At 44.3% G+C, this 144,179-nt stretch overlaps 2 protein-coding genes across 2 annotated transcripts; one reads left to right on the top strand and one right to left on the bottom strand.

Moving 5' to 3' along the window:
* The first annotated feature begins 32,596 nt into the window (after positions 1 to 32,596).
* KIAA2012 (KIAA2012 ortholog) lies at positions 32,597 to 119,581 on the top strand. The gene is made up of 24 exons (XM_054043309.1): positions 32,597 to 32,885; positions 36,796 to 37,080; positions 48,306 to 48,468; positions 49,644 to 49,799; positions 54,775 to 54,971; positions 57,250 to 57,475; positions 57,869 to 57,996; positions 59,720 to 59,888; positions 63,338 to 63,589; positions 64,947 to 65,123; positions 66,268 to 66,396; positions 75,721 to 75,809; positions 81,094 to 81,165; positions 82,850 to 82,921; positions 86,067 to 86,118; positions 86,219 to 86,392; positions 103,105 to 103,198; positions 105,588 to 105,762; positions 106,799 to 106,937; positions 108,574 to 108,950; positions 112,352 to 112,554; positions 115,979 to 116,151; positions 117,892 to 118,111; positions 118,662 to 119,581. Exons 1-24 carry the CDS (start codon positions 32,799 to 32,801, stop codon positions 118,819 to 118,821), a joined length of 3,969 nt encoding a protein of 1,322 aa, XP_053899284.1. The 5' UTR covers positions 32,597 to 32,798; the 3' UTR covers positions 118,822 to 119,581.
* Positions 119,582 to 121,254: 1,673 nt separating this feature from the next.
* On the bottom strand, positions 121,255 to 135,218 carry SUMO1 (small ubiquitin like modifier 1). Its single transcript, XM_054044158.1, has 5 exons — positions 135,041 to 135,218; positions 127,339 to 127,413; positions 125,915 to 125,992; positions 124,705 to 124,776; positions 121,255 to 123,831 (listed from the first exon to the last, which is right to left on the bottom strand). Exons 1-5 carry the CDS (start codon positions 135,050 to 135,052, stop codon positions 123,763 to 123,765), a joined length of 306 nt encoding a protein of 101 aa, XP_053900133.1. The 5' UTR covers positions 135,053 to 135,218; the 3' UTR covers positions 121,255 to 123,762.
* Between the last annotated feature and the right edge of the window lie 8,961 nt (positions 135,219 to 144,179).

Genomic DNA, 144,179 nt, shown 5'->3' with positions numbered 1-144,179 from the left:
GGGTATTTTAGCATAGTAATCAGAAAGTTGACAAGACCAAACATCTCATACATAAACTATCACTTATTTTCACTACATTGAACTCTGCAGATCCTAACAATATGAGCTCCACTGGCAAAGTGATATGACAGATTCCAAATTCACACAGATTTTACAATCACAGAACTTTGTTTAGCAACAGATCTGCTTAAGTATTAGTGACACAGTAGTATTTGGATTTATCTGTCTTCTGACTTACTCTGTTCAACTTCACTTTTCAGCTTCTAGGATGAGATTTTAGTAAGGCCAGTTCTTAAATTAGGTTTGTGGGTCTTTTTGTTGTTACAGGGTTGGGGAAGGTTTTTTGTGGTGGGCAAGGTGTTAATATATTGAGTTTATACATGGCCACAGCCATCTCATGATGACTGATCTGGTACTCCGAGACTTTACTGGCCAAAGCTTCCAGCCCCACAGAGCCTTATTCACTGACTTTTAGGAACAATGGATGCACCATTCTTTTAGGACACTTTCTGATCTGAACATTGTACTCGCAAAAATTTTAAAAATCGTTTGCATTTAAGATGCATAAAATGTGGTTTCAAGTCACTTTCAGAGCAAGCCCATATATGCTGCTCTACAAAAGACACTTTTATGATTTTCAAACACCACTAACTACTCACCAAAATTGTTCATTTCTATCAGATTTCCTTTGGTTCCTACTACAAGTTAGACCTCTTCAAACTGTTCCTAGGACATGATGAACATTGATAACTGCTGAGAGTGCTTTCACTCTGTTCACTTAGGAAACCTGAACCTTTCTATAAACATTGTGCTCCCATAAATCCATCACTTTACCATCTGCAATGGCTGTAGCAGTAAGGACTTTGAAAGAATAGGAACTCATTTGCAGTCTTATGAATGATGCCTAAATCGTACTCTGTTTTCATAGCTCTGGTGCAAAATCTGCAATTAATACTTAATGTGTCAAACAGCTAAACACTCAATTTAAACAGACTAAATACCTAAACTGTCTTCCTATTCCTCTGCTCTTCACACTAGGTGATGAGTAGGACTCTGCTCAGCCTTTAAAAGTTGTTACTCAAATATGAAACTGCAGTTAGGTGCAATAGTTTTCTTTGCCCAGGAACTAGACAAAAGAACTTCAAATAAAGGCTTTTTATTTATACCAGAGACAAGCACAGGGTAATAACTTTGTGAGCATCTTCCTGAGAAGAAAAATGTGATGATTCTCTCCTGAAATCATTAATACTAAAGCAGTTATTTGACTGGATAGATCTTATTAAGAAATACTTCTGTATTTGAAGCCACTTATACTAAACTCTAATCAGCTATTCTCCTAGATTTAATCTGAAACTTTAGGCCAAATTCAACATGTGTGTAAATGGGAGCAATTCCCATTAACTTGTAAGCAGATATGACTCATACGAAGACAGAATTTGATTTGTAGTAGAAACAAGTATCAGATTTGGAAGCAACGATAGTGCCTGGATTGTTACCACCATACCTTGTAATCTCTTTGGGAAGAGGAGGTTATGCTAGCATGTTACCATTGCCTGATATCACACTGGCCTTACCTTCTTTGATGGAACTAAATCAATTTTAAAAGTTTGATATTTTGTGAAGCAATCTTGAAGACATGGGGGGGGGGGGGGAATAGACTTTTGCTAATCACAAAAAGAAAATCCACACTGATCTCCAATACTAACTTTCAATTCATATTTTCTCAATTTTAACAGGAATTTCAGATATTTCACACTTTTCACCTTCAGTTCTCATGTAGGCAGGAATTCTCACCTCACAAGACTGTGGCAAATGATGATGATCATTGCTCTAGATCCCAGTTATTTTCAGATACAGAGCGCTCCACTACACATGAATCTTAGCAATGACTGGTTTCACTGAACAAGTTTCATACAGTATAGGTTCATCAATGGCTATTAGTCAAGATGATCAGGGATGCAATCCCTGATCTGGGTGTCCCTAAGCTGGGACTGGAGGATGGGATGGATCACTCAATAATTACCCTGTTCTCTTCATTCTCTCTGACGCATCTGGCATTGGCCACTTTCAGAAGACTGGATACTGGGCTAGAGGGACCATTGGTCTGACCCAGTATGGCCATTCTTATGTTTTTACCCAAACTGTATTAAGATCAATTCATTTTTCCCCCTTTTCATGATAAACACAAAACATTATGTCCTTGAATATTCAGACAGTACACCTGAGCTGCTTTGAATAAGAAAGAACTTGCCTGCAGTGCTGGTAACGTGGAAGGCCTACAGCATTTTTGAATCCCACAGACAGCAGCAGCTGCATGTGTGTGTGTGTGTGTGTGTATATCTGTCTACAGGTAAATAAGTTCTTTTATACTAGCCCAGTTTTATATTTGTTAATGGAATACCTACACAAGAAAATTACTATCTTTCAGTACTTCAGCCACAGCCAACAGGTTTGCATGTCAGTGAAAACCACACACCTTTGTACTCGGCAACTGGCAAAAATAAACATTTTTTATACTTTCTCATGAGTTTCAAATCAAAATTGTTAGCTTGTATGCTGAGTAGCTGTCACTTTCTGTAGATCATCCTCACTTCCTTTCAGACCCTTGTATCTACTTTGTATACAGTATACTCTTCACATTTGCCATCTACTCCTATTATTTAAAATCCTGAATCTGGCTGACAAAAATTCAGTCTGTTGCTTGGAGAGGAAAGAAGAATCCAAAGGGAAGGCTTTAAAGTACCCTTTCAGCATTATGACTGCTCACTGAGGTAGAGTAGTGCCAAAGACTCTGCTCTGTATAAACCAGGATCATTGTTTCATGCCAGCATAAGTGCATGGTTTTGGCAGCTCTGATTTTGTATAAGATAATGCAGGAGGGGAAAAAAACCAAATACAGGGCAAGCTCCCAAATGCCCCCTTAAAAGTAACAAATTTCAACTAACATGCCATCCAAACTATAAACGTAAAACAAACATATCAGGGCTCAGCAAGTCTCACATGTTTACTATTCTGCAACAGGAGCAGAAGTGTGAGCACTCCAACCATGTTTAAACATAGTTGTTGCTAGCAGGTTTCCTTGATTAGTTTGGACAGATGTCTTAGAACCACTCTGCTGTATAGGTCCACTCTACGGTGGCTTTCCAACGGTTTAAAAAACATGCCAAAGCATAGCATCAGCATGGTTGCAGCGAAACAGAGTTCTGTCTATGGCAGACGTGAACACTGGTCTAACGTAGCTTGATCCTCTCCACTCTGATCAGCTAAACCATGTCAGGAAATATATGGATGAAAAGCTGGAGTAGGGAGGGCCTAGAGTTTTAACTAGAATTGTAAAAATCTCTCTCTAGGTTAGTCAGGGGAACTTTGCTAGCCACACCATGTTCATGGGGGCTGGCCAACCCATGTCACAATTTGGCTTGGTTATAACAAGCTTCAACTTTGCTTAAGCATGTTATTGTTACAAATATAGCTGGAAAGACAGTGTATACTACACAGGGGAATAGTCTATACAATAAGGCTTCGGCTGCATGGCTCTCAGAAATAACTATGTGGTGGTCAGGGTAACCATGCTAAAATATTGCTAGTAACAATTGTGGATCCTCTGGGTAGAATGGCACCTAGGAAAGGGATACAGTCCTACAACCCCTGATCTGCAGAGGAGCTTAGAACCAGCTGCCATGACCCACAAAGAAACAGGAGAGGGGTAGTGCCCTTGTCAGTGTATATAATGGGCTATGGTTATTTCCAAATGTCTGTTTTTCTCACATGAACAGAGATAGGTGCTTTATTAAAAGCTCAAGGTCAACAGGGATATTTTTGTAGAACAACGTTGATGTTGAACTAAAATAGAGGGAGGATGGTCCGGCAGTTAGGGCGCTAGCCGGAGACTTGGGTTTAATTCCCGGCTCTGCCCCAGACTTCCTGTGTGGTGTTGGGCAAATGACTTAGGGCCAGATTTGCAATGGTATTTAGTCACCTAAAGATACAGAGAGGTGCCCAGTGGGATTTTCATAAGTACCTAAACACCTGGGAGTTAAACCTCTAACTCTGCATCTTTAGGTGCCTAAATCATTTTGCAAATCTGGTTTTAGCCCATCTGTACTTCAGTTTCCTATCTGCAAAATGGGGATAATCGAATTCTCCACCTCCTCGGTATGTTGTCAGGATAAACACATTAAAGATTGTGAGGAAATCAAACCCGATGTAATGGGCCGTCTAAGTATCATTGATAGATGTCTGCTCAGTGGCCGCATTATGTGAATAGGCCCAATTCTAGAGACAGCTAAATTAAGACCTCCAATGGGAATTAATTTTTGTATTTTTCTCATAAGTTATGTACGTTAGGCAGGCTAACCACATAACTTCACAGCAGTGTCACCCAAGCCAGGATTCAAATATAAGGTACTAGAGGGTAAAGAAACCTAAGCTATTGCAAGGTAACCAGAGACATACCCTGAACTGTACCATGTGTGTGAATGGGAGGCACAACAGGTTCACTACAGGTCAAAGATAATGGGCTAATTTCTGCCCTCGATTACACCCATGCATTTGAGTAACTGAGATAAGTATTTGGACATGTGTGCGGGTGTTCTATATATTATTTAGAGATCTACACAGCTCTTCCAGTGCACCTCAATCTTAGGTCATCTCTGTACTATACAATCAGTGGAGTCGACTATACACTGTTGTTCCTCAGTATTCTTAAAACTTAGGGCTCGTCTATACCTAACCAAACCCCAATGCATACTAAAGGGGGGTGATTTCTAAAGCGCACTAGTGTGTCACATGCTAACTGGTCAATACAGATGCTGATGGCATGAACTAAAAGTTCCGCAGTCTGCATTAATGTAGTGCTGTACTGTATATTAATGTGCACTAGAGAACTTTTAGGGCTTACATGGGCCAGTCAGCATACATTTTAGAACTCACACCCCTCTAGTGTGCATTGCTACTTCATGCAGATGAGCCCTGAGTTCCAGCTTGTATTTGAACAAGACCTAACGATATTATGTGTTCAGATCCAGTAAAAAGCATTGGAGATGTCCAAGGCTTCAGCCCAGTTCTTAAATCCAGTTAGGGCCTGACTACATTGCTGTGTTGTAACTGTGTTGGAGAACTGTGCTGTTACAGGGTGCCTCACCACAGTTAATTGTGCAGTGCAAATGTCACCATAATCTGCAACACACACCTTTCTCTGCCTTCTGGTTTTCTCCTCAGTAGAGCTGGCAAGTAGGTAAATTAGGTGGCAGTTTGTTGAGGCAAGAAAATGTCCAGTAGGAACCAAGTTGAGATGGGTGAAACTTCTTTCATTTGTGACCTAAAATACAGAGAAATCTAGGCTGCCTGAGGTAAAAGTTTTCCACATTGCCTTACTAAATCTCTTTGCAGCGAGACACGTACACCACCCACACAGCTCCATCAGAGTTTACTTTTCTTGTCAATAATTTACTTCTTTTTTTTTTACAAATACATCAAAGCATATTCATGGACAAAAAGCTGCCTTTTTTAAAAATAGAACTTCTACTGAAGACAGTCGAAGTGAACTGCTTCCCAAATGTTTGCGTAAACCAGGCACCAGATCAAGTGTCTGCCATGGCCCCCTTCCAAAACTTTCCCATAGAGTATTTTTTTTAAAGCATAGCGGCTGAGAGAGGTACAATTGTAGGTAAATCTAAGATCAAAAACTCAGCAAAGAGGCAAAATCAAAAGGCCCAGGCCCAGTGCAGATGCCTGCTAATTAAACACTGGTGTTAATTGCAGTATGTGTCTGATCCCACTCCCTGTGTTTGTTGTGGTGCCTCTGTGAGCTTTGGTTTGCTCAGAACTTTCACATTCTTGCAAAAAATGAAACCATGAATAAAAGGAACGAAAGGCTGTGATATGTATATATATCTATAGGGCTATTTTTAAGGAAAAAAGATTTTTTTGTGTGTGTGCACTACTTCAAAGCCAGCTTTGATTATTCAAAGGGAGAGTCAGATTTTAGAAAGGAAAAAAAAGTAAACCTAGAGATGGAATCTTTTGTATTTAATCCATGATGAAAAGAGCATTTCTTACTTGCAATGCTTCTCTCTCTCTCTCTCTTTTTTAATTAACAGAGAAATGTAGACGTTTGAGGCAGTATTTCCCGTCCTTACTTTATGAGCTGTGCTAAGCAGCATTCCATTGGGGCCAACAGCCAGTAAAATGGATGTCATTTGACACCCTTAAACATCTACACATACCAGTCTGAAACTGAGTGGCATTATGAGAGTGGATAGAAAGCCATTCTGGAGAGGATTTACTCATTGCTTTTCTTACCCATTCTCTTCTCTATGGACAGTAATTCAGCCCTTGGATACGCACAAACAACTCGCATGAAGTCAACAGGACTTAGGCACAAGTAGCTGAAGGCAAAATTTGGTCTATACTAAGTAACCTCTTGCTACTAAGCAGTGCCCTTATTCTGAATACTCCTGCGCTACAGGAGGAGGGTGGGTTCAGAATCCTGTTTCAAATTCCATGGCTGGTTTCTACTTCTGTGAGAGGCTAAAACAAAATCCTGGATCTGAATTTTATGGAATTTAAAGTCCACGTCTGGATCCACATTTTGCATTTAATATTGGAAAGAAACCCTTTCTTCAGTAAGGAATCACCTATCTGCATAGATGGATAGACCAGTGAATATTTGTGCTGTGCTTTGAAGATGTAAAGCTTTATATAAGTGCTAAGGAACACAGACTTTGGGGTTTTTTTGTCTTCACTGTTCCTTGTGGTTTTTGCCAGTTTGTCTTAACTCTGCTCTGCTTGTTATCCTCAGTTTAAAAAGATCTAAGGGACAGAGTTAAAAAATCTTGATTAAAAACACTCAGGAACACACAAAATGGGAACAAACAGAACCACCTCAGGGATTTAAACGTTTTCTTTCAATGCTTCTGTCTAATATTTTTCTACTTATGTAAATCAAATTCATAGTTCCCTTAACAAAACCGACTTTCAGTTGAGCATTTGGCCACTGTCCTCAAACTTAAATATATTTAATTAATTAAAAATTTTAAGAGAAACTAACAAGATGGATAAATAAAAATAAGGATAGAGGATGATCTTTTGTTGTTATAACCCTTGTACTCCCATACCCTTTCTCCCACCTTTTGTCATGCCATCCCTGGCTGTATTAAGGCTTATTTAGACTGCAAGCTTCTTTAGTAGGAGCCAGTCCATTTTATTTGTCATTAAATATACCATTGCATAAATAATCATTGTATTAGTAACAGCGGCAGTATGGTCCAGCAACAAGGGTGCTGGCCTGGGAGTATGGAGAACTGCGTTCTATGCCTGGCTCTGTCAGGGACCTGCAATTCACTTCAAGCCTGTTTCCCTTCTGCCTTTGTTTATTTAGGACGTAAGCTCTTCGGGGCAGGGACTCCCTCTTTCTATGTACATGAACAGTGCTCAGCACAATGGGGCCTCTAAGTGCTACCATACCACAAATAACTCTTAATAATAGAGAGCAGGTAGGCTTCAGTGAGAAATGAACGTGCACTTATTTTCTGTGGGGGAATAGTCAAATACTAGTGGCAAAGTGGAGACTCGTGATTAAGTTGTGTCTTCCTAAACGAAGACTAAATGAAAGGCAGAGGTGTTCCTCCTCTTCCCACCCCGGGTACCCTGTATAATGTTTGTATGGAATGTTCCCTTCACTTCAGTGCACTTTTTGTGAACTGCTTCAGATGATGGTTGTTACTATCACATGGTCTCTCCTGCCTCTGTCCCTTTTGGTTGTTGTACAAATTGCTGTCATACACTTGTCATGCTGTGTGATACCAAGTAGTGCAAAATATCTATAGTTAAGCCAGATCTGAGCTAGCCAGTCAGATTGCTGGTTTGCTGACCATTGACTAAAAATAAAATCAGCCAGTCAGAAAGCTAGCGTATTCATAAAGGGACAGGACACAATAGTACATTCATCCACAACGAAAAAACAATTCACTGCGTGTTTCTGCTAAATGATCAGCAGTGAAATAGTTAAGTCATGACATTTGAATAAGAAAGACAAAATAGGTGAGGTAATATCTTTTATTGGACTAACTTCTGTTGGTGAGAGAGAGACAAGCTTTCAAGCTTACACAGAGCTCTTCTTCAGACCTGTTCAGACTATATGCTGTGGTCACTGAAACGGAACTACACCCATGCACTGTAAATTTGAACCGTACCCTGGGCAGAAATCTAAAAATGATCTGTTGCTAATATCTGTCAAGGTTTTCCCCCCACACCTTTTGGGAAATATACCCTTCTAACTTGTACAATGGGATTAGAAGGAACTCAACCTATTTTTTGAAAGATAATACATTACATATACTCCATGTAGATAGGTGAGAATGATTGATTGGCATATTGCTACTTTTCTGCCTGGGGGATTATTATACCCAAGTGCCAGTATTGATTAATCAATTACCATTAATTAACTAGAGGGCAGACGAAGGACAGTTAGGATATTATAGTCATATTTCCTGAAAAAATAGAACTGAGTGTGCTTATGGTCTAGAGGTTCCTGATATGCAGCCCCCTAAACATCAGGCGCTCATAACATTTTTAGATTCTTACAATCTTTTGATGCAGAGCTAGGGAATACTGGAGGAGTGGGGAATCAGAGCAGTGACAGGGCTTGTGGGTGTGTGGGGGAGCAGTACTGGGAGTGTGGGGGTTGAGAAAATGCAGGAAGGGAGGAGAGATTGTGGGCAGCGGGGTGTGGGGGGAACGAAGGAGAGAGATTTGGTGCAAGGGGATAAATTAGGATAGGTGGTAGGGCAAAGGGAGAGGGGTTGGAGGAGCTCAGGCCAGGGAGAGAGGAGCTTAGTGGCTTTCCAGGATGTGGAGTCACAGCTAAACGTAAACTTCTGAAAGTCAGAAATACAAAATTAAGTTACATGCCATCCCTGTGTGGGGCAGAGGGAGTGGCTGGCTGGGAGTGGGGGCAGACTGGGTGGGCCAGGGGCATGGCTGAAGAGTCCTGACCAGAGTGGGGGAAAGGTGCCCAGCTGCGGGTGATCATGTAGTGAGGGCCTGGCTCAGTGACCAGCTCAGCCTATGTAACCAAGGAAGCATGCAACCCTCTGGCCAGCTGCTACCTGCGATGTGTCTGCAGCAGCAGAGGGCACCCGACAGAAAGGAGCAATTTTTGCCTGTGCTAATGAGTTCTAAATAGCTAATGGCTTAGTGAGGCGGGAAGGGGAGGGCTGGCTGGAAATATTGGGGTGGAGGCTGCATGCTGCAAGTGATGGAGGGAGGGTGGAGAAGAAAAAGACGCACCAGTCTTTTCACATGAGCTGAAGTTACTGTAACCAAAATGGAATAATACTGTCAAGCAGAGGCGGATTAAGGTTTACGGGGACCCTGGGCCAGAGCAAGTGGGGGCCCCCTTCCTGTCCCTTCCCCCTATGGTCCTGCTCCTGTTCCGCCCCTTCCACTGCAGCCCCACCCCTTTCTGCCCCTTCCCCAGGGCCCACTCCTATTCCATCCCCCACTGCAGCCCCACATCCCCTTTTGCTCCTTTCTGCTCCCCACCACTGTGGCCCCAAGACCAGAGAAGCTCTGTCCCCGCACCACAGCCCTGGGGCACAGTGGGGAGTGAGAGCTCCTCCAGTCCCAGGGCCACAGTGGGGTTCTCGGTGCTTGGGCTTCCCCTGCCATCCCCCATGCTTCTGCAGGTGACCAGGGTCAGGGCTCAGGGGCTTGCCCTGCCCCACCCACCCGTTGGCTGGGGTTCTGCCCCCAGTGGCAGATTTTTTCTGGGGCCCAGCTGTTGGCTGGGGCCCTTGGGCACAGGCCTCGTGAGCCCAGTGGCTCATCCACCACTGCTGTCAAGACTTTGGGACACAGACCATGTCTGGTTTCTCTCCGTGCCCTGTTAGCAACTCAATCCTCCAGACATTTCAAAGCATGACCAATGACAAAATTCCATTGAAACAAAGCATACAGCCAGGGGAAGGACCACCTAGGAATCACATAACATTCTTTACCTTTAGCTAGGCACAATATTGCCTCAACTGCAAATCTACGTGATAACTACAGCCTATGTCGACAAAACTTATGTCGCTCAGGGGTGTGAATGTTCTGCCCCCCGAGGGACATTAGTTACACTGACATAAGCACTCGTGTGCACAGAACTATTTCAGCAAGAGAGCTTCTTCTGCTGACCCGGCTTCTGCCGCTCTCGACGGTGGTGTTTTTATGCCAACGGGAGCGCTCTCTCCAGTAGGCATAGAGCATCTTCACCAGATGAGCTGCAGCAGCGCAGTAAGTACAGACATATCCTTAGTCTCAGACTTCAAATCCTAGCCCAAATGTAATCAGTATCCAAATACTGCCTTCTTGGCACCTCTCTAGTAATAACCATTGAATTTCACATAAATGTATTTGTGACCAGCAATGCAAGTGTTACCCAAGAGGGTCATAAGAACAAAAGAACAGCCATACTAGGTCAGACCAAAGGTCCATCTAGCCCAGTATCCTGTCTTCTGACAGTGGCCCATGCCAGGTGCCCCAGAGGGAGAGAACCTAACAGGTAATGATCAGGTGATCTCTCTCCTGCCATCCATCTCCACCCTCTGACAAACAGAGTCTACGAACACCATCCCTGCCCATCCTGGCTAATAGCCATTGATGGACCTATCCTCCATGAATTTATCTAATTCTTTTTTTGAACCCTGTTATAGTCTTGGCCTTCACAACATCCTCTGGCAAAGAGTTCCACAGGTTGACTGTGCGCGGTGTGAAGAAATACTTCCTTTTGTTTATTTTAACCCTGCTGCCCATTCATTTCATTTGGTGACCCCTAGTTCTTGCGTTATGAGAAGGAGTGAATAACATTCCCTTATTTACTTTCTCCACACCAGTCATGATTTTATAGACCTCAATCACATCCCCCCTTAGTTGTCTCTTTTCCACACTGAAAAGTGCCAGTCTTATTAATCTCTCCTCATACAGAAGCTGTTCCATACCCCTGATCATTTTTTTGGCCCTTTTCTGAACCTTTTCCAATTCCAATACATGTTTTTGGAGATGGGGCGACCATATCTGCGCGCAGTATTCACAGTGTGGACGTACCATGGATTTATATAGAGGCAACATGATATTTTCTGTCCTATTATCGATCCCTTTCTTAATTATTCCCAGCGTTCTGTTTGCTTTTTTGACTGTTGCTGCACATTGAGTGGCTGTTTCCAGAGAACTATCCATAATGACCCCAAGATCTCTCTCTTGAGTGGTAACAGCAAATTCGGACCCCATCATTTTATATGTAGAGTTGGGATTATGTTTTCCAACATGCATTACTTTGCATTTATCAACACTGAATTTCATCTGCCATTTTGTTGCCCAATCACCCTGTTTTGAGAGATCCTTTTGTAGCTCTTTGCAGTCTGCCTGAGATTGAACTATCTTGAATAGTTTTGAATCAGTGGGTCAACCCACTGTGGCTCTACCATGTTTTAAGGCAGTGTTTCCCAAACTTGGGATGCTGTTTGTGTACAGAAAGCCCCTGGTGGTTTGTTTACCTGCTGCGTCCGCAGGTTCGGCCGATTGTGGCTTCCACTGGCCGCGGTTTGCTGCTCCAGGCCAATGGGAGCTGCTGGAAGCGGCGGCCAGTATGTCCCTCGGCCCGCACCGCTTCCAGCAGCGAACCGCGGCTAGTGGGAGCCGCGATCGGCCGGACCTGCGGACGCGGTACGTAAACAAACTGGCCCGGCCCGCCAGGGGCTCTCTCTACACAAGCGGCATCCAAAGTTTGGGAAACACTGTTTTAAGGGATTACAATGCATTTGCCTGGTTTGGTTTGTCTAACTGTTTAACTCCTTCAGAAGCAGCTACAATGTCCCTTTTCTGACCTGTGAAGGATCTTTCATACATTAAACCTTAGGCCCATTCTAGTGTGGACATTCCTCCTAGAAATAAATAGTTCTATAAACACGTTCACATTATCTGCTGAGAGTGAGAATCTTATCAGTCTTGGAGAGAGATATAAATTGAAGCTGTTTAAAAAAAAAAAAGATTCAGAATTTACTAAAAGCAGCTATGATTTCAGACAGGAATTAATTAAGGCAGATGAAACACTTCTAATAGGATTTATGCTATCAGATCATTTAATTAGTTCTGGCTTTTAGTTCATGATAAGTTTCTGTGACAGTGAAAAAGAAATAATTGTTTTTTCGAATGGCAATAATTTGGGTTTCTCTAATTGACTCCTACTGTGAAAGCGTTGATTCCTGCTGTTTTCTAAAATGAAGGGCGGAAAAGTTCAGGCAAGAACTCAAATTCCGGAGGCAACTCAAGGAGTCCATTTTCCACTGCTGCCTATGTCTGTGATCTCGGCTTGATTTCAGTCCTATCAATTCTCATGGTTTGGCTGTATGCAGCACAGTGATATGCTGGAACTTAGCCATTTTGCAGTGCCAATGGGCTTATTGAGAATTCTAATGCAGAACTGATGATATTCTCTAAATAACGTTGGCGGGATTGAAATATATTTTTTCTACAGCAGTGGAAAGAAGAACAGATTTGGTATTTTGGACAGGAAATGTTTTAAAAAGAAAAATTCAGAAAAACCAACAGTCTCTGGGGATGGAGGTCTGAGATATTCCAAAGTCTTAGAAAAAAGAGATGCAGTTTTTTACATAACTAGATTTAATTCAGAAGTTCTTGCCCAAGAATGGGGTGGAAATTGATTTTGCTTTTCTATCAGGGCCACGGTCCATATATTTATCAGTAATCAGGGGTGCTGGAATTAGGCATGCTGGGGGTGCAGCAGCACCCCCTTGCTAGAAATGGTTTCCATCATACACAGGGTTCACAGTTTTGATCAATGGCTTTCAGCACCCCCATTATAAAAATTGTTCTAACACCACTGCCAGTAATATAAAGACATGCCAGTGCTTTTAAAGTAGGGGTGGTGACTGCCTCCTTCCTATATTGATTAGTAATTTGTCAGGTGCGTGATGTACTAAGGACCAAATTCAGCAGAAAGGCAAAGTATTTCCCACAGGGTAGAAGATTATACAAAGCTGAGAAAGTGCAGAAAAAATATTTTTGCAGTTTTAAGCCCCATAGAAGCCAGATTATTGATTTATATCCTAAATCATTACTGGCTTGAGTCTCTACTGTCAAAACTGTCATTACATTATTTAAGACCTGATCAGACATTAATTAAATTCATGGGAATGGGAACAGACCCTTTGATTGTAAAGTCTGTGAGGCAGGGACCTTGTCTTCATACTTGTATTTAAACCTTCAGGCACAATGTTTGATCTATATAATGTGTTCCATACAACAAACTACATTATAAAAAAAATGTTAAGGTTGAACAATGTCAAGAGTTGGGAAGTGACAAAAATTCCTATATAACCAGGGCTGGTGCAACCATTAAGGCAAACTAGGCGGTTGCCTAGGGCGCCAAGATTTTTTTTTTTACCGCGTTCCTACACCCCCTCCTCGAGTGTGCAGTCGCTGCTCCACTTCTCCCGCCTCCCAGGCTTGCAGCGCCAATCAGCTGTTTGGAGCCACAAGCCTGGGAGGGGAGGAGAATTAGAGTGGGGGCAGCGTGCTCGGGGAGGAGGCGGAGCAGAGGTGAGCTGGGGTGGAGAGCTGCTGCACGGCTCCCCGGGGGGGTGGGGTGGGGACGCAAGGTGGAAGTTTCGCCTAGGGCGCAAAACTTCTTTGCACCGGCCCTGCATATAACTTAACTGTGCTCCTGGTGTGTAAGTATTATAATGCCTTCTTTAATTATATGATCACGTGTTGCAGAATATTTCTTGGACAGGAGCCACTTATTCAGTGCACGGGATAGACCATACTCAAGGAATAAGGCAGCTGCTCAATATTTCTTTTAGTTCAAATTGTTCAGTATGTAGCCCATGCCTCAATTACTGCAAATCACACAAACCATGCTCAGAATAAGGGAATTTTCCTGTTCTTTATAGACTTTTCTATAATGCTCATCATCAGTATCTGAATGCCTCACAAAAACTGATACATTTATTCTCACAACATGGCTGTGATGTGAGGGAGTATTATCCTCATTTCAGAGAAAGAGACATTGAGTGACTTGCCTAAAGCCAAATAGAAAGCCTGTGGAAGAGGCAGGAAAAGAATCCAGTCCTAGGACTGTTCTTCCAGGAGACTGCTGCCTTTATTCATACCACAACTTCTTCAATGAGTTGAGCAAGGGTGCTACAGACACAAGCCGCATTCATGACATGCCATAAAACTAGTGCACTGAACAAGGCTGGATTGCTCTGGACTCTACACAACCCTGCCATGGGTGCACTGAATGTGGAATTCAACCTTTTGCAGAAGGCTGGCCCAAAGCGTATGCGCCACTTAGATCCTACTTCAGCCTTCAAAACAGGGCATAAGTGGGACTTAAGCAGTGCTTTTGCTGGTTTTCTGAATTTCACCCCTAGAAGAAGCAGAGGGTCCAGCAGATAAACGGTACACATTGGATCAAGTAATTAAAGATTTGTGTGTATGCACTGTGATTAAAAGGGAGAGGAGTTAAGATTACACAGGCTTTTGTGAGTGCTTTTGAGTGCTTCATTTTGTAACCAGAAAGTTCTTTTAAAATAGCTTTTTTGTTTAGTATTTCCTACTTTTTAAACAAAGAAATTTCACCATATTTAACCATTTATTACACAGCACTAGAAGGCTCTGTATTGCACATTATGTGCAATCAGTGAGGCAAAAGCCCTTGCTTCAATCCATACATATCTTTCTATATCACATGGAAGAAAGCCTCAGATTTTTCAGAGCCCTGCCTCCCTCCATATATATCCCCAGCTATTGTGTAGGAAGGAGGCAGGACTCCATGTGTATCTTCAGCTATCTTGTCCATACACACCTTCACAGACCATTTGCACATTGCACTTTGTTAAGCACACATCTGCACATTCAACAGAATCTTGAGACAATCTCTCCAGTGGAAATTTTTGCTCATTTTTAGGGCCCTACCAAATTCACAGTCCATTTTGGTCAATTTCACGGTCATAGGATTTAAAAATAATAAATTTCACAATTTCAGATATTTAAATCTGAAATGTCACGGTGTTGTAACTGTAGGGGTCCTGACCCAAAAGGGAGTTGGGGGATGGTCACAAGGTTATTGTAGGGGAGTCTTGGTATTGCCACCCTGACTTCTGTGCCACTGCTGGAGAGCTGGAGAGCAGCGGGAGCCCGGCTCTGAACACCAGCAACAGCACAGAAGTAAGGATGGCATGGTATGGTATTGCCACCCTTACTTCTGCACTACTTTCTTCAGAGCTGGGCCCTCAGCCAGCCTGCACCACTCTTGAACCACCCAGCTCTGAAGGCAGCAACACAGAAGTAAGTGTGGCATGGTATGAATTGTCACCGCTCTGCGCTGCTGCTGGCAGGGCGCTGCCTTCAGAGCTGGGCGGCTGGCCAGCAGCCGCTGCTCTCTGGCCACCCAGCTCTGAAAGCAGTGCAGAAATAAGGGTGGCAATACCATGACTCTCCTACAATAACCTTGTGACCACCCCCCAACTCCCTTTTGCAACTCCCCTACAACCTCTTTTTGGGTCAGGACCCCCAGTTTGAGAAATGCTCGTCTCCCCCATGAAATCTGTATAGTATAGGGTAAAAATACACAAACAAACAGATTTCACGGTCTGTGATGCATTTTTCACGGCTGTGAATTTGGTAGGGCACTACTCATTTTCTATATGCACAGGCTCTCCCAACATTCCATAATGCAGTGTGCAAACATAAAGTATGTTTCCTGAACTCTCATAAAACTTAGGCAAACCAAATCTGATTTTCACTGGACCAATGAAAGGCACATCTACAATCCAGGGAATAGGACCCTTGCTGAATTCCAAGTTGTCATCACTTTCTCCTGAGGCCCTAGAGCTGGTCAAAAAAGGTCAATATTTTTTTCCTCAGAAGAAAAGCTGTATTCCTCCCCCTATACTCACAATCCTTCCATGCTTGAAAACGGTTCAAACGTTTTGATAAAACCTTCAGAAAAGAATAGCTCACTGCCTCAAAAGCAAGTGCACTAAATTAAAAAAATGTTATGGTCAAAACAGGTTAGTTTTTAAACTTCCAATACTTGCCATGAGCTCATCTCTTAGGGAGGACACACATCTTCAATATGTGTGAAGAAATTTGGTTCACAAAGTTAGAAGTGACTAAAAACAACCCCACTGTCTTCAGCACTGTCCCCACATAGAACAAAATGATAGTCCCTGCCTAAAGATTTTACAATTTAACTAAAGGGCGAATTGAGGCCACAGAGATTAAGTGGCTTCCCCCAAATCACATAGAATGTCTGTGGCTGAGCAGGGACTTGAACCCAGATTCCCAAGCCCCAGTTCAGTAATTTAGTCCCCAGACTGTTCTTCCTTTGTTCTTTCTAAGGTACCTATCGCCCTAGCATCTCAGTGCCAAAGAGCAGTAATAAATACAAAGCATAACTTGTCCCAAAAGGAGTTTTCCTCCCTTCTTTCCCCATATTCAATGGAACATGTGGATTCATTTTATCTTTTAAGTGGGTGATGTTCCTAGGGAAAGGCTGTATCGAGAGGGTGGGGTTTATATTTAGATCCAATCAAAGCAGGTTTAGTTTCAGTCTTCTCTTCTCTGGCAGAGAGTTTCGTAACAGGGGTCCCAATGCTGAAAATGCTCCGCCCTTCCACAGCCCAGGTTTTAAGTCTGATACCAGGTGTCTCCAGCTGCATCGTATCTGTGGAGTGCAACTGTCTCCGAGGGTCGTGGAGGATGAGGCAGTCTCCAAGGCTGTGGAATAAGGCCTGGGAAAATAAGGGAAATTTCCCTTTTAAACTTCTAGTCAATTAGGCCGAAATAATTCTTCCCAGGAAAGCCTGGTGAAGGGAGTGTTAATTGCCATGTTTATTAATCAGGGCTCCAGTATGAACGCCAGACACTAGAAAGTATAGGGGGTATGTCTGTGCCTCCAATAGAGGCTTTTTCAACTTCTATGCAACCTCTGAAGTGCCAGAAATCCCATTACATGAAGCCCTTGAAGTGGCTTAATGGGAACTTTTTATTCCCATTGTTCTCCAGTTCACATGTTGCGAGATTTCATCTTCCTGCTTCCTTCTTGTCAGGGGACAAGACTTTGACAATATGGATTTTATTGTGCACTCCCCTGCATCCCACTACTGCCCCTTGTCAATAGCAGAGAGGCCTGACACCACGCGAGCTAAAAACAGGAAATGACTATTCACTAAACACAAAGGCTTATGGATTTGTGCCTAACAGATTATTCCTAAGGGGACTCTTTAGGTGCTGACCCTATACCTCTTCCAGTAGAAAACCAGATACCTTCCAGTGTACCCAGTACAAACCAGTAAATGCACTGTCTGGGGCAGGTGTACTATATAAAGATAGCCTCTTAATCTTCTCACATTCACAAGCACTATTTTTCATACCAGCTGCCTCTTAAACTCTGAGTTAAGATGGTGATTAGTGGTGGTGGTGGGGTGTCACAGTGGGAGCTTTCTTAAGAAGAAAAGGCTTTGATTGAGCCAATGAAAGCTGTTGCCAAGGAACCAGATGCTATGAACACACCACTCCAGCAGTGTAAGAATACAAACCATGTGAGTGCTGTACTGAGTGCATTTGGTGGTTGAGGCCTGAAAGATACCGTTAACTCTTTCAGTACCTGGCAGAGCTCACACAATGGATCAGGAAGGTGGTAGTCTGTTAGAAAACTGTGTGAAGGGCCCAAGCATTTGCCAGTATCTCCCTATTCGATCATACTGAGCCAAAAGAACAAAAAGGGAAAAAATTAACACCTCCAGTATCTGACTGACAGAGAGTTTAAAAAACAAAAATAAACCATACATGATTGGGCAACTTCTCTTCAAAACAACATTTAATTTTAAACAGATATAAACAGTAGGGGGAACAATCAAATAAATCTAGAGAACACCCTATCCCATTACTAACCTTCTGTATGTAAAAGGTGTTCCACATTAGCTCTGACGTTACAGTGTTCACAACTCAGTTCCTCTGCAAGAGGAATAGAATAGCTTGGAGTCAGCTTTGCCCAGATCTGGCTTGGTTTCCAACACAAATGTTACCAATTTGAATTTGTATCTGATCAGCTGCCAGTTTGTTTCTAAGTTGGCTTTCCACTCTGATTACTAGACAATCCTGTATGATATTGATAGTATATTTTTTCTTAATGTAAATTCCACGGTGCTCTGCTGCTTGCACAGTAAAACACAGCTGAAGGCTTTAATTAAAAATCATGCCTACCATATGTCAAACTGTAAGGACTAATACTAAACTAACATCATGGTTCGGAAACCAAAGCTTTTTCAAACATCGGAGCCTTCTGCCCCATTTTGAAGCAGTTACATTTCGAAGAGTGGATAGTTCTGAGTGTGGCAATGATTGGACACAGACATTTTCAAAGGGCACGGGCCTGACTGCATTATTGCCTCGTCACATTACTTCAGCAGCACAAAAGGGCAGCAAAGATTTTGGACACCGGGAGCCACTGGAGAACTGGTGCAGGAGGATCCTCAACTGCAAAGCAGCGGCATAACAGCTCTACTCAGTCCCCAGCGTAGGTGCCTGTGGCTTGGGGACGAGGGGCATAGTTATATCTACATTACGCTCCACCTGCTGGAAAGCACCCTTCATGACCATAGCCATCTGAAGTAGCCCTTGGACCACACTAACTTACTCCAGGGTTTCAGCATGACCTTGGTTGGGCCAAGAAAAAGAGAGCAAAACAAAAGTGGTTTAAAGTTCACTTCCATTCCTGCACCTAGCACAGTTTGGCAGGAACAGAGACTCAAGCCCTACATATTCACAACACAAAACTCACCACTGTAACTGACGCTAAGCATCCCTCTTGTTGGCAGTCTTATCAGAGAGACCAAGGAGTGCATGGGTATAATAACTTTGTTACTGTCTCACCCCTAGAAATTGGTGGGGAAACTTTCCCTATGGTTGCCTGTTCTATTACCTAGGTATGCAGTGTTGTTGTAGCCATGTTGGTCCCAGGATATTAGAGAGCCTGGGAACTTAAATTCATAACTGTGCTAGACACCAAAAATCATGGACTTAATAAAGACACTGGATTTATGACTCATCACAACAAGCTGTAACTCACTAACCCTCCTTTCTCCTACAAGGGGCAGAGGTGTTAACTGCTCACTTCACCTTGCATGGTCTCTTGAAACATGTGTTAACTCCTTATCTGTTCCATCTTGTGTTTAGCTGAGACACCTTTCCCAGACCTGAAGAAGAGCTCTGTGCAAGCTCCAAACCTTCTCTCTTTCACCAACAAAAGATTATTACCTCACCCACCTTGTCTCCCTAGTATCCTGGCTCCAACATGGCTACAATAACACTGCAAACTGCAATTCACTTGAAAGAAATAAAACTTGATTAAAGAAATGAAAAGGTGGCTAACTGTGCAATAACCACGGTCCGGAAGGGAGAAATTGCACATAATTTGGGCATAGAAGGAAATACATGGCACCATCCATTTGGTCGCTACAAGCCCCTCAAGACTAGAAATCCTACTCTCACTGGACTAGGAACAGAAGAACCCACAGAATTCAAGAAACTACACACATTGGTTCTGATTCTTTACTGCCTTACACCTTGGGAATGTATGGTAATTTACACTGGCACAAATGGGGGTAAAACACTACTAGATCAGCATGGTAACAGTTCACCCCTGTTTTGCATTGACTTTGTACAAGTGTAAATGACTAAGTTAGTGAAGCATCAGGCCTATTCTCTTGAGGGTACTGAACATTAAACACAGAGGTCCAAACACATCCCTGGTTTAATTCCCGTGAAGATGACCAAGTTAGACTTGGGATGAATTTGGCCCCAACATCTTAAACTCAAGCCACAAACCAAGAGGCAGCCAGTGTAGTGAATGAAGCAATAGTCTGTTATGCAAGAGCAAAGACCACAAAAAGGCATGTGTGGTTTCAAGAGTGGTAAATACTTCATTAGGGATAGCTAAACATACAGGTCTGTCTTATCTTACGCGGGGGTTCCGTTCCGCGGTTAGCGCGTGAAGCGAAAACCACGTATAGCCAAAACCCCATTGAGTTCAATGGTGGGCGAAATCGCCCGCACTATGGGTATAGTATTAAAACTGTTGTTTTTCTCTTTTTTGGGGGGGTTTTTTGGTAAAGTTGAAATTGCGCATGTTAAATGCGTGTAAGATGTGACAGACTTGTACAACAGTCAGCATTGCTTGTGGGTTCAGTGAGGCCTACAATATTAACTCTGTCATTCATCACACAGGGAAGCAGAATCCCCTTCACTATTAACAACTATTGCATGGCCACATTGTACATCTGTTGTAGGGATAGAACAGCTTTTTAAGCAGCAGTATATATAAAGCATATCGCAGTACTAAAAAGTACACTTTGCATTTATATAGCACTTTTACATCCCAAAGGATTCCCAAGTGCTTTATCAGCTATGGGCCAAACCCTGAGGTCCTAATTCAGTTGCTGTTCTGTCCTGATTTAGAAAAGGTCCCTGTTGTGGGAGATACCTGAGTAAGGTCTAACTAAATTCTGAGTAAAGACTTCAAGATTTGAGATATTATATGTATGAACACACATACATACATGTACAAGTATCGTTGCACCCATCCCTACTGCACATCATCTGTATGTTGGAATACAACTGTTTTACAGTGTTTTAAATAGCTATGTAATCCTTGTTTTTAAATAAAGCATTTAAAAAATAACAGTGAACAGCAACAGTGCACAACCATTTAGGTTAGGAAGTGAAGAATACCATATCTACTTGAATTTCAATAGGCAGAATATAATTATCCAAGTAAGAATTTGGCAGCATGTCACAGCTAAAAACTGTCTCATAAAAAATCGCATACGATCTTCAGTGATTACATGTGGTCTATATGTCATCCCAAAGAGAGCACAGCGACCCAGGAAGCCATTCTGGTACACTAGTTTAGCAGGGACTTGGAAGGAAAGTGCCAATTACTGCATCAACACCACGACTTCTGGTAGCATATAAGCCTCCTTTGGAGATCTCTCATCAAGGGTATTGAGCTGCTGCTTTGTTTGTGAGCTCTGACAGAATCACAGGATGAGACGATATGGTTGCAGGCCACTAATCCAGTCTCAGGGCGGGTCTACGCCTAAAAAGCTGCAGCAGGAGACAGGAGAGATTCTCTGGTGGGCATAGTTAATCCACTGACACGAGAGGCAGTAGCTATGTTGACCGAGGGTTAGGGCAGTATTGCTCGGGGGGAGGGAGGGATTTTTCACATCCCTAGTGACATAGGCCTTGGCTACACTCGGGACTTGACAGCATTGTGAAGTGTGAGTGTAGTTGCGCCACCAGCGCTGCGAGAGAGCTCTCGCAGCGCTGTACATACTCCACCTCTCCGCGGGGAATAGCTTGCAGCGCTGCGAGCGAGCGTGCAGCGCTGCAGGCTCGGATTACACTGGTGCTTTACAGCACTGCACTCGCTGCGCTCGGGGTGTGTTTTTTCATACCCCTGAGCGCAGCAAGTTGCAGCGCTGTGAATTGCCAGTGTAGCCAAGGCCATAGTTATACCAAAGTAAGTTTGTAGTGTGGAACTTGGCCCTAGTGTCACAAACACATTACAGATGCATTATATTATCAGGTCAGAGAGTGAGATGAAAGCTTGAGCATGGCTATCAACCTTCCACAATGTTCTAATCTGCCCTGGTCAAAGACTAGAGACATATCGCCCCAAATTATACATAATCACACATCAAAAATGATGTTAAAAGAACATTAAATTGGCAAAATTAAGCTCTCAAAAGTTAACAAATGCCAGAATTAAGGTTCCCTGTGCAATAAATAAAAAAATGAAATAAATAGATTAATGGAAATCTCCCCTCTCCTAGAACTGGAGGTCATTGAGTCCAGCCCCCACTGCCTTCACTAGCAGGACCAAATACTGATTTTGCCCCAGATCCCTAAGTGGCCCCCTGAAGGATTGAACTCACAACCCTGGGTTTAGCAGGCCAATGCTCAAACCACTGAGCTATCCCTCCCCAATCTTAATTTAGCCCCCTTCTGGGTATGCAATGCCACAGGATGGAACTGCTCTGGGGATGAATCAGGGTTGTGCGGTGAAGGAGACTTACCTGCAGGATCTCTGCTTTGTTTGGTGCAGAAGTTGAAAGGTGTGTAGAGAAAGAGGCAGGGATTGCAGGACAAAGGAATGGTCTCATGGGTAAGACAGTTGAATGCTGCCTTGGTGAACTGGATTCTATCCCTGCTTCCTATGTGAAGCTGGGCAAGTCACTTACAGCAGACTTTTTACAGATGGTCAATAATTGTTTGTGTTTCTGGGTGCCTGACTTGAGGCCGTGGGGGGCTGATTTGCAGAAGTGCTGAGCAATCACTGCTGCAAGTAAAGTCAAGAGGAGCTGTGATTGGAACATCGAAAGTGCTATATAATGCTAACTACTCTGAAAAATCAGGTCTTACGAGTCTCAAATTGGGCACCCAAAAATCAGTGAATGCTTTTGCCCCTAATCTCTGTGTGCCTTGGTTCCTCATCTGTAAAATGGTGATAATACTACCCCCTCACCTCACAGAGGTGTTGCGTAGCACTCACACATTATAGTGATGAGACCCATAGAAAAGCCCATGAGAACATTAAAAATTCTGCCTTCAGATCAGGGTTCAACAGTGTTCAGTAAATAAGGCCTGAGACCTCACACTGAACAATAAGAAAACAAAATATTGCATAGCTTCTCATTAAGTGAGCACCATCCATTCTCTGAACTGTATAAGGCAGCGGTCCTGTGGAAAAAACAGCATGTGATTGTGTAATTAAAAGACTGTATCATAACATATACATGCAAGGGGTCGGAATTAACATTGTACAGGCAACCTTAATTTTGTCATTTCTTAACTTTTGAGTGCTTGACTTTGCAACTTGAATAATGTTCTTTTCACATAGTCTTTTTGCATATAATTTCCTAGGCTTGTAAAAAGGCAAACTGAAAAAACAAAAATTCCATCATGTGGCATCATATTGACATCCACATGGGTAATCTGCAGAGTTGGAATCAGGGCCGGCTCCAGGGTTTTGGCCGCCCCAAGCAGCCAAAAAAAAAAAAAAAAAGCCGCGATCGCGATCTGCGGTGGCAATTCGGCAGAAGGTCCTTCACTCTGAGTGGGAGTGAGGGACCATCCGCCAAATTGCCGCCGAATAGCTGGACCTGCCGCCCCTCTCCAGAGTGGCCGCCCCAAGCACCTGCTTGCCAAACTGGTGCCTGGAGCCAGCCCTGGTTGGAATCCTTAAATCCACTGCCCAGACCTCTGCCACTAGAGCTAACAGGGTAACTGATAGCAGTAGTAGGTTGTCATCCTCTATGTGGGCTGGTTCTAGAGAGGAAGGGACACTTTGCGAGTGGATTTTACCGATATTTGTTGACAGCAGAGGAATTGTGAGACTCAGGAAGCTTGAGTTCCATTCCAGGCTCTGGAGGGGGCTGTTCATTAGTGAACACAGACTCATATTCCCATTCCCCGCAAGCTTCTACCTCAACTACCGTGACCAGATAGCAAGTGTGAAAAATTGGGGCCCTTTTTTGTGTGTGGGTGTAGCTGCGTATATTAGACAAAGCCCCTAATATCAGGACCATCCTAATAATATTGGGATGTCTGGTCATGCTAGTCTCAACCCATCCAATCTGTCCCTGTTCCAGGCCTGTCTCTTTCCCACCCTTGGCTCTCAGTTCCAGTCCTGTTACCCTCACCTAACCAGTTCCTGTCTCCACTCCTTAGGCTTCTCATCCCAGTCACCTCTCTTTGCTCAGTTAGTTAGCGCCTCCCCCCTCCACCCCGCTTTTCATTCAATCTGTCTCTCTTCCCCACCATGGCCCACCAGTAGCCTCTCCCCCAGCCACATTCACTATCCCCACAGGCTTCCAACCCCAATCTCCTCCTCGGTCTCCTCGTCCAGCCTCAGAGTCGTCTGCTGACTCCTTGTCCCACTCTCTCAATCCTCTCCCCACATCTGGCTCCTCATCTAACCTTTCTCCCCTCACTTGCTGGCTCCTTCTGTAGATAAATCTCTGATAATTTTTGTGACGTTGTGCAGTCTATATGGTTTTATAAAAACTTGATAATAAGTCAATATAATGTAACTGAGATAGTTTTAGAGAAAATACGGTAATAAGTGAATGTAACGTAACTGGGATATGCTTCATGCAAAAGGTCTCTTGTAAGGTATCATTACAAAGCTTATAAGCTACTGAGTATGATCATCTGATTTGTATGAATGTACCACTCTTGTATCTAAAACTAGAAATATAAAATGTAACTCTGAGGGCCTATTGTAATTGTGTAAAGTGTGGACCATTAATGATGGTTTGGAATCTTGATGACTCCCATTATCTGCAGATGGCTGTATTTACCTGTGAGTCTTCCTGTATATGTGTGTGCTGGCAAGTGAGTAATGAAGTCTTGCAGTGACATGTGATCATGTCACCTGAACTGGAATCCATCTTTAACCTGGTGCTTTTCCAGTGAGGGGGGGTGGAAACCCAGAGAGACAAAGAGTTCCCGCCTTATGCAAAAGATATATAAAGGGGGGAAGAGAACAGAGAGGGAGGAGCCATCATGAAGAATCCCCTAGCTATCACCTGAGCTGCAACAAGAGCTGTACCAGGGGAAAGAATTGTGCCCAGGCCTGGAAGATGTCCAGTCTGAGAAAAACTTACTGAAGCATCTCTGAGGGTGAGATTATCTGTATTCAGTTTGATTAGGCATAGATTTGCGCATTTTATTTTATTTTGCTTGGTGACTTACTTTGTTCTGTCTGTTACTACTTTGAACCACTTAAATCCTACTGTCTGTATTTAATAAAATCACTTTTTATTTAGTAATTTACTCAGAGTATGTATTAATACCTGGGGGAGCAAACAACTGTGCATATCTCTCTATCAGTGTTATAGAGGGCGAACAATTTATGAGTTTGCCCTGCATAAGCTTTATGCAGGGTAAAACGGATTTATCTGGGTTTAGACCCCATTGGGAGTTGGGCATCTGAGTGCTAAAGACAAGCGCACTACTGCGAGCTGTTTTCGGGTAAACTTGCAGCTTTGGGACAAGTGATTCAGACCCTGGATCTGTGTCTGGAGCCAAACGGGAGTGTCTGGCTCAGCAAGACAGGGTGCTGGAGTCCTGAGCTGGCAGGGAAAACAGAAGCAGGGGTAGTCTTTGCACATCTGGTGGCAGCTCCCAAGGGGGTTTCTGTGATCCAACCCGTCACAATTTTCATATGACTTTACATTGTGCCTCTTCATATAACCTTGTGGTGGGTCTACCCACGTGTGACATCTGTTTTCATGGGACTTTGTATCAAAGCCTCATTTAGAAACTTTGCATTGCCCTTGGTATAATATTATAGCCCCTAAGGATAGAATAAGATAGAAGAAAAATTCTTTTTGCTAGCAGTAGAACAAGAGCTCTCCCCCCCCCCCTTAATCAATTGCCCTATTGAATGAATGAGGTGTGGATGAGCAAGGCATGGAAGGCAGCACCTCCAGACAGCCTCAACTGTTGGAGAGGGGCTGGGAGCCAGACCCAAGGACAATAAAACGTGTCAAGTGGGCTCATTAAAGACAAGCAGACATACTGATGGCCTCGGGGGTTAGAAGCAAGCACCTTCTTTTGGAAACACCCTCTTTGCAGCATTGGGACAATACTCAAAAGAAAGCAGCACAAAGGACCAATAGACACAGACACAGAGTTTGAATCTGGTATAGATTTACATAAGAGGAAAGCTGCTATAAAAGTGAGGTGTCTTGCAGAGGACCCCGGGTCTCGTCTTGTCAACATGGGAGCATCGATCCGGATCGGCAGAAGCCCGGCTCCACCCCCTCCCCCATCTAACTCACCTAGCCAGTGAAGTTAAGGGGAGCAACTAATTGGTAACAACAAGACGGAGTGTTTGTGTGTGTGTGGGAGTGTAAATGTAATATATTATATGCATATAATACAGGGTTAATGAATACATGTATTACTAATAAATGTGGCGTTTTGCCTTATTCCCCCTGAAAAGATCCTGTGCAGTACTTTAAGTACAACGCTTCCCCCTGTCCCCAGGGTCCCAGTCTCCTTCCCCTTCTAGTCCCAGTCTGTCCCTGGGCTCCTCACTTGATCTCAACTACAATTTTTCAAAGGCTATATTGGGCAGATTTTCACAAGAATTGCAAAAGGCACATCTCTAACACAAATGCCACCCTTCTGTCAAATTTGAAGTACCCATTCCCAAGTAACAGGCTCTAGAGACTCTCAAAGAACATTTTTCAGTAGCCTCATTCTCTGAAACAGCTCAACTGTTTTGGCCGAAATTAGAAAAAATAAATAAATAATAACCCAGCCTGAGGCAGAAATCCAGTGAGCAAAATTTCAGCCCAAATGGTTAGTTTGTGAAATGTATAAGCAATGAAAACAGTCTCTTATAATGGAAAGTGGTGACCAACCTTCATAGGCAGCGCTATCAGGCCATACTTCCTTTTTGAAAGATACAGCTTCATCCACTCAGAATCGAGTGTGTCATGCTAAGTATATGCTTTAAGTACCGCAGATACATTAGCTTCAATGAAGGACAAGATAGTTGTTTTTTCCAAGCAAATCTCTTGGGAAAGTCATTATCTCAGGCCTGGTCTACACTACGAGTTTAGGTCGAATTTAGCAGCGTTAAACCGAATTAACCCTGCACCCGTCCACGCAACGAAGCCATTTACTTTGACATAAAGGGCTCTTAAAATCGATTTCTGTACTCCTCCCCGACGAGGGGAGTAGCGCCAAAATCGACATTGCCATTTCGAATTAGGGTTAGTGTGGCTGCAATTCAACGGTATTGGCCTCCGGGAGCTATCCCACAGTGCACCATTGTGACTGCTCTGGACAGCGATCTGAACTCGGATGCACTGGCCAGGTAGACAGGAAAAGCCCCGCGAACTTTTGAATTTCATTTCCTGTTTGCCCAGTGTGGAGAGCACAGGTGACCACGCAGAGCTCATCAGCACAGGTAACCATGCAGTCCGAGAATCGAAAAAGAGCACCAGCATGGACCGTACGGGAGGTACTGGATGTGATCACTATATGGGGAGAGGATTCCATGCTAGCAGAACTACGTTCCAAAAGACGAAATGCAAAAACATTTGAAAAAAATCTCCAAGGGCATGATGGAGAGAGGCCACAATAGGGGCTCAGATCAGTGCCGTGTGAAAGTTAAGGAGCTCAGACAAGCCTACCAGAAAACCAAAGAAGCAAACAGAAGGTCTGGGGCAGAGCCACAGACATGCCGCTTCTTCGCTGAGCTGCATGCAATTCTAGGGGGGGCCGCCACCACTACCCCACCTCTGACCGTGGATACCAGGGAGGGGGTAATCTCAGCCATGCCTGAGGATTCTGCGGACAGGGAAGATGAGCAGGATGAGGATGAGGACGAGCTTGCGGAGAGCGCACAGTACTCTGTTCTCCCCAACAGCCAGGATCTTTTTCTCAGCCTGATTGTAGTACCCTCCCAAGGCATTATTCCAGACCATGAAGCCATGGAAGGAACCTCTGGTGAGTGTATCTTTGTAAATATAAAACATGGTTTAAAAGCAAGCGTTTTTTAAATGATTAATTTGCCCTGATGACTTGGGATGCATTCGCGGCCAGTACAGCTACTGAAAAAGTCTGTTAACTTGTCTGGGGATGGAGTGGAAATCCTCCAAGGACATCTCCATAAAGCTCTCCTGGAGGTACTCCAAAAGCCTTTGCAGAAGGTTTCTGGGCAGTGCAGCCTCATTCCGTCCTTCATGGTAGTACACTTGACCACGCCATGCTAGTAGCAAGTAATCTGGTATCATTGCATGACAAAGCCTGGCAGCGTATGGTCCTGGTGTTTGCTGGCATTCAAGCAATATCCGTTCTTTATCTCACTGTGTTATCTTCAGGAGAGTGATATCGTTCATGGTAACCTGGTTGAAATACGGGCATTTAATTAAGGGGACAGAGGTGGCCATTCCTACTGGGCTGTTTGCCTGTGGCTGAAAAGAAATCCTTCCCTGCAGTTAGCCAAGCGGGGGGAGGGGAGGGATTGGCGCTGAACTTTTTGCGTTTGGCTAGAAGGGATCTTCCCTGATACCAGCCACATGGTGGGGGGAGGGATAAAGCGATCATCCCAGAGAATTGGATGGTGGGGCGGGGGTTAGTTTGGTTTCTGCTGCTGCACGTTAACAGGAAAACCGCAGCACTCAACGGGCTTTGCTTGGTATGTGGGAAAGGAGGGCGCTGCTTTTAGGAAGGTTGCAGAAGCCGAAAGACAATGGCTTACCATGGCTGCATGCAAGACGAATTCTGTTGCCCGGACCTGCGTCTGTGATCTCTAACACCAAAGCCACAGGCACTCATTATTAAGATGCAAAATGCAACCTTGTACCGAAATCACATGTGCTATGTAATGTGAATAGTGTTTTTCATCGTGAAAGAGTATAAGCATTGTTCTGTAAAATGTATCTTTTTAAATACTTCTCTCCCTTTTTTCCCCTCGCGCAGCTGCACATTTTTCAAGCCTCCCTCCTCCTTCCCGAAGGCTATCTCAGATAAAGTGGCGAAAAAAAACGCACGTGAGACAAAATGTTCTCGGAAATCATGCAATCGACCCGCGACTCATCTGAATGAGTGGAAGGACAGCCTATCCCAGTACAGGAAAGCTGCCAGTGAACGTGAGGCCATGAGGGACGAACATGAGGAGAGGAGAGACGCTCGAGATGAGAGGTGGTGGGATGCAATGCTGGGGCTGCTGCACAATCAAACTGACATGCTCTAGCATCTGGTGGAGCTTCAGGAACGGCAGCAGGATAACAGAGTGCCGCTGCAGCCCCTGCATAACCACCCTCCCCACTCACCATGTTCCATAGCCTCCTCACCCAGACGTGTAAGAATGCGGGCGGGGGGGAGAGGCTCCGTGCACCCGCCCACTCCACCGCAGTGGACAGCCCAAGCAAAAGGCTGTCATTATTTTGAACTTTTGAAGTGGCCTTTTCCTTCCCTCCTATTCTCCTCCCAAACCCCACCCGGGCTACCTTGTCAGTTCTCTCCCTCTTTTTATAATCAATTAATAAAGTATACATGATTTTTAAACGATAGTGACTTTATTTCCTTTGAAAGCAAGCTGTGATCGAAGGGGTTGCTTACAGGGAATGAGTCAATCAAGGGTGCGGGTTTTCATCAAGGAGAAACAAACAGAACTTTCACACCATAGCCTGGCCAGTCATGAAACTGGTTTTCAAAGCTTCTCTGATGTGCAGCGCTTCCTGGTGTGCTTTTCTAATCGCCCTGGTGTCTGGCTGCGCGTAATCAGCGGCCAGGCGATTTGCCTCAGCCTCTCACCTCGCCATAAAGTTCTCCCCCTTACTTTCACAGAGATTGTGGAGCACGCAGCAAGCAGCAATAACAATGGGAATATTGGTTTGGCTGAGGTCTGAGCGAATCAGTAAAGTGCGCCAGCGACCCTTTAAATGTCCAAATGCACATTCTACCACCATTCTGCATTTGCTCAGCCTGTAGTTGAACAGCTTCCGACTACTGTCCAGGCTGCCTGTGTATGGCTTCATGAGCCATGGCATTAAGGGGTAGGCTGGGTCCCCAAGGATAACTATAGGCATTTCAACATCCCCAACGGTTATTTTCTGGTCCGGGAAGTAAATCCCTTGCTGCAGCTGTTTAAACAGATTAGTGTTCCTGAGGACGCGAGTGTCATAAACCCTTCCCGGTCATCCCACGTTGATGTCGGTGAAACATCCCTTGTGATCCACCAGTGCTTGCAGCACCATTGAAAACTACCCCTTGCGGTTTATGTACTGGCTGCCCTGGTGCTCCGGTGCCAAGATAGGAATATGGGTTCCATCTATCGCCCCACCACAGTTAGCGAATCCCATTGCAGCAAAGCCATCCACTATGACCTGCATATTTCCCAGAGTCACTACCTTTCGTAGCAGCAGCTCAGTGATTGCTTTGGCTACTTGCATCACAGCAGCCCCCACCGTAGATTTGCCCACTCCAAATTGATTCCCGACTGACCGGTAGCTGTCTGGAGTTGCAAGCTTCCACAGGGCTATCGCCACTCGCTTCTCAACTGTGAGGGCTGCTCTCATCTTGGTATTCTGGCGCTTCAGGGCAGGGGAAAGCAAGTCACAAAGTTCCATGAAAGTGCCCTTACACATGCGAAAGTTTTGCAGCCACTGGGAATCGTCCCAGACCTGCAACACTATGCGGTCCCACCAGTCTGTGCTTGTTTCCTGGCCCCAGAATCAGCATTCCACGGCTATAACCTGTCCCATTAACAGCATGATCTCCAAAGCACCGGGGCCCGCAGTTTGAGAGAATTCTGTGTCCATGTCCATGTCCTCATCACTCTCGTCGCCGCACTGCACTCGCAGCCTCCTCCTCGCCTGTTTTTTCAGGTTCTGGTTCAGCATAAACTGCACGATAATGCACGAGATGTTTACAATGTTCATGACTGCTGTCTTGAGCTGAGCGTGCTCCATGCTTGCCATGGTATGGCGTCCGCACAGTTCACCCAGGAAAAAAGGCGCGAAACGGTTGTCTGCCGTTGCTTTCATGGAGGGCGGGGTGAGGCAATACCGAGAACCACCAGCGACAATGTTTTTTGCCCCATCAGGCATTGGGATCTCAACCCAGAATTCCAATGGGCGGGGGAGACTGCAGGAACTATGGGATAGCTACCCACAGTGCAATGCTCCGGAAGTCGACACTAGCATCGGTACATGGATGCACACCGCCGAATTAATGTGCTTAGTGTGGCCGCATGCACTCGAGTTTACACAATCAGTTGCCTAAAATCGAACTCTGTAAATTCGGAGTAATCCCGTAGTGTAGACATACCCTCAGTGAGATAGAGGCAATCCGGTATAAATTAAAAAGATACTCAGAGCTCTGTAGAGCTACAGATTGTGAATCTGCTACACCATTGCATTACTCTGAATCTCTATTGCTGTAATGTAATAGAGTTTAAATAAATGGAATTACACTGGCATAAAACTGGTATAACACATTGGAGAATCCCATCTTTAATTTGAAAAAAAATTCCTTTTAGATTTAAGGTGACCATCAATGTCTATTAGAAAAATTCCAATCACAGACACAAAGACTTTTGATACCAGAAGTTAGGTAAATATAGACCCATCTTACTTCATTAATTGATGTTTATAAAGCACTTGGGAGAACCATGGATGAAAACTACTATAGAAGGACAAAGTAGGAAATTAATCACAAGGTTTGGATTTGAATTCAGATACAGATTCTGATGCAACTCTGAATTTTCCCAACATATTTTGTGTCCTGAAGTATGGAACCACATCTGGATCTAGAACCAAATTTACCTCAAGTTTGAGAGGATTTGGATCTGGTGTTCCAGTGCAGATTTGTGTCTATTACCATTCAGCCATGGAATGGTCCACTTCTGCCTGTTCAGGAAAGCTGATCTTCTGTTTGAAGGCTTATTTGATTTGTACACTTTCTATTGCTGTTTGTATAGTGTAAAGCACTTTGACCATATGTTGCATGAAAGGCACTATATAAAATGAAGGTGAAAGTAGAAGGGCTGTAGCCAGCTGTAAATCTTTGCACATGGCAGCAGGGAGCACTTCTACAAGACTGATGCTGAAGTGCAGTTGACAGAATATACTGGTTTCAGGACTAACTGGATTATCCAGAGTGCATGTCCCATTAGTACAAACAGAAAATGTTTTTATCAAATGGTTACTCCCTTCCCTCTTGTTCCTCCTGAATGCTCACGGCAAATTAGGTAGTTTAGCAAGCAAGTTAAAGAAACAGAAACTTGCACCTGTATGAAAGATAAAGAGGTTAAGGATTCGCTCGCGCACACACACACACACACACACACACACACCCAGACAGATCACAGAGCAGGGAAAATGTCATCTCAGTTTTGATTGAGAGATTGGATTCTCAACCTGGGGTCATGAACAGATCTGGGAGGCACATAACTCCTCTCTGTTTTATGGCTAGTTGGGAGGTTGATCCTGAAACCTTTTCCTGTTGTAATACAGGATCACTGTATGGAAAAGGCTGAGAACCAGAGATGTGTAGAGTCATCAGAGCCCTGCACAGACACAAGCATGGGGGTAATGAGTGTTACACTAAATGACCCAGGTATTGGTCTCTTTCAGCTCTAACAATTCTTTGTCTCTATTAACACCAGGGTTACAAATAATGGAGGTTTGGGGGTTGCTGGGAAGAAAAAATAAAGAAGCTGTTGGAAGGATAATGTCATTCCTTCAGCTAGGGGTGATTATTGCACGGCAGCACATCCTTGAAATCCGAGCCTTTGAATATCTCTGCTCTTTCACACTCTCTCTCTTGCTGGTTTAAGGAACTTAATTTCCTTTTGCTGCCATAGCGACAGACAAACAACCTCTGATCACAATAAAAAGGATGGTTGTGTTTCACAAATCCCTAGATGTACCAAAGCAACCAGAACAGAAGGAACAACAAGTGCACAGAACAGGCAGGAGAAAAGTAACTTGACTCCACTTAGAACTGTGAAGGAGACTGAGGACTCTGGAAACCCAGGGAGGCTTTTTTGCTATTCGGAGCTGCACATTAAGGAAGAGCTGATCTATAAATTATCATATTTCATAACAAAGATCTTGTTTACAAAGCTCTCTTGCAGACTGCTCTGATAACAAGTTTACAGTTTTAGAGGCAAGATGAAAGGTCACTAAGGAAAAATGCCCAATCTCTCCCTATTAAGCCGTGGTACTGGACAGGTGGTCAAAAAAACCCAGGAGAAATTGGAGGTGCACTTTGAACCAGAGGTGAGTCCTGGTTACAAAAATGCAGCAAACAAACCATTATGGATTGTATGGTTATTTTCTGTTCTGTGATTTTAACTAATATTGAAATAACTGTTAACGAGACAGAATTTTTTTCAGTGATATCTTATTTGTTGTTGATATTAATATGCCTTAGTAACCTAAGAAGTATGTATGCCTGCTGTAATTAAAACTGGAGAATCCTGAACCAAAATGCTTGGCAAGCAAGTTAAAGAAACAGAAACTTGCACTGAGAAATCCAGAGAAAGAAACCTAAATATAAAGAAATAGATTCTTTAGGGAATATCCTTATTGTTTGTTTTTGTTTTTTTGTTGAATATTAGACTAATCGGTTACTAGGCATACACGTCAATTCTGGGATATGCACGGAGTTGTTCTGAATCAGAATCATATAGCTGAAGTTTACTGTGCTGCTTTTAAATAATATTTTGTTTAGCTTACAGAAATTGCGCAGTCCAAAGCAATTTTACAGCAGCTAAAATCATAGATTCACTTTGCTAAAAATATATACATTAAAGTTATAGTTAAAACAGTGAATTCCTATCACCGATCTTATGCCACTTCGACTTCAGAATTACCTTAGTGTGACCAACTACAAATCAGAAAAATATTTTTTTAAGGAGTGTGGGTCATAATCTAATTTCAGTTACACTGGGGTAATTCCACTGAAAGCAGTTGAGTTACTCAAGGTTTGCACCAGTGTAATGGAAATCAAAATCTGTCCCAAATTCTCATCTCATCTCATTTACATCAGCACAATTCCATTTACATCAGTAGATTTGGACCAGAGTGTAGGAGGGGAGAATTGGCCTTGTTTGTATGTTAAGTCATCTTACTAGCATGGGATCAGAGCCCCATTGTGCTAGACATTCAGAATGCTAGACACACAAAATGCTAAAACAGCCCATGCCCCAAAGAAATGATGTTATTATTTTAATGATAATACAGAAAGGAAAGGCATTAAGAACATAAATAGGTAATGAATTGCAATTGTTTTTAATTACTGGTAAGGTAGTTTTTACATTTCAAAACCATTAATTTACTACTGGAAAAAAAACTGTTTTGGTATAAGAAACTGCCTTCTCATCCTAATGGATTTGGAATTCTGATCTAGTAAAATTAACATAGTTCACAATATGGTTTTAATCCAGATTCTCATTTTGGAGCGTCTTTAAAAAATGAGATGGTATGTTATATTAAGGATCAATGTGAACACTGACTTTAGAATTTAGGATTATCAACTGATACCCATCACTTTTCTTAGCACAATAAGTACTCTGCTATAAATATCACTGTTTAAGGTATGTAAACACTCTAAGAAAAACTTTTTATGCTGAATCATAGAAAGTAGAGATGAAAAAGTGATAATAGTTCATCCAGCCCAAGCTCCTTGCCAATACAGGATAGTCCTCTACATTTGCTAGGGTTAGTGTCTAATCTGGTATGAAATATCTGAAGCTATGGATTACCATTGCTTGAGCCCATTCCACAGCCCACTAGATCTGTTGGTCATAAGAACATAGGAACAGCCATACTGGGTCAGATCAAAGGTCCATCCAGCCCAGTATCCTGTCTTCCGACAGTGGCCAATGCCAGATGCCCCAGAGGGAATGAACAGAACAGGTAATCATCAAGTGATCCATTCCCTGTCTCCCATTCCCAGCTTCTGGCAAATAGACGCTAGGGACACTAATAGCCATTGATGGACCTATCTTCCATTAAATTATCTAGTTCTTTTTTGAACCCTGTTATAGTCTTGGCCTTCACAACACGCTCTGGCAAGGAGTTCCACAGGTTGACTGTGCATTGTGTGACCTGTGCGTTGTTTGTATTAAACCTGCTGCCTCTTCATTTAATTTGGTGACCCCTAGTTCTTGTGTTCTGAGGAATAAATAATACTTCTTAATTTACTTTCTCCATGATTTTATAGACCTCTATCATATCCCTTCTTAGTTGTCTCTTTTCTAAGATAAAAAGTCCCAATCTTATTAATCTCTCTTCACACGGAAGCTGTTCCATACCCCTAATCATTTTTGTTGCCCTTTTCTGAACCTTTTCCAATTCCAATATATCTTTTTTGAGATGGGATGACCACATCTGCACACAGTATTCAAGATGTGGGCGTACCATGGATTTATACAGCGGCAATATGATATTTTCTGTCTTATTATCTATTCTTTTCTTAATGATTCCCAACATTCTGTTCACTTTTTTGACGGCTGCTGCACATTGGGTGGATGTTTTCAGAGAACTATTCACAAAGACTTAAAGATCACTCTCTTGAGTGGTAACAGCTAATTTAGACCCCATCATTTCATATGTATAGTTGGGATTATGTTTTCCAACGTGAAGGACTTTGCATTTATCAACACTGAATTTCATCTGCCATTTTGTTGTCCAGTCACCCGGTTTTGAGAGATTCCTTTATAGCTCTTTGCAGTCTGCTTTGGATTTAATTATCTTAGTAGTTTTGTATCATCTGCAAATTTTGCCACCTCACTGTTTACCCCTTCTTCCAGATCATTTATGAATATGTTGAACAGCACTGGTCCCAGTACAGACCCCTGGGGGAAACCACTATTTACCTCTCTCCATTCTGAAAACTGACCATTTATTCCTAACCTTTATTTCCTACCTTTTAACCAGTTACCAATCCATGAGAGGACCTTCCCTCTTATCCCATGACATCTTACTTTGCTTAAAAGCCTTTGGGTGAGGGACCTTGTCAAAGAGTTTCTGAAAATCTAAGTACACTATATCCACTGGATCCCCCTTGTCCACATGCTTGTTGACCCCTCAAAGAATTCTAGTAGATTGGTGAGGCATGATTCCCCTTTACGAAAACCATGTTGACTCTTCCCCAACAAATTATGTTCATCTATGTGTCTGACAATTCTGTTCTTTACTATGATTTCAACCAATTTGCTGGTACTGAAGTCAGGCTCACTGGCCTGTAATTGCCAGGATCACCTCTGGAGCCGTTTTTAAAATTGGCATCACATTAACTATCCTCCAGTCATTTGGTACAGAAGCTGATTTAAACGATAGGTTACAGATCACAGTTAGTAGTTCTGAAATAATTCAAATGTGAAATTGCAGAACTCTTGGGTGAATACCATCTATTCCTGGTGATTTATTATTGTTTAATTTATCAATTTGTTCCAAAACCTCCTCTAATGACACCTCAATCTGGGACAGTTCCTCAGATTTGTCACCTAAAGATTTGTCCTAAAATAAGTGTCATAAAATGTTCCCACACATTTCGAAAGGGAAATTTCTATTAACTTTTCATCTACAAAAGACTGGGTTTTGGTCCTCAAATCCTCATACAGGCAATGAGAAGTCAATGAAAGTGCTCACTAACGTCAGTGATAGTCCAGCCCCAGTAAAGCCTGGTCTATGCTTGCAGCGGTGTGTAGAGCATGTGTAGCTACACACAGCAGTGAAAGGCTCCAGCAGCAAGGAGACAGCAGGACACCACGCTGCTAAAAATAACCGTGTAGACGTGGGAGGCACTGCTTGGGCATGTAGAGAGCTGTGTAGGGTATATGTCCTGGGGGTTCAGGCATATAGGGCACTCGATTCTACTCTACTTGTGACTCACTGTCTGCACTGCTATTTATACCCAAACTAGCAGGGCGTGCAGTGTCTGTACACTACACATTGCCGTAAGTGTATAGGTACCTTAAGAATAGAGTAAAACCTTAGCAAACAATTCAGTGTTCACATTGGGTCAAATCTAAATTCACTAAGTAAGGCCAGAGTGGTGTAAGCATATAAGCAAAGAATAATTTCCTGTGTATCTGGTAAGCCACATACTCTCAACCGCAGGCTGAGAAAGATTATTTCCCCCTGCAAAGTCTATCCTCTGTTTTGATTTTTTCCATGCTAGGACTATCTGAACTGGAAGTCTCATGAAGGTTATTGCCATGTCAGCAGATTACTGAATGAGAGGCAGCTTATGAAGGGCTGCTGGGATCTGTATCTTCCTAAAACCTACAGCACAAAAACTGGTGCGCTGGTTCTCTACTCTGAAGATTTAGCAGAGCCATCATGGAAACAAAGAGGACGGAGGAGTGGCCAGCAAGGCCTCAGACACAGAAGGAATAAGCTACAGATTGAATTGCACACGCTCCAAGATTTGACAAGAGCCATTTTGGCATACGGCGGCAGACAGGTAAGAGCGCACAGGATGGTTCTTTCACTACCAGAATTGAGACTGCGCGAGATCTCTTAAAATGCTAATCCTGCTCTTCTGGACTTCAACACCATGGGATTTGGGAGTCCTGATAATGTATTTTTTTACTGAAGAAAGCAAGCTCCTAATTAGATAAAACCTGATTCTGTATTCAAGCAAACACACAAGCAACATCTTGTTCTTCTCCTCTTCCCTTTAAGCACTTTCTGGTATATTTACATATGGGTTGCAATTTTACGTGCTCCAGTTTTGAGGGCTTAAAAGGGGCTTAAGTGATCGCTAGGCCCTGTGTGGGCCCTCTATACAGGGTGAATTTCACCCTTCAATAACTCAATATAGAAGGCAGCGGTAGCCCTTTCCCTGCAGCCAACATGGGGTGAAATCCTGGCTCCATTAAAGTCAACTGGAGTTTTGCCATTGGACTTCAATGGAGACAGGATTTCACTCCTGGGGTTGGTCCCAAACAGCCTTGGTGAGGGTCAAGTCTCCCCTGTTTATATAAAAGTGGGGAAATTTTCATGCTAAAATGACATTTTTCATCCTTGACCACAAAAAGAAAGTGTTGCTCATCTGTCAGCCAGCCATTGTCATGCCACATGATCATAATCACATAAACTCTTACGTTTCCCAAGCTATGGTATAAATCTCACACTATTATATGATATTATTTTATACTCTACTTGTCACTAAGCTCCACCCATACTCATGACATGATTCTTTCTATGTTGTAGTAACTAAAACCCTACTTCAAAGGGGAAAACATGGAGTGAGATTTTTAAGACAAAGACATAGCATCTAACCACAACAAAACACATGATGGTGTGAGGTACCATATAGTTGTTGCTGCCACTTGTCTGGGAAGACTTGCATAACTCTATCTTGGCTCCACTGCTCATGAAGTAATGAGCTCATCCCAGATTTGTAGCAATTTTTTTTACAACATCCCTCATCACCACATATTCCATATATATACTCACACACAATGATCTGTATATAAATGACAGTAAGTCCTCAAATTTAACTCACATCTGATGTATTACTTTGCTGATGACACAGCTTCTTAGTAAGTGAGGGTGAATATCAAACATCAGGGATCGTCACCCAACATCATGTATTCTCATACTGTCTGTCAAATACATAAATATCATTATAAGAAGAGTCAGAGCTGACTAAATGTTTTAAGAGCCAAGCCCATGCAGTGGTTGTGCATTTCACTGTCATATATTCTGCTATAAAGATCAGTGTCAGACTGAAAGTTTCATATATGGGGTTCGATTGTGCCCGTGGGCACCCAAGGCACAGGCAGTGAAGGCAAAAAGAGCCTGTCTTCTACATCTGTGCCCCCGCTCAGGGACCGACACCATCCTGGTCTGTGTACTCCTGACATGAGACATGAACTATGACTCTATTACATGGTTGCCCACTTAATACATGCTGGGCCAGATCCTCAGCTGGGCCAGAGCAGCATCTGGTGCAGCTGTGAGGGTTCTGTGAAAATAGGACTTTGTGCCATCTTTGTGGTTCCCTGATCCTGGGGTCACCAGAGGACTGCTCAGCCCCGGAATAACTTAATGCAAGTTGGGGCTGCTGCAAATTGCACTTGGCTGCCGGTGGCCCCAAGGGGTCATTCTAGCAGCTGAAAACTGCTGGAGTGAAGGAGCTATCTAGCCATGGCCTCTTTCCCCCGCCTATTCCCATTAAACCCTAGTCTGGCTCTATACCATCAGGGCCTTCCCCTCTAGTGGGAGAATCCTCAGGAGGCCTATTAAACTGGCTTTGCACCCCTTTCTGCTGCTGGGTGCAAACAGGCCAGAGTGGGGCGAGGGATCTAGTTCACAATTCGTTTAATAAAAAGTGTCAGTAGACAATGCTGCAGAAGTGCATTTTTAGGGAGACAGGAATGATGTGTGGATGGAGGCTTGTTGAACAGATTTTGGAAGGGTGCCCTGAGTGTCAAGAATGGTGGGGAGGAAAAAGAAGAGACAGCACCTTGCAGGGCCAGTTCCATACATTCCATCTACCATCAGTAATAACAGCACAGAATCCAGCCTTCACAATGGCTACCACACAGTTAGGCCTGATGTTAAGAAGTGTTGAGTTCTCGCTTCTCCCTCTAAAAAGTCAATGGGAGCTGCAGGTATTCCGCACTTCTGAAAAAGATCAGGCTCTGATTAGTAAATATTTCCTGCAAAACAGCATCAGAAGGCAGCATTTAATCCTTAGTTGGGAAATGAAATACTTAAGAGAACTACTTCTCCAAGAAGATTATGTCACTGCATTTACCTAGCCGGTGTGTCAGACCCAGTATCCTCAAGTTCTTCTTCTGAGCCCTTTCCTCCCTGATTTTCAGTCTACCCATAAATTTATTGACTTTTGTTTTACAATAACTTGTACCTTTTAATAACATGAACTTAGTGCTAATGCAAAGGTGGCAACTGGACAGCACTGAAAAACATAATTCGCTGTGTATCTGCAAATCAAGCACATGTTGGTCAGTGGAGAAAGCTTCCTCACACCACTCCGTTGCCACTAATATCCCTCAACATTGTTGTCAAGCAACCAGGGCCGGTGCAAGGAAGTTTCGCGTCCTAGGCGAAACTTCCATCTTGCGCCCCCCCCCAGCCCTGCGGCAGCTCCCCGCCCTCCCTCTGCCCTGAGGTGCCCCCCCGTAGCAGCTCCCCCCCCCGCCCTGAGGTGCCCCCCTGACGGTAGCTCCTCCCCACCCCAGCTCACCTCTGCTCCGCCTCCTCCCCGAGCATGCCGCCCCCGCTCTAATTCTCCTCCCCTCCCAGGCTTGTGGTGCCAAACAGCTGATTGGCGCCGCAAGCCTGGGAGGCGGGAGAAGTGGAGCAGCAACCATGCGCTCGGGGAGGGGGTGTAGGAACGCTGTAAAAAAAATTGGGGGCACCGCTTTTTGGCGCCCTAGGCAACCACCTAGTTTGCCTTAATGGTAGCACTGGCCCTGCAAGCAACCAGGAGCAAGAGGGTAAGGACAGGCCTCAGGAGGTGAATGACAGAATCATAGAATATCAGGGTTGAAAGAGACCTCAGGAGGTATCTAGTCCAATCTCCTGCTCAAAGCAGGACCAATCCCCAGACAGATTTTTGCCCCAAATCCCTAAATGGCCCCCTCAAGGATTGAACTCACAACCCTGGGTTTAGCAGACCAATGCTCAAACCACTGAGCTATCCCTACCCCCCAAGTCCTTGGAGCACTCACAAAGCAAGACACAAATGAGTGCGTATAGGCCATACATAAGGGGCCAGAGTCTTGTCTTCAGCCTTTCTGTGCCTGTGGCCTACCCCACTGTTTATTATTGTTTGTATTAGGTAGCACCTAGAAGCCCTAACCAAAATCAGGGCCCAGCTCTGCTAGGCACTGTACAAACCCAAACTGAGACGGTCTCTGCCCCAAAAATCTTCCAGTCTAAACAGTCAAGACAGAGAGAAAGGAAGTGTTATTGTCATTTTATACAGATGAGGAACAGATGGCCCAGAAAGGCCAAGTGGCTTGCCCAAGGTCACACAGGGAGTCAATGGCAGAGCTGGGCATTAAACCCAGACCTCCCAAGTCCCAATCCAGTGCCTTAAGCACAAATCCAATCTTTCCCTCCAGTTTATAGCCAGAGTCGCGCCAGCAGCTCAGGAGGAAGCAGGAGGGAACTCACAGAATTCTAGTATCATTTGTGGCAACCCAGGCGCCCCTATCCCCAAACAAACACCAGCCCAGGAATTCTCCCAAAATTCCACGGGACCCATGGCCACTGGCTTTATAGACCCCAACAAGCACCTCATGGCAGTTATGGTGAGGATAGTCATGAACAGGTTAGTGGCAGTGATCTTTCCTTTCAGCCATGAGATTTTCATGGTTAGAACAGCTAGAAACTTCTCAGTTGCAAAATTAAATCTGAGATTATTAGCCTTGCCATTTAAAGGATCTCCTGCTCCTGCTCCCCATCCCTCTTCCCCCCAAAAAGTCAATGCCGGGGCTTGCAGGGTAGCTCTGGAGAGAGTAGTGTTTAGTGTTCACTCTTATTCCAAGCTTGAACTCTCTGCTGTGTCTGTCAACAATTATGTAAATGATCTACTGTAAACTAGGTACTGGACCAAGAACACCAATTCATTTCACACACACAACTGAATAGCCATCAGTTAGTAGCAACTTTCAGTCACTGTCTTTCTGACCCAGATTCAAACCAGCAACCTACATGTGGGGAGATCCAGATCCCATTTACCAGTATCATGACTGCCATCCAGTCCACTATTACATTCCATTTTAAATCTATAGCTACCACAAATATACAACAAATGTGTACAGCCATTCCAATGTTAACGTAATTATAATGTACAAAGAGAAAAAAGTGTAGGCTCCAAATTATTAATCGCATTTTGCAAAAAATGTTTAGTTGCTTCAATAGTTGCCTCATGGACGTCTAGAATTTGTTTTTGACAAATCCTGCTTTATTAATTATCTGAATTGCAGTAGCATTTACAGTCTGTATTCCCATTGTACAATGCCTTTACAAACACATGATAAAAGCACAGTTCCTGCCCCCCAAAGACTGTATGCTCGTATAATCTAGTTTTATATAACAGGTATTTATGAAATGGTCATTTTCACTATATGCAACACACATGCACATAGTCTCTAAAAAGCCAAAATGCCAAAGCTTAATAACTTAAGTAAGTAAAACTTTAGGAGACACCTCAAATACTTCAGCTCTACCGCAGTAGCAAAGTGTAAATAGTAAGAACAATTATTTAAACAATTTGTCTGAGTAAAATATTACAATGATCTCAGATACAAAGAATTCTGTACAAAATACATTCAGAACCCTGGAAATAATCCCAAGTAATGACCCCTCCAGCCCCAAATTTACAGTTAAAATATTAATCCAACTTCTCTGCTTATGATATGAGAATTTAACTTTAGATATAAGAGTGCATACTGATGATCCCAATTAAATATTTGGAAAAGTCCCAAGAAATTCAACCCATGCATATTCAGGAATGAACATTTTGCACACTCCTAATTATGGGACTGGTTGTTTTTTTTTTAAATTACTTCAGTAGCAGCATTTATGTCAGAAGAACAGCCCTATCTCAGCTCCATCACATCAGAGTGAAGATATCCTTTAGGGATCAAAAGTGAGCTCTTTAAAAGAGACAGCCTTCAATAAATCTTCTGAACCAGCATCTGAACTAATGAGGAAGACCTCAGTCCAATCGAGGTAGCTCTTGCCTAATTCATCCAGCATTTTGGAATAGATTAAACTGGTTGTAATGGTCTGTGATATAGCTTTCCCTTTAAAAACCCTAGGATACCATTAATAAATATTGGCCATCCCACAAGGAATCCACACTTCTGGAGTCAAGGCAAAACATCTGAAATGAAATCACTGCCTACTGTGTCATCATGATCTACATCAGTGAAACCAGGCACGACATTCAAAGATTAAAAGAAGAGAAAACGAATACTGCTGTGACCAAACACGTGAAATCGTGTGCTGACTGCCGCAAACAATTAGAATTGAGCAGAGATATTTTCAGGCATTTGCAAATCATGTGGCCACAGGAGGTCCGAGGAAATGGGGCTGGGATTAACCCATTATGCTATCTTCAGCCATAACAACGCTCTGCTATTGAAACAGAGTTATGAGCCATCCTAGTTGTAAAAATTGCTAATTTTTGTAACTACCCTTGAGACAGATTTAATTTTTTTCTGTTGTAAATTAAGGAGCCAACCAGCATCTTGTGGTTAATGCTTTGCTCTATAATATGGGAGACATGGGTAAAATCTTTCCTTCACCAAACCAGCAAGAGATAAGAACAGTGTGGAGGCCACATGTTTAGTCCCTTTGAGGAAGGGGGCACCTCATATCAGTCTGCCACAATCCTTCTGGACAACGTAAGAGTGGTGTTGAAGGAGACAGCACTGTTGGACTCCAAAGGGAGGTCCATCCTGCTCTCTTTATCCAGAAGGTAGGTCACCAAAAAAGTAGAGTTTGGGAGCCGTGTTTGTGGGTGGTTAATAGTTGTCCTCAGAGCTCTAGGAGCACATGGAGAATTCCTGTGCAAACTGAATCAGGCAGAGCAGGGACTTAAACCTGGATCTCCCACATCCCAGGTGAGTGCCCTCAAACATCACGTTACTGGCTATTCTGGGGTCTCCCAACTGACATGTTTTCACAAAAAGTTTTGGTTTTGATGAACTGGCATTTTCCAACAAAAAACATTTCATCAAGACATTCCCAACCAGCACTTACTATAACTAGGGCCCTACCAAATTCACAGCCATGAAAAATGGGTCAAGGACTGTGAAATCTGGTCTTTTGTGTGCTTTTACCCTATACTATACAGATTTCATGGGGGAGACCACCATTTCTCAAATTGGGGGTCCTGACCCAAAAGGGAGTCACAAGGTTATTTTCGGGGGGTTACAGTATTGTAGGGTGACCAGATCACCCAAGTCAAATATCGGGACGCGGGGGGAGGGCGTGGTGGGGGGGCGGGGCAAAAAAAAAAAACCCAAAACCACCCTTCCTCCACAAGCTCTGGAGGGAGGCCGGGGAGACGCAGGGGAAGCGCGGGGCCAGGGTGAGTGAGAGTCCGGCCTGGCCCCGAGTGCAGGCAGGACTCAGTCGGGTGGCAGGGAGAGGAGGGGGGCAGCCTGCGGGGCCAGGCGGCGGCTGTTCTCCCCCCCGGGCAGCGGGACTCGGGAGCAGCCGCTGCTACAGCTCCCACTGCCGCGGGGCGAGGAAGCGGCCATGGCCAAGCTCGGCGGCTGCGGCTCTGGCGCCTGCGAACTCCCCAAGCAGCCGGGGCCTGCTGCGGGGACCCAGCAGTGCGCACGCTGCGCGCGCCCAGCCCCTGGCCAGTCATGTCTGGGCTGCTGCCCAGCTGGTACTATCCCGCGGTGGCCCCGGAGTGGGGGCAGCAGGCCCCAGCCCCCCGTCCCGCTCGGGTCCTGCAGGGGAACGAACGGGCCTGGGCTGCTGATGCCTCCGCCCCGGGGCCGCCGCGCAATAGCACCAGCTGGGCAGCAGCCCAGACGCGACTGGCCAGGGGCTGGGTGCAGCGTGCGCACTGCTGGGTCCCCGGAGCAGGCCCGGGCTCGGGGGGTTCGGGCCCAGGCGCCAGAGCCGCAGCCGCCGAGCTTGGCCATCGGCCGCTTCCTCCCCCCGCGGCAGTGGGAGCTGTAGCAGGGGCTGCTCCCGAGTCCTGCTGCCCAGGGGGGGAGAACAGCCACCGCCTGGCACCGCCGGCCGCCCCCCTCCACTCCCTACTGCCCGACTGAGTCCTGCCTGCTCGGGGCCAGGCCGGACTCTGACTCACCCCAGCCCCGCGCTTCCCCTGCGTCTCCCGGGCCTCCCTCCAGCACTTGTGGAGGGAGGAGGAATGGCAAGCCTGGGGAAGAGGCGGGGATTCGGGGAGGGAGCCAATCGGGGAAGGACAGGGTGGAGTCGGGGCGGCGGGGGCGCGAGCACTTCCGGGCTCTGGAGCATTTCCTTGTTTGTCCAGTGTCCTGACCGCACATCGGTCGGGACGCGGGACAAACAAGGAAATATCGGGACAGTCCCAATAAAATCGGGACGTCTGGTCACCCTACAGTATTGCCACCCTCACTTCTGCGCTGCCTTCAGAGCTGGGTGGCTGGAGAGGGGCAATACCATACCAAGCCACCCTTACTTCTGCATTGCTGCCTGCAGAGCTGGGTGGCTGGAGAGTGGTGGCTACTGTGCAGGCAGCAGCGCAGAAGTAAGGTGGCAATACCATACCAGGCCATCCTTACTTCTGCGCTGCTGCTGGCGGCAGCTCTGCCTTCAGAGCTAGGCTCCTGGCCAGCAGCCACCGCTCTCAGCAGCAGCACAGAAGTAAGAGTAGCAGTAGCGCAACTTCCCCTACATAAACCTTGCAGTCCCCGCCCCCACACACACACACACACAACTCCTTGTTGGGTCAGGACCCCTACAATTACAACACTGTGAAATTTCAAAATGCTACAAGTGAGGTTCTAGCCTGCAGATGCATTTAGTTTATTTAGCCTGGAGGCAGAGCTGTGCAAGGGAGCAGTTTCCAAACGGAGAGCTAGACTGTTTTTTCTCTCTCTTTAATCGGAAACTTTCCCTGTGTTCAGTAAAAGCTAAGGTTCACATTTTCAACAATTCATACACGCAGGTGCCTCAGTTTCCACATGCCTAACACAGGACCTGACTTCAACTGAAAGTCAGACTCTAAGTGCATCAAGAAGGGCCTTCAATTTGAGACACTCAAAATTAGCGGACACCTGAAAATTTAGGCTTAAGTATGTTATTAAGCGAGGCAACTGGGCGAGGTGTGATTCTTCAATACAAAACAGGTCCTATTTGGAAAAAAAACTCTTGGTAGAATAAATTTACTGAAGCCAGAAATGCCTACACAAGTAGTCGATGAGAAAAGTGTGAACGGGGACCTAGGAGCAGAGTGATTACATACAGTAACTGGCTGTGGCACCAAAGAAAATGGACAAGTCTCAACATGCCTGCTGCTATTATATGAAGCACGGTGGCAATTTTCATTAACAGGGCACTCTGTACATGCTAATAATTCAGCTCAACGGAATCTAAGTCAACTAGAAACTGAGGCTAACTGGCATATTTTGCTACAGCACTATTAGATGTCAATTCTTCTGAATTAGAACCCAACCCTGCCTCCCTGAAGCTAATGGGAATTTTAACATAGCCTTTAAATGGGAGCAGGATCAAGGTTCTAGTTGTCTCTCTCCTTTCTAGGCTCCTGTCACAGTTTTACAGTCTTCCAGATCTGACAGACTGGTTCCTTGCAATTTAGGATTGTCAAGAGACACAAAGCTCTAGGGAGCTCACATACAAACTTGTCATACCTCCTCCCTCCAACACAAAAATAATATTCCATATCTATGGTGATGCTTTAGAAGAAGCTGAAGATTCCTGTATCCCATAGTTTGGGATAGTTACATTACATCTGCCACACCCGTGAATAGCAGCAGCATATTGTATTTTAATCCGTTCAATTATCACCCTATATCCTGAGCTCTTACACTGCAGTTATGGGCCCCTTAAGTCATTTCCCTCTCATGCTGCCCTTCCCCTCTCATCCCCGCTCCCAACATTGCACTTGCCCTTTGTAGAGTTAGTATAATTTCCTGTATTTACTTTCCATTTCTTTCTTCCAATAGAAACAACGATTTTCTTATAAAACCGAAGTACTGTATCCTCCTGATGGCTTAACGGGAAAGATACGTTTCTGGGTATTTTTAATTTGCCCACCCTAGTGGCATCTGAATGGTAGATTTGTTAAAGCTTTAAAATAAGATTAGAAAACGGTGATTTAGTTTACCTTAATGTAAATGATAAATCCATTAAATAATTATATTCTAAAATATATAAACATGAGTGGAATCCAGCTTTATTTAAGTCAATGGGAGTTTTGCCATTGACTTCAACAGGACCAGGATTTCATCCTTAATGTTACTGAGATTAATATGTACAGTAGAACCTGAGAGTTACAAACAGCTCAGGAATGGAAGTTGTTCATAACTCTGAAATGTTCGTAACTCTGAACAAGACGTAATGGTTGTCCTTTCAAAAGTTTGCAACTGAACACTGACTTAATACAGCTTTGAAACTTTACTATGCAGAAGAAAAATGCTACTTTCCCTTTTTTTTTTTTAGTAGTTTACATTTAACACACTACTGTACTGTAATTGCTTTCTTTCTTTCTTTCTTTCTTTTTGTTTTTGTCTCGGTCTCTGCTGCTACCTGATTGCGCACTTCTGCTTCCAAATGCGGTGTGTGGTTGACTGGTCAGTTCATAACTCTGGTGTTCATAACTCTGAGGTTCTAGTGTATCTGTTATAGAACTGCTTTTCTCTCCCAAGTGTGTCACTGAGTTGCTCCTCAGTTTTGAGCACTTTCACTCCTGCTGGCTGTGATGTGCAGGATCCAAGTCTTTCTAGCTGAAGAAGAGTGACAGGTCTCCCTTTGGTGGAATGTCTCAATGCTACTTCTAACTAGCCAGAAAAGTTACAGTAGGGCAGTATGAAGAGCTCCTTCCCTGCCTAATCAGGGACTAAGTGTGATGCCCCCTAGGGATTCTGTAGGCCTGCAATTCATAGTATCATGCTTGCAAGGAACAAAAAGTTCTCAGAATCATTTCCAGGGCATGTGAAGCACCACTTTGCAGTGTGGTGTCAAAACACCATAATACAATATCACGATCTTTGAAAGCAACTTCGCTACACTGAGCCATAGCACAAGGACACCAAGTCCCAGCATCACAGCATAAACTTTACAAACATTACGAGAGTGGAGTTTATCCCATCTGACTAGTCTAGATAGGTGCACAACCCAACAAAAGAGAATTAAACCTGGGTTTCCCACATGGCAGCATATAGTGCAGCTTGGTCTCTGGTCTAGACCCATCAAGACTTTTAAACAATCAGTATCTAATTCTATTGAACAGTGTGGTCTCATTTAAATTTAAACTAAGTCTGCATTTCGGGACTTTAACAAAGGTATTTGTTTCAACCATTCTTACACTTTGTTTTAACTAGATTTGATTGGAAAATACGGTAGTTCTTGAAGCCCAGGGAGTTGGTTGCATTAATGGTATTAATGAGAGCTCTGATAAAATTATACAGCATCAGAAAGCTGACTAAACTTTTTCAAGCTTCAGCATCCTGTCAGGGTTTGGGTTTGGTTGGGAATTTCAGTTAAGGTCCAGATCAATTTTTTCTCATTTTCCACATGGGTAGAGAGATTTAAAAAAAAAAATCCACGGCCTGGTCCTGCTCTCGATAAAATCAGTTGGAGCCTAGCCATGAACATCAAAAGTAGTAGGAGTAAGTCCCTGGTGTCCAGAGTATAACATTTATTTTCTTGACAGATTATCTTTATCCTTCACTGGTATTTAATTTTAGCTGAAGATCTGAATTGTTCCCTTGGGGTTTTTTTTGGCAATTTCCAGACTCGCACTCCCAACCTGTTTGCTTTAAACTCACCATCATGTGATTTCCCCATCATAGTCTACTGTCTTGAGATGCCTGTTCTACTATGCCTGCAGGCAACTTGAGGGTTTTTTTCCCCTGAGTTATTGATTAGAATCTGTTAACGTCAACTCACCAGCTGCAGTGAGAAACAAAATTTAAAGCAACTGAAGTCTTGTCATGCATATTATTGCTGCAGAAGGATCAGAAAGGGACAGCTTGGCTTCCACACCTCCATTTCCTGAAAAAGCCAGATAACCAGATTGACCGACAGATTCGCCCAGGCTATTCAGCCAAGAGGTACCTCTTCAGACTCTCTCAGACCTGGGATCCTAGCATTATATACAGGCTCCAGTGTGCAGGTCAGTAGAACCTAAAGTTATGCAAGGTTTGTGCAACTATTTCTAAGCTAACATTTGGGCGATTGTGTGTTACAAGTGGAATTAAAAGACCAAGCCCTTTCTTGATGATAAACAGAAGGAATAGACTTCAATTCTAGATGTCTAATCCAATTTCCTTTGAAATCAATGGAAAGACACATAGATTTCAACAAGATTTGCATTGGACCCCCTTGTTATGTTTACTTAATGTTTATGAAAGCTACAGTATTGAATACTAGAATCGGATATGCTCATAATTTAAATACAAGTGAGATGTAACATGGAAAAGATCCATGTTCGGTACTTACTGATGTGGAAGTTTCCCTTCTCAAACTCTCCAAATCTATCAAAACGGAGGTGGGCCCAAACTGCAAAATTTGTATCCTGAGTCAGACCTAAACTTCCCCCAAATTTGGGGGTGTTGGTTTAGTCCACTATAGCAACAGAGGATAATCACAAAGTTTGGATCTGGATTCAAATGTTACCGGACTTCAGGGGAGTTCAGCTCTGAGGTTTTGGTTTGGGCCAATCTCTAACTTTCAGCATCTTCCACAGATGAAGGTTTATTCATGGTCCATATGTATTTTTAATTCTTCAGTCTGTACACAATTGAATAACCGCAAACTACAGGTAATATATGGCGTAGTTTACAATCTGAGCCAATATACTGTACTAGACACATTCCTGTCAATATCAGAACTGGTTGAAAAAAAATTTTTTTGAAAAATGAATATTCATGAAAATGTTCAATTTTGTTAAATAAGGCCATGTTTTTATTTCCATTTTTCAAACTTTATTTTTCAACATTATTGGAAATTTAAAAAATTATCTTTTCCAGTTTTTATTTTATTGGGCTTTTTCCCCCTTGCCTTTCTCCCTCCCCCTTTTCAGTGAGAGAACAAAAAGAAAATGAGAATGGGGGGCGGGGGGAAGGGAAAGCCAAATTGAAAACAGAAAAAATTAGAAGTTTCACAACCAAAATTGTTGAATAGACAGAAACTCATCCTTTTCAAAACCCATGGAAGAAAAATGGCTTCAAGATTTTTCAGTATTTCCCCTTCCCTCCATTTTTCAGTTAGGTCTAGCCAATACATGTAACATTCTCTCCTGTCTTATCTCAAGTAACATATCTTTGCTTTGCAATATATGCTTTCCAGGATATATCAGGGACCCTTTATTGCTTCAGGAGAATTCCCTAAACACACCAAATCACAGAATAGGACAACAGGACCTGTCAGCTGTACCCAAAAAATATCACCTCCTGCCTGTGTTCCCATCTTTCTGGGCTGAGCTAAGCCAACACCTCCATCCAGGTATAATAGCAGGTATTATTTTTTAATAGAAAAAAATCCACCCTGGGTAAGATTTAATATTTGATTCAGTGTTTATGCCTGTGGGCAGATCATGTGCATAATAAAGTCTTCTTTGAAGGAATGTATTATTACTAAGTTATCATCTTACGAGATAGCTCTCAATAAGGAAACATTTAATAGAAAAGGTGTACTTCAAAAATTAGTAAGGGAATGTTTGGGATTAGAACAAAACCTATTGAACCCTTCAGTGAGCTCTCCAGATAAGATAAAAGAGTGAGTAAGCAGTACAGCTAAGGGCAAGGAACGAGGATCTACACATATACAATCCTCTGTTAAAGTTAAAGGAGTTGTGCACTAATAGTTTACATCCTGAGGTTTCTACTTCATGCCATTATTCCTGCACCACAGCCACAAACTGCAAACACAAGAACCCAGCATTTCTCTACTTAGCATGTCCTTCATTTTACAGTAGGTGTAGAAAAGCGCCATGATAGTGCTCTTTCTTCCATAACACTGCCTCCAAGGTTATCTGTGATGCTGCTGGTACCAGTCAGATATGACCAATGCCTCCAAAACTCATTTAGGTCTGATCCCAAGAGGCGCTATAGTGCCCTCAACTCCCATCGCAGGCAATGGGGGCTGAGAACCTCAGCACGTCACTGGAGGTGCTGAGAACATTTCAAGGGTAACCCTGTACTCTGCCTGCTCATGCACTGGCCCAGCCATTCCCTGGTTTGTGCACAATGGTCACCCTCAGCTCTGGAGCCAGGACTGACAATTCCATAAATGTAAACATCTTTTTGTAAGAAGCGGATTTTTGAAGTGAATGTAGTGCTTCAAAAGGGTGCACGCACCAAGAGCGGAGTGCTGCCTTTATCCACAGGAACAGCGAGAGCAGCAGCAGAGCAAGCTTCGCCACAAACCTGTCAGGTACATTTGGTTGTGTGAATACTTGTCCACTGGAAACTGGGCTACCAAGTCATTTTACATAGGTGACTGAACAGCCCTCAGACGGTAAGGACTCATTACTGAACGGTCTGGATTCAAACCCAGTGACCTAGGTGAAAAGCTCTGCATCCCATTACCAGCCTTCCCAGCTTTCCTTTAGCCTATGTAATGGATTCATTGCTGTTACTCCAGGACACAGGTTCATACATATATTTCCAAGTGGTGTCAATAGCCAAAAGCATCGTTTCTTATGCACACCTGGGAAGGCAGCTGTGACCATTGCTCTCTGATGTGGACCTTGCCTCAGTCACCTGCTGCCTTCGCATTACAGGTCTGTCTCATCTTCCGCTGGGGTTACGTTCTGCAGTCAGTGCGTAAAGCGAAAATCGCATATAGTCAAAATTACATTGAGTGTAATGGCGGGCGGAATCGCCCACACGACAGACAAGGCCGGCTCTGGCGCACTGAAAGTCGTCGTCGAAACAAACAAAAAACCAGGCAGGTACAGAATTTAAATTGTTATTTTTCTCTCTTTGTTTTGTTTTTGCCGGCCACGTAAAGCTGAATTCGCGCATGTTAAATCTGCGTAAGATGCGACAGACCTGTACTCCCATCTGGAGGTCACAATGGGTGTGTTTACACTGTAGCTGGGAGTAACCCTCCCAGCCCAGGTAGACAGATTCACACTAGCAGGGCTTGAGGTAGCATACTAAAAATGGAGACATGGCTGCACCAGTGGAGGCTCAGGGCTAGGCACCCGAGCTAGACCCAGGAGGTTGAACAGGTCTGAGCTCGGATGGCTAGCCCAAGCCTCTGCTGGTGCAGAAACACCCTCACAGCTAGTTGGAGTGTGCTAGCTCGAACCCTGCTAGCACAACTCTGTCTGCCCACACTGGGAGGCATGCTCCCTGCTGCAGTGTAGACATACCTACTGTCCTCTATATCAGAGGGGTAGCCGTGTTAGTCTGAATCTGTAAAAAGCAACAGAGGGTCCTGTGGCACCTTTGAGACTAACAGAAGTACTGGGAGCATAAGCTTTCGTGGGTAAGAACCTCACTTCTGCATCTGAAGAAGTGAGGTTCTTACCCACGAAAGCTTATGCTCCCAGTACTTCTGTTAGTCTCAAAGGTGCCACAGGACCCTCTGTTGCTGTCCTCTATATGGGGCTATCCATGAAGATCACTCAAGAACCACACAGCTGGTTCCAAATGCAGCTAGCTGCCTGCCTGCTTGGGGATGTTAGCTGAAACGAGCACATCATACCAAGAGCCACGCCCTGGCCTCTGCTCCAGGAATACAAAACATCTACATAGCTGCTGGTCCTGTACCATCTCTCTACCTAGTCCCCAGCACAGGAGGTATAAATGGGGTATTGATATACCTTGGTGATTCCTGACGGCCAGAGTGAACCCTCGGGGAGTGGGCAGCTGGGCACAGGTTTGATACATCCCAGGATCTAGCCCCAGTTCGCCAATGACTGCACTGATTTCCTATGTGTTTCCACTACAAAAATAGATCAGTGTCAGAAGCCCCTATAGCTCAGTCAAAATCCCCTTCAAAAAAGCCACACAAGAGGTGTCTGGGAGAGAGTGGGAACTGTCACAGGTCCCCGTGCTGAGTTACCCTCTAATTGTTTCCCGGGGGTAGGCAGGAGTTTGTCTAGCCTCCCCAACTGGGGGATCTGCTGCAGGCCCTGTGGTTTCACTTTGCTTCTCAATCCCCTGCTGCTTTCTCTGCACAACTCTAGGCTTAGACAGTTACTGCTCCTGGAGCCTCCCTTTAAGGAGGTGAGGTTTCCGCTACATGGAAGAAACTCCCCTCAGAAAAGTTATACTGTACAGCCTCAGGCTACATGAACTCTGAGTGGATTCCCCTTGGGGTTGGAGGAAGGAGAGAAATGGCGTGTACCTTTCCCTTTCTGATACAAGGATGCTGGAGCCCATGAAGCCTGCTACATGGAAAGGGTGGGATGGTACTGTTTAGTAACCCAGCTCCCTTCCCTTCCGTGCAATAAAAGCATATGTGGATCCTTCTAGGCCAGCCCAGCCCACAGTTTGAGCCCTGGCTATCAGAGAGATCTCCATATTCCTTATACACCAGCAGGAAAAGCAGAGACCATGAGATGTACTCTAACCAGCAGTCATTAGATCTGGACATCTAAGAAAGATTGTTCCTCAGCAGAGGAACCCCTGATCCAACAAAGCCAGAATAATCATTTCAGGGCATGGTGTCAGTCTCTCATCTCCTCTCAAGCTTTTGCTTGCAGGGGGGTGACATACAGGGCCGGCTCCAGGCACCAGCAAAGGAAGTAGGTGCCTGGGGCGGCCAATAGAAAGGGGTGGCACGACCGTCTGTTATTGGGGTGGCACGTCCAGGTCTTCAGCGGCAATTCGGCAGCAGGTCCTTCACTCCCTGTCTTCCTCTTCGGCGGCACTTCGGTGGCAGCTCAATCGGGTTTTTCCTTTTTTTCCTTTTCTTTTTTTTTTCTTCACCGCTTGGGGCGGCAAAAAAGCTGGAGCCAGCCCTGTATACACAGTTTGTTCTGTGCGGAGTAATAATAAATAAACCACCCACCCTTTATATTGCACCAGTTCCGTTGCTTTCTGTCTGTTGACTGGTCAGTGCATTGTTTCAGTAATTTTGAATTTGCCCCCAAGGATTATGTGAAGGAAGCATTATGAATCTAAAACAAATTAAATATACTTCCAGTGCAGCCAGACTGCTTCAAGGAGCTACATGAGCAAATCCAAATCAGTGTGTACCTCGTCTGTTGGGCCCACGGAAAGCTATTACAATGGGCCAACAGTTACGGAGCAACCAAGACTACTCTGCTCTTTCTCCCCTGCGAGGCAGCAGGTGGCCACTGGAGGGTGTGGGAAGGAGGGAAGGGCTGCTAAGCACATAGAGAGGCTAGGAATAGGAAAGGGTCCCAGTGTTCCTGGCCACACCGCAGCTGCAGGGCAAGATGTGAGAAGAAGTGAACCCCTAACTCCTCGACAGCAACAGACATGACTCAAACATTGCAGGGAGCAGCTCAGGGGACACATTTTCAATTCATAATAAAAGGCACAGTTTTTTTCTTAACGCATTCATCCTCGGAAACCACAAGTGGCCTCCGGGCACAGGTTGGCTGTGACTGCTCTAAAACATTACTGAAAGATTTGTTCACTTTGCAGAAGACATGTGTTGATGCAAACCCTTTGCTAATAAGAAAATTCCAACAGAATAAATGTACTGAACAGACCATAATGCTGCTGAAAAATTTGTTGCAAGCCAAGGCCTTGCTGACCACAGAGCAGGCTTGGAGCATGCAGCTGTCAAAGTAGTAGTGGAAACCCAATATAAAATATAGTACAAGGAAAATCCCCTGTACAATGAACCTCTTCCACATCTGCCTGAGGCTTGAAAGTTAATTTCCATAGTAATTTCCTTTTCAACTTGATGTTGCTTTGCTCTTGGTTCACTGAATACCTCCCCTGTTTAGTACCGTCCCTGCTAGGATACAGGATGTGAATTATTAATGCAGGTTGCATTCAAGTTACGTTTCAATCCTTTCTTCAGGATGCATAGTTTTAATTTCCAAAGCACTGGGAAACACCCTAAAGAAATCCAATCATTGAAGTGAACCCCCACTTTCTTGAATATAGTATCAATTCTGAGACACATTGTGATTCACCTGTTCCCAGGTACATGGGAGAGCACGCAAGGAGCTTTCTCCCCTTTTCATGCCCTGTAGAAGGGCCGCTCACAATTGCGGTCCCTGAGCTCAGGTGGCCGTGGCCCTACCCTCCTCCATATCAGCCCGTTCCTAAAGGATGGTTCAACCTGCATTAATCACATGTCCCCAGGCCATTCAGGAAAGGAGCATGTCCCTGTGGCACAACCTGGCCCGGCTCTCCTGCTGGGGTGGTACAGCTCCCAACGGGGATCAGTGGCTAAATGCCACAATTTGGCCCTAAATAACTAGAACCTCTCTGAAGTGTAATAGTTCACTTTGTGATCCAGTCCTGACACACCTGTCTTGCAGGCCAAAGTTACTCAGCTCAGAAGGAGGCCGAGAACAGAGAAAACCGGGTGGAAGGAGATGAAGTAGAAACACGTGGCTGGAGAAGAGCTCGAGTACCTGTTCGGGTTTCAGTGAGAAGATTGAGTCTAGAACTCAGACCTTCACCTGCAAAGGAGGCCACCTGGAGTCAGAATGCAGCATGCACAAAGGTCCTACAGGTACCACTTCTTCATTATCAAAGATGACCTCGGTCTTCATACAGATCAGAATCCCCTCAGTTCCCCTTGATGCTGTACTACCAGGGTGGTTATTCTTACAGCAAAGTTTTGCTAGTATGAGCTCTGGCTTCAACATGCAGCAGATACTAGTTGCATATGATAGCTGGACATACACAAATCTTTAACCGTCCCAAGACCCCACCTCCTCCTGAGACCCTCCCTTCCCCCATCTCCCACAGTGCTGAGGTGTTTTTTGTTAGTCTCTCTCCTCCGGTTGTTGTTGTTTAATAAAAGAATTGTTTTGATTTGAAAGCAATCTTTATTCCATTTCGAAAGCAAAGCGAGCCCTACAAAGCAACAGGCAATTTTCTTAAACCTTCACAGTGCATCATCTGCACCAATCACAATCACCTCCTAGAATTACAAGCTCTGCACTCCTGAGAATAGCAACAAATATTAGTGGCTTCCAGCTTCAAATTGCTACAGTTAGGGAAGCCCATTTGTGCAAAGCCATCCACAATGTCACGCACGTTGCCCAGAGTCACGGTCTTTCGGAGCAGGATGCGATTAATGGCCCTGCACATTTCCATCAACATGAGTCCAACGGTCGACTTTCCCACTCCGAACTGGTTAGCGACCCATCGGTAGCAGTCTGGAGTAGCAGCTTCCACAGTGCAATCAGCACGTGTTTCTCCAATGACAGGGCAGATCTCATTCTTGTGTCCTTGCACCGCAGGGCTGGGGCGTGCTCATCACACAGTCCCATGAATGTGGCTTTCCTCATCCGAAAGTTCTGCAGCCACTGCTCGTCATCCCAGGCGTGCATGACAATGTGATCCCATGACTCAGTGCTTGTTTCCCGAGCCCAAAAGCGGCGTTCCACTGTGGTCAGCACCTCAGTGAATGCCACAAGCAATCTCGTGTCGTAGCTACTACGCATGGTGAGATCAATGTTGAACTCCTCTTGCCTTTGTAGTTTAAGGAATAACTCCACTGCCATTCGGGACGTGTTGGTCAGAGCAAGCAGCACATTGGTCAACAGTGCGGGATCCATTCCTGTAGACTGAAGAGGCAGAGCACGCAGTACACAAACCGTTGAAAGATGGCACCAAATGCGGACGGAAGCACAGGGATTGCTGGGATGCAAAGCAATGCATCATGGGGCATTGGGACAGGACCCAGGATGCCCCGTGACCCCCTCCGTCTTCCCATAACTCTTAGCGGCAGAAGAAGAAGAGATGCTCTGTGGGATAACTGCCCAGAGTGCACCGCTCCGAATACCACTGCAAGTGCCACAAGTGTGAACACGCTATTGTGCGGGCAGCTGACAGCGTGAACACACAACAGCGGTTTCTCTTCAGTGCTCTCTGAGTGGCGCTGTAACTGTCAGCATTGTAACTCTGCCAGTGTAGACATACCCTTACTCTTCTATAACGCTTTTCGTCAGTAGATCTCAAAGGAGGGCAGTGTAATTAGCCCCAAAGCATGCCTTGGCAGCACTGACTGAGTATACTGAACTGACGTAAAGAACAGAAGTGAAGCTGTTATACTTTTAGCATTCGTCTCTTCCTCAACACTATCTTTTTCAGCATCTGATTTAAGAATTGCTGAATAGACAATAAAAGATAAAATTTACGTACAAAACAGGAGCTACTATGCAAATGGTCATAAATTAGTACATATTCAGAGAGACAGCAGAAGAGTAATACCCAGCATCATATACCCGTTAGAAGTTCTCAATCTTTTGGGGCCCCAGTCTTGCACCACTGAGATCAGTGGGAGTTTTGCCATTGATTTCAATGCAAGCAAGCATAGTCCCTTGGACTATATGGTATATATAAAAAAAACATATACAAATAATATATGTAACAAAAAAAGTGGTTGTATATTTAAACAGTTGATACCCTACATAGAATGAAATCTGTGACAACTGAGAAGAGAAATACTTAGCATTATAAGTCAGGCTGAAATGGTATTCATGAATGTGGGCTTGTAAAAAATAGATGGTTGAAAATTTTCTGTTGAAAAAATGGTTTAATGGAAAATGGGTTTTTGACTAAAATTCTGTGAAAAAAAGTCTGATTTCCAAAGAAAGTGTTGAGTTTTTGCATTAAAACTGAAGACATTTTTAAGTTTTCTGATAAAACTTTAAAATTTTCTGTGGAAAATTGACAAAAATGATTCCTCCCCAACCCCCATTTTCATTGAAGTTAGCTGCAGGGGAAAACCATTTTCTATCCAGCTCTATTGTAAAGCCAGTCATTCTGCCATCTCCTAGGGCACAGAGGTGGAAGATCACCAAGATGTGGAGTGTGCAATGGAGGGCCAATGGCATGGGGAAAAGTCACACCAGACAGAGAGTCAAGAGCACCGTGAAAAGCTGAACCAAACTGTCAAGAGCTCTGTTGGGAATGCCACTATTGATACTTCTCAGCTTTTGAGTGAGAGATCCTACATGACTTTCTACGGAGGCTATTTCCCTGGAAGAAAAAAGCCCTACAGTGGTAAGAAATACACCTCCTTAGCTTTATTTCTTGTCATAGTTGTGTTTGTAATGAATTTACTGGACTTCTGAAGAATGAGGAGAGTCCAGTAAATTTTATGTGTACTGTTATAACAGTCACCTCTGGATTATGAGCACAGCAAGAATCTCTAAGGTTGTATTTTAATTAATGACAGTGGTCATGTGTTGCAGTGCTCATTGGGAAGAGGGCAAAGAGTTGTATGAGGAAACTTTCCTTCTCCTTATTACCATGGGTGCAGGGACTGGTAAATTTATTCCTCCTCCTGTCCTTGACAGGTTCAATGATAGAGTAAATACTGACCCTTATCTGATGCCATTAACACATATTAATATTTCATCCCCTTTTCATCTCGTCTCCATTTCCCCCCCTCAGTTAAACAAGGACATCTGAATAACCAGGATGGCAAAGAAGAAGGGCACCTTATTGAAACAGGTTTTTTTCCTCCTATTCAGTCTGCCATGGACTCAGAGCAAGGTGTGGTCAGGGTGGAACACAGAAAGGTCAGATTTTTAAAAACAAATATGCAGTTGTTGGGAATAACGTATGAAGTGGTCTCCTTTCAAGGCTCATAACATGAATATAGGCAATTTTGTGCACATACAAATTGCCCCATTGGATCAGACCAGTGACCCATCTAATCCAGTATCCTGTGTCCTACAGTGCCAGGATTAGATGCTTTAGAAGAAGGTGCAAGAAACTCAGTAGTGGATAGTTATTGGGCAGCCTGCCCCTATGGAAAGTTCCTTGTTGAACACCAATAGTTAGAGGTTGGCTTATGGGTTTCTATCCCCTCCAAAACACATTTATTTTTAAATATTTCTCTGTTGAAGTGTCTGCCCCTTTCTGTAATTGTGAAAATGGAGTTTTATCCATTTCAGTAGATGCAAAATAGTGAAAGTGAAGCTATAAAGGGAAACAAAGTGCTACTGCCCTCTTTGAACTGGAGAATGCAAGAGAATGCTGGAGACGCTGATACATGAATGTTCTCGAAGTCAGTCCTGAGGCTACTCTATACCACAGGGATAAGGGCACTTGAAGTGTGAAAGTAGCAGGTGATGCAACAAAAGACACTGAAATACTTACGGCCACATCAGCACTACAGAGACAAGCATGGTTGTTCCTTGGCATGGTTACAACATTGTAACAGATTATATGTCATGGGTTATAGTTCTTGTTACCACATGATCAGGTACCATCCACAATACACATTTTAATCATGTAACTGCATCAGGGGACCACAACATGGCAACCAGGCCTCATGATACAACTATATTTATAGGGTAGTCAGATTCAAAATGGAGCAAGAGAGTGTTCAACAGGTAAAGAGCTGCGAGTCTGAAGGCCAAATGCTGGTACCCACCACAAAGCCTCAATAAATAGGACTGTGCCTGGAGAGACTGAATGCTTCTGTGCGTGTGCATGAACACATGCATGTGCCCCTCTGCAGGGAGGGTCTGGGGTATCCAAGCATGCTGGTTCTTCAGATGCCCCAGTTGCTTGACACTTAAAAAACCAAAACATGGAGGCAAATCTTTCTCCCCTTAACCATGCCTGATTTCATAGCCTCATTTTTATGAGTATATGTCTACACTTAAAACATGACACAGTTGCAGCTGCGCCACTGTAGTGTTTTAGTGCAGATGATTACTACAGGGATGGGGGGCGTTGTAGGTAATCCACCTCCCCGAGAGGTGATAGCTAGGTCGATGGAAGAATTATTCTGTTGACCTAGCTCTATTTGCACTGGGGGTTAGATCAGTTTAACTTCATATCTGTGGACTTTTTACACAGCTATGCCAGTGTAACTTTTCAGTGTAGACCAGCCCTAAGTTAAAATCTGATCCAACTCCCATTGGAGTCAAGAGAAAGATTCCTGTTAACTGCACTGTGTACGTATGTTTTAGAAAAACAAAGACTTTAAACAATTCAGAACCATCAAGTTAAGCATCCTGGGACTAATCCAGCTTCTTCTTCCACTGTGTTCTGGAGAAGTCCAAGGCTTTGATGCGGTGGCCAGGACTAGGAAGAATTGGGGAGGGTCAAACATCCCATGTTCCACAGAAGATGCCCAGCGGAGATGGGGAATGAAAGAGTGAAACCAGCCTGGCTTTGTTGCGCTAGTAGGTTGTGCTTTAGCTAGCCTATAGAGTGAGGAATAAAAATATAAGTCAAAAGTAATGGGAGTATTTGGGGTTTCTGACACTTTTGATTTATATCTTACAGCAGGCGCCAGAGACTTTGAAGTTTCCTTCAATCTCAGAAGAATCACCCAGAGCCCAAGTGCCCCACAAGAAACAATTTAGATCCAGTGATCCCCCAAAGGAGCTTCTGATCCTGCCTTTGCTTATTCAGTTGCAAACCCAGCCCGAGACCAAAGCAAAGAATCAAACAGGTACCATCAGCTGTAGACAAAAGATTCTCTGATCTATCTAAATTCAAGGTATTTGTAAGTTACACAATGATTAGATTGGGACTGCAGAAAAAGGGAACTCTCCCATCCTGGACCGCATCATTTCAGTGTTAGCTCTTGTGTTCTTGAAGATATTCAGAGCAGGTTTATTTTGGATTCCGCATGGTTTATATCCCAAAGGGGAGTCTGCGCCTCAATACAGTGTAAAAGCAGCAGAGTTTCTGCTAATATTGGGCAAACTTCAGGAGATTCAGATCAGATCAAACACCCTCAAACTCAAATTGTTTTTCCAAAGTTTATCTGAATAAGCCAACATTTTTGGCATGAAAAAGGTGGGCTGGAGATTGACTGGTATTTCAATATCAGTCGAGGACAAGGAACATTGGCTATGAAATAAAGACAGTTCATTAAATTGAGGCACAGGGAGGAATTGGCTGGGGGCCGAAGAGCTGCACCTGATTTGTCTTAGATGGAGCAGATTGCAGCCTCCTTTATCTTGAACACAGAGGTGTGCTTCACATAGACTGCAGGTCCTAACATGCAATGCACCATCTAGATTTGAGTGGCCTGCTTATCAGATCAAGACAGAGCCCTGCATGCTGGGACCTGTAGTCTCTGAAGGCTACATCTTCTTATTATAGATGAAGCTGGCCACAGGATGCATTGCAGAACTTCACAGATCACATATGGCCCTTTCATGGTTTGTCTGCAGCGTGACATACTGCCTGTGGGGGAAATCAAATTTGGAACCTGCACTGTCCAAGCAACAAGGGCTGAGAATGCTAAAGACTGAGAACGCTCTAATCTTAGTGAGTAGAGAAAGAAATTGCCTCAGATAAATACTGACGCTCCCTTGAAAGATGCAAAGAGCAGTGCTGCTGGGTCCCAGAAATAACTGAGTCCACCATTTTCCACTGGAAAGAGTCACCACAGTGCAGAGAGAGAGAGAGAGGAATGGGTAAAGCAGTGGCTCTCAAACTTTTTTACTGGCGACCCCTTTGACATAAGTCTTTGAGTGCAATCCCCCTTATGAATTAAAAACACTTTTTAATATATTTAACACCATTATAAATGCTGGACGCAAAGCGGGGTTTGGGGTGGAGGTTGACAGCTCGCGACCCCACATGTTATAACCTCGCGACCCCCTGAGGGGTCCCGACCCCTGGTTTGAGAATCCTTGGGGTAGAGTGAGGAAAGAGGATACATGGTTTGATTTGATTTCTCCCTTCCAGAAAATAAAACAAGGGGCATGTAAGATCCTAAGTCTGACATCATGTTCCATAACAGTCTTCAACTGGCAATGTCCTAGTTAAAGGAACTCCTGCAACTGTTACTCACATACTAAATAGCCCCTCTGACTTCAGTGGGACTGTTGCAGGAGTACGATTTGAGGACTGGTCCCTTAAAGAATTAATCTAAATATTAAATGCTCAGGATTACATTCCACCTTGTATTTAGCTGTGTCACCGAGTTAGTTTCCCAGACCTGCAGAAGAGCTCCATGTAAGCTCGAAAGCTCGTCTCTCTCACCAACGGAAGTTGGTCCAATAAAAGATACTACCTCACCCACATTGTCTCTCTAATGTCCTGGGACTGACACAGCTACAGCAACACTGCAAACAGGACGACATTGTCAGAACCTTTGGAAAACCCTGCTTCAGATGACAAGTATTTTTTAAAAATATCAAAGAATTATAAAAATGTATGAAAAAGGTTTGTCTGAAGTTGCTAATGCACTAGAGCTGTTTCTGTGTTTATTTGCATTATAAATGGAAAGGAAGTTCAGCAACTTTTCCATTTGTCATGTATTTGACAAGGAAGCAGCTTTGAGCAGTGATCTTCTCTCACCAAGGTGACTCTTGAACCACTGCTGTCAGACTGGGCAGAATCAACAGACTCTGCAAATCCAGAACAAAGGGACAAGGGCAACACCACTTTCTGTACAGTATTATCAACCCACACTGATGTGCTACATGGACGGATATATTTCAACATGTCCAGAAACTAGAAACTGGGTGATGATATGGATGGGGTGGGAGGGGTGCGGATATTCCGTCAGAGGCCCCTGCTTTCTGTAAGCAAGCAATCTGAAGACTTTCACATAGCATATGTTACCACTTATAACAGTAGTTATGCCTCTTTCCCAATTTTCTCCTTCTTTGGACACCTTTTCCCATTCTACCTCATTCTCTTCTTTCCCTCCCCTTTTCCCACTGTTCCCTTCTCCCTCTACATTAGTGTTCTCTTCTTTCTCCCCACATTTCCCCTCCCTTCATCCTCTATCTACCTCTTTCTCTGCCATTTTTCATAGCGCTACTTCCATAGATTTTAGGGCCAGAAGGGATGCTATGACCATCTAGTCTGACTCCTGCATAACACAAGCCAGAGGATTTTGGTATCTCCCCACAGCTCCTCTTCCCCTGCCCTTTTCAGCATCATCCAGCCGTCACCCAGGGAGCACATATTTATTCAAGCTGACTCAGAAGCAGCAACTCCTTTCTGTCTGGCTACTGATTCTATTCCCTCCACACAGAAGGAACTTTGCTACAGCTAAACATGAACATGGGGGGGGGAAATGGTCCAGATGCTCCTGATCTTCTCAATATTTGCAAATGTTAAATAAAATGGGAAACCCAATAATCACGGTAACAAAATTGTTATAGTACTACATATAAAAATATTGGTACTGCAGTCAACAGATCTTCATGAAAAACCACATGGGTAAAAAATACACTAAAGTGTATCCCAGAACAACTGCAGGAATGATTAGAGGTACATTATTTTATTCAAAAAAGCAGCATGCCAGTAACCATTTAGGGCCAAGTTCTGCCCTCAGATATATGCATGTAACGCTCAATGAAGTCACTGGTAGTTGCATAATTATGCCAGTATCTGACTGTAGAACAGAATGTAACATCAGTCCCACAAATCTAGAGTCTGGCTTCAGTGAGATACTCAGAACTGTGCACTAAACAGAGGTTGTTCAAAAAAGTTAAGAGAACCCGTGTGTAGAACCCCGATATTGAATTATAGGAGAATATTTGCATCATGGAGGTGAATTCCATGTTTCTTCAAGGCCAGGTGTTGAACGAAGAAGCTGTTAAGCTCAATTATCAAATGTACTTCGGTTAGGAACACTAATCTGGTTCGCCCACCACGTCGTTTGATTTCTCCCATTCCAGGATTGCACCACTCTTTCTGGCTGAGACAGCCAGTTATGTTAATCAGTTTGTCAATTTCTTGACATGAATAAGAGTTTAAAGATGCTGCTTGCGGCTGCTGTGATTTCACCAAGTCTGATTTCACAATACAAGACAAACAACAGGAAAACACATAGAGGTTCAGAAACTTCTTTTCCAATAAACTTTCACCAGTTTATTGGAAAAGAAGCGGTGGCTAGTATCTCCATTTCATGTTCCTCTTTCATTCCAGCAGCTTCTTGTGACAAATCCAGATCAGAGGCTGATGACGACGGTGAGAAGTTGTTGGCTCCTTCACCAAATGATCTCATTTCTGGGCCAGAGGGTCCAACTGAACAGCACCAAATGGTCATTGGAGAAAACCCAGAGATACATCAAGGTAGCTTCATCCTACCTCCAATAACCAATCGAAAGTTCACTCTGGAGGGGAGGAAGGCAGGAATAAGAGGGGTGAATGCTGGAAAGGAGGGCCACTATAAAAGAGGTCAGTCAATACAAATCAGAGATTCAGCTTTTGCCTCAGTTGTAGCTAGACTAACACCATCTCCGCTATAAAACTAATTCAGCTTCTAGCTATTCACCTACTACAGCTCATCTTTGTGGCGATATTAGCCAATCACATGGTGATTGGCCACATTAGCCAATCCGATGGTCACTCTAAAGGAATTTATTTCACATTGAATTGTGTCAGGAGTATGTGTTGCATCTAAGCTTTGCATTAAGATAACACTCTAAGGGGCCTGTTATAATGGAATTTTGTTAATTCATAACAACTGACATTCTATAACACTTTTCATCCAACGACCCCAAGAGGTTTAACAAATTTTATAAACCAGTTACAAGACATATTAGGTTTTACTTCATTTGTTATTGAAATGCAGCCGCTTTTGCTATGGAAGATATCAGACAATCCACTACACAATAGTCCAGTAGAGAAATTAAAGAACGTCTATGTCAGTCGAAACTACAGGGGAATTTTAGGTGGACGGAATTCATTGATTAAACTGGAATTTAGCCTGAATGCCAAAGTAATGAAAGTGGGATCTTTAATAACTACACTTCGTCATAACCTACACCTTACATGTCATTTGAAAGATGGCACCTCCAGCAGCACAGCACCACTCTAGCATCAATACAGAGCCTGTCTCAAGAATGCTCCCCATGAATCATCACCACCACCTTCCTGCAGCAGCTAGATTTTCCTTGGAGCTCTTGGAACCCAAGCACTGGCTGCAAATAATTGTACAGAACAGAAACCACTGCTGTGCACTTAATATCTTAAGGGTATTAAAGTCATCAAGGCAGCAGTTATTTTCTATAAACTATAGTGATCGCCAATAAAAATTCAACATTTACACATTACCCACAATTACCCAGTGGAATCTAAGATACAGCAGTTATTTTCTATTCCAAGTAGAGGGAGAAACTGTTGTATCTCAGATATCATAGAGTTACTATAGGAAAATGAGTCTTTTTTTCAAAGGCAACTACGGTAATTCTGGTATCAGACCCATCACTCTAATTTCGTTACCACAGCTCATAGTTCAATAACAACAATATGTTGATGGAACATTTCATGTTTTCTTTAGGTTGATACAATTGCTCATCAGTTTTGCGCAGCACTTTGTAGACCACGCAGCACTTTATAACATTGGCAGTGAGAATAAAGATTAATTAGATGGGGTAGTTTAGCAGGATAGACAAACCACACACCAGTAAGTCACTGATTAATTGTGACCCTTTTGTGCATTCCCTCCTTCTGCCTAGGTCTCTATTTCCCCCTCAGAAATGTATTGTTTTATGCAGCTCTTTAGTATTGTTCCTTATATGCTTTTTCCAAGATGGTGATTTATTCACCCAGAATGCAGTCCCAGGATTAGAGCTGCTGCCCCCTATATATGGAAAGAAGGGTCCAGGGAACCAGAGTAGCAAGACAAACTTCAAAACGATGAGCAGCAGCACTTCTAAGACTCTCCCTGTAGGAATCACTCGTGGCACCCTACCAGAAGAGCTGAGAGGTAACATGTTTGTACTGTGCATGGAGTCTGTAATTATGTTGATCTGTTTGTACTGTACATGCTGGAGGGACACAATACTTTTGTTTTTAAAGCTCCAGAACTTCAGGAGAAACTAACATGCTGGTTTTGACAGCAGCCGTGGGAATTCCAGGAATTGTTTAAGATTCAGTGTGTGCATGTTTCTAGAAAAGTTAGTTCCTGAGATAAGATGCTACTGAAAAAACATGCCCATTACATGGATTCTTAGGACCTGAGAAGGGGCAGGGGCAATACTTCCAGCAGGAAGGAGATAGCTACCCTATGCTGCAAACAGACATGACCAAGCCAGCACACACCACTGGCATGCACACAGGCATGCCGGTTAAATACAAAGTCAGTAATTCACGGGGAGAAGCCAGTGATGGAACTAAACTCCAAAAGCCTACAGTAAGAAAGTATAATTCAGTTCAAGTCAATGGAATTGTGCCCATTTACACCAGGGAGTTATTTCATCCCATGTTTATTAAACAGGTGCTTTTGCAAATCCACAGTTCCGCCTCTATGCCAGATAACATCAGCCAGCCGAAAGCTGGGATTAGTTAGTGTCAGCACCTGAAGTTGCCACCGTATCAGAAAGAAAAAAAGATAATGGGTAATTACCAAACTGGAACTTCATTTGCAGATGGTGGGTGGGGAGTGGCATGAGGGGGAGATGGAAAGGAAAATGCCAAATACTTGCATGACATGAAGTGCGCTTTTCATGTCATAATAGGCTCAGAAGAGTCATGTTTAGAAATAAGAAAACTGTAACAAAAGCGCTGGATTTCCAGGCCCCTTAAGCTTAGGAGGAATGGGGTTCAGAACTCAAAACCTGACCTGATCTGAAGGTCATACTGGACAGAACGAAAACCTCAAATAAAACACTCATGAGCTTTGGGGGTGGCTTTCAAAATCTGCTACTGAATGTTGTGTTCCAACCCATCTCCTGTAATGTACTGAGCTTTCTTAGAGTAACCTTGTTTTTAATTCTGACATGATAATGTGAATGCATGCACAGAGCTACTGAGAAGGATATTTTCATGCAATGAACAGCAGTGCAGTAGGTCTCCAGGTATCCTTGTTGACGGTGTGTATTAGTAACAATGTTCATCTTTATGTTTTCAAGAGTGTTATAATGGTACTTCACTAGGCAGCCTCATAATGGGCCCTGATGGAGAAATTGTCTGTCTGTCCCTCTTGGGATCTGTCCAAGATGCAGAAGTTCCTGCTCAGTTTAGCTTCGTTCCAGATAAAGGTAAGGCCACATAATTTGAAGAAGTTTATTTTCCAAGAGGAAGAAATGGCATGCATGGCTCTCCACAGTTTCAGACAAACTGAATAAATAAAAATCAGACCCAGATCAGTGTTGCTCTTTTCACTGAGACAGGGTAACTTCTGCCAACTCAACCACCACAGCTAATGTTTTCACAGCAAGTTTACTTGTGCTCTAGGATAGGCAAGATCATGGAATGGCTATTAAAAGGGATGCTGGATTGCGTAGCTGAGTTTAAAAAGGGGTTACAAAACTGCTGTGGAATTTGCCCAGTATAAACAATGTCCTTCTCTCCTTTAAGGTTAACCTCAAAAAGAGGAGATGGCTAATTTATAATCTGCTCGGGTATTTGTGCTATGTGCCTCAGACAGCCAGTGTGAGTCATCTTCTGACAGACACGTCATGCAATCTCCAAAAACCAACAGGGATACGAGCTGGTGGGAATAGAAAATGGTTTGTTCTGAGAAAGGGCCGTCTCACAAGAAAAGAAGCCCAAGAGTGGCTAGTGCCAAGCAGCCAATAGACAGTAGGGTTTGTTTCCCCAAGAATAACCAAGATGTGTGCTGATGAGCTAGAGAGCTGCTGCAAGGAAGGTGTGATTCATGATAAGAAGATCAATACAATTTGCATGAGGAGGGTTAAATGATGGGTTACTACAGAAGCAGCTGGCTTGTATCATTAGAGAATGGCCAAGCCATTTGACCAAAGAAGCCCACAGCACAGCAGCCTTTGGTCTGCTGCTTTAATCTCTGGCTCAAAACCCAGATCTTTTCAAAGGGGAGAGATGCTTCTGCTCCCCAGTGAAGACATTATCTCTCACTGAAAGTACCACAGTCAGGGCCAGCTCTAGGATTTTTGCCGCCCAAAGCAAAAACAATTTTGCCCCCCCCCCCCCCGTTCTTTAATTACCCCACTTCCGGCCCCGCCTCAACTCCGCCCCTTCCCCAAATCCCCAGCCCTGCCTCCTCCCCCCAGGCTCTCAAGCCTAGGAGGGAGGGAGGGAGGGGGAGAAGCGGCACCCGCGCCCCGGCCACTCGGAGTCTCCCCCTCCCTCCCAGGTTTGAGAGCCTGGGAGGGAGGGGGAGACTCCGAGTGGCCGCGGCGCGGGCGCCGCTTCTCCCCCTCCCTCCCAGGCTCTCAAGTCTGGGAGGGAGGGGGAGCAGCGGCGCGTGAAACGGCCGCTCGGGATCTCCCCCTCCCTCCCAGGTTTGAGAGCCTGGGAGGGAGGGCGAGTAGTGGCGCGCGAATCAGCTGTTTCGCGCGCCGTGGCAGCAGCAGCGGAGGTGAGCTAGGGCAGCCGGGGCAGCATTCTGGCACCAGCCATGCCGCCCCTAAAAATGTGCTGTCCCAAACACCAGCTTGTTTTGCTGGTGCCTAGAGCCGGCCCTGACCACAGTATTTTACAGTAATGATATAAATTCATCACTGCAACTATGGTCCCTTTGTGCCAGCTCCACTGGAGTGAAGGGGCCGGCCATTAATTGGGAATTCCCCAGACATAGTATCCCTCCCCAACTAGTTCTACACCACTGTCCACAGAAGTCAGGGCGTTCTCAGAGCGCTACTGCACTCAGCTATTCCCACGAGTGGCTGTAGGCAGCTGGACACACGTTGCCCTAAGTAGCGTCAGGAGCCAAAGCAGCTCCTGCTCAGACCAGATCAGGGAAAGAGCAAAGGTGATACAAAGCCACCTTACTCCATCCTCCATCCTCTTTGCACCATATTCCCCCCCCCACACACCCCATTTGCACCATCTTGTTACTGTATCTAAGTGTTTTCTTTGCATTATTTACATAGTTTACTGGTTAAAGCAAGTGTTACTGACAGCACCCCAGAGTCAATACGGCTGCAAGCTTGTAAGTAAGTGGATGCTTCTTCTAAGTGCCCAACTCACTCTGGTGTCAGAGAGATGGGTTTTCATTCTCTGGCATCACCACTGGTAACAGAGATCCTGAAGGCCGAGTTAGGGGTTCAGTTACACCTGTGCTGCTCCAGTATGTTCAGAGTCTGCCCTCAGCGACACCTATGCAAACCCCATTGTCTTCAGTGGCTTTGGACAAATGTAACAGGTAGACCGTTATGTTGATACACAAGAAGGAATAGAATCCAGCTCATTCTTCCTAGCTAGGCTGAGTCTTGCATGAGCAAGACTGCCATATTTGGGGTCAAGAAGGAAACCCACTCCCCCACCCCACAGTCAGATTGGTAGAAACCCTGAGGGTTTTTCACCTTCCTCTGCAGCCTGGGGCCTGGGTCACTTGCTGGTTTGAACTAGAGTAAATGGTAGAGTTTGTGTAACCTGAAGTCTTTAAATCATGATTTGAGACTTCAGTAAAACTCAGCCCTAGGTTATGGGTCTATTCCAGGAGTGGGTGGCCGAGGTTCTGTGACCTGAGATGTGCAGGAGGCCAGAGTAGATGATCACAATAGTCCCTGCTGGCCTTCATAGAATCATAGAATATCAGGGTTGGAAGGGACCTCAGGAGGTCATCTAGTCCAACCCCTGCTCAAAGCAGGACCAATCCCCAGACAGATTTTTGCCCCAGATCCCTAAATGGCCCCCTCAAGGATTGGATTGAATTTACAACCCTGGGTTTAGCAGGCCAGTGCTCAAACTACTGAGCTATCCCTCCCCCACTTAAAGTCTATGAGCAGCACAGACTGGATCACTGACGTAAGCTATGGCTATACATAGGAGATAGGACTGCTGGTTACAAAGATGCCTTTTTAACAGTCTCGCTTGAGAGCACAGCTGCACTTTGAGATTTGATTCCATAATCTTGGTGGTGGCTGATGATGAAAGAAGAAAGAAGTGCACAGCTTAACTTTCAGAGCTCAGGGTGAGCTTGCCATTAGATTGCTTTAACCTGTTTTACTGATGAAGAAGAGACGTAGAACATCTAGATTTCATCTTTCAAAAGTTAGTTTTCTAACTATCTTTACTATCTTCAAACAAAGTTCTGCAGCCAGTGGCAGAATCTAGGTTTTATAAGGTCACCTATTGCCATTAACTGATCAGCACCCAGGATTTATGCCCCCTAGAACTGTATATGAAGAGTGCCAGCTATGCCCAGATCTGTCCTCCCATATGCAAGGGAGACTGTCACCTCCATGGTACCTTCCTACATCCCCTTTGGATCCTGAGTAGGCCTCTCCACAGGGTCCTGGATCTTTGCAGAGGCAGGGCATGGGGGCTTGGCAGGCAGGTGCAATGCCCATCATTCCCCCTCTGGTCCTACAGAGATCCCCTGAGAAGACAATACACCCTCCAGCTACAAACAGGAGGACATGGAGGGATCTCTGTGAGAGAACCATTGCAAATATTTCCTCCCCCAGCACCTCCTCCTGTGGGTTTTTTCTATGGTCTGGGATGAACTGAACCTTCCTGACATTCGGTCTGGGTGCTCGATGTCAGACACAAAATTAACCTTAATCCATATAAACCCAGAGAGATATTTTCTGACGATATCAAGGATCCCATTTAAACCCACTAGAACAAGGGAGTTCAGACTAAAGGCTAAGACGTTGTTCTCAACCTACCTTATCATGCCTACACAACAGCAGTGACACACACAGTTGGGAAACGTGCTTGTACCTCTGCCTGATCAAGAACCCACCCAGCCACTCTTGGCAGTGTGGGACGAACAAATATCATTTCAAAGTGGTGTTAGGGGAAAGGGTTTTAGCCTAGGTCAAGAGACTTAGGAGCATGGTCATGTTTCAGAACCATGTATGAATTTGATCATCTTTGTAGAACGAATAGGGCCTTCTATAAACTATCATTTTAACCTGGCTAGAAATAGCTCTGAACAGAAATGATTGTCAAGCACATCTCCAGAATTGTGCAGGCAATAGTTTTTTCCAGTTATTCCTGTTCATTATAGACAGGGCTTTTTTAATTTTAAGAACTGTTCTAGCCCAAGCAGTGCTAAAGTATCCCCCCGAAGAAGCCCTTATGTGTGACACATTTTATAATCGTGTTAACTATGGATGCAAACTGTGTTAACCATGATACTCTTTTTTTTTTTTTTTTTTAAAGCGTGTTTAAAAATAGTTTCAGGGATAGTTAACTCCCCTAAGGCCCCATCTGCACTGGCTTTTAAACCATGCGTCAGAACGGTGGTTGTCTGAATATATGTTACTTCTTTGATAATGCCCATGCTTTACAGCCAATGACCCTTAACGCTACAGGACAATGATAGAGGCTACCAAATAAGCCACAAGAAGATCTACATGACTAGCATGATCCCCAGTGGAAGGACTCCTGTGGACTTCAGTGGGCACTGTGTCAAGCCTGGGGTGCCCACTGAGGCACAAGAAGTAGAATACCCTCACAGGTAGCCTGCTCATGCACACCCTGGAGTGGCTTATTGTTCATTTTAAAAAAATCTTGTGCGGGGTCAGAGGGCAGAGTTACTAAAGTATCCCTCTATGAGAAATAATTCCAACTAAGAAGACCAGACAGAACAGGGAAAGTGACGTATTCAGAACAGCAGAAAAAAAGGCATTTATGTTTATTAGATATTCCCTCCCCCCCTACCTCCACCCTTACAAGGTTCACTGGACTATTTGGACCATGCAAACAGATTTTTTTTAAAGGCTTATAACTTAGCTTAAGGTGGGGGGAAATTTCACAGGAATAGCCACAAGCACATCCCTGACACAAAAGCCATCCTCCTGCCAAATTCCGAGACCCTGCTCCAAAGCACGCAGACACTAGAGCTTCCCGACTAACTGGTTTTAAGAATTTTTGTATTTTATTTTTAACATGGGCAAAGGACATATTTTTCCCTAACTTCATTCTTGGAGATGGCTGAACCTTTCAAAGAAATTAAAGGAAAAACAGAACCATACACTCAGCCTGAGGCAGAGACTCAGGGTGGAAAATTTAATCCCAAACAATTCAAGCTTGGCAAAGTTATAAGCAAGTAAAAACTAGGTTGCCTGGCACTGTGCATTAAAAGAGCCTAACTGAAGGTATTGTTACCTATACTGCCTATAACTACAGTATTGCTAAGGCCCTTTGTTTTCAAGGGTTTATTTATTATTAATTCTTATTATTTTCATTTCCCAGGAATTTATTGGTGTTTATTCCAAAATTTACAAAATGGGTGAAAAAAAAAATCAATAAAAAATGAAAGCCAAAGCCAATGGGCTGTAGACAGGGCCAGCTCCGGCTTTTTTGCCGCCCCAGGCAAAAAAGCCTCCTGCAGGGCCCCCCCCCCCCCCCCGAGCGCGGCAGGGGAGGGCGCCGAGCCCGGCCGCGGGCCGCTCTCCTCGACCAGCCGGAGAGCAGGGGGGAGGGCGGCGAGCCCGGCCAGAGCTCCGCTCTCCCCGGGGGCCAGAGCGCCGGGGGGAGGGCGGCGAGCCCGGCCGGGGCTCCGCTCTCCCCGGCGGCCAGAGCGCCGGGAGGAGAGCGGCGAGCCCGCTGCGGCTCTGCTCTCCCCGGCAGAGGTGCCGCCCCAAGCACAAGCTTGGTGGGCTGGTGCCTGGAGCCTGCCCTGGCTGTAGAGACGGGAGCCTGGTACTCACTGGGTGCAATGGGCACATGGGCTGGTATTCATGATTAAGGCAAAGATTTTGTCATGGTTATTTTTAGTAAAAGTCATGGACAGGCCACAGGCAATAAACAAAAATTCACAGAAGCTGTGACCTGTTTGCGGCTCTATGGTTTCCACCACCGTAGTGGCTGGGAGCTGTGGGGTTCCCCCTCTACCCACGGCAGCTGGGAGCTGCAGGGTGACCATATTTCCATATTATTATTTTAAAAGTTTAAAAATATAAAAGGTAGACATCAAAACTAAATGTTTTCATTGATCTGCCCAGGAATTTTTTCAGTTTATTGGTTTGTGAAAATTCAAGATTGACTCTTCATCATGATTTGGGATCAGGAAAAATGTTGAAATCTCCAAAACTCTCACAGGACTGGAAAAATATTTCCAGCCCAGCTCTAGCTGTAACCGAGATGTAATTTAGGTGCTACAATATGCACAAATCAGCCTCTTTCCACCTCTAGACTAATCAGCCAATGTATATTTTCAATCTGTACACACTTACTCTGTTGAAATTATAACACTGATAGGCAGCTATCAAGCTGCCTACAAGACATAACCTCTAGTCATCACTAATACTCTGTGCACCCCCCCACACCTAGACTCCAGCATCTGTCATTTTAATGTTCTTGCTCCATCTGAAAGTGGTAAATAGTGAGATTCTCCAAGGATCTGTACTTGGACCAGTGCTGTTGAGCCTATTCAGAAGTGATCTGGAAAAGGGAGTAAACAGTGAGGTGGCAAAGTTTGCAGATGATACAAAATTACTCAAAATTGTTAAGTCCAAAGCTGACTGCGAAGATTTACCAAGGGATCTCACAAACTGGGTGACTGGGCAACAAAATGGCAGATGAAATTCAAATGTTGCTAAGTGGAAAGTGATGCACACTGGAAAACATAATTGCAACTATACATACAAAATGATGGGTCTAAATTAGCTGTTACCACTCAAGAAAGAGATCTTGAAATCATTGTGAATAGTTCTCTGAGAATGTCTGTTCAAAACGCAGCAGCAGTCAAAAAACCTAACAAAGTTAGGAACCAGTAGGAAGAGGGTAGATAATAAGACACAAACTATCATAATGTCACTATATAAAATCTTGAATACTGCATGAAGTTCTGGTTGCTCCAACTGAAAAAGAAAGATCTATTAGAAACGGAAAAGGTACAGAGAAGGGCAACAAAATTAGGAGTATGGAACAGCTTCCATATAAGGAGAGATTAAAAAGACAGTCTCTTCAGTTTAGAAAAGAGACAACTAAGGGGGGATATGAGAGAGGTCTAGAAAATCATGACTGGTGTGGAGAAAGCGAATAGGAAAGTATTATTTAACTCTTCACATAATACAAGAACAAGGAGGTCACAATTAATAGGAGCAGATTTAAAACAAATGAAAGGAAATACTACTTCACATAACATACAGTCAACCTGTGGAACTCATTGCCAGGAGATGTTCATGGAGAATAGATCAATCAATAGCTATTAGCTGACATGGTCTGGGACACAACTGGCAACTCAGTGCTCTGGGTATCCATATATCTTTAACTGCCAGAAGCTGAGCATGGATAACAAGCGATGGATAATTGCGCTGTTCTGTTAATTTCCTCTGAAATATCTGGCACCGGCTACCATTGGAAGACAGGATACTGGGCTAGATGGACCATTTGGTCTGACCCAGTATGGCCATTCTTAAGATATTACCTCATCCACCTTGTCTTTGTATTCAGATATCAGCCATGAGGAACCACGGTCAGGTGTTTGGCACATTCAGGCAGGTAAAGTTGAAGTTCTCCCACACTGTGTTCTGCAGTAAGAGGCTATTTGAATAATAGGATCCATCAACTCATCTGCAAAAAAGTGATATTATTTTTCCAAGGGTGCAAAGCTCCTTCAATTGGAGAAGACTTTTCTACTGGAAAGGTTCCACAGGGAGGAGGAACATCATTCCCTAAAGGGAAGGCACATCAGTACACTAATTTAAGAATTAGTACACTTGGACAGGTGGCATTTTCTCATTCTAAGATCCAGCCACAGAGAGGAGTTTTTCCACACAGAAAATATCTCTGAACATATCCCAGCTCTGAGAAGACTTTCATGCATGAGATGGTTCCTTGACACTTTTGTTAAATATGTGGGGGATAGGGAGGGGAATCCATTTTTTTAAAATTCACATTCAGTTTAAAAGAGATGTAAAATTGTTGTTTTTGATAAAGTAATACTTGTGTCAGGATTTCAGCAGGAACAACTGAGTCACCACATGTTCACCAAGGATTAGTGACAGGCTGGGATGAGTTGATGGCTTGTGTGCCAACTGGTCTGCAAGCTACTCAGTCTAAGTCTTTATTAGGCTGGACTAGAAAGGCCTCTACACAAAACTTTTTAAGCGTTCAGACACAGACTTCATTACATCTCACTATAGCTATTTTCCATTCTAGCCAAAGGGATTCAAGAGAAGTTTTAAAACACATGAGATCACGAAGGTCAAGTTGGTCCCTTTGTTGCAAAAAATCTAAACACTACCGTCTACAAGAACATCATAAAAGATTTCTCTCCTATAGCATGGGGGTAAAGGCTTGTGCTTTACTGTTAGAGGACAAGATCCTACAGGACCCTCTTGGATGTTTGAGCAAAAGCACAAAGTATTTCTAGCAGTCAGTCATTCTCTTCATGGAGATTTCAAGGTAAAAAATGTTTATAATTGGATTGGAGGGGGTCTTTCGATATAAATGAGAAAGGAAAAAACACACAAAATGGTCCCACAAAAAGAGATTGTGGAAAAGTAATCACATGAAAAGATCCCAAATATATTTGATGTTATTTGAACTTAATTGGTATAAAAGCCCTACAGCATCCTGTTTGGAAGAGCAAGTAGTAGAAAGCCAGACTGCCTCTGTCTACTCCTTGAAAAGCTGCCATGCCTATGTGGAGCTATTTACTGGCAAGAAAGCAAACAGTGTGTTTTTTTATTTTTTTTCTGGGATTTCACAGTGGCCCTTCAAGTTTAATCACACAAGATCCCACAGATGAGGTTAAGCAAGAAGTTGAGAAGTGAGGAGTTCTCAGGGGAGAGGGTCGGCTCTCGACTGTGGAATGTCACATTCAGATTGGTCCTTTACATTTTTAGGTCATTTCTACAAGAGGCCGGGACTGTGACCCTGCTCTGGATGCAGCACAGTGTTTTAACCCTGGAGTGTCCCTGTCTAAGCCCATTTACACAGGCACTGACAGAAGTCAGGACAAGAGACAGCTGTTTTCATTCATCTGATAACTCGATTCCTTGGTTCTGTCTCCCAACACTGACACACAAAAGACAAAAATCCTACCTCACCATGCTTCTGAAACACACGGGACCAATGCTGGGGGAGACCCTAAACAGAGTAAACTCCTGCTATGCAGTTTTTAATCCTCCAGTGCTAAATTAGCCAATTTTCCAGTATTCAGGCATTTTGCATCATTGAATCTACCAACACAGTTGGCACCTTTCCAGCACTTTTATCAGTGAAACCCAGGATTGGATGTGCATGGAGCCTATTGCATCCTCTCACCACTAAAGGGTTCAGATAGGGACATATTTGCAGGGTCTTGTGGGGAAGCTTGCACTGCTTATGTTGTAACATTTCTGTAACAGAGAGACAACTTCAGTCTCCAGGACTGTCGATCTAGCATGTTTTAGAGGAGCATTAAAATCACTCTATAAAAATATACAGAAAATGTTATATATATCCTGATCCAGATGTTCTCATTTTCATTGCAGGAGACTGTGGATTACCCCTTGAAACAGGAACCAGCCTTCATATAAATCCACATGAAACCTCCCCTTTGAGTCAAGAGATGAATGACAAGGTGCGATATATGACTACGTTTTGTAAGTTCAATGCAGAGGCAAGATGGAAGTAGTGCACATAAAATATTTATGGAAAGGCCCAGTATAAGCTTGCTTTGCATCAAGTGAGGAAAGAATTAGATGTGTTTCTTTCTAGCATCCCTTGGTGATTTTCTCCACAATTTGTGCAGCTATTCAGGTTAAGTATACCTATAATTTGTCTGGGGGTTCACCTTCTTCTGAAAAATCCCATACTGGCCATCGCTGGAGGCAGGACTAGATGGAGCAGTGATCTAATCTGGTAGAGCAACCCTTTCTTAGGTAACCTGTGGAACAGTATTTAGGAAGAGTAAATATTAGAAAGAAAGAAGTTGATTTGAAAAATTATCAACGTCATTTGAAAATAGAGGAATAAAAATTGATGACATCGTTTAAGTGGAAACGTCAAGACCGAGGGTCTCTCTGCCTTAGGCAAGTCTGAAAAGAGACTGGACCTTTAATTTACTGTGTGGCTAACAGAGGCCCCAAAGATAGCTCCAGTGTGCTCCAGTTAGAGTTTATCTCCCAGCCTCATTTTGCATTTACTTCCCTCTCCCTCACATACTTTCAACAGAAAAGATTTTTTTAATATATCGAGCTTTGAAAATCAACTGGGCTACCTCTGTTTTACTGTAGACTTTCTAATCCATCGATCCTCTGACCTACAATGTAAAGGTGGGACACTACTAGTAGACATTTTAAAAAAGGAAGCTTTTTCACTCTCAGCTTTTAAACCACATCCTTTCCCTGTGGTACCTCACTTGTCCTCTTCTTGACTGCTTAGTAAACTAAAGGATGATGTTAACAGAGGAAAGTGCATTTCGATTAGCTACCTTTTATTTTAAGTCCCGGGAAACCCAGAACGGGGTGAGAATTGCAGAATTTGGATCCAGATTTTAAACACCAAAATCTAGGGTTTTGGTTCAACCCATCTCTAGCATAAAGAGAAGCAAACCATAAATCTTAAGGCTAGAAAGACAGCAAGACACTGATTTTAGGAACATTGGTCTTTTGGCAAAGTAGAGAACTCAGGTGTATGAGGGCTGATGGCAAGTACTGTATCCAATTCAGCAAATCGCATTTTAGCTGGATCACCAGCAGGAGGGAAAAAAAGCAGTTACTTGATTGGCCTCACAGCTGCTAACTTAAGTGGTAGAGCAGGGGTGGGCAAACTTTTTGGCCTGAGGACCACATTGGGGAATAGAAATTGTATGGCGGGCCATGAATGCTCACAAAATTGGGGTTGGGGTGCGGGAGGGGATGAGGCTCTGGTTGGGGTGTAGGAGGGTGCTCTGGACTGAGACAGAGGGGTTCAGAGGGTGGAAGGGGGATCAGGGCTGGGGCAGGAGTACAAGAAGGGGTTAGGGTGACCAGATGTCCCGATTTTATAGGGACAGTCCCGATTTTGGGGTCTTTTTCTTATATAGGCTCCTATTACCCCCTAGCCCCATCCTGATTTTTCACATTTGCTGTCTGGTCACTCTAGAAGGGTGCAGGTTCTGGCTGGGGGTGCAGGTTCTGGGGTGGGCTGGGGATGAGAAGTTTGGGGTGCAGGAGGATGCTCCGGGCTGGGATAGAGGGGTTTGGAGAGCGGGAGGGGGATCAGGGCTGGGGCAAGGCGTGGGGAGAGGTTTGGGGTGCAGACTCTGAGTGGCGCTTACCTCAAGCGGCTCCCTGAAGCAGTGGCACGTCCCTTCTCCGGCTCCTACGTGGAGGCCCGGCCAGGCGGCTCTGCACGCTGCCCCATCTGCAGGCACCACCCCTGCAGCTCCCATTGGAGCACCAGAGGGGGTCACTGGAGCATGTAGGAGCCAGAGTGGGGCCATGCCACGGCTTCCGGGAGCTGTGTGGAGCAGCCCCCAACCCTGCATCCCAGCTGGAGTGCCGGAGAAGGACCGAGCCATGTGGGGTGCGGCCCCAGACTCAGTGCCCCGGCTAGAGCGGGGCCGAGCCACGTGGTGTGGCCCCTGACCCAGTGCCCTGGCTGGAGCACCAGAGCGGGGAAAGCCCTAGAACCCACTCCCCAGCAGGAGCTCCCGAGTTGGCTTAAAATGACTCACAGGCCGGATCCGGCCCACGGGCCGTAGTTTGCCCACCCCTCATCTAGATGATACTTGGTTCTGCCATGAGTGCAGGGGACTGGACTAGATGACCTCTCGAGGGCCTTTCCTGTCCTATGATTCTAAGTATTTATGAATGCATTTTTGTTTATTAATAATCATATGGAGCATATCAAGTGTGGGAGTTTTGATTCCTTTTTAAGGTCCCTCTCTGTGCCCTTCATTTCACCCATAGCTTGCTCCCCTTTCCATAAGGCAAATAGAAAGAACCCCACATTTTTAACACTTTATTTTTAAGCCTTTTTGAAAGGCCTGACATGGTTTTTGAACACTTGGTGTTGGCAGTACTGAGTTCTGTTACTCAGCACAGCTACGCCTCAGGCCAGGTCTACACTTAAACGGTGCACTGGCGTTAGGGTGACCAGATGAGAGGAAGAAAATATCAGGACACCGAGGAGGGGGTCGCCGGCACAGCAGAAAAAAAAAGCTGAGTGCTGCCGGCGGAAGGAAAAAAACCCATCAGCAGAGCAAAATATCGAGACAAATTGAATCCCAACCAGAGATCGGTCGGGACGCGGGACAAACACTGAAAAATCGGGACGTCTGGTCACCCTAACTGGCGTAACTGCATTGCTGCAGCAAAGACTCTACCTACAGCGATGGGAGGGCTTCTCCCATCAGCATAGGCACTCTACCTCCGCAAGACAGTGACATCAGTGGGAGGTTGCTGGGGATTGAGAGGAGTATGGAGTCCTCAAAGTCTGTACCCTGGCCCACCCACCATAATAAAACATGGAACACATCAATAGGAGATAAACGGAGCAATTCACATCACTTGGAGCTATTGTTTCAGCCTCTTTGCAGACACAGGCATTAGATGCTGCCTCAGTTTACACTCTGTTCAGATTTGTGGTTTTCTCCACGACCATAAGAATCATTTTTTTAAAATTAACATTTAAGACAGGATTCTAGAGCACAATTCTGGGGCGGGGTGAATTCTGCTGCAAGCTCTGTGACAGTGGAATTGCACAGTCTGCTGGGCCCAATTCTTAGGCCTCTCTCCACCCAATCCTTACTCAGACAATTATCTCACCGCCTTCAGTGAAAGTTTTGCCTGAGTGAGGACTGATTAAAAACCAAGTCAAGTCTTCTAGATTTTACCCTGCGATAGAAGGAAAAGGCCTGGGGTCATGTTTTAGATTATTTGTACTTGTGGTAGGATTGAGGCTATTCAGGCGCTCTAATGAGGGGCTAGGGAAAAAGACATTTACAGACTGAACCCTTTTTATTAGAAGAATTATTTACAACATACAAACAGATCTTATTGTACCACAACTGATACTATGATTACATGATTGGAACAGCTGACCAGGTCAAATCAAGGCTCAGAGGCTATATTGGGCATTTAGAACTCTCTGAAGACCAAATTACATACACCTTGATGGGGCCTTGTTTTCAGATGGCAGGTGCTCAACACTTTCTGTAAATCAGGAACCTTAACAGCATCTCAAGTTGGGCACCCTAAGTCACTAGTCACTTCTGAAGTTCTTGGCTGTAGTTTAAGTAATCAACACCAGAGACTAAACAATTGCTACTTGGCCAGTCTCCTGGTATCTGATTCATCTTGTTTCATGTTATAAAAGCCAGGAATCAGTTCCTGAAATTCTCAAGTAGGCAACACATTTCACAGCTGAGAAGTGCTGTTTTGGGAGGGTACTGGCTATCAACTGCTATGCCCTTACTAGCTCTTAAAAGCAGGACACGTGTTAAAAAGTGTTTTATGACTGGACAAAGAAAAGACAAGAGATAGGCCATAAAAGGTATGGGAAATAAATGCATAGTCAATGCAATCTTGCAGCTCTGTTTCATGATCCCAGTAACACAATGGGAAGTTGCCAACTGGCAGATAAATTGACCTGTGTGCTCATGAAAATGAGGTACCGATACCACCAGCTGCAACTTGTATTAAACAAGCTTCCCACACATCTATGCCAATTCAGGCTCAATCCTGACCTGCAACAACCTAGCTATTCCAGTCCTGGGCCTGTTTAGAGCAAAGGCTGCCAGTCAGTGTGAATGAACTATGCCTCGAAATTGTGTGATGGTTTTGTGATTAAGCATTTTTAAACACTGATAAATAGTGATGATTGTTATGTGAAAGCATCAGCTGGCAGCAAAATTACCTTTCTGCAAGTTACTGCCTATCCACTATGATCCACTTAACAATATGTAATCCTAGTGAGCACCACTGTATTTATAGTTAATTATTTATGCAACACACCATAAATGTACCCAGCATTTTATAACACACAAACTAGAGACAGTATCTCTCTGCAAGTTAGAAGAGCTTACACTAGTTCAGGGCAACAGCTCAGGAATGAGAGAATGCAGATACAACAATGAGGAGGAAAACAGTGTAGGTTGATTAGAGCTGAAGAAAAAGAGCACATAGTGACTAAGAAGTGGGAGGCTGGTCCAAGCACAGGGTGAAGCATAACAGAAGACATGAAGCTTCTTCTGTGGCCTCATTGACACTAGACAAGCCTACTAACCACATCCTTCAGCACTCCTGTAAAACGCTTCCTGAAGTATCCCACAAGGCCTTTCAAAATTTCCCAGAATCTACTGCTTCTAGGGGCTGTGCCAGGATCAATGGGATAAATATCCAGTTGACATTGCACTGGTGGTGTACTGCAGAGCTAGTGTGAGGAGAGAGAAAACAGCAGCAGATTCTTTTAGTTAACTACAATCTAGTGTGGACACACCACACTATGGGCACACAGTGGTGCAATCTGACCCGTTCAATTGTCCAGCACAGACAAGCTGTGTATGTCCTCAGAGGTTAACATCTTAACAATAATTTGCTTTTTGTAACACATTTCATTCAAAGGTCTCAGGAACACTTTATAAACATTGCTTAGGACAACACCCTGGTTGAAAATAGAATGTACAGGAATCACTTCGCCCACCATTGAAATACGCCCACCTCTGCTCTGTAACACAGCAGCTGTTTAACAGTGTGCAGCAACACTGCACAGCTATTTAGAGCAGGGAGATGTGTTAACCATAAATCAGTTTGTGCTAGTTTCAGGCTGCTCTCAGGAGTTAATATTTTCTGTTATGAAAGCCAGTTCTGAAAATATTTGTGATATTAAATAGCATTCATTGCAAGTCAAACCTCTGCAGTTCTTGTTTATCTTCACAGAAAGGCTCAGAGTCCTTGGGAGCAGCTGTCCTGAAGAAAGGAGAGCCTCAGAGTTTTATAAATAAAAAGCTGGTATGTTAAAACAGGAAAAAATTACATAAGTAATGTATAATATGTCATTACAGCCCTTTATGCCACACGTAGGACTAAACTTTTAGAAAAGATTTTAGTTACATTGCAAAGAATATCTTCTAGATTATTTAACTTCTCAGTAACAAAATTGGGAATAGAATCCAGCAAAGGAGACCAAGTTTTAAAAAAAGACATTTCAAAATAGTTAAACCAGGTATTTTCGGTGCGCATTTAAAAATGGAATGGTAAAAGATGGCCTTGGGGCAGTTTTATTGGTTAAAATCTAAAACCAGAAATACTAATTTTAAATCATCTCTAAAATTTATAATCCACAGACATTCAGTCAGATGCTTAGCTGGGATGAAACAGTGTCTCTCCATTGGCTTTAACAGAGCTACAACACCTTACACCAGCTGAGAGTTTGCCCGTTAGTCACAAAACTGTCACCTTTCATTTCCTTTGCTTCTTTTAAAATAAAGTGCTAAATGCCCAGAAACTAAGCATTTTGTTTGACCCAAAACAATGTTTTTCAATTGTACAGTCAGTGCTTTGCATCTCAAAGTGCGTTGCAAAAGGTATCATAGTTTTTAAGGCCAACAGGGACCAGCCACTAGATTATCTAGTCCAAGCACCTGATCAGTATTCCTGATTTACAGGTGGGGAAACAGAGTCACAGTGAGGCGAGTCTGATCTCTCAAGTCCCTGCACCACTTCAGAGTCCCAGTCCAGTCCTGTCCATGGGATGTTTTGGCTGAAGTGATCAGCGTTTACATTTAAATTGGTTAATAAATAGGTTACAAAATTAACACACCATTGAGAGGAATGGGGCAGTTTACAAGTTTTGGTTTCAGGCTGTCTGCCAGATTAACAGAGACATCACTTCATCTTGTTACACTTTACACCTGGTTCACATTGCTAAGATTTTCTTCACAACCACGAAGTCTAGAAACATTTTTAAGTCATTACATCTGATTCTGGAGCATAATTCTGTGGCAAAGGGGTAAATTCTACAGCCAGGTTACTCTACAAGATGTTACACCTGCTGTCCTTTGACCATAATACATAATGTTTCCTTTTCATTGTTTATTAAGCATCGACAACATGCTCTGGACCCATCTTCCTGACCTGGTCCATCATGGCTCTGCTCTTTCCTCCTATAACACCCTCTTCCGTGAACAGTACAAACCATGCCCTTCCCTGAAATGCACAGTACTGCACAGCCACACAGATTAAGGAGAGCTCTCAGAACCTCCATGACACACACATTACCAGCCAAAACAACCCAATGATTTTATTGCTGTTTCCCTCAACCTCCTTTCCCCACAATCCCTTAGCATTTATAATAGCTGCTTGCCATGAAACTTTGGCTGCAGTCCTTCACTTGGGGCTCTACATGGTGCAGAGACCTGCCCATTCTGATCCGGTTTCACCATTGTGGCCTTTGCCTATAACGTCTTTGTGGCAGAATTTACTTGTCTGTAAGACACAATGCATATTTGTGATGCTGTGTAAGCAAACAACAGATGTCCCTAATCTCATATACTATAGGATAGCTTTTCCTTTCTTTAGTGTTTGTTCTTATTTCAGCGGTGGATATCATGAGGCATGAAATCAATAGATATGTGAGTTGTTTAAGTAGTACTAACTATAATTGTCATGCCTCTGATGGGATTTATCTTCACAGGAAGTCACCTTGCCCTTGGAAGCAGTTGCCCTGAAGAAAGGAGATTCTGGGGCTTGTACAGCTAAAGGGCTGGTATGTTCAAAATAGAAATTCACCAAATGTATTTAAATGGATGGAAGGAAACCCTTGGACAGAACACACAACCCAAGTGAATGGGCTGTACATTCAGGAAAATGCACGTAGAGCTGAGGAAAGTGGCCCCATAGCCTGAACTAGCAGCTGTGGAGAGGAACAGTGATGTAGCCTGCTGTACCCTAGTGGGGTAATCATCCTGTGGATTTTAGCTGTGTATGAGCTCCCTGGCTACACTGCCAGTCACCAAAGCTACACAATCCACCCTCCTCAGCTGCAGAACAATTCAGCTCCCTATCATGTGCGGGGAAGAAGCGGAGTTGCAGAATCCTCCTGCACAGAACCCTACTTTGTGCCTCTTACCTGAACATAGTCCAAATGCTGCATTTAAGCCTTGGAGCATCCACAAATGGGGCCAAAACACTTGGCCCACTATGCATAAGGTTTGAAATTTGCCATGAAAATGAAACGTTTAGATATTGGAGAAAGCCTTTACCACCCAACTGCTGTTCAATAGCCTGTGTCAAGTTAGTTTTGTTTTCTTAGTCTCTCTCTAGAGTTTTTAAACTGTGATTTGGAAGCAGTTACCAGCATGGTCACTTTAACCAGTTACAAGTAATATGGTTCAGTTTGTGTCCATCCCGCACAGAAGCTCTTCCACCATCACAGCCATATTTGTATCAGTATTCTGGGCAGTAGGGAACAGAGTGCCTAAAGCACATGGCATTAGCATGGCATAAGCAGCACATGGGGCAATGCACTCTGGGATGTCCTGTTTCTCACAGAGCTGGGAGAAAGGAGGATTGGCCAAACCAGTTAGACAAACATGGTTAGCGTGTCTCATACACTGTGGAGACAGCGTGCTGAACTGCTCACAGACAGACACCAGGTTATACGCTTAGGCCACTGCAGACATAAAAGTACTGAATAGCATCAATAGAAACACAAAGTTCCGTACACATACAAAATCCAAGAATACACAATAGTCAGAATATTGTTGGTTCCACAGAACCTTTGCCTGTAGGTCTCCAATAAACTATATCTCAAGCTCTCGGAACAACTCCTTCTCTAGCACTGCTTCTACAGCACTGACCGAGAGGTAGGAGTGCCTGCGCTGGGGTAGCAACACAGACTCTTATCCTTCCCAGTGTGCCCTGTTAAAAGGATATTCGCAGACAGACCTCCTCTCCCCCTATTCTTTCATGGACCAAGGCTGCTCTACAGCATGCCCTGAGTTTACTTCTGAGGTAGGGACAAACTTCCCAAGCCCTACTTTCCCTCCTTCCCCCTGACAAAAAAGCCAGGTAACAGTGGGGAAAACGGGAGCCCCAACAATCAGGGAGATTTATCCCCACTTCTTAAATAGCATCGACTGTCTCCCTACTGAGGCACCTTCCTTTTCTCCATGACTGCTTGCTCTGTCACATCACTGTTTAAATGTGCTTAAAGTTAATGGGTATAAAACCCCAAAATATAAAGAATTCTAGTGGCAATTTAGGATGAAGAAGGCGGGTGTGTGAAGTTATAAGCAAGTCAGAGGGGAGGTGAAAAGAGGTGACCCCTTCTTCCCCACTAAAGAAGTTTAAAAATAATTAAACCAGATAAATCTAAGCAAGGCTCAAAGGAGGCACGTGGTACCACCCACACTTCTCTTTTGTGCAATGTACATTACACACATTTAAAAAAGCACTTGGGTGTGACTTTTTACTAGCTTTAACCAAAACCCATGAATTTTGCCATGACAAGTCTCTGATTTTCTCTCAAATTTACCATGGCAAGACTAGAGCTCTATCTTGCACAATAGTGAGAACAGTGGCATGAGACCTCAGGAATTCTACCTGAGGCTAGATCTGTTCAATGACTAGTGATGCAGAAAAAGGAAGCAAGCTAATTAACCCCATGTACCAATCAGCCGCCGTCAATTGCCTGTGCCAGATAGAACATGGTGTTGGTTATGGACACCAACTAACCTCACAACTGAGGAAGAGCAACTGAGGTAAGAGGAATTAAACAGAGACAGAATCTGAAGAAAACAAATATGAGAAGATTAATAGGGCCACTGAAGTCAGTGGAGTTCACTCCAGATTTGCTTGGGTGTAAAGAACAGCAGATTTTGAGTTAAATTAGAAACAAAGGGCCTGATTCTGCTGTCCTGTCATAGGCAAACCTATTGAAATTAATGGGAATTTTGCCTGTCTATGGTCTGGAAAATCACTCTCTTTGGAATTTGTTAAGCTCTCTTTGCCCAGCTACCCTAGATATGACGGTTTCAGATAGGCTCAAACCTGCAAGGTGGGAGTTGAGGGCACTCTGCTTCTCACTGGACTGCACTTCGTAGCATTGAGCCTCATGTGCCACAGACAACAATACATCTCATGCCATTGTTCAGTTTATACTTTCCTGCACTGTCTCAATTTTTTTTAGTCTACAATCATCTTCACTATGTGCAGCTCCAGCAGTCAGAAGGGGATCTGCTCTTGAATAAGTAACTTATTAATCATCATTAATACGGGAGCGGTGCTACTGTTGCTCCCAGACATTTCTGTCTTCACTTTCCAATGTCTCTCACTGCCTTGTCTGTCACTACCTTGTTTGTTCATTTTCTTTTCATAGATGTTATTACTTGAGGGAGGACATGTGATGCAATATGAAAATTAATTCAACTTCAGTGGAGAGACCTGGTTTAGTGACAGAATTGAGAGCCAGGAGCTCAGTCTAACACAAACTCCCTCCATGATTTTCTGAAAGCAAAATCTTCCTCCCTCCTGCACTAATCCCAAGTAGGCAGGTTCAGCACAGGGAAGGTTCCAGGGGATAGAAGGAATCTTTCTCCCAGACTGCTCTATGAATACTATTGCAGCAACCTATTCTGCAGCTGTGGCAGGAGCAATGGGGCTGCTCTTCGCTGGACAGTGAGTTAGAACATGACCCTAAGCAGTAGTTAACCAACAGATTGTTGACCAGAACTTTGCAGTCACCATAGACAAGGTCAAGTCAAGTTCCTTGTGTCAGATGGGCTTGGGTAAACCTTATTGGGGCCAGGATTTTTATGATCAGCTGCCACAATGTTGCATTTTACTTGCCCCCATCTACACTGACTGTTCATATTAAAAAGGTGCTTCTCTTTTTAAAAAAAAAAAAACAGGAAATTAGAACACAGCAAGGATATAGACACTGCATAGAAAACGAACATAAAGGTAAAGTTAGTTGGTGCTTGCTCATTCATTTTAATTTTTACTGCATCATTTGATCTACGAGCAAACACTATTGCTAATTCTTCCTCCATTTTGCTGGTAGGAAATGGAGGCTCTGTTCCTGAATTCAAAGAGGAGAGCCAAGATAGTCTCTCTGGACACCTCAGGTTGACACAGGGTCAACACACTAAGTTGTGCTCTGACTCACCGATGCATTCCAACTGTGTAACACAGACACCTGGAGCAAAGCAGCAGGAGGCCAGTAACTTTGTGAAAGGTGAGAAATCCATGATCATTTCTTTTTCATACAAGGCTGATACCTGTTTACAGCAATGTGAGAGAAGGATTTTCTATCGTTTGAAAATGCATTGGATTGGAAACCAATAATTTCTGTGACGTGATTGTTTGAGAATCATTGCTGTGCTATTTTCTTCCTAGGTAATAGTCCATATTCAAAGCTTCTCCAATATTCAGGTCTCTGGGAAAACATAAAGTTTGCATAACAGGAACTCTTGAAAATTTTACACAGAATTCCTAAGTCCCATTGAGATTTAGGATCCTAAGTGCCATAGGGACTTTTGAAAATGGGATATAGAAGCTTCTGAAAATTTTACTCCTCTGTATTTTTTTTTTTAATTTTAACATGCGTGGGAACTTCGTCATTTTTTTAGCCAACAGTGAGTTGGTACCTTATTAATCAGCAACCATCCTTTAGCTAATAGGCATCTGGGAGTCTTCAGGTTTGGGTGCACAATAAATAAAAATTATATATTTATTATTGCTCTGGAATCAAGCCTAATGTTCTAACTCAGCCCTTATTCAGATGACACTCCCAGTTAAAACAGGATTTGGCCTAATATTATTAAGCACAATTTCCCTTACTTATACAAACTTTCTGTTAGGAGATGGGGATTCTGACTCAAGCTGAGTCATTGATTTCATTTCAGAGGAGGGGTTGTGTGGACATTTACTTTGGTTTCAATCTGGATGGGTCTACACCACTTGGCCCAAGGTATAACAGCAGAATTTGGCTCCTTGCATTCCAGGTTCAAACAAGCCAAAAACTTAAAGCAAAATACACTCAAAACAGAGGCACTACCATATGTGAATCTGAGCCAACTTAAAACAGAGCCAAGGTCCAACTCAGAAGTTTGAGAGTCTTGATGATCCTTTCAGTAAAATTTACCAAGTTTTGAATTTCAAATGAAATGCCAGAACAAGAAAGTTGTATATGATTCTGGGATTTCACTGCAAACATTTCACACAGCTCTAATCCCAAAGTTACTCTTGAACCCAGATCTCATGTATGATAGCCATGGGCCAGTTCATCCCTGGTGTGATTCCATTGAACTCAGTGAAGTTACACGTGGATTAAACTTAAACCATTGTGTTAAAAGCAGAGGACCTGGTTTTGCAACTCTTATGATACTGAGCAGCATTTACGTGAATAGCGCCATTTCTACTACTTGGTACAATTCAGCATAAAGGTTGCAGAATTGAGTACCAAGCTAACAAAGTGGACTTTGATATCATTTGCCAATTGGTTTTGTATGCCAGAAGTTGTTCAGTTTCCGACTCAAAAGAATGCATTTTTCCCTTGACTAGTTTGTAGCCTGCACATGAAAGAAAGAATCATTTGGTCTACATTGCTTTGTTTAACTTCCAGTACAGTTTTATTTTATTTTTCAAAACCATGGGTCAGTCAATGACAAAGATGTTTTCCTTCCAGACAGTTCACTCACTTCTGGGGGCATTCATGGAGAGTTTGACAGCTTTATCTTCTTTCTGAGTTACTTACACCTATGACTTCATTGCTTTGAAACTGATTTGGGGTTTGGTCTGACATGAAGTGTAGATGTCAATGATTGGGGCTAAATATGTGTCACCTGCATTTGTTTTATCTTGTAATGGCCAATTTAATCATGCATAACTTCTTGTTAAGGCGTGTAGGTGAGGTGGAAATGCTGACCAGAGTTTCAGGAAATTCTTTCCTTGCTGCTAACAGACCATTTAATATCTGATAGACCATATGAAATGTTCTCCTAAGGGCTTAGAATATTTGGGGTGTTCTTTTTATAGAGCAGGAGGTCATTAATGAGCAAGTGCAAGAAATGTGGAAATAGCTTGACAGGTCCTGTTGAGTCAGTGAGAAACTGTCACTCTGCTCCTGTGCTTTTTCTTCTCGAGCCTAGTAACACTCATGTATGTCTCAAGAGAGACTGACATTACAGATCTATTTTAATACTTGAATCATTTCCCTGGTTCTTAGATCTTGGATCATAAGGGAGTGTAGTTTATCCCCTCCACATATGACCCTTTCAAAGCAGTACCTTCTAATTCTCTCTCATCTTTCCCCCCTAGATTCCTTGAATTTCATAGGCCCAGCTCAAAAATTCAGACCTGGAGTAGGTAGGCGCAGCTTCCCTTTAGTCACTGGATTACCACACACTTACACCAGGTCTGATTTTGGTCCCAGTCTCCATTTACTATCTCAGGTTTTATAGACAAGCCAAAGAAAGCTGCTTCATTCTCCCCATTTCTGCACTGTTGTGGACTGGATTGAAAAGACAAACCATAGGCAGGAGCCTAGCAAAATTCCCAGAAAGCTTTTTTGGTGTTACACAGGAATTAATTCCCATTTATTTCAAGGGGAGTTACCTAACTAAGGGCAGGTCTACACTTAAAATACTGCAGCAGTGCCGCTGCACCGGCGCAGCTATGCGCCACTGTCGTGCTTCAGTGAAGATGCTGCTACGCGCAGGGGAGAGCGTCTCCCATTGGCGTAGTTAATCCACCACCGTGAGAGGCGGTAGCTATGTCCATGGGAGAAGGCCTCCCATCAACGTAGCACTGTCTACACCAGGGGTTAGGTCAGTATAACTACATCACTCAGGGATGGGGATTTTTCACACCCCTGGGCCATGTAGTTATACCAATGTAAGTTTGTAGTGTAGCCCTGGCCTCAGATGCGGCACAGTGCTTTACTCTTAATTGTTCACTGCCAGTAACCTGAGTCTCATAACTGTGCAGCCTTATAATATAAAGCCTATCTGTCATGTGACAACAGTAAAGACTCCCAAAGGAATGTGAACTGTCCTCTAACAAAGAAGGAATTTTTTTTAGAAATAAGGAAAATGGTATTACACTTTAAGCTACTGTGTCTCTCGCTATTTCAGTGGAGTGCTTCTGCCTAGAACCCTACCACGCCCACCTGCTTGTCCTCTTGCTAGATATACACTCACAGATAGGACCAACATTACCAGCATTCCACAATTTTCAGTACACAACCACAGAGTTTTTCCTTATAAAGCATTTTCTGCTAGCAGTTCCTGATGTCCCCATTGTCAAAAATGGACTCTGATTAGACTGAAGTCTGATTTGAAGCACCACTGGTTAACAGTAAAGAATCAGTAATAAGAACTGGTCCAAGTCCCTGCAGACCCATTAATTTGAGCTCACTCTGTAATTATGCAATTGAAAGGAGTGCTGAGTCAGAACAGGAAGCAAGAGGAAAAAACAGCATCATTCAAGTGGGCATCAGCCAGGGGCATGTAGTCCTGGAACAGCCGCAGGTTAGAGAGAGTAGGTGATGGCAGTGTTAGGAGAGGCCCTGTATAATAATCCACACCCCCTGAGCGACATAGTTACACGGACCTAAGCGCTGGCTATGTCAGCAGGAGAAGATCTTGCAGAGGTGGAGTTATTAAGTTCTCTCTCATCGGCTTAGAAAAACAACAAGGAGTCTGGTGGCACCTTAAAGACTAACAGATTTATTTGGGCATAAGCTTTCATGAGTAAAAACCTCACTTCTTCGAGTGTCTTCATCAGAAGTGGTATCTCGCAAGGTTGGGCGGCAGGGTTTACATGTTGCCACCTAGCAGCTCTTGAACATCTTTGCTGTTTGATGGAGGCTGGAGTGACCAAGCACTGGGACACTTTCCGTCTCCAAGAGGCAGCCAGCAGCACAGCCTGCTCTCTTCTTTACACAGTTTGGAGGAGGAGGAGGGAACAGAATGACTATTGCAACTGCAGTTTCTGCAGCCGGTCCGAACTGGCCCTGCCAACTGTTTCAATAAACGTTCTGTCCTGACCCTTATTAAGTTGTTACGGCTATGTGACAGGGCCCCAGCTTTTAAACAGTCCCTTGGAGGAACTGCTTCGATGTGGCAGTCCCCCAAGTGGTCTCACTCTTCCCTAAGGGTAGGCTACGCAGCCTCAGTGCCTCCAAGACTGAGCCTCCAGGCTCTAGCACTCTTGCTTCACACCGTGGGCTCTGTCCAATGGGTCCAACTGAGATACACACCTGGTCCGAGACTTTTATATTCTTCGGGGCCCAATGCACCTCAGCGAGTTTTCACAGTGACACCAGGCAGCCTCTCCAAAAGAGTTGACTAATAAATCCAACTGGAACACGGCCAGCGGCGGCTCCAGGCACCAGCGCTCCAAGCATGTGCCTGGGGCGGCAAGCCACGGGGGACTTCCTACCGGTCCCTGCGAGGGCGGCAGTCAGGCAGCCTTCGGCAGCATGTCTGTGGGAGGTCCGCCAGTCCCACGGATTCAGCGGCAATGGCAGACCTCCCGCAGGCTTGCCACCAAATCCACAGGACAGGGGACCTCCAACAGGCAAGCCACCGAAGGCGGCCTGCCTGCCATGTTTGGGGCGGCAAAAAAGCTAGAGCCACCCCTGAACACAGCATCGGGAAATCCTTAAGGCTTATAATGCCGCTTAAGTTGAGCTAATTTATGTCGCTCAGGGGTGTGAAAAAGCCACCCCCCTGAGCGACGCAAGTTACAGTGACCTAAGTTCTGTCCACACTGGCACTATGTTGGTGGGAGACGCTCTCCCACTGACATACCTTCTGCCTCTTGCAGAGGTGGAGTAATTATGCCAATGGGAGAGCTCTCTGTCATCGGCATAGAGCATCTTCACCAGACGCACTGTGGCTGCGCCGATGTAGCGCTTCTAGTGTAGACTAGCCGTTAGGTTAACATAGAGAAATAAAGGTGAAGACATAGTCCAGTCTGGCCAAGCCAACTCTCCCCACCCTGCCAAGCTGCCATTGAATCCACTTTTGGCCGTCTCCTGTTATCTCTTTTTCGGTCCAAGGTGAGAGCTGCTGAGTCCCTCCAGAAGCCAACTCTTACCCCAGTATCCTGACACTTCCTCTTCCACTGCCTTGCTGCAGAGGCACGCTGAGCTCCCATGCTCTGTCTGCTGGAGTTTCCCATTGTTAGGTGTTCATTGTTCAGTCCTTGGAGTTCCCATTTTCTTTTCTGGACCCTCCATTGATGTAGTCAATTTCAGTCAGTCCTTTAATAACCTGACCCATTCATTCACCCCAGACAGTTACAACACAACACCTCATAAATCTTTCTCTGCCCCAAGAGTGGCTTTAACCCTTTTTCACTCTCTGGGTAGCAATGCAGAGTACAGATGGAAACTGAGGCATGCACCGGCATCATAAAAATATTACAGAAAATTCCCACTTCATCACAGACAGCTTTATATCACCATTTCATCCAACACAGAGGGTGCTTCAAGTGTCTGTGTCTGGTAGAGATCAGGTCTTGCATGGGGACAAGTTTGTGAAAGCTCAGTCTGGATAAGAATGAGGTGACGATGGTTGGCTGGAGAAAGCAATTGGAGAATGTGGCAAACATTACATGGGCAAATGTGACCGGAGCTGTGCTTCTAATAATTGTCCAAGTTCACTATGGGGGGTTGTTAGATTGCCAGCTGCTTTTAGACCGAGCACACAGCAGGAGTGAACTGAAATCTGGACATTTCCTTCCTCATCACCCTTTCAGTGTCTCCCAGTCATGAAAACTGAGGAACTGTCAGGCACCATTATTTTTCTCTGGAACAGATCCAGGATTGTAGTATGGAACCTATCACTAGGCACAGAGTAGAGGCATTACAGATATGCCCTGCTGGGAGGCACTTATGACTTGTCATTTGTTCACAGTTCATCAATGGGAAGTGTGGCAAGGAAATCTGGGCCTGATTTTTCACTGGCCTCCAGCTTGTGGAGCCCTTTAATCATGTGCAAAGGGAATGTAAAGAGCTACCCTTCTGATGTGGGAGTGCTTTACACACACTTGGCACAGGTTTCAGTGACTACACCAGCCAGCAGAGACTCGGGGCAGGGAGAAAAAGATATCAGGGGCTTGACAGGTTAATGATAAAATCGGACAGAAGATTAAGTGAATGAGACTGATTCAGGTTATTAAAGTGCCAGCTGGCTCTGCATGGGTTACAAGGGAGCGAGAGGCCACAAGGAGCAGTCCCACACATACAAGGGCCAGCCGCAATCAGGATGCAGAGTGCAAGGATTGCATTAGACTGGTGTCACTGGTGACTGTAGCCTCCCCAAAAGTGGTAGGATGTAACCAGAGCCACGGCCCTAGTTCTCCTTTGCATTGTCAAGCAGAGCCAAGCTGGTACAGTGGACAGCACTAAAGGTATGTCTACACTGCAATTAAACACCTGTGGCTGAGTGACTCAGGCTCGCTGGGCTTAGGCTGCGGGACTGTAAAACTTCTGTGTAGATGTTCAGGCTTGGGCCTGAGCTCTCAGACTCCACAAGGGTCCCAAACATCTACACGGTAATTTTTAGCCCTGCAGCCTAGCTCTGCAAGCCTGAGTCAGCTGACCTGGGCCAGACACAACCATGCCGGGGGGCTTTTATTCCAGTGTAGACATACCTATAGTGCCACCGTAACACTTCAGTACAGCACCTGCTTTCCCTGAGCCTTGGGAGGAATTCTGGCAGTCAGACAAATTTCTTCCAGTGACCTGCATTGTAGTATGATTCTCTCTCAGCCCCTATAATGGGGCTAGTGACTAAAACCCAGGAGCTGGCCCAAGTAACTTAAGTCAAATTTTCATACCTGAAAGCCTCAAATTGGGCCCCTAAATCTATATTGAGTGTCCTGCTTTTCACAGGGGCTCAGCCGCTGCAGCTCCCATTGACTGTGGCCACCCGTGTTGGAAAGTTAAGGACATAATCTTGTACTTGGTATGTCACATTGCAAGCAAAGGCATTGGGAAGCTCCATTCACTGGTCCATTCCTTCAGGCCCTAAGCCAGAAAAGGCTGGGAGTGCTACAGAAGGTAGCAAATTCAGCACCTGGAGGGAACTGATGCTTGATGTGTTACTTTATAGCAATTCCTCCAACCTAATAGAATCCTGTGGGTGTCTTGCCCAGTCCTTCAAAGCCAGAAAGATAGTGACTGCGATATTGGGTCTGAAGTCTGAGTGGAATAAAGCAGAGGGAAATGAAGGAGATCCTTAGGACTCTATCAGGGATATGGAATACTCTTGGGGAAAAGTGAACAGGTTTAGGAGGAGGAGAAGTGAATTGACATTGATTTTCTTTCCTGTATTTTACAGATACAGGACTTCCAAACATATATCAGACTATAACCACTACAACTGAGTAATCTCACTTCTCTCCTGCTGTCTATAACATTAAAGAAAACAGGGCAGTGCATAAGCAGGGGAGTTTCATTCGCTTATCTGTGATTCTCCAGCATTTGTTAGCTAAACCTCTTAACTCCCCCAGCTACCCATTACTCACACCAGGGAAGTTCTTAAAGCACACACCTTTTCACACAGCATGAGTTTTATCTCTCAGTTGATTTCTCCTTCTGAACTCCACACACATGGAATTTCTTGTTAGTAAGCCCATAACGGCTATACAATCCCACTTCTGAAGACTCCCTCTAGAGCTGTATCCAAAGAACTCATTTTTTAAGGTTAGTTTCTTTTCTCCTCCAGACAACAAGCCACCAAAAATCCCTAGATCTTTCACTGCATAGTGGTGCTTCCTGCAGCGCGGATGCAAAGACAAGAAGCTGAATTTGCTGGAGGTTTTAAATCTCAAATCAATATGGTCATACAGGAGGGTCTAGGTGAAATCATTTTCAAAGGCCACTGAGAGGGGAGGGGAAGAAGGGAGAAGATGTGGATATATCTCAGGTCTTAGGTACTGTAGTATGTCTCAAGCTTCCTGTGATTAAATGAAGGTGTGTCTTTTTTTTTTTTTTTCCAAATATCCCTATATGTTTGCCTGGTTCGTTGTGACCCATTGTCTTACCTTGGGGGAAGTTCCCATCATAATACCATTGGTGCTGGTCCACCATCGTTCGCAACAGCAAAAGCACTAGTGTAGACTGGCTGCCAAGGTTTTACCAGAATGCTGTAAGCCACTGGTTCTCAGGGAGCCACAAGCAGGTTTCAGGGGGTTCGCCAAGGACTGGGTTTCAGCCTGAGGTGGCAGGGCTAGGGCTCGGGCTCAGTCTTTAGCCCAGGTGCTGGGGTGGGGGGAGGGAGTGTCACCTCCACCCTCTGACTCACCTCAGTTGGCTACTCAGCCTGTCTGTGTTCTGGGGGAACCAAAAATGGTAGCGTCACTGCAGAAGAGAGATCTCCCCATCATCAGAAGGCGTTGCCTCACAGCCATTGACTCCACGAGCAGGCAGCAGCTAGCCATGGAGACACTCCACTGCTCTGCCCTGCTACATCAGCACTTCATGGAGCAGGACCAAATGGAAGGCAGAAATCTGGGGGTCACATGACCCTCTCTGTGCTCCCCACATGGATCACCCCTCGTTGGGAGTCCACAGGTTTGTCTATTTTACTTTAGGGGTCTCTGGGTAAAAAAAGGTTGAACCACTGCTTTAAGCAGGGCTAGATGACCAAGTATGAAGGATGCTGGTCTCCTCTCTGCACTAGTGCTCTCGCTGTTACTATCGCTGAATTGCAATGGTGGGAGACTTCCCCAAAAAGGTTCAGTGTAGACAACTATAGTGTACTCCCCACTACACTTAATATAGCCTTAGCATTGCAAGCACCCCCGGCACTCCTCAAGTACCAGGATTGCCCCACAGTGCTGCGTGTGATCTGCACACCACACATGTGCAGCAGGGAGTGATGTGTGCAGATCAGGCAGTACAGGCCCAGTGGTGGAAGCTGCCAAGACAACATTATCAGCAAGGTTAGTTTGGGAGGAGAATGCCAACTGGCCTTAAACATCAATTACAAGTTAATTAGCTTTTAAATAAAGCTATCACGGGCCTTTAAAAAAAATTTATTGTTTGGTAAGGGAGAGAAACAGAATGGGCAAACTGGGGAGAAGCAGCAGCTAACAACTAGCAGAAGTTACTAGATCGCAGGCCCTGGTTCTCATGGGAGACTTTAATCACCCTGATATCTGCTGGGAGAGCAATACAGCGGTGCACAGACAATCCAGGAAGTTTTTGGAAAGTGTAGGGGACAATTTCCTGGTGCAAGTGCTGGAGGAACCAACTAGGGGCAGAGCTCTTCTAGACCTGCTGCTCACAAACCAGGAAGAATTAGTAGGGGAAGCAAAACTGGACGGGAACCTGGGCGGCAGTGACCATGAGATGGTCGAGTTCAGGATCCTGACACAAGGAAGAAAGGAGAGCAGCAGAATACAGACCCTGGACTTCAGAAAAGCAGACTTTGACTCCCTCAGGGAACTGATGGGCAGGATCCCCTGGGAGAATAACATAAGGGGGAAAGGAGTCCAGGAAAGTTGGCTGTATTTTAAAGAATCTTTATTGAGGTTGCAGGAAAAAAACATCCCGATGTGTAGAAAGAATAGTAAATATGGCAGGCGACCAGCTTGGCTTAACAGTGAAATCCTTGCTGATCTTAAATGCAAAAAAGAAGCTTACAAGAAGTGCAAGATTGGACTAATGATCAGGAGGAGTATAAAAATATTGCTCAGGCGTGAAAGAGTGAAATCAGGAAGGCCAAATCACACTTGGAGTTGCAGCTAGCAAGAGATGTTAAGAGTAACAAGAAGGGTTTCTTCAGGGATGTTAGCAACAAAAAGAAAGTCAAGGAAAGTGTGGGCCCCTTACTGAATGAGGAAGGCATTGGCAGAGGATGTGGAAAAAGCTAATGTAAGCAATGCTTTTTCTGCCTCTGTCTTCACAAACAAGGTCAGCTCCCAGACTGCTGCAATGGGCAGCACAGCATGGGAAGGAGGTGACCAGCCCTCTGTGGAGAAAGAAGTGGTTCAGGACTATTTAGAAAAACTGGACAAGCACAAGTCCATGGGGCCAGATGTGCTGCATCTGAGAGTGCTAAAGGAGTTGGCGGATGTGATTGCAGAGCCATTGGCCATTATCTTTGAAAACTCATGGCGATCGGGGAAGGTCCCGGATGATTGGAAAAAGGCTAATGTAGTGCCCATCTTTAAAAAAGGGAAGAAGGAGGATCCAGGGAACTACAGGCCAGTCAGCCTCACCTCAGTCCCTGGAAAAATCATAGAGCAGGTCCTCAAGGAATCAATTCTGAAGCACCTAGAGGAGAGGAAAGTGATCAGGAACAGTCAGCATGGATTCACGAAGGGCAAGTCATGCCTGATTAACCTAATTGCCTTCTATGAGAAGATAACGGGGTCTGTGATGAGGGGAAAGCAGTGGATGTGTTATTTCTTGACTTTAGCAAAGCTTTTGATACGGTCTCCCACAGTATTCTTGCCAGCAAGTTAAAGAAGTATGGGATGGATGAATGGACTATAAGGTGGATAGAAAGATGGCTAGATCGTCGGGCTCAACGGGTAGTGATCAATGGCTCCATGTCTAGTTGGCAGCCGGTTTCAAGCGGAGTTCCCCAAGGGTCGGTCCTGGGTCCGGTTTTGTTCAATATCTTCATTAATGATCTGGAGGATGGCGTGGACTGCACTCTCAGCAAGTTTGCAGATGACACTAATCTGGGAGGAGTGGTAGATATGCTGGAGGGTAGGGATAGGATACATAGGGACCTGCACAAATTAGAGGATTGGGCCAAAAGAAACATGATGAGGTTCAACAAGGACAAGTGCAGAGTCCTGTACTTAGGACGGAAGAATCCCATTCACTGTTACAGACTAGGGACCGAATGGCTAGGAAGCAGTTCTGCAGAAAAGGACCTAGGGGTTACAGTGGACAAGAAGCTGGATAGGAGTCAACTGTGTGCCTTTGTTGCCAAGAAGGCTAACGGCATTTTGGGCTGTATAAGTAGGGGCATTGCCAGCAGATCGAGGGACGTGATCATTCCCTTCTATTCGACATTGGTGAGGCCTCATCTGGAGTACTGTGTCCAGTTTTGGGCCCCACACTACAAGAAGGATGTGGAAAAATTGGAAAGAGTCCAGCGGAGGGCAACAAAAATGATTAGGGGGCTGGAGCACATGACTTATGAGGAGAGGCTGTGGGAACTGGGATTGTTTAGTCTGCAGAAGAGAAGAATGAGGGGGGATTTGATAGCTGCTTTCAACTACCTGAAAGGGGGTTCCAAAGAGGATGGATCTAGACTGTTCTCAGTGATACCTGATGACAGAACAAGGAGTAATGGTCTCAAGTTGCAGTGGGGGAGGTTTAGGTTGGAAATTAGGAAAAACTTTTTCACTAGGAAGGTGGTGGAATCTCCTTCCTTAGAGGTTTTTAAGGTCAGGCTTGATAAAGCCCTGGCTGGGATGATTTAGTTGGGAACTGGTCCTGCTTTGAGCAGGGGGTTGGACTAGATGACCTCCTGAGGTCCCTTCCAACCCTGATATTCTATGATTCTAAGGCAAGAGCCGTGTAGCACTCTAGCAGTTAGAGCAGGGGAGTGGAGTATCAGGACTTCTTGGTTTTATTCATGTGGCTCTGTAACTAGTTTGCAGTAATTTATATTAAATCACTTAAGCTCTCTGTGGTCTGGTCTATACTACCCGCCTGAATCGGCGGGTAGAAATCGACCTCTTGGGGATCGATTTATCGCGTCCCGTCGGGACGCGACAATCGATCCCCGAATCGGCGCTCTAACTCCACCAGCGGAGGTGGTAGTAAGCGCCGCCGACAAAAAGCCGCAGAAGTCGCTTTTGCCGCCGTCCTCACAACGGGGTAAGTCGGCTGTGATACGTCGAATTCAGCTACGCTATTCACGTAGCTGAATTTGCGTATCTTAAATCGACTCCCCCCTGTAGTGTAGATGTACCCTGTGTCTCAAACTATCAAATGGGGATGCCTGCCTACTGCACAGAGGTGATGTGAGAATTTCTTAATGTTTGTAAAGTGTTTTGAGATCCTCTGAAGGATGGTCTTATAGAATGCAAAGTATTGAACATTACTGAGGGTACGTCTATACTACCCGCCGGATCGGCGGGTAGCGTTTGATGTATCGGGGATCGATTTATCGCGTCTCATTTGGACGCAATAAATCGATCCGCAAATCGATGCCTGTACTCCACCTCGGCAGGAGGAGTAAGTGGAGTTGACGGGGCAGCCGCGGCAGTTGACTTGCTGCTGTGAGGACGGCCAGGTAAGTCGAACTAAGATACTTCGACTTCAGCTACGTGAATAGCATAGCTGAAGTTGCGCATCTTAGTTCGAACCCCTGCCCCCGCTAGTGTAGCCCAGGCCTTTGAGACTTGGTCTTTTTACTGTTCTGGGACTTCTCTCAGAATTTTGGGAAAAAACAGAAGTGCTCTGGAAGAGTTAGTGCCAATAGACATGTGATATCCCTTCCTTCTAAGCTCCCCCCACCCCTTAAGTCAAGTGATCCAGGCTTTCCTGCTATTCCCAGATACCTCACTTGCATCTTCTAAAATCAGCACTTTGTTATTATTTGATAAGCAGGGCTGTGTTTGGCAGGGTGGATTTCTCTCACTCTGTACCTGGATTTTTTGTTTGAAGCTTTGATAGTGAAAGCTGTGACTGTTGTCAGTAAAGATGTGCTTTTCCTGCTGGCATCACGTCTCCTCAGGGCTGTCCCTAGGTTTTGCTGGGTATTACATACAGATGGGGTGCTATGCGGCTCACTCCTCACCTGTGACTAAGGGCATGTCTAAACAGCAAAAGCCGTGCACAGGCTAGCCTACCTACGTTAGCTTGAATCCGGCTAGCACAGCACAGGTCACAATAGCAGTGTGCAGACAGCACAGCATGGGCTGGGTGAGTCAAGTATGTAGCCAGAGTCTGTGCCAGCCTTGTATTACCTGCGCTGTCTTCCCTGCTACTGTTACCTGTGCTATCTCGATTCAAGCCAGCTTGGGTAGCCTCGCCTATGCAGTTTTTGCTGTGTAGACCTAAATCAATACATCAGCCAACAGGAGGGAGCTGTGCAGGTGTTGCCTTTCCTTACAGGCAGAAAGACAATGGGAGTTTACCTCTCTAAGGCTGTGTGAAATGCGTATGATGAAATCTTAACATGTGCAAATCTTATTTGGTTTCACATTTCATCACCAAGCTAACTGAAAGGTTAGCTAAGGTGGGAGAGAACTGGGCCCAGTTGATGGTTTTGTATCAGAGTCATGGGCAGGGCCAGATTAACCTTTTGTGGGCCCAGCACCAAACATATTTGTGGACCCCCATGGAGGCAATGGAGCATGACATGGGGAAGTCAGTCCCCAGAACGAGAGGCCAGCCAGGGGCAAAGGGGCATGGCATGGCAGGGGCAGCCCAGTGCAAAGGCACTATTTACAAACCGGCAGTTGCCAGACGCACAGTGGCCACCCAGCCCTGTGCTACCATCCTGCCCCTTCCTCTCGGGGGCGGGCTCATGCCACACCACACAGTCCCCCCCACCCAATACCCCATAGGCGCTGACTCCGTGGGTGCTAAAAATAGTGTGTGCTGAGCACCCACCAGCAACCCCGCTATTAAGTTCCTCCCACTCTCCCCCAGCGCCTCCCGCCCGCTGCTGATCAGCTGGTCAGCAGTGGGCAGGAGGTGCTGGTTGGGGAGGAGCAGGGGCAGGAAGAGGCAGAGTGAGGGTGGGGGCTGATCGGGGGAGGGTGCGGAACGGGGCAGGAAGAGGCAGGGCCAGGGTGGGGCCTTTGGGGAAAGGGTGAAGTGGGGGTGGGGCCTGGGGTGGAGCGGGGGTCAAGCACCCCTGGGGAAATCAGAAAGTCGACACCTCTGCCACACTCCCTCAACTCCCTGTGGCCAGAGACCCCCTGGACCAGCTATACCCAGCACCCCCTCTGACCACCTCTACAAATGCACAGCGACCTGCACAACACCACCCCTGCCCAGTGCCCCCCTACCCACAGCCCCACCACAGCTGCCCAGCACCCCACACAGAACCCCCACTCCCTAGTGCCTCAACACACACAGATCTTCTCCACCCCTCACAGCCCAGTACCGCCCCCAGACCCACAGAGATCCACTCCCCACACCCTGCCTCCTGCCGTACTCACTGGCCCTGCTGGGAGGTGACTGCCTGCTGGGCTGAGCCGGCAGTGCACCAGGGCTGGTCCCAGGGTGGAGAATTGCTCCGGCCCCTCAGGAGTGGCGCGATCAGCCAGGCCAGGGCCTGCCCCGGCCTGGCTCCTTCAGGACTGGAGGGGCCCAACCAAGCCCCGCACACTGTCCCCCACCTCCCAACTGGCCAAGACTGGCCAAGCTTCTGCATCTGTCCCAGACAGTTCAGCTCTGGGGAGACAGGCGGGGCCCCACAGGTACTGGGAAACAGAGACTGCCCACAGCCAGAGGTGCACTGTGGTCCAGCCACGGGGCAGGGAGGAGCCGGCAGGTGAGGCCAGGGAGCCCTCGGCTGGCCGGCGGAGAGGAACAAGTGATGGGCGGGGGGGGGGAGCCAGCGGGCAGGCGGGGTCGCGGGTTGCAGTGCAAGTGGAGCAGGCCAGGACCCCAGCTCCATGGCGCCATTGTAAACCCAGTACTGGTCATGTAACATTCATGGTTTGGAAGTTTTCAATGTAAAGTGAGGGGAGACTCAGGTTTGGCTGAATTCTGGTTTGGGATTTTTAGTTCATTCAAGCTCACAAAACCAAATCAGAGAAATGACACTCCAGATCCCAGCAAAATGAAACCATCAAAGTTTTCAGTCCTAGAGATGGGCACAAGGTACAGGAGAGCTGGGAACTTGACACTTTCATCTTCAGCAGACTCAAGGGCAAATTTAGCCAAATGCAGCTTAGAGTAAGCAGTGCAACTCCCATGCAAGTTTCTGTGCCACATACTCCATTCTTTCTGTCACTCCTCTAAGTTACACTTGGAGTGTAAACCGATCAGAAGACTCGTGCAAGTGCCAAAGCATAATTTGCTCCCATTTGGCATTTAGTGGGTTAGGTGTGCAAAATGAGTGTAACTTGCATGCTGAAACAGTTGAAGAGGGAGGAGTAACAGGAAGGTATAAATTAAACCAGGCCAGATTTTCTACTTTAGTTTAGACCCAACTGCACCATCCCCAGCACTCCTGGGGACATAGTGAGCTTGGCACGAGTGGGTTAAGTTCAGTGGGCACTGCACCTACTGCCACTACGGCAGAATTTGCTTCCCACAGATTCTGATGCAAGTTACACAAGACACACTCTTACTGAATGTCAGATTGATAAAAGTTTAAGCAACTTAGCCATTTACAACCTTTTTATACCCAATATATCATTTATGCCATCATTTGTGACATGTGAGATTGGCCCACTGGACTATTTTGAGACTGGCCGTGTACTGTCCACCCTCCCAGAAGCTGTCTATTTATGTAAAAAACATGTTACTTAAAGGCCACATGTTGCAAAAACAAGTGTAGAAAAGCAAAGGCACAGAGCTACAGAAACCATACCTGCTTTCTTGGCTCCTCATGTGACTTTGTCCAGGTATTTCTGTACAAAGTAACAGGGAAGGGTCCTTCCATAAAAGACTTGATTTAATTTAAAAACAAGTGAGTTTTTGCAATAACACAGCCTCTTGGAATGGTATAAATCACTGAGAGCAGTCAACACTGTCTGACTTTTTATGCATGCTTGGAACAAGGGCTCTCTCTACTGGTGCCTTAACATCCTGTATCACAGGCAAACTCTAGAGAAAAGTAGTGGTCTGACATGACAACTTATTCCTTTAAGAGTAAATCTTACACCCTCCTCTGCAGATTCAGAGCCCCCCCCCCCCCCCCCCCCCCGCAGTGAATGCTTCCCAACACTATCCTGTTTATGGGCGTCAACCCCGAAGTGGAGGGCCCACCTCTAGGCACAAAGGTTACTTTCATCTCTATGTCCCATTCAGTCCTTGGGCTTTCTGCTGAGATACCATCAAACCTGCCAAAAGAAGTGGTAGTTTTTGGCAGCGGGAGAAGATCCTAGTGCTGTGAAGTCCCTTCATGTTTATTTTTTATAAACATTCTGGATTTCATTAGAACTGGCCTTAGAATTCACAATGTGGATCCAGTGCTTTGGGTTCAGCCTGTTAGAGGGCAACAAGGGTCGCCTGCAAAATTCATATCTATTTTTGAAAACAATACCCACCTCAAAGACTGGGGCCGATCCCAGATTACTGGCCTCTAGATTTCATGAAACCTTTTAGAGTTTCAAAACTCAAAAATATTTAATAAAATCTAGAGATGGGTCTGATCCAAAACCCTCGTATCCAAACCACCCTCCTCCTACCCCAACACACACACACACACCCCAACGTTGGGGGAATTCAGAATTTTGACATGAATTTTGCTTCTGGCCAAGACAAAAACCCTCAGTTCCAAACCAAAGTCAGTGGCGTTACTTTCGAGTTATACTACTGTCCGTGAACGAGAGCAGAATGTAACCCTCACTTTCTAATTACATGGAATGTGTAATTTACACAATAACAGTTTTCATCTGAACTACATTCTTGGCCTGTTTCTAGAATGGACAGGGAATAACGTCTGAGAAAACAGGCAGCACCCTTGAATGAAACGGGACCTCAGCCTCCAAAACTGAGTTCTGTTCAAGCTCTAGTCTATATCTAGATTCCAGGTTTAAATCTAGATTCTAGATTTAAGTGGGTTCTAAATCTGGCAAAAATTATTTCTCTCACATCTTGTTTTTGGACACTTGTCCACAGGGAATGGTCACATGCCACCAATGTTGCTCGCTTTAAACTATGTTAAGCCTGGCTTTAAAACAAAAGCACAGATACAGGTATTGCAATGATACTGAGTAGTTTCACCAGTTATAACTCTGACTTGGAGAATAAGAATAATGTTTTTCCTTTTACAGATCCAGGTAAGCAAATGGATGGAACACCTGGATCCCATAGTATTTCACACCTGGGATCCTATGGGGGCCATACAGCAAGCCCTACTGAAGAAATGTGAGTAATAGGTGCTTTTTTCTTTTAATTAAAAAGTTTCCTTTTTTGCATCCTACATTGGTTTTCAATTACATTTCATTTCTATTGGAAAGTAGAAATGCAGGAAGCTGAAATTGATCTGGAGCCAGGGGCTTTGAATCTTGGTTGAATTACTTTCTAGTGAGCACTGAAACATCAGAGTAGGATTGCTCTCTGAGTGATTGTGACTTAAGCATATTAGGTAGTGAGAACTACATTCCAAAAGGACAGAGGGCACCCACACTCTCTTGTTATACTGAGTCAGAAATACAGTTCTCCTCGGATGAGGGGATATGACTGTAGAACTATGGTGACGGGTTGTGCATCATGCTCCAGAGTCTAATCGTCTTTAGGGCATGATGCAAGACTCTCCTATAACCAGGGTTGGGCGAAGAGGAGGCGACTCCGCAAAGTCTGCTCAGGACCTCCCTGTGAAGATCTTATTTAACTCAGAAGTGCTTCGATGGTACAATATCGGGCACAAGAGGAAACCCAAGACCGCCCGATAGTAGTAGTGTTTAGGCACTTTGATACTAAAGTGATAGGAGATTTGGAAATATTTCAGATGGAATCACCTGTCTCTCCTACTTATCTTACCCCTCGCCCCTGTGACACACCTGTAAAACTAATGGACATTCAAGGTTACATCACAGTGGTGCAAACTCCCTTGCTTTCATGAATTTAAAATAAATGCCCCTCTCCCCCCCCCCCCACACACACACAGTGCTAGAGCTTCAAATCAAGCACTCTGTGTGTCCCAGAAAGCAAGGAGCAAACTGATCCGTTGATAATGAGCACACTTTGGAAAAATGCCTGTGAGGCACTAACTCTCTTAAGCAGAGCAGTCAGAGAATAACAGATCTTTCTGGACAAAAATATTGTTTCCTACTGTAAATTAAATTATAGGCAGGGAAATGGACTACTGTAGCCTTCTCTTCCTCTCTGGTCTCTGCACCTCTCATCTTTCCCCTCTCCAGACCAGTCACTTTTGCCCAGAGGCAATCAATTAACTTGAGTTAAAACAGAACCACAGACTCTTGTCTAGACAAACCCCAAAGTAAGAAGGAAAACAAACAGTGGTGCATTATGCAGAAAATCCATTACTGAAAACTAACTAAGAGGTTTGGATAACACTGAGCTAAATTCTTCAGTATGTTCTGTCCGCTTTGCACTGCTCCGGTGATGCAAAGCAGCCGGCGACACACAGCAGCCAGCCATTTAAGCCAAATCTGTGGTTGCTTTGCATCAGTGAAGTGGTGCAAAGTACCTGGAACCTACTAGAGAATCTGCTCCAAAAGGAAAAGGTAAAGATAAGATCTTAGACTAACCGAGGTATGAGAAGTCACAGTGTCTAGTTGAAGGAACAGACCTCAATGAGATTGCGTTGGGTGTATATCAGGACAGAATTTGTCCTTATCAATAATTGTTTTCCTATTAGTACTATAGTTTATCATCAGATAAATCACAGCCCCTCACTTTTATTAAACTGATTTGTTATATGGAAGTTCCAGCTTGAGCTAGAACTGCTACACCCCCTGCTAGGAATTATCATTATTTCTTTCTTTGAGTACAATGTGGTATTATGTCTCTTAGCTCTGGTATTGCTGTGACTGCTAGAAGAGCAGTAACTTGCATTAAATGAAGGTGTTCAATTTAGAGCATGGATGGAGGTCACGCCTTTTGGATTCTATTCCCAGCTCTGATACTGACTCACTGTGAGACTTTCAGCAAAATTCTTACTCTCTGTCTCAGTTTATTATAATCAGTTATTTTATTAATTTGTATACAGCATTACTTACCTGCATGGCAGATAGATGCACTGAATACAACAAGGTTTCATACTCAAAAATGTGTACAATACCTGCTTATCAGAGGTGGTGCGAGATTTCATCACCTGAGCACTTGTAGTTCCCATTCATTTCAGTGGAATGTGAGTATTCAGCACTTCTGAGAGCCAGGACATTGAATTTTGTAACATTTTCTAGATCTTAAGATGACAAGTTTTACAGGAGTGAAAAGTATTTTAATATATATGATTTTGTTATTAAATGGCCAAGGCACCCGCCAATCAGTCTTTGGATCTTTTTTACAGCACAAGAGAGAATGTTACAGTACTTGCTTTCCTCAGTAATGAGCAGACAAGAGACCTCCAAGCAGAAAAAGCAGCTACCTGCTGGGGCCATTACAATTACATAAGTTGTTCACTGTATGATACTGACAGATCACTCCAAAATGTTTCAGGACTTGCAAGGGAAAAAAGAAAACACATCAGCTTTCCCTAGTCTCTCCTTATGAAGGAGTGACTATCTCTGGAGCTCTAAGACATCACCAAAATCTTGGTCTAGTTATTTGTATTGCTTTAATTTTAAAGGGGTCAAGACTCTGAATCTGGTAACTATCTCCTGGGACCTTCCAGTCACAGGGCGATGTTACAAGAGAATGTTGGAGTAGCCATGAGTGATTCGGAAAAGCAGCATATGACAGAGGGAGAAAAGACCACCCTGCCAGAGGAGCTCTGCAAGCAAACTACTGCCAGCATCAATGCTGTAAGTATCACAGGACACATCTCCAGTAGCAAAACGCCTATTGCGTCGTTCTCCTCCTGGAAGGGGTTTGAGAAGAGAGTTAACATTATTCATACTGGTTATTTACATTAGAACGAAACAGACACTGACTTCATCACTTACAGCCTACCTCAGACACAGAACACAGTGCAATAAAGAAGTAGCCTTTGATTCATGTTACCAAGTCAGACTCAGTTCTATACCAAAAGGATAGAATTAGGAAAGCACAGAATAAGTCTAGTGCTACCAAAGGCCAAATAATAAATACTGTACAGGACTGACACCAAGTGGGCAGAATGGTACTCCACCACTATTCCCCCAGCTGCGCTGCTTCTTTGGGGCCAGTAGCCCTGATGGACACACCAGCAACAGAGAAGAGAAGAGAAGAGAAATGCTATGAACCAATGTTTCCAAGGACAATCCCGTTCTTCCTTGTGGTCTCTTTTTGGTCCAGAAACCTGTGGATTGATTCAGGATGAGGTGGAGCTGTGGGAACAGAGGGAAGGGAATGATGGATGGTACATTATGAGTGATTGTGGGCACAGTGAGTGACCTATCAAGAGTAAAGCTGCTCTCCATTTTGTTTTACAGCTTTGACCCCTGAGTAATAAACATAAGCTTTTCTTGTAGCCTGGGTACAAAACCTCTTATAGAGGAAAACTATTTCCCTCTATATGCCAGAAAGTCACTTGTCAGTGGTCCTGAGATATGGGTAATTCCAAAGTGCCAAGGCAATTACTAGACTCATTCCAAAGTGTGATTTTCAGAAGTGGTACCATAGGAAAGCCTTTAACGTGGGATGCTCTGAAAACAATACATGTTATTGCTGCAGGTGTGGTGCAGGTGTGGTGAAGTTCCACTGTGCCTATGAAAAGAAGATACTCTTCTTTATCATTTCATTCTGAACAGTGTTTGAGGCTGGGCTGCTTGGTACAAAAAAACCTATATTCTTGTTCTTAACTAAATCAATATAACTTATCAGTATGTTTCAGATAAACACTATTACTGTCAATTCTAGTTCCAGGACACAGAAGCTGCAGAGAACAAAACCATGAAAAGGCAGAGAAATGAATTGACCAAGATGGATCCAGTATCCAAAGCACAGAAAAAAAGCAGTAACAAAGACAAACGACACAGCAGAGAAGAATTTGTTGTAGGTAAGAACACACATGAAAAGAAAAAATTTCAGCTTCAGTATCCTACCTTTTTAAAAAATATATATTTATTTATTTAATAAACACACACATACACACACACACACAAATAAGAGATCTGGAAGAAATATCACCAGGAGCAGAATATTAGAACCAAGATCTGCCATGCAGAACTGAAAAGATAATATTTTTATGATGTTTTTGTTTTGCTCTCTGCCCTGTAGCTCAAAAGGTCCAAGGAAGATTCTGGCATTCAGTTCTTATTTTTAGATGTGTGATCAGTTTTTATTAAGATTAATTCTTGCTATTTAGCATTGAATCAGCTAAAGGCTAGCAGTCACTGCAGCAGCAAATAGCTATGTTGTAACCATGCATACCTAGAAGGAAATATTTTCTGTTTTGCCAGAAGCAAATAATTGTATGTAGTTATGCAAATAGACAGGGTTTGTAGCTAGGTTTTTCCTCCAAGGGTGTTTGCAGTGTAGCAGAAAAGAAACATGCATACTGAGAGGTGCACATACATAGTAACTGCTCTTCCTTTTTCATGTTATTTCTACGTTATTACTTATTTGTATTGCAGTAGCACCTAGGGACTGAGGTTCCCATTTTGCTATTCACTGTACACAGATTAGCCTCCTGCCTGAAAGGTCTTACACTGCAAATAGACAAAGGAGTGGGGGCGGGACAGAAAGAGGGAGTGACTTGTCCAAGGTTATATAGCAGGTCAGTGGCAGAGCTAAGTCTACTGGATCCCAGTCCGATGCCCCATCCATTAGATCACACTCTTTTACCATTTGTTCACAAGAGAGAACACACCTAAAAATGTTAACATCAGCATTTCATAATCATTTTTGTCTAGAGAGAGAAGGCCTCAAGCAACACCATAAGAAGAGAAAAATACAACTAATGCAGTAATTATGATTGCTGTTTGATATAAGAATAATAATTAGATAGTAAATTACAGTTGGCTGTCTCAAAAAAAATCTAATGAAGAATTTCTGGATAATTGTTCTGAGATTCATCTCTAAACATTGACAGAGCTAACTTCCTTATTTTTAATTTCATCATAGTAGTCAGAAAAGGTATAATGTTCTGGCTTTTTAAATTGACCTAAGCTGAGCAGGAAACAAGACAAAACCAGAAAAACGAGAGCACCAAATTCTTCTTTTCAAAAATCACTAAATTCCGTGCAAGAGGAAATGTTCATGTCTAAAATGAGTGTTTAGAAAAAAGTTATGTATCATACCTAATATTTACACTGCCTGCCAATAAACTAACACCAGCTCCCTATAATAAAAATATGGAATAGATTTGCCTATGGATTTAAGTACTTGCATTGTAGATGGGCACATAGACAACTAACTGCAATATTGATGACATCTGGAAAACATTCTGCATCTTGATTAGAGATCAGGTTACAGTGGGTTGGCTATATCAGCTGACACCAGGGGATGTACGTGGGAATAAAAGTTTGACCGCTTTTGGAGGGGCACGTTCTGAGCCCCTGCCACCGCCTCAGGGCTGGAGCAGTTGTGGGCCCCTGCTGATTATTGGAGGGGCCCATGCACCTGCTTGCCCCCCCTTGTGCATGCCCTTGGCTGACACAAATCAAGATTTGGAATTAATTGTGTTCTTACAGGAAAACCAAAAGAGAAAAAGGCTGATGAGAAAAGAACATCCTCTCTCAGGAAAAAGACTACTGGAGTCAAAAGACCAGAGACCATCCAAGAACCAAAGCATAAGGAAGGAGGGCAGGAAGCAGAAGAAGCAGATCAGAGCAGTGCAGCTGCTGGAGATGAGGAGTTACATGATGACAGGAGCCCTTCTCCCTCCAGCTCTCCTATTAAGGACCATTTGCTCCCTCCTGAGAGCCCTCAGTTTTGTTTTGAACATTATGACAGTCCTTCTGGGTCTAGTCCAGTTCCCGTTCACGAAAAACTTACTCAGGCTCGCCCAATAATCACCACAGTCAGTGGTACGGAATTGGACGCAGGCATAAGCAATGAGGTCTCAGAGGTAAGAACTGGGGTTTTCCTTTATGGTCAGAGATAGGGAAGAATGATTCCCTGAACTGCATCTTACATTCTAGGATTGCAATAGGGACCTACCTGGTCTGGCTCAGAGCCCGCTTCATCTTCCATGATTCTCTCGCCCTCAACGCAGTTCGGCTACTGAGGTGACTTAGCCCTCTGGCCAGATCACAACAAGCCCACCCCTTCCTGTGTATCAAGTGCAGACACAAAACAAAAATCTTCCTCCCCAGTCTCAAGGTGGACCCAACCCTGCCTTACAGAACACCTGTCTTCTCTTCCACAATTGCTCTTCTGTTCCAACTCTGGGCTCAGCTCCAGCCCTCTGGGGCTCTGCTGAGTCCCTCCAGCGTCCCCATGATCACAGTGTCACCTCACTAGGTGGCAGTGCAGACTGTTTCTTAGTCCTCTGTAGTAGCTGAGGGAACCCACAATCACACCCATCCTCTTCTACAGGCTCCCTGGTCTGGGAACCCAAAACAACTGGGCTTATTGCCCGTCCATCACCTCAACTACTCCGACTCTCCTTCCAAAGGCTTATTTCTGACAGCCAACCCTCCTGCCCGCTCACTAGCCCATCCGCTCCTAATAGAGTGCTGACTCCCAAGGCTGTTTCCCCTGTTTGGCTCCCCATTTGACTGAATGGCCAGCTGCTCATTTTCCTGCAGGCCTGCTCTTAGCCACAGGCTGCCCCCTCATGTGACTTTGCTCATTCCTCTACTTGGAGAGGCCAGCTCTCTAGCACCGTGCTCCTCAGCCCAAACCCCTTAGAGAGCCAGCTCATTGCTACCTTTTGGTTATTGCAGGTCAGCAGGTTATTCACCCCCCAGCAATCCTAGTCTCCAGCGAATCACTTGATGAGATTTATGGCTGGTGAACTTAGAACAAACAAAAGGAAATACAGCAGTATAGTCCGCTTTGTGGGCCTCACTGCCACCAGAGCATTAACTACTGTAACTAAGGAATTAAAAAGGCTGATTAATATTATAACCAATAATGTGTAATTATGTTTGCTGCAGTAAATATAACCGATACTTTACCTTCCTGCTATGGGGAGGAGAGCACTGCCTCGGCTGCTCTTCAAAAACAGTCATCCCCAGTTTGGTAGGAGAGAAAATGGAAGGATAGGAAATCAATTAATCCTCTCCTTCTGGGTCAAGCAGGCTCATTTGTCCTTTCCCCAGTGTCAGCTGTGATCTGCCCCCTTGATGAGAGTTCTACCCTCTCTGGAAGCCCTGACATGGGACCTCTAAACAGGTCAACACCGAGCCTTGAGCCTAGCCCAGACTGTATTGTCCCAGGCTTTCTCCTTCTCTTGTTTCACCCCTCGCAGCTCCTTCTATTTTCTGTTTCTTGATGGGCCTTTTCCACAGCCCCCCAGGATCTCTTAGTGGAAAACCCTGCAGTAGGTTTCACGTCCGATATCTATCGATCAACCTCACTGACTCACACGTCTGAGTGTTGCTTATGTTCCTTGCCTCTCCTTCCCACTTCCTAGCATGCTTTGCAGTAGCCTACAGTCCTATAATCCTAGGGAGACACTAGAGTTTTCAGAATGCCAGTCTTTCAAGAGACAGAACTCAGAGAGGGGATGGGCAGGCTCAGGCCTGTCCTTAAAGGGATAGTAGATCATGTGATTGTGAAGAATAACTGAATCTTGTGCTTCAACAGGGGTGCAGACAACATTTTTTATTTGGAGAGGCTAGAGTTAAAAAATAATAGCTGTTATCTATCACTTCAATGAGTAGTTTGTACCATAACTAAATTTGTCCACTTTTAACAGAGAGAGATGAACAAGCTTCTGTTCCAAATTCAGTGTTTCCTTTATTTATTAATGCAATCCCTAATATTTATGGGGAGGCAAAGCCGCACTGAGCCCCCAGCTGTCTACACCAGGGGTGGGCAAACTATGTCCCCTGGGCCGGATCCGGCCGGCAAGCCATTTTAAGCCAGCCTGCAAGCCACACCATGCTGCTCGGCCCCAGTCTGGTATTCCGGCCGGGGCTCTGGGATGGGGCTGCACCACACAGCTCGGCCCCACTCAGGCCAAGGTGCTGGGTCAGGGGCCACACCACATGGCTCAGCCCGGCTCTGGTGGGGGCGCTGGGTTGGGGACTGCTCCGGTGCTCCAGCTGGGGCTCACACCACGCAGCTCCCAGAAGCCACGGCATGGCCCTGCTCTAGCTCCTACGTGCTCTAATGGGAGCTGCAGGGGCAGTGCCTGCAGATGGGGCAGCATGCAGAGCCGCCTGGCCGCGCCTTCGCATAGGAGCCAGAGAAGGGACATACCACTGCTTCCAGGAGCAGCTTGAGGTAAGCGCTGCTTGGAGCCTGCACCCCCTGAGCCTCTCCCCATGCCCCAACCCCCAGCCCTGATCTCCAAACCCCTCAATCCCATCCCCAAACTCCTCATCCCTACCCCACCCCAGAGCTCACACCCCAACCCCAATTTTGTGAGGATTCATAGCTCACCATACAATTTCTATTCCCTGATGTGGCCCTCGGGCCAAAAAGTTTGCCCACCCCGGTTTACACCCATGTTGAAGATATCATAGGGTCAGAAAAGATTCCCTTTCCCTAACCCATGTACAGTGCTGCACTGGTGCCTTATGGAGACAGTGGAGTCTCCCTAAAGCAGTAGCTACTGCCAGAAATTGGATAGTGGCCTTGATACGCCAGTGGTCCAATCTGGCATTGCAAATCTTACAATCCTGTGTTACTGATGAGTGTTCAATTTATTCAGAGCCTGGGTCCCAGTTTAGAAACTCTGTATCTTCAGACTTCAATGCTGAGACCTTTCATATCCTTCCATTTCTGTTGTAGTATTTTTAGACTTGTTTTCATTATAACCAGTATTTTGCCTTGCAAATATGAGACACATCATTCATATCAATTTCCCGACAATGCAAGACAACTGGCTTCAGGGTTTTGAAGTAAACCCAGCCCTTTTTCCTCCTCCTCCCCAACAGATTTTTGGACAGGCAAAGCGTTTCCAAAGAAATAGAGAGGAGGTGGTATCAGAAATCTGAACTTGAGCCGGGCTTCATAGAATTGGGTTTACAATAGCGAAAAATCAGGGGAACGTAAACTATGGGGGAGCCTTGTGATAGTTATCAGATGTCATCATGCAAGGCACCTGCTAGGAGTCATCCATGGAATGAGAGGTATATTTATTGTACAGAGTAAACGGTGCAGATAAAGTCAATCACATTAACAATGAGCATCCCAGGTAAGGCAAATGTACCCTAGGATATGTAAATCTCATATAAAGTGCATCCATTTCAGGGGCTGTGAATCCCATCGTTAACAATAGAACAAATGAACCAATCAGCAATTAGCAGAGTGCAAACTTTATTTAGTAGGTGTCTTTTCCTTATATCCATTCAGGCTCTCCCTGGAAATCAGCAGGAGGAGAAATTATCACGGGACAGAATGCGAGCAGAGAAGGCAGAGAGAAGACGGCTAGAGGTAGAGAGGAAAAGAAGGGAACAGGAGGAACAGAAATGGAAACAGCAAGAGCAGCAGGAGCGTATGGAAAAAATGAAAGAAGAACTGGAACGGGAGCAGAAGAGAAGGACAGAGGAGATGCGGTTAGTGGGGATAAGGTTCCGGATGGGAAAGGAAATATTTGGGTTGAATGGCAACATAAAAAGCATGATTGTTCTTTGCCATTTAAGGAACACATCAAGTACTTAAACCCCCAAACTCCATCTACCCATACATCGGGAAATACACCTCTCCAAATATCCCACTGCTCACACCAGGAACTCAGTAAGACATCTCAGGGTTGGGTGTCCTCTTATACCAATACTCCCTGACTGCATTTCCAAACAGTAGAACAAGGCAGCACAGATATATTCTGGAACCTTATTTTATATATATATATATATAAGTATATAAATAAAAAGTAGGGTTGTCAAACAATTAAAAAAATTATTCACGATTAATCACGTGATTAAAGAAATTAATTGCAATTAATCGCACTGAGAGCAGCATGTGGAGCCTCCTGGCCCTCCCTGCCTAGGAGACGGATCTGCTAGCTGATTCTGGGGCACAGTGTGGAGCCAGGACAGGCAGGGAGCCTGCCTTAGCCCCGCTGCACTGCTGACCGGGAGCCACCCAAAGTAAGCCTGCGCTCCAACTCCCTACCCCAGCCCTGAGTCCCCCCAACCCTCAAGTCCCCTCCTGTACCCCAAACCCCTCATCCCTAGCCCAGAGCCTGTACCCCCTCCTGCACCCCAACCCTCTGCCTCAACCTACAGCCCCCTCCCGCACTCCAAATGCCTCAGCCCCACTCCCCCCAGCCCAGAGCCCCCTTCTGCACCCTAAAATCCCCCAGCCCAGAGCCTGTACCCCCTCCCACACCCCAACTCCCTTCCTCAACTCACAGCCCCCTCCCACATTCCTCAGCCCCACCTCCCAGACTGAGCCCCCCCTGCACCCCAATCCCCTCATCTCCACTCCAGAGCCCCCAGCCCCATTTCATTCAATTCTGCCTGCTTGCTGTATCACTTATTGCTAGTGGAACACCTCCCAGCACTTCTCCATAGGTTTTCCCATGAGGACAAGGCCACCATCTACACAGGGATAAAAAACCTGCAGCTGGCTCGGGTCAACTAGCTCAGGTTGAAGGGCTCATGGTCTGGGGCTGAAAAATTACTGAGTAGACAGTCAGGCCCAGGCTGGTACCTTGAGTGGGAGGAGGGTCCCAGAGCTCAGGCTCCAGCCAAAAGGTCTACACAGCGATTTTTCAGTCCCACAGTCCAAGCCCCACCAGCCTGAGTCAGCTGACACAGGCCACCAACAGCCATGCCCCCATGTCTTTTATTCCTATGTAGACACATACTTAAATAATATAGATGGTGGTAGAGACTGATATGGTGGCATTTTGGAAGGGCCAGAGGAAGCCTGAAGTTACTCCCTTCTTTTAAACAGTTGATAGAAGGGAAATAATTCCTTCCCCTGACTGCACTTCAGAAGCTATAGGTGGGGGAGGATTGGGAAGACTCTAGGTTATTGCAGTTAATGGAGAGGGAAGATGCTTTAGCTGGGTGTTTTACAGCTATTTCATATGTTTAGTAAATATCATACAAACTGTGTCCCCTAGACCTCAGGAATGAAGGGGAAATTCAAGAGGCACAATACCAGTTAGAAGGGAAAGGCAGGCAACCTACAGCAGTCAGCTACAGCATGGCCTGCAGCTGTCTCTCTCTCCCACATTGAAAGGGCCTACTGACAGACAGGAGTAAGCTCTGATAACATAGGTGAGCCTAAACTGGAAATCTCAGTTGTTAGCCAAAGAAACAGCATGTCTGATTTGCCACTGCCTTGCCCCGCCACATAGTCATTCTCACCAGTGCAAAACGAGTGCTAATAGGGTAAAAATGCTATCAAATCTGAATGCCTTAGATTGCTTTGCATAGTTTTAACTTGTTTGTGGTTGTACAGTGTTCTAACCTGGTCGAGCTGGCCAGTGTGGAAGAGGCACAGCTGTGTTAAAATCTGGTTTAAAAGACATGGTCCAGCCAAGGTCTCAACTTGGGCCTGAGCTATTCTAATTCTAAACAGTGCTTGGTCCCACACTGAATTTTACAATCTAGTTTGGTCACAGTCACTTTTAAACCATACTTAAACATGGTTGGTTGTCAGACATGTAAATGGGTCCTGCTCTGCATTGCTACTGTGCTCCAAAGCCAACTTTCTCTGACCCTCAACTGCAGCATGGGGCACGACAAGGATGTTAGAGGAAAAAATAGGGTCTCCATAGGCAATGGGGAGGAGGCACAGTGAGAAATAACTGTACGCAAGGCCCTGCAATTTGTTCCCCCAGTTCACCTGTTCCCAAAAATTGTAATACAAGAACAAGAGAACACAATTACATTAAAGCAGAAAAAAGAGAACCTTTTTAATTCACTATATGATTAACCAGTGGAACTCACTGCAGTAGGATATTTTGGAGGCAAATAAGTTTACATTGATTAGATGCTTGAATTAAAGTAACATCTACAGTTATAGGAAGCAAGGTGAAAACTACAGAGCTATCAATCTTTATACATCAGAACATAAGCTGATTATCAGTTGAGTTCAAGAAGAAAGCCCCTTCTGCTACCTTCCCCCAGTCCCAATAATACATTTCTGCACAGCTAGGTGTATTAGTATGGGTCCTACCCCTTCCTCAAGACTGTAGAACTGACCATTGTGAGAAACATGATACAGTACCAGACTAACTAGACCACTGCTCTCTTCCCTAAGGGGAATTGCTATTGGTTTCTCATAGTTTTCTTTGGCCCCTAACCATTTATCTCCATGTCCACTCCTACTTCAAAAGCCCTTGCTCAAGTCCTGATCACCTGTCACCTTGACTGTTGCATTTTTTTCTTCTTCTACTGCCTCCTGGACTTTCTTCTCAGTCTTCTCACGTTCACCCAAATCCTGTTGCAACAACTGCCTACCTTGCCCACCACTCTGACCATGTTCAAACCTTCTTCAAATCCCTGCACTGCCTTCCACATCACATTTAAAGCCCTTGTCCCCACCTCCAAGACCCTGCACAACTTGGCTTGTCTCCTCTTTGTTCATTTCCATTTGCTCACCACCTCTTGCTCCCTTTACTTTTTCCATGCTAGCCCTCCCTTGGTGTCCTCCTCCCACTCTGGTCTCCATGCCTTCTTCCATTCCATGTGGCCCAGGCACTTGGAACCCCCCACTCCTTGGTCCTGTCTCCCTCATCTCCCTCTTTAAAACAGACTTCTTCTAGGAGGCTTAAAAACCCTCGTCCACTCCTCAAAGGAAGATTAAATGAGACAGTAGAAACTATGTATTTTTAAAAAATCTAAAATTTGTGGAACCAAAATGACACACCACTAATCAGCCACTTTGTCCTGTTTTAACCATCCCTTCTTCTACATTGTATTCATTTGTAGATCTTTGGGCCAAGAACCTGCTCTTCTTATGATCTGTAAAGAGTGCTCAGCAGGCCCTCGGTGCTCCATCAATTAATAATTTATGTTTCAGTTTACGGAAACAGAAGCTAGAAGAACAGCACCAACGCCAGGAGGAAGAGGCAGCGAGGAAGCTACAACATGAGAAAGCAGCACAGGAACGTATCCGACAGCAGCAGGAGGAATATCGCAGAAAACTTCTGGAGCTGCAGAAGAAGAGACAGCAGGAGGAACAAGAACGGGCAGGTGCTCTAAAGAAGGACTAAAACTTACTGTATCTGCAGATAATTCACCCAGAAGGGTGGTTTTCTGGTGAAGGCACAGGACTCAGACTCAGGAGCTCCTGGCTCTGCCCTGGAATTCCTGAGACACCTATGGCAAGTCTCTTAGTTCCTCATCATCTGTACAATGGTGATGATGATGATAATACTCCTTCTTCATGGAGTGTTGAAAGAGTGAATTAATGAATGTCTATAAGGCACCCAGATACTACAATGATAGGGGCCATCTATGTAAGAACCTAGATAGGAGCTTCTTTATTAAATTCCTCCATGGCTCTAGTAATAAGGGATCCAGAGAAATTCACCACAGGTGGCCTAGTATCCAATGAGGCAGCAGAGAGGTTTCTCAAGCAGTCCCCTTTGATCATAATACAGGAGAACCTGCTTATAGTGGAGTGAAAATCCCAAATTGCATCAGCGCAGTTGGAGTGAATTTCATGCCACCAGCGGTGGAGTCCCTTGTTCTAAATCCTCTAGGAATATTTCATTCCAAGGACACTCTTACCATCCCTGTTCTGACTGAAAAGAAGCTGCCACTACTGTGTGGGTGGGTGAGAGGCAAAGGAATCCTTACCTTCTGCTTTGGCTGCAGCTGCTGGAAGTGAAAACATGGCTTTTGAGAGGCACTTGTGTAGCTGCTAGTGCCCCCTCTGGCAGGAGGGTAGGTGGAAGACAGACCCCCCCAGCCACAGCTGAAAAGGGGAGCTTTGCCATATTGGCCCTCTCCGGTTACAGTGAAATTCAGCTTATAGTAAAGTTTTCGGGAAACATCTCATCTTGTTTAATTAAACATAATCAACCGTGATGCACTCCAGTCCATTTGCTTGATATTAGCGCTACTGTGAGAAGGAATGGTTAGTTTCTGGGTTCTATTCCCAGCTTTGCCAGTGATTTGCACCCATAATCTTATGCAAGTCACTTAACCTCAGTGTGCCTCATTACCCCTATTTTTTGCCTTAATATCTCAATTAACATTTGTAAAGCACTGTGAGATGCTTGGAAGAAAGGCCCTGTAGAAATACACAGGTTGGGTTTGATGCCCTGGCCCTCAGGCAAGAGCAGAGAATGAAAAAATAGAGCTGTCAAGCAATTAAAAAAAATTAATCATGAGATTTAAAACGCTGTGATTAGTTGCTGTTTTAATCACACTGTTAATATTAGAAAACCATTTTTTAAAATATTTTGGGGAGGGTTCTATATATTGGGTCAGGGCTGGGCGTTCGAGGCTTCAGTCCTGCTCATGGCTTCAGATGCTCTTAGGGCACGGGGCTTCATCCCCTCTCGAGGTGCGATGCAGGGCTCTGGGTTGCAGCCTGGAACAGGGCGGGGCTCGGGACTCAAGTCCCCCCGCCACCTGGGAAGCTACGGGCTGGGGCTATTTCAGCCCTGTCACCGCCACCAATGCCTCCCACCCACCCACGCTCCCTGGAGCCATATAACTACATCAGAATCTCAGTTTGCCTTAAAAAAGTAAGTAATAGTTTAGCACTAATAGCTGAAAACAAATACTTGAAAATGTGCTGAATGAGAAGTTAAATTAAAAAAAAAAAGCAAAACTCAATTTTAGGAGGCTGGGGTTTTTAAACACTTGGGGTTGACAATATTGCAACAGCAATATCATTTTGTGTTTTCAATACAGTTAAACAACCATTTCCTAAATAGGCAATCTTGGCAGCTACTAATTATCTGGTCATCCACCCCCTAGAGGCAGAAAAACGCAGACAGAAAGAAAGGGAAATGTGGCTAGAGGTGGAACGACAACGGCTAGCAGAGATGGCAGAAGAAGAACGCCTGGAGTATGAGAGAAGGAAACTGGAGGAGGAGGAACAGGCAAGGCGTGAGGCCGAGGAAAGGAGGAAGAAAGCGGAAGAGGCAGCTAGATTAGCTTTGGAGGAAGCAAAGACACAAGCACAACTTCTAGCCAGGTAAAGTCTTATTCACAAAAGGAAATTATTCCTGCTGAATAGTAACACATCAGTAGTTAACATCAGTCACTTGGGGCCAACCTAAACAAAAACACTACTAGGGCTGGAACTATTTCAGTGAAAATATCTTCACTGGTTCACACTACTGGAATTCCAGTAACGAACCTCAAATTCTAACGTTTGGTCCTCTATACTCTAGAACTCCAAATTACAAAATGATTCTTTGTGGTGTAGACAAAACTCAACCATGTTTTCATTACGTCCCCAAACTGTGTGCTAAAGCTTTCCATGGATCCCAGGTTTTTGAATAGTTCAGGGACACAAGTAATATCCATCTATACTACAAAGTGGTGCATAATGCCCGGTTTCCCAATACAGCTGAAATTATAGTATGGCTGAAGTAAAAAGTTACACCAGCAATGAATTTAAATTGCTGAGTTTATAATTATTACCAAAAAGATATTGACCTAGCCCCCTCCTAGTGAATTGAGGAATACTAGCTGCCTTCCTTTCATTTCTAACTATTTTAATTAGCACTGTTTGTTTGCAGGCAAAGAGAAGCTCTGGAGCAGCACCTGCGATTCCAGCAGGAGTTGCTAGTGGAAGCCAGTGGACTGGAACATACACAGCAAATTTCACGGCCATGGGTTTATTCTTATTTTCAGTTGCTCCAAATGCTAGGCCTGGAGACAGCAAATGAAAACAAATAAATGCGAGGATACCAAACGGATCGGGGTTATTGCAGTGGACGCTTCCAATTCATTGAATCCAATTAAGAGTTCCCTTGAACTTGTCTGACCCAATGGGAAGTACAAAACATGGCCTAAGACTTCCCTATTCCTTCTTGGGGAGACATTTTCTCTTCTAAATCCACTCCCCCAGTAGATAAGTATACTTTATATGCTCATCCAATAGGTGGGAAATCAAGCATTCAAGATGCTATAGTTAACGAATAGACAACCTAATTACCAGCTTGAGTTAGCCTTACAGTCTCTTGTGGACCTTATAAGAGCAGACTTCTCCTACCCTGTGCCCCCCTCCCAGATTCTCAGGACCATTCTGTAGAAGCAGGGCAGTAGCTTTCCACAATCTTGTGGAGGGTATGAGGGCCTCTCTGACTGGCAGAAGGATCCTCCAGCCAACTGACTTACCTATGCTCATCAGATCCAGAAACACCTAGATTTTATGCCTATTAGCATCATAGAATCCCAAGAAGCCAACAAAGATGTCAAATAAAGACTGCTACCACCAAGAGAACAATTCTTGTTTCCCAAAATCAGGTTAATCATGTTTTCTTCTGCATTGTTTTCTTTTATAGCATGTAACAAAGTTAAATTTATATGTGCAAACCATACTACACATTTTCAATAGATTTAAAACTCTGTTGTCAAATATTTTTATGCTCTTGCTGAATTGGAGCTGGACTTCATTTGAATTAAATGTGCATTAACTACTCGTGCTAGAAGCAAAATAAATTGATTTACAGTACTTGAGCTTTCCTGTAAAAAAAAAAAAAAAAAAAAAAAAAAAGGTACTGAGTGGTGTCTTAATGTATGTCGCTCTTTTAGCCCTCTGTATATATTGCCTGTGGCTGATCCTTAATAAGCATGTCTGGCTGTGCACCAGCAATTCAGAGTTTGCACTCGCTGGACATACGCAGCACAGATTTTTAAAAATATTCCATATTCAAAAATAATTTTCCCTTTCTGCATTCTTATAATGAAATAGTATCCACCTGCAAGCTTTTTCATCATATCTGAATGTTAGAAGATCTTAATGAATAATATCCTTATTTTACATAGATGCAGTGTGTTATAGGCTTTTAAAAACAATGTATTACATTTTGTGCATGGTATACAATATCAAGAGAGATTTTGAGTGGAAGGGCAGAATTTAGATGATTTCTTTTCACTTTGATTCCCCCCCTTACTAGCAACATGCAAGCAAAGCCCAGTCCACCTCTCTGGGTAAAAGAGACCTGGATGCAGCTTGCATAAGAACTTATGAATTCTGTTCCTACAGAACTCCATTTTCAGCCAGAAATGCTCCTTCCACACACCCCTTAACTCCTTCCAGGGAGCAAGGGACCATGGAAAAACATGTCAAAACCACAAAACAGGTATCTGCATGTGATTACGTGGGAGAGACAAGATGGGGGATTATCTTTTTTGGATCAACTTCTGTTGGTGAGAGGGACGAACGTTTGAGCTTACCGAGAGCTCTGTGAAACGTACTCAGTGTCACAGCTAAATCCAAGGTGTAACAGATTGTTTAGCACAGATGAGCCTGGGACCTTTGATTTGTAACTTTGCTAGATACTAAGAATCATAGATTGAAGAGACACCGGAACAGTGTTTAGTATCTTCCTACATGAAGCCTGGGTTGAGTTTCCAAGATTAGTCTTGGGGAGGGGGGTGAGAGAGACTATAGTGTACACTCCCCTAAATCTTCCCAACAGTGCAGCTCCACTGATGGTCACAATGGTAGAGGAGTGTTAACTATAGGTTATTTAACTGCTCACAGCAAGTCCAGATAAAACATGGCTGCCCAACAGCATCATATGTATGCAGCTGAAAGAAGAGCAAAAAAAAGTCTAGTATAGAAAAGACCTCACCATTTCATCTTCACTGGGGTGAGAGAAGGCCCTGTGCAGCAAGCTCTCCACCTAGCTAAAACTCTCTAGTAGTCTCAAAAGAGGGTTCTATGCAGTCCCTCCTCACCTGAGAAGTTAAGGTAAATCAGCATATAAAACGTAGATTGGGAGGAAAAAGGTCCAGCAGTTGGTATGCTAGCCTGGAAGTCAAGAGATCTGGGTACAATTCCCAGCTGTGCTACAGTCTTTCTCTGCCTCAGTTCCTCCTCTGTAAAGCCGGAATAGTGGTAATTTTCCTACCGCACTGATGTTGTGAGCATGTATTTATTAGAAAGATGGAGAGGTGCTCAGATACTGCTGTTACAGAGGCATGTGAGTACTTAAGATATAGCAATCTTTGGTATTTTGGAAAGCATATAGGGAACACCTCAAGGAAACAGTATTTTGCTCCACCATGTGTTATAATAGTGATTTGTTCTTTTGAAGGGCATTTTTCTTCTAGGAATCATTTGGTTAGACATAACACTTAAAAAATTCCATATTCTCTGACTCTTTTAAATCAAAATTTTAATAATTTTAAAAGAATTGTTTAGTGCAGCTAGGAGTACAAAAGAAGTGTACTACCAGATCGGAAAAGGGACACAAACCACAAGCATGAAAGGAAATGCATTTATAACTGTACAGTGAGCTCCATAAAAAACCCTCAAAACCTATCTGTGAAAGCATAAAACATATTTTAGCAAAATGGCAATGTAAATTGAGTTTTCATGAGAAGTGCTTGATGTAAAAACCTGCAAACGCAAGTCCTGTTTATTTGCACGTCACGTGAAGCAGAGGCAGAGCAATGTATTTTTCTACACCATCCTCCCAATCCACCTCCTACCTGAGCTGTAAGACCCATTTGAGTGTGACATTGAGTATGACCCATTCATAACTGTGTGATGCACTGTTGAGATGGCCCAGGCAGGTACCCACAATGGTGGTACCTCTTGAGATGCGGATACCTGGTTAGGAATTGCAATGAGCCCACAACTCATTTTAGATAGGACATCATTCAACCATCAGATGGTAATTAGTTTGGGGTACTACTGACCTGGACCATATGTGATGCAGTGATCTAGAGCAGAGGTGGGCAAACTTTGGCCCACGGGCCAGATCTGGCCCCTCAGGGTTTTGGATCCAGCCCATGGGATTGCCCCCCATGGTGCCGTGGGCCCCGCACCGCTCTCAGAAGCGGCTGGCACCACGTCCCTGCAGTCCCGGGGGGGGGGGGAGGAGGGGGAAGAGCTCTGTACATTGCCCTTGCCTCCAGACACCGCCCCCCACAGCTCCCTTTGGTTGTGGCCAATGGGAGCTTCGGGGGAGGTACCTGGAGGTGTGAAAAGGGCAGCGCACGCAGAGCCCACCTCCCCCACAGGGGCCGCAGCGTTTCCTGGAGCAGCGCGGGGCCGGGGACAGGGCAGGCGTGCAGGGAGCCTGCCCTGGCGCCACCCCAGAGCCGCTTTAGGTAAGCAGTGCCAGGCCGGAGCCCGAACCCTGCCTGCACCCTGCCCCCCAACTCCCTGCCCTAAGCCCCCTGCCTGCACCTTGCACCCCAACCCTGCCCTGAGCCCTCTCCTGCAGTCCACACCCCTCCTGCACCCTTGCCGAGCCCCCTCCTGCACCCCAACCCTCTTCCCTAAGCCCCCTCATATAGCCTGCACCCCTCCTCTGCCCCAATCCCTTGCCCTGAGTCCCTTACAGCACACCGCACCCCCTCTCACACTCCGCACTACCTCCAGCCCCCCACCCCTTGCCCTGCATACAATTTCCCCACCTAGCTGTGGCCCTCTGCCCAAAAAGTTTGCCCACCCCTGATCTAGAGGGAAAAGGTTAACTTTTTTTTGGGGGGGGGGGGGGGTGAGGGGCAGGAGGGTTAAAAAAAAAAAAAAAAACTATTTCCTTCCAACTCTCCCTTCCAAGTTACAGGTTTCAATCTAACCTCTCGTTTTAGAATCCAAACTGAAGCTCCAAGTACATATCATCATTCAACAGGTACCAGAAACAGCTGATAGTTTCAAGAGAAAGGAATGCACATTACTATTAAAAAAATAAAAATCAATGAGTATTCAACACTTGGAGTAAGCAGGGAACAATAGAATTCTAGTTTACAGAGTATATTTTAAGAGTATAATATTTGCTGGCTCTGATCAATATTTACTAAATAAGCACATCTCTTGCTTTTTCATCTCCAAATATTTGAAAAGAAAATACAAATTGTTAATGTTTATAAAATTGTTTTTCTTGTTTATTTTAATGAAGCTGGTACAGACAACGTCCATTCAAAACCCATGTCCCAGGCCAAAAGGTACAAACAAGAATGTCAGAATACTACAAGTGTCTGCTGTGTACATTCTTGCATGAATATCTGTGTATTAATTGCTATATGAAAGAACTTTTCTGGGCTCTTCTGCCAAAATTTAAGAATCAACAGGGTTTTCAATTTTATGTCTTCTGTGTAGCCATCTCTGGAGGAAAGTACAGATGACACCAGTTCTATCTTTTTCATTTGCAACTGGACAATCTTCTTTCCTGGGCCCCGAGCACAATTTAAGGAAAACAGCTCTCAATTATGGACACACAATTTCTCCATTGTTTAGTTCTCTGAAAAACTTCATCTCCCACTGAAAGTTATAGTCCAGGAGTGAAACAGTCACACATCAAAACTTCAGGGCTGATTTGGAAGTCATTAGGAACACTTGCCCACCTGGCAGATCTTACAACCTTCGTGCCTGAAATGCACGATCCTAGTGAACATACAAATGCATGTGTGTACATGTAATTTTAAAGGGGAGGGGGAAAAGGAGCAGGGCTGCAGCTGGATCACAAGAGTTCAGCACAATGAAAACAGAAATTATAGTGTATAATGAGCACGAGAATTCAAGATACCAAATGTTTGAAAATAAGTTCCCAGAGATGGGGTGCCAGTTTCAGTTCAGTGTTGAACGCCACATTACAAAAGAACTATTATTTAAAAATAAAAAAGGATTAAGGGGAAAGAAAAAACAAACGAAAGGATCTAAACTGTCGAGTGACCCCCTGTCTGTTCCTGATAAACTTCAATCACATCTTCCTCCTCCATCCCCAGCTGTGAGAACAGGGAAAAAAAACAAAAACAAAAACACACAAAATTGTTATAAATCAGATGTTTTGAATGCACAGCAGCTCCTGGACAAGCAAGGGAGCTAAAGGTTTTCTTCCTCTCCCCAGCCATATTTCCTCAAAAGGACAAAGCGGTGGAAAAATACTCCTCTGTCACTGCCTTATTAGTCAACACTAACAACTTTATTTAGTCCGCTCTCCCACCCCCCAAGTCACTTGTTTCATCTTTGCAGCACATCTAGTTCAGAACTGGCAATATTCTGTGAGGAGTCCAAATCCTTTTCCAGATCTCAAAAAATCATTGGCTATTTAAAAAAAAACTTCTCTAACTTTATTCTTGTGCAGCTGTTGCATGATTGTCATGCAATTGTGTCCCAATGGCATAATGACTATGCAAATTATAGACCATGTAGCTTACTTGGTTATAACAAAGGACTTTCATCTCAGAAACTACAACTGATATCTAAAGTTTTCAATTCTCCCCTTACACAGGTTATTCTAGACAGCTGAAAGTTTAAGACCAAAAGATGATTACATCAACACTGCATAATTCACATCCTGAGTCCAAAAGGTCAGTCTTTATAACTTCTGCAATACCAGGAAGAAATTTATGCAACAGTTAAGTATAATCATGATATGGATGGTAAACAGAAAACAAGCTACTTGTGTTTTCCCACCTCTCTCTGGTAAAGATGAGTACATATACTTGTATAAAAAAAACGTTTTCAAGCAGATAACGGAGGTTTTGACTGCACAGTGAAATCCCTAACATGCAAAGCACAGTCTGACTATTTTTTTAGTTGTCCCAGGGTGCATTGTTTAAGCTGCCACTTGCCTTCTATTAAGGAAAGAAACTCACCTCTTTGGGGGTATGATTATCAGTAATTCTCTGACCCTCGAAGAGGAACCTGAGCGAATTCATTGGAACTCCCTAAAACAAGCCACAGAAATGTTTAGTAAAGCCCATGTAAGCTTTTAAAAATTGATACACAAATAATATTACATTTTCAATATAAGCAAAGAATTTGAAAACTGAAGATTAGGTACTAGCCCCTGATGTGCAGGCATCTAAGCTGTGTGTATTTTATTCCGCACCTAGTGCACTAAACTAGTTAAGCGAATTTTAACTTGAAGTACAATTTTATTCTGAAAGCAGACTGTAGTTGTGTATTTGTCGTCAACCACCACCACATGAAGTCTGTTCAGTTTACAAGAAAAGAGTTTGTTTTTTTGACTCCGCTCCACCCTGCAAACTCTACCTAATATCTGAAAGTCAAGCTGGGTTCTTTCTGACTTGCAAATCGACAGTAATACGATTTTTGTTCTCAGAAATTGGGTAATGTTTCTGTCAATGATATGTATTCCGGCACCCCCTTTCTCAACACTCCCACACCCAGCATCACCACAAACTGACCAGACTCCTTCCCCCACTATCCTTTCTGCACAAGTTGGAGGGGCAGGGGAATCACTCATGTCTGGGAAAAGGGGTGCTGGAAGGCTGGCATCTCTAATGGGGATGAGAAAATGGTGATGCTTTGTCTGTGGTGTATGGTGGTTGTGCTAGTGGTTAGGTACGTATCTGAGGGGAAAAAGAGGGTATGAACAGTTAGACACCGTAACTTTTCTTTTCCTGGTTTTGTGAATTTGGGTTAGGTATGTGTGTGGGCCTGCTTTAACAAACACAACACGGTGGTTTTGTGTATTAATTGTGCATTTCACTTTGAGCTGTAAGAGGTAAAGCGTCTTTTACAGTACCCATAAGTACGTGCATGAGCATATTAAAAAAAGGGAGCATTTGCTTTTAACAGCTACCTTGTAATTTCAACCAATAATTTGAACACATTATAACAGGACAAGGTCCACACCATGCAATCCAGCATAAATGCTAATGACTGTCAAACTCAATTAGGAGGTCCACTGTACTTGTTCTGTGGTTGTTGGGCCTATCCCTCTGGTGAACAGAGATTTGACATGAGTTCACCTGTCCAAGCAGATCCCTTTACTTGAGAAAGGGAGGAAGAAGAGGTTAAAGTGCTTTTGCAATAGGATAGTGCCATTGTTTCACAAACCTGTCTTTGACAGTATGATTCTTTGAGTTTCTTGAGATGTGTTGTCATTTTCACCTTGAAGTGAATTTCACTGCTGTCCTAAGAACAGAACAGGAAGAAGTTACCCCTCTTTGTAATAACTATTTGTTTTGTTTGAAGCAGGTTTTAATTTTTACACTTTATTATTACAAAGTGTATCCAACACCAGCTTTACCGGACAGCTGGACCATTGATGTGCTTACAGTAATGTTTGATAAGTTATCCTACTAGAGATTCATATTACAACACATTAAGCAGAACTCACCATTCACTTCCACGGGGAGTTCTGCTTAAAAATAGATGGTATGATATGGTTTGTGGTTTGCTAAAGACATTTTGAATTTAAAAATTATTAATAGTCTGTCTCTCCATCTTTATCCTCTTATCTGCCTAATAAAAATATCATCATACACAGCAAATCTCTGGTCTCATGTTCCAGAAGAGGCAAGTTAAGCTCACACTTCAAAATACATAATAAAATCCTGCTCATTAGAGAGTGTCTATCATTGTAGACATGCTGTCTCAGCAATACAATAGTAAGTTAAAGTGAAGCTGTAAAGGACTTGTCCCTTGTCCTACAAAAAGATACATTACTGCAAGAGGTGACAAAATGATTAAAAATGCAAGTGTTTGAAATAGCTTATGTGTCACTGGGCCACATTCAGCCCTTATCTAAGTGATTACAATATCTAATTGGAATTGCACCATCTTATGCCTAGATTGAATTTGGTCCTCAGATTCCAACCAGCACCAAATTGCCAGGCTAATAAAGTATTAACATTCCTAATGTTAAGAGTGCAAGTGAACCAGTAGCTCCCGCAGTACTCTGTGGTTCTACACAGAATTACTTCAGCTCATGAAGGAAGGCCTTGAAGTTCATTCCCTGCACTACTGAAAATTATAGCCTTTATCTCCGAAGAGAAGTTGATGGCTACAGTCTGAATTGGGCTCCCCTCCACAAATTGTTAAGTAAACAACCAATGGCACCTTCATCCCATTCCTGTCTAGGAGGAAAGATGGTATTTTGCTTAATGCTGGATAGGGACTCAGGCTATCTAAAACCAGCTGTTACAGACTTCCGGTATGACCGCAAGCAAGTCACTTAGTCTCTCTGTTCATCAATCCCTCATCTGTAACACAGGGATACTACTAATCCATTCACTCACAAAGGAGTTGAAAGGATAACAATTAATATTTTGAGACACCTAGAGCTGTACTGAGAACCACCATTGGCAACTGGTAAATAGGAGGGTAATTTGGGGGGGGAAACTCCAGACCAAAGAATTGTTAGGGTACCAGAATTCAACTGTTCATGTGTGTAATTAAGAGAAAGGATCCATCTGCAAGCTATATATATGGACAACTAGGAAATATCCACCAGTAACTGATTATGTAAAAGAACTCACCTGCCCAATGACTTTGAGTTTAATGTATTCTCCCTCTTTCTTATCTCCCAAGTCCTCAGCTGAAGGTTTTGCTTCCTGAAATAAAAACATTCCACAGGGATATTGATAAATCCCACTTAACTTTCATTGGACAGTACAACTTCTCCCTTACTACAATGAATCAGCACTACATCAGTGATTCAGCACTATACCAGTGACTAACAGCATCTTTGAAAGAGGAACAGATGAGAGAAGGGATGAATTAGAAGATAGATATAAAAACAAAGAAAGCAATTTTACACCAGTTTAACTCCATTGAAATAAGCTCAAAAATAGAAATATGGAGAAAGCAGTACTAGGTCTTACCCTGTCCTATATGGTAGAATAGCGGCAGAAGTAAACAGATTTTGTTGTGTGTAATCGCATCAGTGTGTAAAGATGCACCACAAGTCACTACCACTTTCAAAGAATGAGCAGACCCCTCACTCCCATGTGTAAACAGCATCCCCAATTAATAGCTTGTGTCATGGTATGTTTGTTATAAGTAAGGCTGCGAGTTTGTCACAGAGGTCACGGATTCCGTGACTTTCCGCGACTTCTGCAGCGGCCGGTCGCCTGGCTCAGGGGCAGCTCAGGCAGCCCCTGTGCCAGGCTGCTGCTGGGGCAGTCTCTTGGGCCCCCACACCCTCCCACCCCAGCAGCAGAGTTTGGGTGTGGGAGGGGGTAGGGGCACCAGACGGGGTGGCGCTTACCTGGTGCTCTCCCCAGAAGCAGTGACATCCCCCTCACTCAGCTGCTAGGCAGAAGCATGGCCAGGCAGCTCTGCAGGCTGCCTTCGCCCAGAGCACTGGCTTTGCAGCGCTCATTGGCTGGAAACTACGGCCAATGGAAGCTGCGGGGGCGGTGCCTGCAGGTGGAGGCAGCCCGCAGAGCTGCCTGGCCACACCTCTGCCTAGCAGCTGAGTGAAGGGGATGTCGCTGCTTCTGGGGAGATCCCCGGGTAAGCACCACCCTATCTGGTGCCCCTACCCCCTCCCACACCCAAATTCTGCTGCTGTCGCCGCTTCTGGGGAGCCACTCAGGTAAGCACCACGCAGAGCCCGCCTCACCCCATCCCATGCCCCGACCCCCTGCACCCTCCCACATCCAAACTCTGCTGCTGCCTGCGGGGGGAGGCACGGAGCCAGGTAGAGAGCCTCCCGGTCCCACCAACCTCCCCACCAACCTCCCCCTGCCCCCCAGCACCAGCAGGGGTCCTGGGCTGCATACTGCCGCCCACGCCCGCCCTCCAAGCAGCCGGGTCGCCCTCCCCCAGCACCAGCAGGGCCCCCGGGAAGTCCCTCTCCCCCCAAGTTTTATTCACTGGTATTTTAGTAAAAGTCATGGACAGGTCACAGGCGTGAATTTGTTTACTGCCCATGACTGGTCCGTGACTTTTACTAAAAATACCTGTGACTAAAACGTTGCCTTAGATATAAACCATTTTATAAAACAGTGTGTGGGACTAAGTATCTAAGTAACTTTTATAATTTTAAAACTACTGTATAAATATGTTATGGTTAAGAATTGTAATGTCTACCTTAACTAGATCAGGATACCTTAACTAGATCAGGATACATTTTATAGGCAAGTTTGATGTATGAACTCTTGAGCAATAAGGTCTTCTACAGGAGTGAAATACGCTGAATAATACATGAACTGAGAGCATTAAACAGAAGAGCTTTCATATTAATTACTGATAGATTAGACACAAGTCAAAGATTTGGTTACATCTAGCCCCATCCTACCTGTCATTGCATATTTTGGGTTAGACTTACAGTTTTGTACATTTTGGTGTATTATGGCATTGAACAAGGTTACACCTAACCTCTAATTACTGCATAAATTCAAGCAGATGCTGGATAGAGAAATCTTTAAAAAAAGTCTTCAGAGAGGAGGATCTCACCAAACTACAGGCCATGTTTCAATCACCTTTCTTCAGCAGCCCGTTGCCCAGCAAGATAGGCAAGATCATCAAAGCTGTTATAGCTCCCCAATGCCAGAATTTCTTCTTCACAATAAAGACTTACACCCTCCCTGCCACTCCCCCTCCACTGTCCTGCCATATGAACATGCCTCAACCCAAATCTCAAGAGACCACTTGTAGAAGTGAGAGGATAGTTTGGATCACATTCTTGGCTAGAAAAGGACCAAAAAACAGACATTTTCTGGAGACCTAGATCATGGACCTCTTTCATCTAATGGCCGATTGCTCTCCTGTGACTATAGAAAGGGTTTGCAAAAAGAACATTTTTAGCATTTGCGCACTGGATAGAATAATTCTCCAAAAGAGGAGAGAGACTAATTTCTGCACACCCACTGAAGTATAACATAACTTCATGCTGATTAGTCATTTGCTTTGCTAACACATGCGAAATCCATCACTACAAGGGGTATTTAAATTCTAAGTGTATGTAGTCACCATCTCTGTTCACTATGCAAGAGAACCAATTTGCAAGCCAGCCTGCTGTCCTCATAAGAGAAGACTTCACTACCATGCAGAGGATTCCGACTAACTCTTGTCATTGTTCTACCCATCTAGCTGTCCTGACCAGAGTTTCTGAGCTTGTGTGGGGTATCACAGAGTTCATGCTCTTGAGTCTAAAGCAGAGCATCACTACTATGACAGCCCTCCTTGGTTGGATATGAGTGGAAAGCAATGACCCATAGGGGGCTTGATTCCTGTCCTCAATTCCACGAAACTCAGGCAGTGCAAGCCAAATGCAATGAGAAAGGGGGATAGTAGGAAGATAAAAAGGGAATTACTGGGATCAAAATATCAGTATGTCTCAAAGATGAAGATTAAGGCCTTAGGTAACCCCACTATACACCAAACTGGAGCAAAAGCAGAGCTGGAATTTGTTTTTTTGGGAGGGGGAGGGGAGGGGAAGGGGGAGAGGGACTGAAATGGGTTAGAGTCAAGAATGGCATTGCCAACAACTGAAGTTTAAAAAGTAAAATCCCAGTAATCTGGCTCCAAACAAGGGCAGGCAAAACTGAAAGAGATCCCCCTATTGCAGGTTTAAGGGAAAAAAAATGTGTGTGGATGGGAAAGCCACCAGAAGAAGTTAAAGAACAAATGCACAGAGTTAGGTAGACTTGATGGCAACTAAGTTACAATCACTCATTTTTAAATTAAACATTTCACAAACAGATCATGTGCAAGTCCCTACCACTTAACATGCAGTTAAAAGACTGGTATTTACTATCATACTAGGAAAATAAAGTTTTTTTTTACTTAGCGGTTAAAAAGAAAAATTTTAAATAAAACTGCTTCTGAATCAGAGTCTGACTTTTCATTAGGGCCATAAAAAGTTCCTACAGCCACTGTTTTACAGAAAGCAGCATAAAACATGTTCTCCAATACCTATCTCACACTTATGTCATGAGATTTAATTAATTAGTGCTTGTAAAACACTTTGAAGTCCTTGGATGAAAGGTGCTGAAAGGGCCAAGTATTTATTACTGCAACTAACGGAACCACAAAACAAAACACTCCAAATGCTGCATTGTAATTTGCTTATAACAATAAATTAGTTACCTAATTTTTTATAGATTTTGAGCTTCAATTTTCAAGAACATAATACGCAATAAGATTTTAGAATCATGATTATAAGATGATTCGTACACAAACCATTAGTGCTGACATTTAGCAAACAAGTGGTGCTAATTTATGTATTCTGCCTATTCTCCTAACAGTTTGCAATATTTTAGCTAAAAGAAATGCTACATGAAGCCAATATTATGCTGATTCATTCTTCTATATTTAATTAGAAGTTAAATTTGCTTTATTAGATTCTACAATTTCCCCCTTTATTAAACCAATCTAGACACTTACCCCTACTGTGACTTTGTCTGTTCCCCATATTCTGGGATTGTTACCTAGGACCCATGAGCTTTTTGTATCCCCCCTCCTTTTTCTCTTTATTATCACTAAGATTTTTTTTATCTCATCCTAATGAAAACTAAACTGATTATATCCCACTTTGGGAATGGGCGACAGGGGATGGATCAACTGATTACCTTTTCTGTTCATTCCCTCTGGGGCACCTGGCATTGCCCATTGTCGGAAGACAGGATACTGGGCTAGATGGACCTTTGGTCTGACCCAGTATGGCTGTTCTTATGTTCACTGTTTATATTAAAACAGCTGTAATTGCCATCAACAACAAATGATTATATCCCTGGAGGACAATGTCCTCTGAAACAACTATTTCCAGCACAAGATAGGAGAAAAAGAATCTGTAGTTTTTCCATGCAACATGGCTAACTCCAAGAAAATTTATTTGCGTAGAAAGATGAGCACTAGTATCACCTTAGATCCCATTCCCACTATCATTTATGAATGTTTAACTCTAGTCAACTAGTCATTGACTTCAATGGAACTAACTGTGGAAGTAAAAGTTAAGCGTGTGTTTACATGTTTGTTTCACTATAAGGCCCTTATCTTCAAGAGCTTACATGCATGCTACACTTTATGGGTCGCAAGAGCTCCCACTCAAGTCAATGAGATTACTCAAAGTGCATAACGCTAAGCATATGCATAAATCTTTGCAGATTTGAGGCATAACAAAGGATTACTTATTGAAGGCTGCTTTTTGTAAGAGATATGTGGCTTAATTCAACATAAGAATGGCCATATTGGGTCAGAGCAATGGTCCACCTAGCACAGTATCCTAGCTTTCGACAGTGGCCAATGCCAGATGCTACAGACGTTCTCAGACTTTTATACTAGTGACCCCTTTCACACAGCAAGCCTCCGAGTGTGACCCACCTTATACATTAAAAACACTTTTTTATATATTTAATACCATTATAAATACTGGAGGCAAGCGGGGTTTGGGGTGGAGGTCTGAGAGCTCGCGACCCCCCATGTAATAACCTTGCGACCGCCCTGAGGGGTCCCAACCCCCACTTTAAGAACCCCTGCTTCAGAGGAGATGAACAAAACAGGGCAATCATTGAGAAGTGCATCCCATTGTCCAGTCCCAGCATCTGGCAGTCAGAGGGTGAGGGACACCCACACCGTGGGGTTGCATCCTAGACAGTATTTGGTCCTGCTATGAGGGCAGGGGACTGGACTAGATGACCGCTCGAGGTCACTTCCAGTCCTAGAATCTATGAATAATCCTGACCATCTTGGCTAATACCCATTCATGGACCTATCCTCCATGAACTTACCTAATTCATTTTTGAACCCAATTATACTTTTGGCCTTTGCCACATCCCCTGGCCACAAGTTCCCCAGGTTGACTGTGCATTGTGTGTTGTTTGTTTTAAACCTGCTGCCTGTTAATTTCATGGGGTGACCCCTGGTTTTTGTGTTATGGGACGGGGTAAATAATACTTCCATATTCATTTTTTCCTGAACTATTCATGATTTTATAGACCTCCATCATACTCCCCCTTAGTCATCTCTTTTCCAAGCTGAACAGTCCCTGACTTTTTAATCTCTCCTGATATGGAAGCTGTTCCACATTCCCAATCATTTTTGTTGCCTTTCTCGGTATGTTTTCCAATTCTAATATATCTTTTTTGAGATGGGATGACCAGAACTGCATGCGGCATTCACAGTGTAGGTGTACCAGTGATTTATGTTGTGGGATTATGACATTTACTGTTTATTATCTATGCTTTCCTAATGGTTCCTAACATTCTGTTAGCTTTTTTGACTTCTGCTACACATTCAACCGGTGTTGTCAGAGAACTAGCCACAATGACTTCAAGATCTCTTTCTTGAGTGCTAACAGCTAATTTAGATCCCATCATTTTATAGTATTGTTGGGATATTTTCCAATGTGCATTACTTTGCATTTATCAACACTGAATTTTGTGTGCCATTTTCTTGCCCAATCACCCAGTTTCATGAGATCCCTTTGTAACTCTACACAGTCTGCTTTGGATTGAACTATCATGAGTAATTTTATGTCATCTGCATAAAACTTTGTCACTGCAGTGCTAACCCCTTTTTCCAGGTCATTTATGAATATGTTGAACAGCACTGGTATCAGTACAGATCCTTGGACAACCACGTTATTTACCTCTCTCCATTCTGAAAACAGACCATTTATTCCTATCCTTTGTTTCCTGTCTTACAACAAGTTACTGATCCATGAGAGGGCATTCCCTCTTATCCCAGGACTGCTATTCTGAACAGATTTAGTTGGAATCTGATTAGTTATTATGGAACACGGTCACCTCATTGAACAACTTCCCCTTATCTCTATTACTAGCATCACATTGGAGTCAAATGGAAAGAGTTCTTAGAAAAAGGGCATTATACTGCAAACTATTAACAACTTGAATAGTCCTTACCCAGGCAAGTAGTTCAATTTATGACAAAGAGCACTACTTACATCAATAAGAGCAATTATGTGAGCAAAGGTCTGCAGGATCTGGTCCAAAGTTTCCTCTCCCCCTCCTCCATTTATACTGCTAGTTTACTTTCTGCATTTTATTTAAGCCTTGTCTACTTGTTGGGGGACTTATTCTGATGACAGCCATCGGTTGCCAGACACCTGCAGAGCTTCACTAGTGTAAACCCTTAGCAGCAACAGGCAATGCCATTATTTGCACTAGTTAAGTCTACTTCTGCTTGAACTCAGGGTTAAAGTCCACCAGTGTAAATAGTGACTTTTCCTGTCCACACTAGGGATTTCTTAAACCTTACCTACATTAATAGATGTAATGGGGTCCATACTGGAGATATGTCATGGCCCAATTTTCACTTTCCCTTCTAACCAGTTTTACTTACTGATTCTCATATACCAACAGTGCTTGATTTCTCAACACTACAGAAGCATTCTAGAGCATTTCCAAATTAAAAAAAAAAAAAAAACCACATCACACACCACACATTGCTCGTTAGGTTTCAAAAAACTTCTATGAAAAATTCACATTTTTCATGCCAACACTAGTTGAGAGTGTCATCTAAAGACAGAATATATACACTCACAATCCACACACACTACAATTTAATGAACGTCATTAATATTTCCTGAACAAATCTTGGGAATGAAATAACGTAGCCAGGATGTGATCTGAATTAGGGGCACTAAACACAATCAAAACAACACCCCAACATGAGGATAGGCCTAAACAGGAAAGAAGCTTAAACCCTGGCTGCAGCTATCAGCCTCGTCTCCTGCTGTCAGATCCGAGCCAGGTTGCAAACCCTGGGGCTGCCTCTCCCTCCTCCGGCCCCGAGCAGGGGGGTCATGGGGCAGGCCAGAGCCGGGGGCACCAGCGAACGACCCCCCTTAAAGCAGGCCAAGAAAGGCTTCCATTGTATGACCTGGGGCCTAGGCAGGCCGGGCCAAGCAGTCACGGGAGGGGACCCCCCAGCCCCAGCTGGAGAGGGAGCAGTGGAGTGTGGGGGCATCGCGGAGTGTGGGGGGGCCGCTGTCCGGGCCCTTCTCCCGGGGGGTGCGAGGCGGAGCCCCGCTGAGGAGGCGCGGGGTAGGGGGGGCTGCGCCCGGGCACTAGACGGGGCCAACCCCCGCCGCTCAAGGGCCTGCAGGGCCCCCCTACCCCGGCGCCTCTTGCCCCCCTCCTCCTCCTCCTCCTCCAGTCTCCATTGCGGGCTACGGAGAAGCGGCGGGGAGGCCGCCGGCCTGGCTCCGGAGCCTCGCGCCCTCCGCCGCGGTCCGCTGAGCCCGGCCAGCCGGCCGCGGGGGGCCCCTACCTGGTCAGACATGGCTTTGCCCGTGGTCTCCGGCGCCAGCCCCGCTCGGTCGCTAGGCTCCTTTCTCTGCCCCTCGGCAGCACAACACAGGCCAGGCGGGCGGGATTTCCTGTGCGCTGAGCTCACTTCCCGCCCGCCCGGCGTGGCAGCCTCCCTCCCTCCGTCCTTCCCGGGGCAGCCCTGCGGGGAGCAGGCGGCGGCGGCAGCTCCGGGGGGCGGCGGGGCGCTGCTGCGCTCTGCCCCCAGCCGGGCGGACAGTGGTTTCTGGCCTTGTCAGCCGTGCCGGGTTTTTTCGCCCTGAGCCAAGTTCAGCGTCGGGAAACTAAACCCACAGCCCCGCGGCCGGGCCTCGGAGCCCGGCTGCAGGGGCCAGCGGGGTACCGCACCCATCTCCCCACTAGCCGCTGCGGAGCCAGCTCCTAGTTGGAACACAGGCTCCAAACACGCACCCCCATTCACCACAGGCCCTGGGCCCACAAAGTGGCAGGCCTACAGGACAAAGTTCGGTCAAAGTTGCCTTAGGTTAGGGTGACCAGACAGCAAGTGTGAAAAATCAGGATGGGGTGGGAGGTAATAGGCTTCTATATAAGAAAAAGCCTCAAATTTCAGGATTGTCTCCATAAAATCGGAACATCTGGTCAGCCTAAACCCACACCAGTGTTCAGGCAAGTTGGTCTTGTGCTGACTTGTGCACCCTTACAGCAAAGCAGTAACACCATCACCTGAAGGACGTGGAACCAGGCGTAGCTGTACTCGGGAGCAGCAGGCCCATCATACAGGTACAACTTGGCACCAGTATGTGCACGATGAAGGCCCAAATCCCTACAGATACATCCTATCAAGGCACAGGGGGCAGAAGAGCCATGCACAGATCACAAATTTGTATCCACGTCTGATCCACAAACATGGTCAGCAGATATAAAGCAGGTATCCGCAGATTTGCAGGGATCTAGGGAACAGCCCAAACTGATCTGATACACTCACTAGCTTACATCAAACTTCCTGCAGGATATCATTTCAAGGCTGTTTCTCTCAAAGTAACTTGGTTTATAATAAATGTGGCACTCTGTATACAACTAATATATATATATATATATATATATATATATATATTTTATTATTTTTTTTTTTAAAAAACCTCTTGCCGCTTATTTCCCACTAGAAGGTTATTCATCTGTTTTACATGGCAATTGAGCTCAATGAAAATGTCACTAACATGATTAATTTAACCAATGAAAAAAACCAGCAGGAACAGAAGAACTCTAACACCAAGATCAAGACAGACAAGACAGTTTGTCTCTAAATAGGTTGCCTTTCATAGCTCTTGTTAATGAACATAGGAATTGACATAAATGACCAGAAGTCCATCTAGTCTTGTATTCGGTCTCCCACAGCAGCCAGTACTAGCTGCTTCAGAGACAGGTGCAAGAAGTAAGCAATTGCTGAATAAAGCATCCACAAGAAAAGTTTCATTCTGACCACCACTAATTAGAGGTTGGCTTATGACCTGAATCATGAGGGTTTACAAAGCAGTTAGTTGTATAATTGTCCCACCCACTAGACTGAAGATCATAGGACTCTGCTATTTAAAAAAACAACAACATTAATTGTATTGAATATTCTTTCATTATGCTCACTAAAATTTTAACAAATATATATATTTGGCAATGGGCTTTTAAAAACTTTTTTCACGTAACAGTAGGTTTGGTATACAGGTGTAGAAAAAAAAAAAGATATAATGCTATGTAAATAATAGGATCTGTCTACATTGCACCAGTGCAAATCTCGGATGTAGACATGTTGAACCACTGCAATGCAAGCCCTGGTTTGCGGCAGTGCTGCACAGCCATGGTAGAGGTATGCATCAGTAGCGACATTGGTGAAAATTCTTCTAATGTAGACTGACCTACAGTATTGGTGGGTTGGACTGCAATACTTACTAGTATTTTTATGCCAGATATTTAAAAAAAAATGAAAGTAGTACTCCGGTTCCATTTTGTCTTCTGAACATGCTCACTGTGGAAAAGACTATATTGGTAAATATATATTTTGTTTTAAGTACTAACTACATGTAAAAATACATGTAATAAGAGCTGACTGGCAAGGGGTGGTGGAAGTACTTCTTCAGATAAATTGGATATAATCACTGGAATTTGGTCCCAATGAAAGATGAGAATCCTACTTGAACTCCTTTACCTAGCCAGGCTTTTAACTTGATTGAAACAGCTATTTATTGAACAGGGAAATCACACTTCCCAGGGACATGAGTTCTGATAACAAGGGACTGGATTCATCATGCCCCTTCTATAGTCCTTTATCCTGGTGCAAAACCCTACGAACTCTGAGTGGTAGTCTTTTACACTCACTTTGCACAAGTATAAATGAACAGACAAGGTGAACAACAGAATGTGACTTTAAATCTGCATTGCTGTGTTTCATAATCAACTGAGGTCTACTTGAAATAACACTGCATCAAGGGGCAGACTTGCATCAACCAACTGGGGGGGTGCATTACTACAATTCTGAGAAACTGTTTATATGACAATTCATAGAATGAAATCAATGGAGAAGGAATTACTATTTAGTTGTGGCATTAAAAGACAAAAAGCGTCTGAAAGAAACAAAAGTTCAACATGGACCCACATACTCAACTACAAAAATGCATTTTCTTCCTTTTTAGAAAAGCTTTCTTGGACTGCAAAGCCAAAAGCAGCAATCCAACATCATGAGAGCTAAAGATAAAAGCTCATAATGAACAGAAGAGACTCAAGAATCCACAAACAAAAATTGAACTATATGGATACTTTAAACTAACCCAGATAACACTAACAGAAAATAGCAGATACCAAATCATGTTCCAAGTTCTATTACTTAGAATCACCATGAATACAGTTGTAACAGATTATTTTGTGACTATGGGACTAGATTAGGACTTAGATGTGTGTTCAATTTTCAGCTCTACCATACACTTCCTGTGTGACTTTGAGCAAGTCCATTAAAATGGCAATAATAATACATCTTTTTGCCCCGTCTTGTTTACGAATTAATTCTTTACAGCAAAAACTGTTTCTTACTATGTGTTTGTACCGTGCCTAGCACAATTGAGTCTTGATATTAGCTGAGCCTCCAAGAACAATGATAATAATACATCAAGGCAAATTACACAATGTACACCTCAGCTAGAGCTCAAGCACCTTCAACACATACTTCATTTAAAGCTAAAATACAACAAAAAGTACCCTGTCTTTTAGGGACCAAATATACAAACCAACAGTTTCTCTCAGCCATGTCCACAGTAATCCTTGCTGGCACAATCACAACCAGTACCTCACCTCTTCTGTAAGCTCACTTCTACCCTCTTTCAGTTCATTCCCAGGTACTATATATAATCTTTCCTTCTTATTCTTATTCCTCCCCATCTTGTAGGGAATTCAGCTGCCTGATTCCAATAAGATTAATCACCATTCATGCAATGAGCAAGTAACCTATCCTTATTTACAGAATTCAAAGGCTAATGACTGTTTGGGAAAGGCTTTTAACTACTTCCCTGCCTGTCTCTGTGTTGGCCCCTTTACTCCATCACACAGTTCCTCTCATCTTTAGTATGGGACTCACAAGAAAGCTCACAATACCAACCTGTAAAGCTGGACGGTGCTTAGATACTAATATAGTGGTGGGCACCTATACAAAACCTGACATAGATAGAGAAGATGAGTAATATTCAGTGCTGAACCAGGGTCACCGTTATAGTCAAAACCTTTTGAACCAGAAAGCCTAGAAACTGCTTTTTTATACCAGTGGAATGTTCTTCTCAGTGGAATGAAACTTCTTTTTCTAGACTTAGATGACTGTCAGATACTGGATTTTAAAATCATGGCATTAACTATTTTTTAGAAGCCATTGTAGATAATTTTAGAGGGGTTTTTTTTACATATACTAGTTAATTAGTTATTTTTGCTCTCCCCCATAAATCTATATTGCTTGATTCACAGTGCTAATTAAACCTAGCTAGAGTGATTAAAAATCATGATCAAGATACAAATCATGATCACTTTAGTAATTAGAGAACTTGTATTACCTTCAGTGGCATTACCTGTATGAATAAAGTAAACAGATCTGGGTCAAAATTTGGGTCAGATTGCGATCAAAACTCTCAAATACTATCATTTTTTCTCTGAAAAATATAAATTAACATAATATTTTGCTCTTCTGTAGCAGCTTCCATCTGTGAATCTCAAAGTGCCTTACAAACATCAATTATCTTAGCTTCACAAACACACTTGTCTATGGGGCCTGATCTTTGTAAAGGCTGAGCACCTGCCTCTTTTATTTAAATGTGTCACCGTTTAATTCAGGTAATTTTTGTTTAAAAGTACTAAAATATAAAGGAAAACTGTTAATCTTGAGGAACCAATGCCAAAGTCTTTTCAGATACAAAATTTCCATGGAATGACTGCAGAAACTGACCCTTATTTATGCAGAATTTGACTGGATTTCTGGCGATTGGCCCCACCATGTATTCCTTATTCAAGAAACAGGAAATAAGAATTCAAATGGTGGCTGACTCAGATCGAGTTCTGGATTACACAAACCCCCTTAGATGGAGTAGTGAGTGTCTGACAATTTATTAGGCATAGGCATCACTTGGAACCTCTCTTTCCCCTTCTTTTTTAATTCCTACATGTTCCCATGTACCTTGAACCCAATCCTGCATTCCTTACTCAGGTAATAGTCTATCTGAAGTCAATGGGAGTTTTGTCTGAGAAAAGACTGTAGGCTTGGGCCCCTTATCTCTTATTTAATTTTCAGCCTTTCAGTTATTCAAAATATACATGAAAGTAGGTCAAATGCAATCATGCAGAGTGAGGGTGCACTTTCTCAAGAAGCCAGTAGGTGACACACACAAATGTTTTAAACCAGTCACGTCTGGCAAACTTCCTTATTTTGAAAAAGCATTATGATTAAGGTCCTACCAAATTCATGGCCATGAAAAATGCATCTCAGACAGTGAAATCTGATCTCCCCCTACAGATTTCACAGGAGAGACCAGCGTATCTCAAATTGGGGGTCCTGACCAAAAAGGGAGCTACAAGGGGTCACGGTATTGCCATCCTTTCTTCTGCACTGTCTTCAGAGCTAGGCGGCTAGAGAAAGGCAGATGTTGGCCAGGTGCCCAGCTCTAAGCAGCGCCCCACCAGCAGCAGTGCAGAAGGATGGCAATAACATACCATACCATACCATGCCACCATTACTTCTGCACTGCTGCCTGGAGAGCTGGGTGGCCAGAGAGCAGCGGCTGTTGGCCGAGCACCCAGCTCTGCAGCAGCAGCACAGAAGTAAGGGCGACAATACCATGCCATGCCATCCTTACTTCTGCGCTGCTGCTGCTGGCAGCGGCCCTGCCTTCAGGGCTGGACTCCCGGCCAGCAGCCACCGCTCTCCAGCTGTCCAGCTCTGAAGGTAGCGCCGCCGCCAGCAGCAGTGCAGAAGTAAGGGTAGCAGTACTGCAACCCCCCCCACCCTACAACTCCTTTTTGGGTCAGGACCCCTACAGTTACACCACCATGAAATTTCAGATTTAAATAGCTGAAATCATTACATTTGCGATTTTTTAAATCCCATGACCATGAAATTGACCAAAATAGAGCATGAATTTGGTAGGGCCCTAATTATGATTTTACAAATAATCAATAAACAATATTAATACACACATATAAATTTAACATATTTAACAAAGAATGAAAAAGCTTTTCTAGTACACATGCAATTAAGTAAATGACCTAAGAACTTAGTACTTCCACAAACTAATTTAAATTAGAGATAGATTCAGGGGGGCTGATTCTCCTTTAGTCTTTGTCTACATACAAAAACTGTGACACTTTAACTATGCTAGTATAATTACTATATCCCCTTGGTATGGATGCAGTTATATCATGATATTTGAAATCAGTGTTCTAATTAACTCATTGTAGCGATACATTCAACTCATAGACCAGGGTCATAATTCAAACTTCCTGAGTTCCAGGAACAGGGCCAGGATGCAGTATTCCAGTACAGATGCATTTTAAAACTAATTAACACATATTTCTATTTTAATTTTATTTCTTGGGGAAAAGAACAAATGTGGTATTTGATCTGTGAAAACAGTCAGAAAATCCTTTTCCTAAAACCCAAAAGAAAAGAAAAACCCTTCTTGAAACTTCAAGATAAAACAGAGCGCACAGGCTGTGTACATAATCTTTCCAAAGCAAAGCAGTTTCTGTCCAGCTTGAAATGCAGTTGAGACACCACGCGAATGCACAACTGCAGAGTAAATTAATTTTAATTTTCTTCCTTTAGTGAGAGGAAAGCGAATCTGTGTTCAGTAACCTACTAAGTTATGAAAAATAAACAAAGAGTTAAACTCAGGAGGACATGGAAATCTGTTATCAAATAAAACCTAACAAGACGAGTGCAGTAAAAACACATAAAGACAGCATTCTGTTACTATGAATGATATATTAATAAACCATAACATTCTGGATAGTGATTTGAATATTTAGAAGTAGAATGTTTAGTAAGAAGTCACTCAAACATTTATAACTACTGCATTATAGGAGCAGTTGGTAGAAGATTTAAGAACTACTTTTCTTTGCACAGTTCAAAACAACACTGAAACTGTAACATACCTTCTGATGACAAAAGTTATCTCAGAATATTATTTCTGGGTGGCTATGGGCTACAGCCATGATGATGAGCATTTTAGAAAAGCCCTGCCAACATATACACATGCGAGTAGTCCCACTGTCTTTAATGAGACTGTATGCAGAGGCCCTTAATTAGGCAGCAAGACCCAAAGGAAAAGATATCACCAAGTCTCCTAGCTATCCAGAGAAAATAAAAGAAAAGCGTCTGATAAATAAATTACTGTCCACTGGCTTTGTTCTGTAATTTTTTTTTTCACTGATCAGGACACTGTTCAGTTTTTGGACTTTATGTCCTGGTCCCCTGGAACAAGTATTTTTCAGGGTAATATATAAAGTTCCTCAAATTAGAGCCCTCTATGGCAGTGATTTTCAAAGTGCGGATCACGACCCAGTACTGGGGTCACAGAATGGAAGGCACTGGGTCGTGGCAGCTCTGGTCAGCACCGCCGACTGCGCTGTTAGAAGTCCCATCGGTGATTCTGCCCAGCTAAGGCAGGCAAGTTCCTACCTGTTCTGACACCACGCTGTGCCACGGAAGCAGCCAGCAGCAGGTCCGGCTCCTAGGCGGAGTGGGGGAGGAAGGTCCATAGGGTTCCGCGTGCTGCCCCCGCCCCAGCACTGGCTCCGCACTCCCATTGGCCGGGAACCAGCCAATGGGAGCTGGGGGGATCGGTGCCTGCAGGTGAGAGCTGCATGCGCGTCTCTGCTTAGGAGTTGGACCTGCTGCTGGCCACTTCTGGGGTGCAGCGCCGTCTGCAGTGCCAGGACAGGCAGGAAGCCTGCCTTAGCACCCCTGCTGCGCCGCTGATCAGGAGCTGCCCGAGGTAAGCTCATGCCCCAATCCCTTGCCCGAGTCCTGAGTCCCCCCTCCAAACCCAGAGCCCCCTCCTGCACCCCAAACCCCTCATCCCTGGCCCCACCCCAGAGCCTGCACCCTCAGCCCAGAGCCCTGACCCCTCCCACACCCCAACCCCCTGCTCCAGCCCAGAGTCCCCTCCCACACCCTGAATCACTCATTCCCAGCCCCAACTCGCAGCCCTCACCCCCACACCCCAACCCTCTGCCCCAGCCCTAACCCCCTCCCACACCCTAAACCCCTCATCCCCAGCTCTGTTGGGTCACGGGCATTAACAATTTTCTTCAACTGGGTCGTCAGAAAAAAAGCTTGAAAACCATTGATCTATGGCAGTGTTTCCCAAACTTGGGACGCCGCTTGTGCAGGGAAAGCCCCTGGTAGGCTGGGCCGGTTTGTTTACCTGCCGCGTCCACACGTCCGGCCGATCGCGGCTCCCAGTGGCCGCGGTTTGCTGCTCCAGGCTAATGGGAGCTTCAGGAAGCAGCAACCAGTACATCCCTCAGCCCACGCCGCTTCCAGCAGCCCCCATTGGCCTGGAGCAGTGAACCAGTGGAAGCCGTGATTGGCCGGACCTGCAGACGCGGTAGGTAAACAAACCGGCCCGGCCTGCCAGGGGCTTTCCCTACACAAGCAGCGTCCCAAGTTTGGGAAACACTGATCTATGGCATTCAAGATATACACACAACTCCCATTGATATTAACGGCAGTTTCAGTTTCATCTCCTTCAAGGACTTCTTAAACTGTTATGTAATGTTGCTGTGCAATGTTAAACAGTTGCTCCACTTCACTGCTGGGTGAAAAAAATCCTGTATATAGTTTGTAAATCTATTGGTAATGTTTATATAGCACTGTGGGATCCTTCTGCATTAAAAGTGCTATATAATGTCAATATATGGCTGTTGGAATTATTGTTATAGATAATAGTAATATAGGATACCCCCAGACATAAATGTAACCATCAATTCCTTTATTAAATCCAAAGGCCCAATGGTACTTATACAGTTGCTCTGAACATGTCTAAAAGCCTAAATAATCAGCAGTTACTACACCCAAACAGTAACAAACATTCATAAGCATTTGATCAGAATACTCACAAAAGGGTAAGTCCCAGAGATAACCCTCTTATCCTGGCTTGCTCCAGCATATCAGAAAGAATCTGATAAATACTCCTAGCAAGCCTGGTTCTTTTATACAGTGTAACAAACAAGTGATGTCTTACTGACCTTTATAAAAAACAGGTTTTGGCCAGTTTGTGGTTGACCTCTTTCTTGGCCTTGGCTGAAACAAGATATGACAGTGAGGCCTCTTTCTTTCAAATTATCTTAAATTTATGGATCTTAAAGCTAGGTTCACTTCCTTACACAAGCCCATATTTTAAGATAACACTGGTATGTTGGAGGTTACTATAAGTTTATCACATCACAAGACAACTTCTCTTTGTCTATTAGAACCAGTTTGTAATAATTTCTTATAGTTGAGAAGCCCCTTTTCCAGAAACTTCCTTTTTATCTTAGCCATATTCCAAGCTCAGCATCCTCTCCAGATCTTGTCTTGCTAGATGCCACTTTCTAACTTAACATGTTATTCTCAAGGCCCT

This window comes from Malaclemys terrapin, chromosome 11, assembly GCF_027887155.1.
Source record: "Malaclemys terrapin pileata isolate rMalTer1 chromosome 11, rMalTer1.hap1, whole genome shotgun sequence".
In the NCBI taxonomy this organism is placed as follows: domain Eukaryota; kingdom Metazoa; phylum Chordata; order Testudines; family Emydidae; genus Malaclemys; species Malaclemys terrapin.
This window is presented reverse-complemented; position numbering and strand designations above follow the sequence as displayed.

Bases quoted from the DNA above. Each gene is read 5' to 3' on its own strand.
- KIAA2012 (XM_054043309.1), top strand. From the start codon at position 32,799: ATGCCCAATCTCTCCCTATTAAGCCGTGGTACTGGACAGGTGGTCAAA. The intron at 32,886-36,795 runs GTGAGTCCTGGT...TTTCCATGCTAG, and splicing joins AGGTGCACTTTGAACCAGAG to GACTATCTGAACTGGAAGTC. The intron at 112,555-115,978 runs GTTAGTGGGGAT...TTTATGTTTCAG, and splicing joins AGAAGGACAGAGGAGATGCG to TTTACGGAAACAGAAGCTAG.
- SUMO1 (XM_054044158.1), bottom strand. The intron at 125,993-127,338 runs GTGAGTTCTTTT...TTCTGTTCTTAG, and splicing joins AACTCAAAGTCATTGGGCAG to GACAGCAGTGAAATTCACTT. The intron at 124,777-125,914 runs GTTTGTGAAACA...GGCTTGTTTTAG, and splicing joins AATCATACTGTCAAAGACAG to GGAGTTCCAATGAATTCGCT.